Below are 144,179 nucleotides of genomic sequence, written 5' to 3' on the forward strand. Positions count from 1 at the left end.
ATCCAACTTTCATGCAGAAGATCATTAGTCTGATATTTCTAGACTAAAGTATTGAAAATGAATTTTAAAAGTGAATTTGGAGAACTACCGTTCATATTATCCAGAAAAGCTATGGATTATAAGAAGCCTATATCTCTATTAGGGTCTTTGCATTAGCTGGTCCCTCTCTCTAGAATGTTCTTCCCTCCAATCTTGCGTGGCCCAGCTAAGATGACATCTCCTTTGAGAGGTCTTCCCTCACCACCCAATCTCATTCACTTTCTATTACATTATTTTGTTTAATTTGTTATAGTACATTACTATCTACTTATTTCACATTTGTTTTTTCATTGTCTACCCTCATCTCCACTGGACTAGAAGCACCCTGAGGTCAGAGGTCAAGTCTACATAATTATTGCTGTTTTCTGAGTATCTATTACAGTGCCAGGCACTTAGTAGGTAGTCAATAAATATTTTGTCAATTAGTTTAATGTCAAAAGACCAAGATCTGGTCTTCTGGGGTTATTCTACTGCAAAGCAGTAATTTTTAATCTTTTGGGTCAAATTCACCTTTCAGAATTGGATTAAAATCATGAAACTGTTCCTTAATAAAAAATCTATGTGCACAAAATTCTGCATTATAATTTGAGCGAGTTCACAGACCTCAGGCTAAGAATCCCAGTTTTAAAGTGTATGTATAAATATAAAGAAAATCTAACTGAAATATTGAGCTAAATGTCACCAAAAAATTTAATTACTATAAACACCAGTGTTTTAATGTTCATACATTTATGGTAATAAATTATATATTGCCTTGGGAAAATTTTGCAACCTTACAAAGGGAAAAAAAGTCTATCTATAAATGTATATTTTATTTATATGCTGGAAAGGATTTAGGGCTTATAGAGAAAGGCTAATAAAAATACATACTGTACAGCAATATAAAATATATTTCAAATAGGTAAGAAAAAAATGAGTCAAAGAAAAAAAAATAAGGCTAACAACGTAAGATGGGGCCAGGAGAGAGACTGATACTCAAAATTTATGCCATGAAATTCAACACTCTTGCTAGAAGATAGTAACAAATTTTGTTCTCAGTTTCTTAGCATCCAATGTGAAGGAGAAAAAAAATCAGCTATGCCTTGCAGAGGGTCATATTTCATATATACTTATATATGAATATATGTATATATATTTAATAGCAAACTGCTGCTTAAAAGAAGGAAGCTTGAGTATAGTAGTAACAAGGAATGGAGATTTTATTTCCAATGTTTGCTTTTGGCAAGTGCCCTTGTACCTGAGCCTGAAATAACCCATAATAAAATGTTCAGAAATAACTAGCATTTTGGATGTTTATAATTAAGATTTTATGGCTCTCTGCAATTTTTGTTAGCAGTAAGCCTTGCAGAAAGAGGCCTCATTAGGTCAGTAAGACCCTCCTAGAACTCGGGGGAGGAGGGTGGAGGGACGGACAAGGAAGACACAGGTTTTTCTCCATTTTCTTACAACCCCATCAGTCCCTGCAGCATCCCACCCTTTCCGCTGTTGCACACTATTTAAATAAAACTCCTGAAGCTCGCATTCTCCCCTTTAAGGGGTATGCACCTAAGAAGCTGACTGACGCCAGTTATTCCAGCTAACCTTTGTTTTCTTGGATAGCCGTCCATCGGGGACTTCTACGCTTTCTCTCTTTGAGAGAGCAAATACAATAACTAGCTTCTCAGAACATTATGTGGATTTGTGGCATTCTCTGAGGGGCTATAAATGGATCACATTGACAGCTTTATTTGTCATTTTTAAATGGAATGTGTTTCTCCCTCTTGATGTTAAATCGAAATCAGATGGCATTTCCTATTTCACTGTGGAACATTTTTACTCTTATAATTGCAGAAGTACATTCATACCCGATAGTATTCTAATTTTAAAAATTTGTGTTTCATTATTTGGGAGGGGCGTCTGTATTTGGAATGTAACTGAGGGAAAACAATTTATGCAACATTTTCGTTTTGCCTATTTATTGAGATCCTGATACAGTTGCTAGAATTCTGTCCCCATGTGGAAGCAGCGCCAATTATATTACATGTAACAACATGGATTTTAAAAGCAAGGATATAGAAAGGCATACCCACAGAATATCCACAATCCAGAGACTTAAATGCATTTGAAATCTCTTCTCTCCTTTGCCTCCCCAGCGTGTCTCTGGTCCTAATCCTCTCTACCGCTCCTTGCAACGGCTCTTGTTCAATATATGCAGTGGCAAAAACGGCAAGAATAGGGTTGGAATGTGCAACCTTCAGATCTTAGCATATTTCTTATAGGTGAAATTTTTCATTAAAAAATCCCTATCATTCCTATCCACACACTACAGAATCTGGGTGAGAAGGGAAGCTCTCCTACTTTAATGTTTTAAATCCATCAAAAGCTCTCAATGTTCTTGTTACTGATCTCAATACTGTGCTTATCTGTAGAATTTTTAAACGCTAGGCTATGAGTACATTTTCCTTGCTGAATTTATATCTGTGTTTATTTTCATACTCACTTCATACACTCATGCTTTCAATAAGGTAGTTTTTATTAAGAACCTACTATGTGCCAGGCACTGCTATGATGCAATGAATTGCATCAGGTATTCCCTGCCCTCATTTGGCCTACAGGCTGGTGGGGAAGATAGACAGTAAAAGAATGACACAAGTAGGTATGAAATTGAAACTGTTCTAAATGCTACAAAGGAGAGATTTGAGGTTCTGGAAAATGAGATTTAAATGATGTATAGGATTCAACTAGACAAGGAGTACAGGCAGAAGACATGATGTATAGGAAAGCCCTCTAACAGAAGAGAGCAGAGGCAACCTGAGAAACTGAAGGCAGGCCAAGTGGCTAGAGTACGGAGAGCAGGGCAAACAGCTTGAGTCTGGAGGCATAATCAGGGGCCATCACCATTAAAGGCTTTTTAGCCATATCAGGACCAATGAGAAGGTTGAGGGTTTGGGGGGGGTGGGTAGGATTCTAGTTAGTGATATCATCAGTTTTATATTCCAAAAAAATATTCCTGGCTACAATGCAGACTATGAGTTGGCAAGGGGTGAAAGTTATGTAGACCAGTTGAACTTTTTGAGTATAGAGATGCTGGTAGCTTGGCCTAGGGAAGGAAGGATGAAATGTTGGTGATTTCTAAAAAGTCTATGAATTCAGGAGATATACAGGAGGTAAAACTGACAAGTCGTCTTCTGCGATATTTATATGGAGCCCATGAGGAAGTGGCAGCGAACACTGGAGGCAGAACAAGTTTGCAAAGACAGATGCTAAGTTTAGCGCTGGGTATGTTGAGTTTGAGATGTCTTGGACAGGGCAGAGCCAGCTGACATTGGATTATGGGTGTGGTGCTTGTTAGAGAGGTCTGGGGTTTAGATATAAACTTGTGACTCATCTTTCCATTCACAGGTCTGGAGATGGATATGATTGCCTAGAGAAAGATTATAAAGTGAGTAATAGAAGAGAATACTTGGACCAAAGTCTTGAGGAATTCAAATCCATAATGACCAAGTAGTGAAGGAGGAGCTTGCAAAGGATGAAAGGAGGGTTAGCAAGAGAAATAGAAGAAAACTCAGGAAATCGCAGGCAAGGGAGCAAGGATTCCATTTCATGATGGTGGGAATGGTCAGCTGGCTTGAATGTGGAAGACTGAAAAATGTTTATTTTATTTAGCAAGAGTGGAGAACACTGATCAGGAGAGAATTGTTTTGAATTAAAATAAAGAGAAAAGTGATACATATGGGAAATAGAGTTGTAACTGGTTCTCTCTGTGGTCATGCCTGTTTGAGAATATTTCACATGTTCATATTTTGCATATATCTTAAGAAGATACTTGAGGAGCAGGCATGATAGAGAGGAAAGTCGTTTTGACATGTTGGTGACTACTAGAAAGACAGTGGAACTCGGGTGGATTCTGAGCATAGAACAGTCTGAGGTTCTGGGGTCTGAACTGGAGAGAAAATTTGAACCTGCCAGCAGGGAATTCTGTGAGCACAGTGCTGCCTGTTCCTCCACCCACTGGTGCTCTTGTGACCAGGGTAAATAAACCAAATGTTCATGAAGCAGTGTTGACTCTCCTCACCCACTTCCTGGCATCACTGTGGGGGAGAATGCGGCTGTGGGCTGAGAATTCACAGGGCACATTCTTGACAACATCTGTGAGGTGAGCTACAGCCTCAATTTCCCTTCTTGCTCCTGCTACAAACACAGAAGTTGAACCTACCCAGAGGGAACAGAGTGGAAGTCAACATCTCAGCACAGTGAGCAAGGTGATAAGGCAGAGGTCAGATTGAAGTGGTATGATCTGCCAATGGGAGGTAAGAAAAGACGAGCATCAGTCATTATTTGCAGTAGTCTGGCTATAAAGGGGAAGAAAGAGATGAGAGGGCAGTTGGAGAGAGATAAGTAGATAAGCAAGCACTTATTCACTCAACAAATATTAAACTACCTTATATGTGCCAGGCACTAGGATAGGTACCAGGAAGACATTTTCCACCCCTTATGGCAGACATGCCATAAGATATATTTCATGTGACAATCTCAAATGCATAATGACTCAATATTTTGTGAACTGATTCATTTAAAAAATGCAACATTTTTCCTCAGATATAAACACTTACTTGATTTTTATAAAATGATCAAATAAATTTGTGTTAAAAAAGAGAGAAAAATAACATGTCACCTGTACTTGGTTTTTTTTGTCATCCTGTCTCCTTTCATTCCTTTTATGTTCCAGATTTGGACAGTCTTGTTGTTGTCACTTATTCAGAAAATACTTTCTAGAATGGTGTCCTTAAGCCTATGTTCAGAGCCTCTCATAGTGCTATTTGACTTTTAAAAATCATCTAATCTCCTGTAATTTACAGAGCACCACATGTTCAAGCTTTGAATATTACCCCATGGAAGTCAGAAATGTGAATAAAGCAGAGTTTTCCTAGCTAGATTATAAGCTTTCTGAGAGCTCTTGGCACTGCTGGATTTAGAGCTATCAAAAATAAAGCCAGAGTACTATAAATGTGATTTTTGTAGTAAAGGTACAATTAAGGATCCTTGGGTTTATAGAGGAAGGTACAATGAATTCTTACTCAAGAATTTAGGAAGATCCCTGAAAGAGGTGACATTTGAACTGGGTGTTAAAAGATGGGCATTTCAGACAGCAGAAAGCTAGTAACAAAAGTCATGGAGGCAGGAAACGGCTTTTGGGGAGGGGGGGACAGTGAGGGCAAATGGTTTACTCTGACTGGAGAGGGGATGTGGAAAGTGGTAAATGTACCAATCTCAGATCTTATAAAGCTCTGCTGAGGAGTTTTAGACTTGATCCTATAGGGATTGGACAGCTGTTAGAAGTTTTCAAGCAAGTGGAGAAGCACGAGGTCTAGGAAGAAAACTGAGATCCTCAGGAAAGCTGGGAAATGATGGAGACAGGAAGCAGGGAGCACATGAGATGGGAGGCCACTGCCTGGATGAGAGATGGTGGACAGTGGATGAGTTCCTGATAGGACAACGGCCTTGCACATGTCAAAGGGAAGTAGAGCTTTTTGTGTGCAAAGTGGCCATAATCAGTTGGAGTGTGTGTGTTGTGGGGAGGCGCAGTGATTGGGGGGAGAATGAAGATGTCGCCAAGTGTTCAAGTGAGGGAGAGTGACAATGCCATGAATTTTAGGTACAGAGAGAAGCAGATTCAGGAGAGGATGGGATGAGGATCTAGCCCAGAAAAACATCAAAAAAAGATATAATTGGGGCCGGCCCGGTGGCGCAAGCAGTTAAGTGAGCGCGCTCTGCTGCGGCAGCCCGGGTTCTCCGGTTCGGACCCCGGGCGTGCACCAACGCACCGCTTGTCAAGCCATGCTGTGGCGGCGTCCCATATAAAGTGGAGGAAGATGGGCACGGATGTTAGCCCAGGGCCAGTCTTCCTCAGCAAAAAGAGGAGGATTGGCAGATGTTAGCTAAGGGCCGATCTTCCTCAAAAAAAAAAAAAAAAATATATATATATATATATATATAATTTAAGCCATGGGTGTGAATGAAATTGCTGCCAAGTAGAGAATGTTGAGGAAGGCCCACATTTAACGGGAGACAGAAGAAAAAGAGCCAGAAGAGGAAAATTGAGAGGAGTTTCCTGGGAGATTGGAAGTGTCTCAAGGAGGCCAAGAAAAATACGTGGATTTCAAGGAAGAGGCCTCCTGCTGTGATTTGTTTCATTTATATAATCATTTGGTTGTATCTTTTCCCTTTCTCTTCCTTTCCCTTTTGGAATGGCCCCATGAAGTGAGCTGTGCAGCTGTCAGTAGTGTATCACCTCTGGGCTCACACTTCATCTTTGCAGCTCTACCCCTATTTATTAATGAGCAGTGACTGGCCTAAAGTCACCAGCAGTCAGTGACTTCCTTCAGAAACACCTCTTCACTATTGAGAACATGACTGAAAGAAAGAAACTCCTTGTGTGTTTGTTAGGAAGGCACAGCAGGGGAGGAGAGCTGGGTGATTTGTTAATTGGGAGTTAGTTGGTTTTCCATAGCAATAATAACTACTTCCAAGCAAAAGTACCGTTTTGCCCTTCAGTGTTCACGGTAGTCAGTCCTACTCTTGTTAAATAGAATAGTCCATTTTATCTCAATGTCCCTATATCATGTTTTACATGAAAATTTTTTCTATGAATTTCATAACAGGAAGATAAAATACTTGGTTTCTTTGGGGGAAGTGATGTATTGTCTCCTTTCTAATAATAGGACTTACACAAGAAATTACATTTTCCTTTTACCTAAATTACCAAGAAATTCAAATCCAAATTATAATTTCAGTCACTTCAACTGTTGACCAATATACGTAGCTTATATACTTCCTTTTTCACTCTCAGCACTATTTTCTTATTTTTATTCATATTACATTATTTTGCCTTTTTGGAAGCCACTTCCAATTCTTAGCGAGTCAGGGCATAAATAAATTAAACACTTTTACTATTAACGAAATGACTTTCTACACATCCTCTCATTTGATCATCAGAACAGCTGGTATTATTACTCCCACCTGATAGATGAAGGAACTGAACGTCGGTGAAGTTAAGGACTTTAAAGTTCATTCAGACAAATACCGAGATCAGACCTCAGGTCTTCTTTCTCTGTTGGCCATAGTCTTTTCAGCCTTTCTTGCTCAAACTTTTGTGGGCACCTGGTTGATTTGTAAATGGCATATGGTTGGCTGCGACAGCTCTCGTTTGGATGAGAAATAAGCACTGACAGAAGAAACTAGTATTGTTTGAGCAGTTTTCTTCTTGATGATGAAACATTCCATGCTTGTATCTCCTTCCCAGGTTTTGTAACACCCAAGAAGTACATGAAAGAGGCCTCTTTCATCAAATATTCTTAAGTTATGAAAATGGAATTGAAGCGTACTTTCCCCCTTCATATGGTAAGTAACTACTAATTTGGGTAACAGAATTGTCTTTTCCCTCCTAATTTTCTCACGATATTTACAAAAGAAATGGAAATGCTTCTTGTGTGAAGACGGCATGACTTATCCAGGTTTGTCTTTAGAATGTTTCATTTAAAAAAAGGAATATTCCCTTTTTGGCTCATTTGTGGTTTTTATAATTCTAGTTTAATATCTTTTATCTGGTTTAGAATTTGAGTCATTTTGACTTACATATGAGTTTTAATCATTAAAATAACATAACTGATCTACTCACTTTATACACACTTTTAAAATTCTTTAGTGAGTAGCATCTTGTGCAGAAAATTGACATGTGGACTCTGAAAAGTCATGGCCACATACAAGGAAGAATTAGAAATGCCAGATTGCTTTGCAGTGGCATTTCTCTTTGTCCCAGATGCCCTAGTTTGGAGCATCCACCCCTTTTGGCCTGGGCACTGACTGTCTTTAATTGGAAAAACTTATTATCGCTTTGCAAGTGATTAGAATTGAGTCATCCCAAGTGAGGGAAATCAGCCTTTGAAGAAAGGGCCACATTATTGAGTTCTTTCACCAAGGTATTGTGCCCAAAGGACTTAAAATGATTTGAGACAGTTCACTCTCCTTTGTCCCCCCACAAAATTATTTGTTACTTTCACTCTTCATTGTTTTTTATTTTTCTTTATATGTTCTAATGCATATTTAAAAGAAAAATTCTCTCTATATGTGTAGCTGTGAATATTGTAAGATTTCATTTATTCTAATGAATTAGGGAGGTGGGCATATCTGAATTTGTAGGGAGGCTGAATTATAGATAACTTTTAAACAAATGTGGCTTTTATTACTTTAAACTACATATAGTAACTTCAACAAAACATTACAAAGTAGAAATCCTTAAGGAGGCCTGTTACAATAAATCACATGAACATTTTGTTATTAGCATATAGATTGGATGTATGCAGGAGCTTGTAAAGTGCCTGAGGTTCACTGAAAATAGTTTATTTTGTATCTAAAAAGTATACATAAGATTGAAAATAAATGTTTAAAACATCATACATTATCTACCTATAAATAAAGTGTTTGCCAAGCAAAGGTAAATGTCAGCCCAGCTCACGAGCAAATTATCAAAAGATTTTAAATTTATTGAAGCCCTAAATTAATAAGATATTACCATGTGTGCATAAATAACTTAAAGAATAAAATTTGCTGATCCTTTTCTCATATGGGTATTTGTGCTAATGAATCAGGATCCTATTTACACTATTAGTCCCCAAAGTAATTGCTTATTTGAAGAAGTTCTGTCTTATGGGTTTTCAGTTAATTAAATCCATTTGCATTTTATGCACACATTTTAAATTCTCAAGTACTATTTTTCATAAGCCAGATTCAAATATGTTCATGTAATAATACCTCTCATTAAGGCATTAGTCTTTCATTTTTAAAGGAACTTTCAGAATAGCTATATGCATAAAATGCTTATTAATGAAATCCAATCAATATTTTAGAAAAGTCAAACCCATTAAATATTATTTTTTTCATTTAAATTCACCTATTTGTAATGGTGATTAGTATGCTGAACATACCTCCCATTTCTAATATTTTGCTTAGCTTAATTTATTCAATGATGGGTTTTTTTGCGTTGATTTTGCATGGCAGTTTTTAACTTCTAATATGCCTTTAGAATTACAAGAAACCTTTTCCCAAAGAGTAGCTTTTCCAAGGTATGTGCATATTAACTGATTGATCTTGCTAACCCAGTTGGGAGATCACTAAAATATGAAGCAAAACTTTTCTAATTCTAAAACTGGAGAATGGAGTATAATAATTCACAAAGTTAGGGATGTTTTAAAAGGCATAATTTTCTCATAGTTTTCAAATATTTGAGAAGCTGGGAATTAAAGTACATAAGTGATAAAAATTGTAAATGCATTCATTAGATCCAAACTATGGAAATCTTTCAGTGCTGCCCTAGCTTGGAGGCTTGAAAAAGCTACTGAAGTTAAGACAGCAGAAGTAGCAGAGGGACAGGCTAGACGGAGGGAGGGCCCAGGAAGAACCACAGGATCCATGCAGTGGGCCCAGGGTCTAAAATCAAAGAGCACGGCGACGCCAGGGGCTGGGAAAGGCACACAGGGGCACAATTTGCAAAGTAGATCTGCAAGCCAGTTTTGAAATCATGCCTAACTGAACTATTTCTAGGTAGTTAGTGGATGTTTATCTAGTTCATAGTTTATGTAGGTTTATCTCTTTGCAAAGAAGATATAAATGCAGAATCTGGATACATTTGGGTTCAAATTCCAGCCTAAGATTACATCTGAATCAAAAACTGTTCAAGTATCCAAATGGAAGAGAGAGAGAGAAAGAAAGAAGTGATATCCTAAAATCAGGATAAGTATGACAGTTATTTTATCCTTTTTAACAGTAGTGGACAATAACATACTTTTGTTGTCATCTTAACATGAGATATAGGTATAAAATGGAAAACAATTTTTGATACACTGAAAAACTCATACACTTCGTAATAAAATAAAATTTCATTCAATTAAATCTTATTGATTCATTTAAGCAATGATCTATGTAAAGCCTAATACCAATAGTCTCCTAAGAACATCTTTTCTTTGTAGCTGGAATCGCCCTAAGGAAGCATTTCTTCTCATTTAGAGAAAGTAGGAATAAAGCACTTGTATTACCATTTGTATAAATTTTTAATACTGAATAAAATATTAGTGTTTAGTGTAATATTGATTCTCAACATAATACTCCTCCATAATGGCATGCTAATTGGTTAGAATTAAATCAGACAGATTCAAAAACCCTGAAAACAGACCATCTAACACTTGTAATTTTTTTTCATTAGTTTCCAGAATCCCAATTAAAATGGAATTAATCTGTCGAATAAAAGACCACGGTACAATAAAAGTTCTGTGCACTATGTCATGTGCACCTCCTCTTCCTTCCCACTGCTCCACCCCGTGATGAGATATAGGAATGAAGAGGATGGGAATGGGGGCAGATCTTCACTTGTGAGCTTCAACCACAGCGTAACAACATCCAAGAGGCAGGCAATCTATGTGCATTCCAGCTCTGTAGTGTACTAACTGTGAGACCGTAGGCATTTTACTTAAACCTCTCGGAGCCATAGTTTCCTCGTCAGTAATATGATTAGTCTAATAGTACCAACCTCCTAGAGTTGTTGAGGAAATAAAACAGAGGTTCTCAACTGGGGCAATTTTGCCCACCAGGAGACATCTGGGAATGTCTGGAGATAATCTGGGCTGTCACAACTGTGCGGGTGGGTGTGCTATCGGCATCTGGGGAGTAGAGGGCCGGGATGTTACTAATCTTCCTAAGATGCCCAGGACAGCCCCCCACAACAGAGTCACGTGGCCCAAAAGATCAACAGTACCAAGACTGAGAAACTCTGAAGTAATGTATGTAATGAGCACAGTGTCTGATAACAGTAGGCCCTCAAAAAATATTAGTATAATTACATTGTTCTTGTTGTCATTATTTATTTGAGAAGGAACTCCACATCACCCACATGGTATCAAGACTGAGTACTATAAGCAATTCAGTAAGTCCATCCCAGCACAGTCAGTCACGCCTATCTGCTGAGTCATCCACTTGGGATGGCCAATGTTTAAGCACCTTCAGGAATGGACTGACCCACTTAATACCTGACTAGTCTAGCAGGCTCACAGATGGGATTGTACCAAAGTTCATGGGCTATCATTTAATTTGTACCTTCTTAGAAATTAGAAGAAAATAGGAAAAGACAAATAAAAAGTAACTTACAGCACCAAGTAACTATTACTTTTTAACTTCTGCTGTTAATAATGGCTCAGGAGTCTCCTGATGATCATTTACTTTATAAAATAAACTGATGTTTGGACAAAGGGCTAGGAAATATGGTCTGGCTAATACAAGAGTCTGATTAACTGTTTATATGGTACATGAATATTATCAATTTCAAAACCACTTGAACGCAACAATATAGTTTTAGCTTGATGTTAAAGTATTTTAAGGAGAGAAAACTCTTGCTTAATGCAAGGTTTTCGAGGTCAAACAGACCTGAGTTTGAGTTCCAGCTTTATAACCTTCAAGCTATGTGATCATGAATAATTTGCCTGACTTCTCCGAGCTCAGTTTCCTTATCTGTTTAATAGGCATAGTTGTTGAAAGAATTAAATGAGACATAGCATCTGACATATAGTAGCAGTGGATAAATGGCAGCAGTCATTATTTTCATTGTTATTATTATTTCTTCTGGGGAACTTGAATTGCCTTGGGGTTGTTATCATGGCCATGGGTTCTCATTGCAAAGAGTAACTATGATGTCTAGGTACTTTTATTACAGAGGTAGCTCAAATTACATCCATTACCTCAATAAACAAAAAAATCTTAGACTCACTTCAATAAAACTGATTTAAGAAGAAAAAAGAAAACGTACATATTATACATGGAATTTCCTTTTAAAGGAAAAGGTAGATTTCCTAAATTAAAGAATGAATGATGTGCACATCTTTCTGGCATATTTTAATATAGTTGATAATCTACTTTTTAATTAGCCACCTAATTATAATTCAATGGAAATTTCCCTAGGTGAATATAGTAACCTACTTCAGAGAGAGAAATGGTGCTCTGAGGGGGCGCTCCTACTGTGAATTTTGACACTTTTTCAGGTCCAATTTCTTCTAAACCTAAATGGCCCGGGAGAGATAAGAAGAGCTCTGTTTCACAGCCTAATAATTCTGACTGCCAGGAAGGTTGACTATAAGGCTAAACTCACCTTTTATCAGAATTTTTATTTTTCTATATTCTTTGTTCTCTAGAAAAGACCCAACAAATTTTTTTTATCGGCCCATCATTCCTATGTTTTAAATTTGAAAATAAAACACAATTAATCCAAACTATGGATCCCTTCATTTTTCTTGATGGTTTGCTTTCTTCTTAACTCTGAAAGTTTCCCCAACTTCCAACTGAAAGATACCTGGACTATTTTTTTTGGTTTCCAGGAGTGAAAGGTATCTGAAGAGCCCATCTCAACATCATAATAGGCACTTGCTTAATTCCACAACCCAGACCATGGTAAGGAGGGAGATTTTTCATCTATTCCTTAGCAATAGATGTTCGAAGTTCCCAAACCTTAATAGTTATTTCTTTATCATTGGTTGTTCATGACCTTAGTTTAAAATGTTTTCAAACTTACCGTCTGGTGCTGTGGAAATGAAAATGATTGCCGGGCCGGCCCCATGGCTTAGCGGTTAAGTGCACACGCTGTGCTACTGGCGGCCCGGGTTCGGATCCCAGGCGCACACCGACGCACTGCTTCTCCAGCCATGCTGAGGCCGCGTCCCACATACAGCAACTAGAAGGATGTGCAACTATGACATACAACTATCTACTGGGGCTTTGGGGGAAAAAAAAAGAGGAGGATTGGCAATAGATGTTAGCTCAGAGTCGGTCTTCCTCAGCAAAAAGAGGAGGATTAGCATGGATGTTAGCTCAGGGCTGATCTTCCTCACAAAAAAAAAAAAAAAAAGAAAATGATTGCTATGTGGAATTCTGTCTTCCAACCAGTTTTAGCTCTGCATAGTTACAACTTCACTGTATTTGCATATAATTTTGTACTCTTGTCTCTCATTAATTTCTGGCTCATATTCACTAAACTTATGGGGAGAGGAAAGTTGAACTTTCATTTTAATTAATTTAATTTATCTTCTTGCTTCCACTCTTGCCCCCTATAGTCTATTTTCGATAAAGCATAAGTCAGATCATTTTGCTCCTTGACCCAAAACTCCAGTGGTTCCCTGTTTTAATCAAAGGAAAAGCTAGGGCCTAACAATGGTCCTCAAGGCCATATATGTTTCAGCCCACCTGACCACCATCTCCTTTTGCCCCCCACCCCCCACATTCACTCCATTCCAATCACTCTGGCTTCCTCACAGTTCTGCCAGCACACCAGGCATGTTCCTGCCTCAGGGCCTTTGCACTTGCTATTTCCTGGCTGGGACATTCTTCCTCAGGAATACACATGACTTGCTCTCTCATCGCCTTCAAGCCTTTGCTCAAATATCAACTTCTCAATAGGATCTTCACTGACTACCCTTCTAAAAATGCACCCCCTTCCCACAATTCCTATTTTCCTTCCCTGATTTATTTCTCTCTATGATACTTGCCACCTTCTGATACATTATATAATTTACTCATTTATTTATCATCTGTGTCCCTCCACCAGAATGTAAGCGCCATGAAGGCAGCAATTTTTCTTAGTTGTGACTGGTGTATCCCAAGCACCTACCCCAGTGCCTGGTATCCAGCAGGCACTTGATAGATATTAGTTAAATTGAATTGAAGTAGAATTACATCCTTATTGACCTCATTTCATTTCCCTCAAAGCTTTAATTTGCCTTCTATTAGTTTTATCTTCTGGTGTTCTGCCCTTATCATAGTTCCTTTAGGAAAACTTTGATCCCCCCAACCCTCAGTTGAATTTAGGAGATGGAGGAACCAGGTTCGCTGTGTTTCCTTTTAATCACGATAAGCCTTAACTGGGATAAGTTTGCATTTCAGTCATATTGCTTTCCCTATTAGACGAGGAGAATCACCAAAATGGCGAATTGACTGGATGAATTAGATCCCTGATCAGAACACTCCTGGGTGAATCCTGATGCAAAAAAGAGATATATAGAGATGGAAATGTCAAGCTCTGGAAATAGTTAAATGAAAGAAAATGTGAGGATTATTTTCCTTTGGACCTCCGTACACTTTTTCTAGCACACATGTTCCTAGCATAAATATTAGAGCCTTAAACCTGATTCTAGAAAATACCTACCTCCTGATGACAAGAAAGCCATAAATACAGTTCATGACCAAAGATTAGTCACTGTTTATTATTGCTGGTGACACATGATACGTAGGGGAGATCTGGCAATATTTCAGATATCTCCAGTCAGCCATTTATCATTTCATAGTGGAAGATGAGGAGGTATTTCTATATTAACGGCCCCTATAAAAGGAATTGAGTGGAGAAATGTCAGATGTGTTTTATCATTGAAAGTCAAAGGGACGTTGACAATGTTAAAAATGTGCTGAGTGGATTACAGGTTTTGTACAAGTTCGTCTTCTAAATAATAAGACTCCATTAAAAAAAGAAGAACAGGAAAACGTAGAAAATAAAGGAAATATGTTCTGGGTTGCTTAGTTCTCCCTCGTGCCCTTGAACGACGTTTCTGGACTCGAGCTGAGAAACAGCAGCTTCATTTATCTCTAGAGCCTGTAACGTTTCGAGCAGCAGGGTGGCCTTGAGACTCTGCAGTTTCAGACCATGCTGCGGTCCCGGCACAGAACCTTGGCACTGCAGACCAGTCTGATGTAATAGCAGAAACCCAGTGCATGCGCCCCTCTGCCCCCCAAATTTAACATTACTCCTATTTCAATCCATAATTTAGAATAAACCAAAGCACAGAACATGTTAATAACTTCCACCTGATTAAAAAATTCAAATCCATGTTCCCTTTGTAACTGCTCTGTCTATACAAACGAAAGATACAAGACCCTTCCGGAGAGGATTTTAAAAATGGGGTTGGGGATGTGAACAGCCAAGAACTTTGTCTTAGAAATGGTGAGAAAGAACCACTGAAAAGTTTTTAACATAACCAGTAACTTCTGCGATGCTTTGCAGAATTCCAAAGACACCATTAAAAATTAAATAAAAAGCCTCAGCTTGGTTTTGTGTACGCTTCAATAGGCAAAAAGATATATCTAATGCAGAGGGTGTTGAATCTGAATTAGTACAAATATTATTAATTTAATGTTCATACTGCATTTTATGGTTTATCAACTGCTTAGCAATAATTTTCTATATTTCCCCTCACAGCACCACTGTAAAATATATCAGCATTTTATTTTTGCCATTTTATAGATGAGGCAACCTTTAATAAGTGATCTATTTCTTTCCTGTGCATATTGGTTAACTGGTAAATGATTAATTTATGTCTACATGAACTTCATCATGCAGAGTATTTATTTTAGTGTGAGTTGGTATTTATTTTATCCGCAAAGCATTACAGTATCCAATTATATATGCATGTTTTAAAGGCAGTAAAGCAGCCATGAGTAGTTAGTGCAACATTAAGTCAGAGATTTTTAAATCCACAGTAAATTCTGAGTTAGGGTATTTAAATCAACTGTCCCCCTTTCTCTGGTCTGTGTGAGAAATGGTCCTTCTATAAAATGACCACATGGCACCTGTCCAGTGACACAGAAAAGATGTGTTGAGATTTTCAGAGCTTAAAAATATTAACTAAGTAAATTGGTAAAATAAGAAACCAAAAGGTTTATAATTACATTTGGCAAGAACAGAAGAGCGAGCAGATCTGCTCATTTGTATCTGCCTGTGTAATACCGTGTGACTCTGGGGATTCTGTCCTGCTCACTTCCTTCTTCCTTCTTTCTTTTCTGCCTTCATTTCTCCCTTTCATTTCTGTTATCAATTTTTGCATCAGGAAGATGGTTGTTGTGGCTACTTGTATGGAGAAGTATACCTAGCCACACACGAGTGATATATTAAGGTTTAAGGAAAAGGGCATCGTCCTCTGCAACACTATCGTTTGCATTGTTTCTCCATGTTGCACTCTATTGCACTGTAAGTAAAACCACTTCTCTCGATGTGTCGCACTTGAAGTCCAACGTCCTCAAGATGCTCCTTAAGCACTGACTCAGCTAATACCCCTCGAATATGATTTCACTACTTTAGTTTAGAGGACAAAGTTTAGAGGACTATAGTTTAGAGGACAAAGCACCAAAAAGTTCAATCATTTTATCATAAATCAAATTTTTAATTAGAAATGTGCTTTCTTTTCATGATAAATTATAATATATAATTCTCCTTCATTTATTGATCTCAAGACTCTTAAATTAAGCCAATAAAACTAAGATTTTTAAAAATTCATTGTAGAGAGTCCCTGCCCTAATTTCACATGCTAAAGTCTCTGATAACGTCTAAATATTGGCATGTTAGCTGTCAAAGGCAGATGATTTAAAACACATTGTGTGTGCTGGGTACTTAACTCTTCCAGAATCTAGAAATTGTCTCTTTCTAAGTTAAAACGTACTTTTGAAACCAGGAAAGGATTTAAAGATCCAGTAAGTGCTATGATATGAATTTTATGAAAATAATTTTATTATTAAAAATTTTGTACCTACTGAGATATAAACTACGTTACATCAGATCTACCAATAATATATTATGAAGTAATATTTTTTAATTTGTGTGATTTGCTACGAGATCTATCGTACAGTATCTACTTAATCAGGGCGTAGAAGTTTTAAAAATGAATTTTTTCAAATAAGGAGCATTACTACAGAGGAATGTCATTGAAATACTCTCCTCAGACTTCTTGCTTAGAGATCAGTTATAAAAGGAATCAGCACTTCAGTGTGCATTTTTCTAACTCAGAGTTAGATATGATCGACCCTTAAATGGGCATTATGGATTATTTTCATATAATGAAGATTATATATATATATATATATATATGGAGATTTTAGCCATCTTACTCTCTGTTATAAAAGTAGAAAAATACACATATAGTCAAAAGAAACATTTCCAATATTAGAGTACAAATTAAATATGTGAAGTATAGAAATTTCATCCTTTTAAAAATCCTTCCAACCAATAAAATACCCAAATGAAACGCTGTTATAGCTTTCCTTATATACTACAGTTCCAGTATCTAATACCCCAAGGCTTTTCTCAGTCCAAGACTCTTTCAATGGCATTTATTATTCCCATTTACATTTATGTGACCCATATTGCAGCTACTAAATTGGATATCTCATTTTCTCCTGAGAACTCCATGTCCTTACATTGCCTTACAGGAGAACTGTGAATTTATATCACTTTCTGGTGCAACAATGAACTAAATGGGCAGAGAACCAGATAAGACTCCCCTACACTTCCTCATTTTCCACCACCTCTCACAGAACATGAGATCCAAGTGAGCCTCCATTATTGTAAATGTTGAGCTGGGCTTGATTCCTAGGTTCTCAATCTTGTAATCCCAGAATCCATTATTATGGTATTTCTGTTTTCATTGATTGCCATCTTTTTACATAATTCTGTTAGCTTTTGCCAAAAAGAAATATTTCGAGGAGGGACTGTTATATGGGAAAACTGAAAAATAATGTTCATGCTAAGTAAAAACATTGTATTCCTTTTCAGAGAGAGAACTTATATGAAATCAAGTATTCATGATTTTTCAGAACTGCATATGGAGAAGTTGCTGAAACTCAATCCTGCTTCCAGATGAAGTCAGCACAGCATTTACATGATTATTAACCAGCATTTCCATGTAAACTAATAAATAGTATTTCAACTTAAAATTTCAGCTTTTAGTCTACACGTAACAAAAACTCTTACAAGTAAAAACTCTTAGAAGTAAGCATTCTTGTCCATCAGAAGTTGGTACAGAAAAGGAAAATTCAAAGGGCAAATATAGGCAGTGCCTTTCCAGCACTGATAGGGTAAAAAGATCCTGCCCCAAGAACACGGGTCTCTAGACCATGTAGCAAATGTATCCCTGGAGAGAGAAGAATCCATTAGGTTGTCCTGGCTTCAAAACATCAGCCATTTACACCTTCCAACTTATTCCCCTGGTTCTGAACCCAGATTCACTTGGCAACCAGTTCATTGATTATAAACCTTCTTTCCATATACTTATATCTATATCTATATCTATACCTACAGGGAGAAAATACAGCAGTCGATATAACTCATTAGCTTGATATATTTCTTATTGTAAATTAATATATTGGCATTCTGAGATAAAGAAGCTTTTTAATCAATGTGAGTATCGTCAATGAGATCATTTTAAAGTCATATAACTCTCGGCCACACATACGGAGGTAGAAGTTCTGTTTCTGGAACATGAGACTAGAAATAGTCATTTGTCATCCTATTTGCTTATAAAATACAACCACTCCCATACACGCTATCACAACGCCTTCCCCATCCCATGGGAAAGGGAACTAACGCTTGTAAGAAATGATAGTGGGTCGAACACTGTCCTCAGAGAAATAAAGTTACTTGTGCAAGTTCACCCAGCCAGTAAGTAATAGAGGTGAGAGTAACACTCAGGTCTGACAGATGTCCTTTCAACTAAACTTGTGTTTTTACTTAGAATCTACTGCTACAACACAAGCCCTGACTAGGAGAAGCACATAAAAGTTCCCTGGCTGCTAGAGAATACACACTGGTCCTATTGGCTATTTCTTCTACACAAGTCTAAACCTAAATGTTGCCCAAGAAATGAGTGTTCTGTAACTGGCACTCTCACCTCCATGGACGTGTGAAGAAACCTTGTCTGATCATTGAGCTATACATATATTTTGGAATCTTACTTTTAAATGAATGGCAACACAAAGACATCTGTTCATAGTGAACCTAAGAATGCATTGTATATTCCTTATCAGAGAATTGGAAAAGCAAGGAGAAACAATAGTTATTTTACCGAGAAGTTTCATAGTTGTCTTTCACTGTCTATTCATATCTCTTTATTTGGTCTCGCTATATAATTAGTTATGAGCCCGGTTCCCATGACCACATTTTGTTAATTGAAATATAGTTTTAATTGTTTCCAAGTATACATTTATATTATTTACCTAAAACTAATCTGAAAAAAGTCTTAAATCTATTTAATTGGAGCTGGTAGGGATAGAGGTGAGAGCACTCCTAACTAATTATAAGCTTGGTGATGCACAGATGAAATATTTTGGATTCTGACTATGCATGTTAGGTATTAGGAGTATTATATTTCATGTTATGGAGATGGATTAGAAAATTCTGGATATTATTTTTTATCTTAAAGAATAATAGGTTTCAAATGTCATTCATTAAGTCATTTTGATTTAATTTAATGAGGTCATCTTTCCATCTTCTGGTAAACTATTTTGCCTAAACCAGTTCAAACATTAGACTCTTTTCTTTAAGAAAAGATCATCACTGAAGACTAAAATTGTATAACCTAAACAGGAACTCATTTCAGTGTTTAGCATACCTCCTCACTTTGAATAAATTCTTCCTAATATCTAACTCAGGTGTCTCCCAAAATGTCCCATGTCTTCTCCTCTGTGAGTAATGTAACTAAACCATTTTCCTTATTCTGGATTTTTCATCCTTTTAATGTTTGGTTTAAGTTGATATTCTTTTCTCATCCTCCCAGGCCTCCAGGTTTCTTCTAGGCCAGTATTTCTATTAAGAAATGAGTGCCCTCCGTGTTACTGACAACATCATTTCAATTGTCAGGGTTATTTCTTTCAAGTATAAAACCCAGAGGGTGTTGTCCTCCTCACTGTAGCTCCAATGTTGCTATGATATAACCCCCAAATAATTTTTTCAAAATTCCTTCAGAAATGAAGTACTCATTAAAAACAAAAAACAAACAAAAGAGGGCTATCTCAGATGAGGCTCAAATGTAGTTTATGCTGAAATTTTTCAAAAAGAGGGTGAACAGTTTTCCCTCTTAGATGCTATTTTTGAATGGAGACAGGAAGATGAACTAAATGACCTCTTGATGATCCCCCAGTCGCATGATTTTGTGATAATCTTAGCTTCCAGCATCTCATTTTCTCCAAACACTAAAATCGAATCTGCCCTAAGATATGAGAGCATTTAACATATGAAAACCTTTTAATGGAAGAAAGATTCTGCTCGTTTTCTTGGAAGTAATTTCCTTAACAATTGCTTAGATTTATATTCGAGGCAGCCCATATTGAATCATTAAATCCAAAGAAAATCATAAAAGAAAAATTAGCAGACATACTACATAATGATATGCAATTTATTCTTTGACTTTTGCCTTTGTTATTCTGCATTAGGAACGTTTACTCCTATAGGCGTGGTTAAAGGATTCATTAACTCTACTTTCTGAAACCTAAAATCATTCTTGCTTTCTACACGGCGATTGTTTCTATTTAAACAGGAGAGTTTTGTTAGCATCAGTGGACATTTTACCTCCAAATGAGGCTACCTTCTGCGCAGGGTTGCCATACAGCAAATTACATCTGACAAGGCTGTTTGATGAAGATTAGCAATAGTTAGATTAAGCAGTCTTTGAGCTTGCCATTTAATCCACCGCTACTGGTTTTGTGTACTAAGCTAGTGATCATACTTGGAGGCACAACAATTAGGTTATTAGTTTGCATTAATTTTTAATCAGCTATTTTTGAACCAGTGGAAAACTTTAGATATAAAATGAAGAAGAGACTTCTCACATATAAAACGGATGATCTGTTTGACTCTAGATTCAGGTGCTAATATTATTATTGTTAGTTACATTATTACTACTAATGATGATAAGAGTGCTCCATAAAAACCAGCTACCCTGAATTAAACTCTGGCAGAGATTTACATATATTATTTATGTTGAATCATCAGAACAATTCTCTGAAGTTTTACCAAAATAAAAATGGTGAGTTACACATATATTCTGGGACAGTTTTTTCTGATATTGACTTTGAGTGTCCATGAATATTTTTACAATGAGTTGTTCAACATTCAGTTAATTATTTTTTGTTGTTGTTTGGTCCAACTGCAGTTTGGATGATATAGAATGAACATAGAAAACCATAGCATTAATCTTGGACTGTAAAAGCCCTATTTGTATTGTGATGCAAATATAAATGTAAAGCAAGCAGGAAAAATGCTATGTAAGCTCTTTTCTGAGCTTAGTATTGTTAGAAAATATTTAACTCTTATGTTGTTAGATAGCTTTTCTATTGTGTGTACTCTTAAGTGCAAAAAGAATTATGCTAGGGTCAAAAATGATTCAGAAGTTTCAGAGTAAACTATTTTTATCAAAACGTTATTAGTTCCTCAGGTAAATGTGCAGCATTGAACTTAATACAATTACCAAAAGCCATGAAATATAGAATTAATATTCAATACAGATCTGAACTGTATTGATCAACAGATATTTGATGTAAGGTGCTAAAATGGAAAAAACATATGTTATCATTAATATGCCTTGACTCTTGAGTGTCTTATGGTTGGAATAGTGGATTTATACAACCTAAAGAGGGTAGCATTTGGTCGTGCCAAATATAAGCTGTGACTATCACTCACATCACCTAAGCCCCACTGTATTCAAAACTGGGAAGCATTTTTTATGCACTGAGCATAATTGGAATAGAACTGTCAACAACAACAACCTATGTGTTTTTGTATTATAGCACTGAGAGAAAGGCTGATATTGACTATTACAGGCAAATGATCACTGATCATAATGACATTCTGCTAAAGGACAGATAGCAAGCTTCATCCACGGCACTGAATGATCCCTCTACCAGACAGAATTGGAGACCACAATGGAAACGCAGTTTCCAGACGATGGTTTTACCCATTTGGCCTTGTATGTATCAGTTAAGCGTTGCCCCAGTTTGCCAACTCTTTCCTGGCTGACTTCAGAACTGAGATGGGTAAATATGTTTGAAATGCTGTGATCTGCTCTCTAGTGCTTTCCCTTTGGGATGGAAGGAAGGATTATAAGGTCTTTATTGCTCCATTTCCACAACTCCTAAAGGCACAGCCTAAAAGTGACCAAAAAAGCTAAGTCAGTGTCATTGTACCATAAATGGTTAGTAAAGAACTCTCGAACTAAAGCCTCGCAAGGTCGAAAGAGACCTTAAAGGTCACGAATGAGGACCCTGCACTCTTCTGATGACTGAAGTGATGATGAAACACCACTGATGATCGGAATCTCTTGGCCTCCCAACATCAGACTGTTCTAGTTGATACAAAGTCCTTAAATTGAACTGTAATGTGTCTTTCTGTAAATTCCACTTATTGGTCCTAGACATAACCTTTCAGACCAATGAAATGTTTACTTCCTCTTTGATACTGACAAGCTTCTTTCAGATGCTTCCTCATTCTCTCTGGTTTCCTTCTTTCAATGCCCTAGTCACTTTCCTCTGAACATGCTCCAATTTTTTAACATTTTGCAAACTCAGAGTATATTATGACCTGCACAGGATAAAACACAATTAGCAATAGCCTTATTCCAAGCACTGACTTTCTCTTAACATTGAATTTGCTTTTGTGGCAACTATATCAAAGAGACACTTGAAATGCCTAAGTGTTTCCCACATATCTAAACCAAGTCACATGTACCCCATCTTGTACCTGTATAGTTGGGTTTTTATCCTATTGTTTTAGACCCACATAGACTTCACATTTATTTCCATTAATGTTACCTCATTAAATGTGTTCCATCCCACTAACTTAATTTTTTTTTATTTGGAACGGAGAGTGTATTCTAATTCTGTCATCTCACTCATTCACTAAGTGAAATTTTAACTTGTGTTATCAGTAAATATGACTAGCATACTATTTATTCTAATACCTGATTTTTTTTTAAATTTTGACAATAACAGGACTGGGGCATCACCATTAGAAATGTCCTTCCAGACAGCCATTGATCATTCATTGCTATCCTCTGGGTATGGCCATTCAACAGATTGTCAACAACCTTGATTTCTAGCTCATATTTCTTCATCTCAGCCACTAGGATGCTTTGTGATGCCTTGGCAAATATCCTGTAGAAGTCCAGATACATTAATTACCCCCATTGGTTAGCCCCAGTAACCCCTTCAGAGAAGGAACTGATGCTCATCTACATGATCTATTCCTTGGTGATTCATTTGGAGCCTAGTTGTGAGCCTACCATGGTTGACTTGAGGCTCAGTAATATATAGGTTTTGAGAAACTGCCTCTCTCCCCCTTTTGAAAATCAGATCCAAATTTGCCAATCCTTTGCTTATATATACCTCTTCTGCTTTCTGCAGTTCTTCAAAGATGTTCAGCAGGTTTCATTTATAGCAGGGACCTCAGCTTACTCATTGTCCCTAGAACATAGCACAGTGTCTAGAAATAAGAGATATCCTGCTATTTGTAAGAATCAAAACACTAAAACTTGGCATTTTGGTGCTTATATTCATGTTTTAAAAGTCTGAAATAGGAATTATATATGTCTGGAGACAAAATTCATTTATACACCACATTAGAATTTTGAATTGGACAAAGGAACAGTCCTACATCTGACCATACGCCACACCTATTTAATACCCTTCCGAATTATCTTCCTGTGGTTGTAAATGACATTCCCCAGGTTTCTAGAAAGATTATTCGCATTTCACCTGGAGACAGTTTGGGCACTGGTTATCCTGCTGAGGCTCAGATGCCGCTATATTCAAATTGTTTGGTTTGGGGAGAAGGAGAGAAAAGCGTGGGGGCATTGAAGAACATAACAGGAAGGTAAAGTAGGGGTCTGGAGGAGTAGAAAGGGAGAAAGTTTCCAGTTCAGTCCCTTGAGGCCTCATCCCTCTGTGCCCCTAGGACTGGAATCCCTCTGCTCCCTATGTTTTCCTCCAGGGCCAAATTCTCTTAGGACCTGGCCTCTCTTCCACCAGCATAATATAACCTGCACCTCTCCTTTCCCTAGCCTCCGTAAAGAAACTTAAGCCACAAGGACAAGAGAATTTCAACTGGAACAGCTTCTGAAGACAAGTAGAAGACGGGGGGTGATGACCAAATCTCACATTTCAATAAATCCTGGTAATTAACTGAGATTACGCAAAAGAATTATAAAAGCACCAACATTGTCTCTTTGCCCCAGGGTTGCAATCATTTCTAAAAGGAGAAAAAATGGATGCCCAGAGACACAGCTCCCACCAACCAGAATCCTTGAAGGCATTTAAAATGTAGGCATCCTCTTACCTTCCCTTTATTCATCTTCTCTTTCCTCTTAGCAATAGTAGTCTGTCATTTCCATTCCAAAGATAATTCTCTCCTTGACATAGACAAAGAAAACAGAAATCTTACAATTCTGTTCTCTTTCTCATCCATCCATGTTACCGTCATGTCTAAGCTGCAGGTCCATCTTTTATTGGAACACTGTGCTCCTTGAACTTAAAAAGCAGACAAACAAAAATATGTGTATCCTGAGTTTTTTTTTTTTTTTTAATTGGTCTCAGATCATTTGGGGGTTTTCCTTTATATTTGCTATTTCCTTGCCTGGGCAACTCTTCACCTGGATTTTCCCAAGGCCAATTCATAGCATTCAAGCCTCTGAGTTGATACCTTTTTAAAGAGGACTTCCCTGACCACATGTCTGAAGCAACTATACCACACCGCTCCCTCTCCCCTACCCTGCCTTATTTGTCTTAAAAGCACATTGCTGCCTGGAATTAAAGACATGCTTTGTTTGTCTTTCTCCCCTACCAGAATATAAGCCCTCTGAGAACAAGGGCGTTGTCTTGTTCACATCAGTGTGCCCAGTGCCTGGAACAGTGCTGCTATACAGAAGTAGCTCAATAAACATAAGCTCAATGAATGAAGTCATAAATGGATTATTTAAAGCAGAGACACACAGAAACTGGAAAGAAACTCATGTAAAAACCACCACAGTGGTTTCTTCTTTATAGTTTCCAACTTTCTTTCTGTTCAGAATTATGTGCAACTAATTTCTACATGGTAGAAATTGCTTGTTTTAAAATAAACTTTGTTTTACCTTTTAGATTATAATATAATCAGAATTGTTTTGATCATCTGAAAACCATTTTATAGACAAGTTAAAAATATAGAGAGGTAAAATTTAAAAGAAATTACTCATAATCCTAAAACCAGAGAAAACTGATATTAAGAGTTTTGGGGTATGTTTAGAATTTCTGCAAACTTCCCAACGTTTTCAAGGCATTTTCCCTTTCAAATTCTTATGCTATAGAATTCTTCTGATCTGTTCCCTGAACTTTGGAAAAATCTGTTCTCATAAATTTGCCATATTTGTCTGATATTTTTCAGACCTTCTATCCCCATCACAGTTTTTAAAACTATATTTTTATTGTTCTGTAAGATTCCTGTTACTTCCACATGGCCAACCAGTTCCCCCTTATGAGTTAGAATTTGAATTTTTTTTTAAATTTCAGTTCCCCCATTCATTTCCTCAAATTTTTAGACAATGAAATTGCCAACAAGGCAGGTCAATGGCCTATCAGATGTCCTGAGTTTAGCTGAAAATGAATTCCATCCACCATCAACACTATATCTCATAAAACACTTGTCTTATTTATTCTTAAGACTTTATGCTACCATGATGGGTATACCATAAGAAATAACGTAGTGGAAAAATACAAGAGACTTCCCAAGAAATCTACATTCATTCATTCATTCATTCAACAATTAATTACTGAGGAACTTTTATGTACCAAACACTGAGGCACTTGAGACACCAAAATGAAAGCAAAGAACAAACTACTTAGGAAAAGCATGCCAATTAATTCTTTTACAAATATTGACTGAACACCTTCCATGTGCCAGACACTATGCTAGGCACATCTGCAGAGAGAAATCCTAATGTCAAGAATACAGACACATTGGGTTTAAATCTCTACACATGCTAGCTCAGAAATTACTGAATAATTTACTTCACCTATAAATTGAGAAAAATAACTCACACTTAAAGGACTACTATTAGGCTTGAGAAATTAAATCCTCCAAGGTACTGGTGATACAAAGATGAGCAAAATAAATTCCCTCTTCTTGATACTTGAAGTCTGGTGGTTAAGATACATGAGAACTAAGCATTTCAATAATACTTGTTGAATAAAATTAAATATAATACAGAGCGGAATGTGATCCTATAATACTAATTATCTTCTCTACTGCTTGTTAAGTTTCCTTGTACACCTAGAATCGCTAAATATAGTATTTTATGAGTAATGGAATACTCATCAAATGTTAAACAGATGAACAAATAGATGTTTTATAAGTAATTCTTCCATAATTTAACCCTAGTCATGAAATTATCTCTAAAGGCAGAATATTTACTTCCAGAAAATTCATTTTAGTATTAATCATTTAAATTTTCCTTTAATATTTTCGAAGTGAAAGAGCAGATTAATTTCTGCCAATAAAGTAGGATTACAATAGATATTATCCCTAATTTTTCAAGTTTTATATAAAGAAGGTTGAATGACCTGAAAGTATTTTAAATTGGATCTACCATGTAAAATCACAAGTTGATCTTTGTTCGAATTAGTGAAGCTTCTTTGTCCAGAAATAAGCAACAATTTGGCAACTTTGGAAATGCCTGCATATTTTCCTCTGTACAAACTGACTTTATAAAGAAAGACTGAAGGAGCTGGGGTTTCTGGTTTCTGGAGCATTGCAAGCTAAAAGTTGGAAGTATAAACAGTGACTAACACGTTAGTCATAGTAAGCAGCTGTTCCTTAACAGGACAAGAAATAACATGTTTAAAATGCTGCAGGAAAATTAGGATAGACAAAATAAAGAACTTTTTATCTGCTGAGAGTGACTCTAAATTAGGTGACCCTAGAAAAGCATTCAATGCAAAGATTTTTCAGGATTATATAGCTATCCTTGAAGCAGTTTGAATTAGTTTTTAATTACAGCTTCCTTAATAAAAGTTGGATAGACGAGGTGATTTTCCAAGATCTCAAATTTCTAGCAGAAGCCCAAAAGACTGCTTATTTTCCATGTGTCCCCTAGAGGGCAGCGGTGGCCCAAAACACAGAAAAGGAGTTTCAGTTGTCTTATATTCTGTCTGGCCTCAACCTTCACTCCAGGCCTTTTACCATTTCTCACAGATCTGTCTTCTGTAAGCAAGTTGGCAGTGGTATGTTTATTTCTGAGTACCTAACTAGCAATATTATTAATTATTAGAAAAGAACACTACATGAAGTATATTTTTACAAAGATTGAAAGAAAAGAACATTACATGAAGATTATGTTTTGTGTATATCACTTACACACACACACACACATACACCCCAGTTGGTCCTTTTCATGCATTTTTCATGCATTTTGGAGTAGAGAATGGTGTAAGACAGTTGGGAAAAAATAATTTGTCAAGGCAAAGAAATCAGTTTTTTCCTTTAGTTGTTTTGAAACAATCCATAGAATTACTGAATGCCTTTTCATTCATTCATTCACTTGCAAGTCACCTAATGTGTAAGAACCATTATATTAGATGCTACATTTGGTAATGTGCAGAACAAAGAAACTACTGCAGGAAGCTTATAATTTAAGAAGTGATACTAAATTCCATGATACAGGGAAGGATGACACTGGAATGTACCCAATTAGTTGCGAACTTCGGTAGCAATGTAACATAAAAATCTATGTTTCTTTTACAAACATTTTGGATTTCTTTTGGAGGCCCACAGGTCCGAAATCCTTGCCTTGTTCCAACAAGACACATAACTTTATATTTAAAAGGTGATGACGAACCACAGGAAGCTTCCTAAATAGGAAGGAAGAGCCTGAGTGTGCGTTTTTCTAATGCTGATGTTTTCTTTTTTAATTAATGTTGCTGTTTAAATATTTTATTCTGTTGAGACACAATTTTATGCAAAGGGTGTAACTTTCAAAAGAGCGTTTTTGCAAACTTGCCCTAAAAGCCTCTTGTAATACCTGTGAATTTATCTTCTGGGATCTCTTTTATTGTATTTGGATTATTTGCTGATTAAACTTCTTTATTCACTTTCATCTTGTAAAATTGGGAGCAAGATGCAAACCTCAAGTATGTGAAGGAAAAGATTAATGAAGTCAAAATTATAATTCAGTCAATATTTGCTGAGCCATTTGGGTTTTCTGTAGGAGCAGAGGGTAATGAAAACTGTCCACCTGTACAGCAATGAGTGGATCTGAGAACATTCCTGCCATAACTTTTGCTCAAACCAAATGGTGTGGTTTGTTTATGTGATTGCTTGTTTATGCAGATCGCTTTGGCTTGAAATTACATACATTTGCAATACTTCCTGGGAGAATTCTGGCATCACATCTTAGTTGTGGCCTGCATTACAGTCAAGACTTTATTGAGATATTAGAAAATGGACTTTCAGTCCTAACAATACAGCTGGTAATCATGTATGATGGTCTAACTCTAGATTAGGAATGACATTTTACTTTAAGTACATTGAAACTGGTAGATAGTTTAAGTGACATTGCTTTCAAGAGTTAAAGTAGCAGAATCATAGTATTGTCAGTGTACAGGTTGTTTATGAACCCAGGACCAACCCAGGAAGGGGACAAAATTGTTACAATTGGACCAGGAACCATAGTATTTTTAAAACTATATCTACTTGCCCAGAATTGACTAAGCCAACTCTTATTTCCAAGACTGCATTAGATCATCTTAAGATTGTATCAAAGGACAGATAAGCGTCTAAGCACTTGTCAAGTGGAAAACTTTAGAAGGAAACAGAAAATTACGACTGTTAGAAAAAGACCTAGACATTTACACTAGACATTTTATAAGGAGAAGAAAAAACACTATATAATTTGCTTCTTCCTAAGGATGTGGAAATGTCCTGTAAAAGGCAAAAAAAAAAAAAAAAAAGTTTGTAGAAAGAGTACATATAAGAGCTAATTTGGACTCTTGATTATTTTGCATTTGCAGCTTGACATGAGCCTATAAAATGGCTACTGTTCAACATTAATCATTCCTCTCTCCTCTGCCATTTCTGTGGGCTTATATTTAAAAGGAAAATATAATCATTGTGTATATTTTGATATATTACCTGTTGTAGGAAAGTGTTTTTTTCTGTTGGGAAGGGTTATTTTGGAGGGCAGAGATAACCAGATGATTTTAATATTGGTTCCAACAAGAACTACAGACCACTAACTGCATATAATCAGCAGACATTTTCTACCATGTGGCTCATTTTGAAAGTTTCTACTCACGATAGTCCTATTGCTGGATCTCAGATGCAGAAAAACGGCCAGTTCCTTTAAAAACATTATAAACAATCACTACATTTAAGAGCATTACAATAACACATTAATAGAATAATAACCTCTCTTGCTTAGAATTTACAGCTTGTAAAAGCACTTCCACACACAGTAACGCATTTGAACTTCACCCTGATCCTAGGTGGGTGTAGTTAATCCATTCCAGACATTTCTAAGAATTAGAGAGCTTGGGGGAGTTTCCCAAGGTCAGGTAGCTAGCAAATTGCTGAGCTCTTTCTTAGGCAAGGTCTCCTCACTCTCTGAGTCTAGATCTACACAATAGTCTAGTGAGGCTGTATTTACCACGCTGTTGCCTTCATTTTATTATACAAGGCAAGCTACCTTATATGTTGATGTAACATACGCACAATGGTGCTATTATTATGTGCCAGGCAACGAACTCAATGCACAGGTCTCTTTTTCAGAGAAGAGGAAGCAGAGCCCCAGCGAGGCTAAATACTGCACCCAGAATCACACAGCTAGTGAGCGGTGGAGCCAGGGTTCTGATCCCAGTGTGTCCAGCTCCAAAACTACACTGCCTGCTGGGAAGAGCACCCTCTTTCCAGTGCCACTAGTATTCTAGACAGGGCTTTCACTCCCCTAATCTATTTTAAAACTCTGTCGGGCAGTTCCATGCTGACTTTTGCCTCACTGTTGTATATGTCTTTATTGAATACGGGATTTTCTACATGCTCCAGATGATGTTGGTGTGGGCTCTCTGTTTTGAGTGTGATTTGCATGGCTTGGCTCAGAGCCTCTTGAACATCAACAGAGGACCAACTGAGGTAATCCAGGAAGCCCCAGGGCTCTCTGAGAATGACAGCCACCCCTCCCCATTCTTTGGTTGGTTGAAGAATAGAAGAAAAAGAGGGCCTGAGTAAAGCACACTTGACTCTTGAGTATAGGACAGAGTTAGTGACTCGTCTACCCACAAACCCAACCCCAAGTCAATAAAAAGATAAGAAAGAGCTACAGAAAGAATTTGAAAAAGACTCCACAATCCTGTTCTCAGCCCTGTGGAAATGATAGTGACAGGGCATCTTCCTGAAGCAGTAATAACAAGTTCATGGGTACTAGAGGTGGTAACCAATGGAGCAGCAGCCAAGGGCACCAAAGGGTACAGGCCAGAGGCGGTAGCCAAGCTTCCAGTACTGCCCAAAAGGCCACAGAAAATGCAATCCAACTGTAGTCATTACAAGTTCTTCATGACTTGGGCTATGATTGTCTGTAAATAAGAAAGTGTCAGATGAATGGTGGGGGCATGATCCAAAAATAATATCATTTAAACCTCTCTTATGAATATTTCCAGTTTGAATATTGGGTCCAACCAACAGGTCAAACTCTCAGACGGAGACTATGAATATGACTTTTGGAAAAAGCAGTCATTTATTTGATACAATATGCTATGTTGCAAATGCAGATGATTACATTTCCAGTCCTCTAAGGGGGTATTTCGTTCGTGTGAGCAGCTTATTTCCTACCGGCAAAAACCACGTCTAACTGTGGACGTCAGACTCTGTTGGATTACTTAGATAAACACACTACTTGATTAAATTTACCAGCGTAATCAATAGGGGCTTCTGGTTGTCATATTAATTACATTCTATGGAAATTCTATGGACGCATCATTTAATTAGATTTTTCACTTAGTACTTATCAGAGTATAAGAAATGTCATCATAGTGTTTTTGCACATGGTAATGAAATCATTGATACAGCACCAATATTAAATCATGAAAGATTATCTACCCTTCTGTTTTCCTTCCTGCTAAAATTATCAGGCTTCTTATAGTACCACCTGTGACGAAAGGCAGGCTATGCAGAATTTCAAAGCTTTCCACTACACCTACCAATCTCCATGTCAGAACAAATTAGTATTTCCAGTCTACTGTTTATCATTATGGCATTTTAGAACCTAATAACTAATTCTTAAAAACATTAATAACATCTACCTTTATTGAGTATTCAATATGTGCAGTGATTATATTAAATGCTCCACTTACCTGATCTTATTTAATCTCAGAGAAACACTTTGAGGTTTCTTTCCATTATATAGAGGTAGAAACTGAGGCACAGGACACATTGATGGTAAAGGATAGAGCCAGGATTGAAACCCAGATCTGACTCATTCCAGGGCCTATCTAGTCTCATCCACTTTTTTTGCAGATGCAAAAACAGGCCTAGAAGGGTAACCTGTCTTTTCAAAGGGCACATAGCTGGATAGTGGCAGACAAAACTAGGACTCGGGTTTCCACCTGTTATCTTTGTTGCCATGAGCCATCACTATAGGCCTGAGCTATTAAGATTTTTATTTTGTTTCATTTCTGTTTCAGCATAGAGCAGCCAGGCTCAGAGACAAGTAAGCAATTTCCATTAGCACTGCTGCCTGTGATGTGTAGAGCAATCACATTTTTAATGGACTCTGTCTGAGTCATTGCTTGTCTGCATATCTCTTAAAGAGGTCTGAAGTAAATCTGTTGCTCACTTGGCAGTCAGCATTTGGCATAGTTCCTCAAATGGTAGAGCTGGATGTCTGTGGATTTTGCTTTCTCCCATTTCTTTGGAAACTTTTCCCAGAGAGTGTCCTATTGTAGCTCACTATTCCAAGACCAAGAACTGTGACTGCTTCATAAAGAGCCTTCTACTCTAAAGAGCACTGATCTGGCCATGCCTTTCCCTTGCTTTAAATACTCAAAGTTTTTATCATGAATGGGTGTTGGATTTTATCAATTGTTTTATCTGTATCTATTGAGATAATCATATGATTTTCTATTCTACTAATGTGGTGATTTACATTATTGATTTTTTTTAATGTTAAACCAACCTTGCATTCCTGACCATTTGGTCTTAACATATTATCTTTTGTTAAATTGCTGGGTTTGCTAATATGTTTATCTGCTAATATTTTGTTCAGGATATGTGGGTCTATGCTTGTGATGTCCCTGTCAGGTTTTGTCATGAGTGTTATGCTGGCCTTATCTTGGTCTGGGTGGTGGTCACACAGTATTTATATTAAAAGTCATTGAACTTATGATGTTAGACATTTCACTGTATGTAAATTACACTTCATTTAAGCACAATTTAAAAAAATCATTCAAATGGCTTCAACTGGCCCTCAAGTCAAATTCATTAGAATGGCATTCAAGGCTCCTATCTACTTAGACAGCTGGGTAATCTCTGTTACTTCACCTTGTACCATGGCCACATAAGACTACTTTTAGTTCCTCAAAACTATACCATCAGAACTTTGTTAATGCTCTTCCTTCAGCACAGAATGACTTTCCTCCATACCTATCTTTCTTTATCTGGGAGAATTCCTTTTATCCTTCAAGGCAAATGATGCTCCTTCTAGGACATTTCCTGGAAGATTCTGACCCCCTCCCTGGCCACTGGCAGAATGAGTTGATCCCTTCTCTGTGCTGCCAATGCACTGAGCACACAATGCTCTAGCACACAGAACAGATCCTGTGTGTGTTTCTGTCTCCTCTTTTAGACTGAGAGCTCTTCTGAGTCTCTGTCTCATCTTTGGGGATCTAGGGCCCAATAGCACCCAACAGGGATACTTGGCAAACATTTGTTGAAAGAATGAATGCTTCCTCCAATACAAGGTTGAGGGAAGGGGAAGATTATAACGTGGTAAAGTTGTTACCATTTTATAAAACCAATAAACGAATGAATTGAATGCCTCTTCCAAAACAAATTTTGAGGGAGGAGAAAAATCTGGTATAATTATGTTTATGTATTGTTGCATAACAAATTAGCTCAAAACTTGGAGGCTTAAAACAACAACCATTTCATTTATTTGTTCCCAGTTCTGCAACTGAGGGCTCTGTGGGTACAGCCCATCTGCTCCACCTGGCATCAGCTTGGGGTGGTTCCACTAGGGCTGGAGGATCTTCTTCCAAGATGGCTTCACTCACCTGGCTGGCAAGTTGGTGCTGGCTGTCAGCTGGGACCTCAGCTGAGGCTGTTTTCTGGGGCTTCTTACCCATAGGGCCTCTCCATGCGGGTAGAGTAGGCTTCTTAAGAATGGCAGTCCCAGCGCAGTCCAACTTCTTACGTAGTGGGCGGCTTTCTCCAGATTGCAAAAGCAGAAGCTGACAGGCCTTCTTAAGGCTTGGGCCCAGAACTGGTGTAGCTTCTCTTCAACCACATTCTATTGGCTAAACAGGGCCAGCCTCCCCAAGGACGGACCACTGACCGGGCAGGAATATTGGGAGGCATGGTTCGTTGGGGGCCACCAAAGTAACATTCTACCACAGTCAGGATGTTACAGTATTCATTGTAAAAATGAAGTCATTTTTATTTTAAACTCCTACTCTTTCCTCTCTGTGGATGGTTGGTATTTTGTGAGATTTTTCTGAAACAAAAATATTTAGAAATTCATATCTACACGATTTTTTAATTCCAAGTTTTGCCTTATAGATCTAGTTATGCTTACTCATCAAATAAAAAGAAAAAATTTAGCTCCTCTGACCTGTGCAATATTAAGGTCCCAACCCCCTTTAAAACTAAAACTTACTAGGTTTCTTTTGCAATAGGGCCAGCACAGAAACTTTGGTTTCTAAAAGAAAAGAGAGTTTAACATTTTTATACTGGACAGATTTTCAGAAAACTTTGGATGGTATTAGCATTCTTTATAACACTCTGTGCTCAAAACTAAATGTTTTCAGGCTTCAACCTTATGCATATAAAAATGGAATCAAGTCAAGTTCCCTAGGAATTCTTCCTCTTAAGGTGCTTGACTTTTCCACCTCTGTTAGTTTAGCATTAGCCTGTTTGTTCTCCGTACTGAGTCTTTTAACCATGTGCTCTGAGAACCAAATTACTGGCTTTTTAATCCGATTAACCGTGAGGTCTGTGTCTGTTCTGGCAAAGCACAGAAAATACACTCACAAGTGGTGTCTACTCACAGTAAGTCCTTCCACTTTGCAGCAGTATTGTATAGTGTTTATGAATTTGGGTTTGAATTTAGACTTAGGATTTTAATCCTTGAACTCTTCTTTCTAGGGATGTGATCTTGCACCAATGACAACCTCTCTAGACCTCAGCTTTCCCATCTGTACAATGGAGAGGATAATAGTACCTCACAGGGTTGCCATGAGGATGACATGAGATAAAGTATGCAAAGCACTGAACAGAGTGTCAGCCATGGAGTAAGGATTCAGTAAATATTGTTGTTATTATTACCATTGGACAACAAATTATTAAGACTACTCTTCCAGTTATTCATAAGTGGATTACTAAATTTGCGATTATCCAAAAACCTTGTTTTTTTCCCCTGTACTTCCTGACTCCCTTGGACCTGCCTCTTAGCATTCTTATTATCAATAAGCATTTGATTCAAGTTTGTTTCTAGGATGGGAGAAGGAGGGAATTCGAGTTGACTCCTAAGGCTTAGTGGTGGTTACACCACTGCACCAAATTGTTTGTGAACAGTTGAAATCACTTAGAAGAGTTTACCAGCCTATTAACAAATGAGGCCCAACTGTAAAACTTTTGTAGAATCCCACGATAGTAGTTCAATGTGTTCATTGATAAAATTAATGGCTAAAAATCGTTATGAATTGAGTAACATATTTCAACGAAAAATACCTCATCGATTATGATAGCACGTACTTAATTTTCAAAATAGTGACTTTCTTTCTCAAACAACAAGAAGCTTGGCACACATATGGGTTTTTGTTTCCTTTGCAATCAAACACTGGACCTTTTGAGTATCTATCATTGACAAGTTATACACAACAAATTTAGACTAAGAGAATGCTGTCTAATGCTGGGTCAGCTGCTCTCTGTTACCCTAACTAATTACAGTGTTTTATAATCAGCATTGCTGGTATATACTGGACTGGCAATTTAAATGAATGTATTTGTGCTACATAATGACAGCTGGCAATTATCTGTGTTTTGGGGTAACCCAGGACAGCCAGTCCTTGTATAACTCACCACAATGACCCACATGTCTGACTAATAAGAAGGAAGCCTCCCTGTTAAGTTGTTTGGAATGACTGATCCTTATAGTACACTGTTTTTGTATTATTTACTTTGATGTTCAAAAAGTGTGTTCAGTGGAACACTGTGGATTGTTAATAGGTATTTTAAGATCACAAAGAAGGGTTCCCTGGTCAAATAAGTGTGGGCAGCTCAACACAGACTATTTCCCTCTTAAAAATGCATAATTTACTTTCACATATAAATGCCCTGAGAAGTCTTGCAGTAAGAAATATAACTTTCTTTAAGAAGAGGATAAAAATGTATTATATATTTTATATAAAATATATATTTTTTATATTTTAAATTTTAAATATTTATATTTTAAAATATATATTTATATATTATATATTTTATATAATATATATATATATTTCCCAAACTTATCTTACCATTTATAAATAAATAAAAGACTATTCCCCTTTATTAACAGACTTCACTCAGGGCTGGTCCAACAGAATATACTTTGGGAAATGCTACTTGACTATCTTATCTCCTTCTATTTATTAGTAAATTCAGTTTTGAATAATTCCAAAAATGCTTCTGTCTATATTCCTTCCATCTAATTTTTCTCTCCTCTCTTCACCCTTTCCAACTCATTAGGTTACGAGATTTAGTAAAGGAAAATACAGAAAACCAAGATACATTAGAATTTCAGACAAACAATGAATAATTTTTTTAATATAAATATGTCCCAAATGTTGCATGGGACATTTGAATGTAATCAAGTGTACTATACTTTATTGGCAACCCTAACCCCAAGCCAAATGAGAGCCATCAGTAGGTAATTAATGAAACTGTCAGCTTAATTTAGTAACAAGTACATGGAAGGAATTCATTCAATGCTTGTTGAATAAGTTTTTTGAATCTTTCATAATGACAAAAGTATGAAGTACTGTTTGAGATCACTGTTTCTTTGGTCTTTTTATACTAATTTCAATGTGAATAGTGTAATCACTCTGCAACTCTAAACTGCCATAAACTCTTTTACTCCAGTCTGAGCACTTTCATTTTACAGGTGAGGAAACTGAGCCCTGAGAGAAGTGACCTGACTTGCCCAAGGAAATTCTCCCACAAGGGAGAATAACAGTCTTGAGTTCTTGTGACCTAACTCTCAAGCCAATAGTCTGGACTCACAATCCAGGCTATCTTTATTGTTCAGTGTATTTGGTAGGGCCAAAAAAATACCAATTCAAAAAAAGGTGATGAACCGGTTAATCAAACCATTTTAATTGATAAAATCACAATAAAATGGAATACATTAAAATAAATTTAAAGCTTAAATTTTCCTGGATATAACCTAATGCTTCTTTTATCATTCAGAAGGCACTTGAGTATCTCCCAGTATCTCAGTCCCCCATTTTTTGTATAGTATGCAAGAGTACAAATTTAAAGAGAATTCCAGAGTGTCTTTCTGTGTGCCTATGTTTCTGTTTATAAACTATTGTTCAGGATATACATGCTTTTTTCCCATCCATTAGCTACCTCAAATGTGTTACTGAGAAGAAACATCGAGTCCAGCAATAATCAAACAGTACAAATAGTAATGCTTATAAAAGCAACAGTTGTGATGGGTTCCCTTCTTTAGAAAGCAGAAGAATTATTTATATTCACAGTAGATGGTGTATCACCTTTACTATTAAAAAAAGGTACTGAAAACTGCTAGGAAAAAAAGTCACTTAGGTATACTTTTTGTTTCCTGTGAGTGTCACATTTAATACCCATCCCACAGAAATACCATTGTCCCTTCAGATGCCATGTAACTTAGAGAAAGGAGAAACCCAGGGTCTTCAACAAGGATTCCGGATTGGCCAGGAATTAAGAAGAAAGAAGCATCCTTTTTGAATTAATGGGTTCTTATGTATATAGCTTATTCCCCAACTAGACAGATGTGGATATTTAAATATCAAGGAATATTCGTTACTTGAATAATTGAGCATGATACACTCACTAGGATCCTAAGTCCCTGCCTTACCCATATTGCCCATTTATTTACATCAAACTTCATAATCACATCATCTCTTAAAACGGGCTGTATTTTCTCTGCATAACATTCCCCTCTTATCTCATCAACCTGACACTGCTGGCACAAAGTGAAACCACTGTACTACCCACTTATTTCATGAGGAAGCTGAGCAATAATTAAATTTCTTAAGGAAAGAACTAGAGATTGCATTGCATATTTTTCCATAAATTATGTGTTTTCTGTGACATGGTGGTGGTGAGGTCATATCACTCACAGACACCTGACCCACAGGTGTTGGCCAGCTTATCAAGGACCCCTCAAGTCCTGAAGTTGTCATCGCATAAAGATGAGCTCTCATCACCTCTACTCAATCATTAACCTACCTGAGGTTCCTAAAATATAAAGTATTAAGGTAATTTACCTGAGTTTGACATCAGAATTTAAGAGGAGCTGTAGCCCATTAGTCTTCCAATTACACAGTGTGATGTCATGCATTGTCATCAGCCTTACTTTCACTGAATGAATAAGGAATAGTAAATATGAAGTGCTAATTACATGAAAGTAGACTCCTCTATCAGGAGTTCATATTTAAGATGAATAATACTTAGCTAGGTATTCAACCTCTGGCAAGTGACTTGAACTTTCTGGTCCTCAGTTTCCTCATCTATAAAATGTGGATGGGGGCCAGCCCAGTGGCGAAAGCAGTTAAGTGCGCCCACTCCGCTGCAGCGGCCCGGGGTTCGCCGGTTCAGATCCCGGGCGCGCACCGACGCACCGCTTGTCAAGCCATGCTGTGGCGGCGTCCCATATAAAGTGGAGGAAGATGGGCATGGGTGTTAGCCCAGGGCCAGTCTTCCTCAGCAAGAAAAGAGGAGGATTGGCAGATGTTAGCTCAGGGCCAATCTTCCTCACAAAATAAAATAAAATAAAATAAAATAAAATGAGGGTGATAATGGTACCTCCCTCATAAAGTCACTGCAAGAAGTTAATGAGAGTGAATGTAAAAGCATTTAGCACCATTGCCAACACATAGTGGGTGCTTACTAAATATTAACTAGTATAATTACAGATTAAAAAGTCAGGTGGTGATCTTGGGGTTTATTACTATTATGTATGCACACTAGTACCTTATCTGTTTCTTACACTTCAATCTTTGCAAAACATTTTCGTGATCTCAAAGTGCCTTTTCATGCATGATCAATGTAATGTTGGCAGTGATTACAGTGTAACAAAAAGCCACGAAGTGGGACCCAGCCTGGTGGTGTAGTGGTTAAGTTTGCGTGCTCTGCTTTGGCGGCCTGGGGTTCACAGGTTCGAATCCCGGGCATGGACCAATGCACCACTCATCAAGCCATGCTGTGGCAGCATCCCACATACAAAAAATGGAGGAAGATGGGCACAAATGTTAGCTCAGGGCCAATCTTCCTCAGCAAAAAGAGAAGGATTGGCAACAGATGTTGGCTCAGCACCAGTCTTCCTCACCAAAAAAATAATAATAATTAAAACAAAAAAGCCATGAAGGGTAGTTTCCCTTAAAATTGCAGCTTTGTCATAAGTCACATAGATGGCCTGTATATATGAGTAATTAGAAGAAATTACAACTAAGGTGTCTTGTAAAAGTTTTATCATTTGCCATTATTAAAAACCATGGGCTTTTTTGCCCATACTGCTGTTCAAGGCCACTGTGGGGATGGAGACACAGCGACACTTCCATGCCTTTCAGCAAAACTTCAGGCTCCTCTAAGACGGATGCTGGGATGAGAAGTGAGATTTTGTCCCAGACTGCAGGAGTCATCGCCTTATGTTTACAAGCTAAGGGACTGTGCTCCTTCAATGTTGATCCTGACATGTGTAACTGCTTATCTCACTCACATGAGATGCAGTTAACTACTTATCCATAAAGGAGAGTTCACCAAGTGGTAAATTATAGGTCATGTGAAATATTAAGGTAAACATAAATATTTACTGAGCTAAGGAGAGACTCTGCGATTGTGTGCATGGAGACAGATGTTCTTGACTCCAGTGCAAGGAGTCCGGTCTTCTGTGCTGTGAAATAAGGAACCATTATGAAAGGAGTGATGCCAATTAAGGAAAAGCCTCCCAATTCAGCTTTTTTCTGGGGAGTGACTGGTAGGTCTCCTTCCAGGTCATTGGTGTTTCTAAAAAAAACTGTATTTCTTTTAAAGTGGTATCTATACATAAGTTAGTGTACTATGCTCTAAATTACTTCAGAATAGTTATTTTCACGTGGTCAGAAGATCAGGGTTAGAATCCTGGGTTAGACAGAATTCTGGTTCCCCCCTCTGCGAACAGAGAGCAAGTCATTTACACTCTAGGAAACTTCATCTCTCAGATTTGAGATAACAGTTCTCAAGGATGTCAGAAAGATTAAGTGACATGTATATTAGAGATGCTTGGTAAGCAATATGAACATAGGTAGAATTATTTTTCTGAAAGGGGCGTGTGTAGTTCATTTATTCTTCTAGTTTCTGCATGTAGTTTAGCTCACTTCTACAGATGGGAAAAAAAAACACAGCAATTGCAAGTGAGTGGCAGAACAAAAAACTCAAATCTCAAATACTAAACTTTCTCCCTTACAGAGAGAATTTGGTGGAGGCTATTATGTATCATGTTCACAGTTAGCATTTGGGGGATGAGTTGTGGGAATCATATAGCCCCTATATGATTGATCTTTGGTACTTCCAAATCAAATGATACCTTGTGTGGCAGTTTTTTTAAATGGCCTCATAATGAGTCCATTTTTACACTTACCAGTGTGTATAGAGCTTCACATTTTACAAGACATTTTCCACAAACATTATTTTATTTAGTCCTCTTAACAACTTTTTTTTTTTTCCCTGAGGAAGACTGGCCCTGAGCTAACATCATAGAGGCCCAGCTTCCTCTCCTTTATATGGGACGCCGCCACAGCGTGGCTCGACAAGCAGTGCATCGGTGCACGCCCGGGATCCAAACCGGCGAACCCCGGGCCGCTGCAGCGGAGTGCGCGCACTTAACCGCTTGCGCCACCGGGCCGGCCCCCTAACAACTTTTTAGAAAGTTATTATTCACATCTTCATTTTATATACTGAATTTTGAGATGCAATGGATTACGGGACTAGCACAGAATGACATGGATAGTTAGTGGGATGGCCAAAATACAATTCCATTTTCCTACTCTTTCCACTACCCTATCCTCCCTTTAATGTGTTTTGGGTTTATCTTTTTTTTTTTACTTGTTTTAGAAGAGAAACAGTTCTGTAATGTTTTTTTTTTTTTTTTTTAAAGATTTTATTTATTTTATTTTTCCCCCCAAAGCCCCAGTGGATAGTTATATGTCGTAGCTGCACATCCTTCTAGTTGCTGTATGCGGGACTCGGCCTCAGGATGAACGGAGAAGTGGTGCCTCGATGCGCACCCGGGATCCGAACCCGGGCCACCAGCATCGCAGCGCGTGCACTTAACCACCAAGCCACAGGGCCGGCCCTGTAATGTTTTTATGAAACATTTGATCAGGCAAGATAGCCTTAAACATGCTATGACACAAATCTTGTCATTTATTTTTAATTAGGTAAAGTTGAAGTCTAGCACTAACACCTTTTGTAATATGAGGAACATCGCTTATTCCTGAAACGTCCCTTTCACATGCAGATTATTTCCCAGTACAGAATATTTTTACTCTAAAAAAAAAAAAAATCAAAGAAACACATTGTGCATTAGACTATTGTGTCTGTCTTCTTTCTAGAGGTGTGACATACATGTCTTCCAATTCGTAATGCCAACTAAACAAAGCCAGACAGATGACCATAAAAGCTGTTTGCTCCCTCCTCTCACACATGCTGAGCTAGGCCAGTGGAACACCATCTTGGTAAGAGATTTTGACAGGAAGACAAACATAGTTAGAATTGTGCAGCTTGGGAAATCATATTTTTACCAAACTCACTCTACCCTAACAGAAAACCTAATGCATGGATGGAGCCATACAGAAAGAATTTCATGCAAACCTGCACAAATACATTTAACATGCTATAAGAAAAGGACACCTTTTTGTCTATTTCCAGCACATGGCCTACATCCATTGGTGCCCACTAAAATGGGAACTCCAATGTAAAAAGCATTTTCACCTTCATAGAACCAACAACTAAAAAACACACAGTATTTACTGCTTCTACCTTTAAATGGGTAATCATGAAAATTCCAAGATTGGATCTAGTAGATTAGCCTGAGCATACATCTACAAAAAAAAAATTTTTTTTTAATCATGCTTTTAAAAAAGCTTCTCCTAGAAACTACATCAGGACCATCAGTGATGACTGGACTACAAACCCAAGACTAGCAGTTAATTTCCACTTGTAGCTTTTAGGTGAAGGATATCACTTTCAGTTGATTCCCACAGTCAAGATTAGCTCAGATTTCCCCCAGAAGAGTGGCCAGAAAAAAGAAGCTTCCAAGACCTCAAGAGCTGGTTTGAGTAACGCCTGAGATAAACTCCCAAGTAATCAAAACCCCACACAGCTGCGCCACTAGAGCTGAAGCTTTTCCCTCTTACCCAAGTGAAAGAGCTATGAACACACGGATTCATGCAAAGCCCCTGCCTGTGGCATTTGCGACAGGAAGCATTTGTGAGATGGTTTATTCCCTGTGTTGATATATCAACTACAGGAAAGCAGGGGAAGGGCCCCCCCAGAGAAATGCTGGACATCATCGGGCCCCGGGGTAGTCTGACATTTGGGAGAAGCATCTACTCTGGCAGAAGTACTAGAATTCCTGAATACAAGAAAGTGGAGGGTCAGGTCATTTTCTTTTTGATCCTTCAATACTTAGCATTAACGAGGAGTCCCACAACAGGGTCAGTCTTACCTTTCTGTCATCATTAGCTGGGCCACACCCAGCTTTCTGGGCACGCGCTGTCCAAACAGACCCCAGCGCCTGGCGGTGGGAGCTAGAGCCCCAGATGATTTGCACAATGAAGTTGCCACCAAACCACTGCTTGAATCCTGCGCCCACAGGCCTTATTCTGTTCTGTAGTCAGAAGCGTTTCTTTATCAGAGGGAGAAGGTCAAATACCGTATGATTTCCTTCATTAAGTAGTAGATAACAACAACAATAAACAAACACATAGAGACAGAGATTGGATTGGTGGTTACCAGAGGGGAAGGAGGGAGGGAGGAGGGCAAAAGGGATAATTAGGCACATGTGTGTGGTGATGGGTTGTAATTAGTATTTGGGTGGTGAACATGATGTAATCTATGCAGAAATAGAAGTATAATGATGTACACCTGAAATTTATACAATGTTATAAACCAATGTTACTGCAATAAACAAAAAATTAAAAAAATAAAATAAAATATCATAAGACACCAAAAAAAAAAAAAAAGCGTTTCTTTAAAAGCCAGAAAACCCAAAAACGTGAGCCAGCTTGTCGACTGTGTCACCAGCCACTTCATCTTTAGAGTACCTCAAAGTTGTCGGCTGTTATGAAAGCCGTCATGTTAACTCCAGGAATCCGCTCCAACACCTGTTTTTCAATATCTTTCTACCAAACACATCTGTTCTTAAAAATTAGCGCATGGGTGAGCTTATTCTCGTCCATGTCTTTAAATCCTGGTACTTGTCCATGAAATTTCTCTGTAACACCTGGAACTCGCCATCCAGGATAATATCCTCTAAATAGCCAACGACAGCATCCAATTTGGATCCAAGGAGGAAGAGAGAGCGCGACGCTATCCTCCTCCTCAGGGGTCTTTCACAGGGGTAGCTGCGGCGCAGGCGCGCGGCCGCTGGATGAAGCATCTGCGCCTGCGCAGAGGCCTGGCTTTGGCTCCTTGGGCCACAGACACGTGCAGGTCTGGCGCTGGGTGTCCGTTACCGACCGCTGAAATTCAGGTTTATAAAATAATCCTGAAAAGACCCTCTCTATAGCAGTTCTCTGTAAGTATTTGAGAATACTTTATCTAAGTACCTGAGAATATTCTCTCTAAAACTGATGGCAATAGAAATGCTGAACAATAGTGACTGGATTGAAAATAGAGTTATCTCGAAGTAGTACTTAATTTGCTGTTTGAACATTCTGTGATCCCAGAATATATTTTTGAAAACACTCGCAAAACTCAATAGTAAAAAAAGCAAACAATCTGATTATAAGATATAAGATAGGCCAAGGACATGAACAGATATTTCAGCAAAGAGATATGGATGGCACATGAAAAGATGTGCCAACTTCATCAGGCATTATAGAAATGTTAATTAAAACCACAATGAGTTGTACGTACAAAACTAGTGAACAACTGAAATTTTTTAAAAAATTACGGTAATACCAAATGCTAGTGAGAATGTGGAGAAACTAGATCTCTCATACATTACTGAGGGAATGTAAAATGATACAGCCACTGTGGAACATAGTTGGAGAGTTTCTTAGCATATGACCCAGCAATCACATTCTTGGGCATCCATCCCAAAGAAATAAAAACTTATGTTCACACAAATACCTATATGCAAATGTTTACAGCGGTGTTATTCATAATAGCAAAATACTAGAAACTACTCAAATGTCCTTGAGTGGGTAAATTGGTGAACAAACTGGTATATCCATACAATAGAAATTTGCTCAGCAATAAAAAGGAATGAACTATTGATACATGCAGCACCCTGGGTGAACCTCAAGGGCATTAAGCTTAGTCAAAAATAAAAAACTCAATCTCAAAACGTTACGTACTCTATGTTCCCATTAATATGTCTCAGAATGACAAAACTCTAGAGATGGAGAACAGCTTAATGGTTGGTGGGTGGACACAAATAAAAAGAGGTAGTGTGAGGGAGTTCTTTTGTGATAATAGAACAGTTCTGTATCTTGATTGTGGGAATTTTTTTGAATCCTATGACTTTGGTTAAATATTTACCATAAAAGCTAGTCGAAAGTTTTTATACCACTTTTGTGCAGTACAATCCTGAAAGTGTTTAAATAAATAGTCTTGGTTTATTTAAGCTTAAGTACCAATTTTTATATTTATTAAAAGCGAGTAGTATTCATTTTATTTGCAAGCATCAATTGTAGTATATAAATGTGGATTATTCTGTGGTAATAACAAGGACAGGGATAGTTCATGGCAGTGATTCAGGGATTATTTGCTATTGTTCCTTTTCTCTCCTTCCCTGTTGCCAAATATAGTCTGTACTCCTTGCTGCATTTTCTCCAACTTTTCCAGAATTGGGGGTTTCACATGTAAAATTTTGGGGCTATATAGCACCATTGTGGCAACCTCTTCCACAGTTCACTCCCATTGTTTGGAAGGACTTCCCAGAACAGTGACTTTTCCTCTGCCGTATCTGAATTACCCTTTACATCAATTTTGCTGAAAGTTCTTCTGGTCATTTAGGCAGCCAACTGGGTAATTCCATGATGGCTGTTTGTTCTTTACCCCCTATAGAAGAAGAATCTTTTGGAAGGCCTATCTGAGCCTCAGTGCCCCTTGGGGATGGAAGGCAATATCTGAATGGTAGCCTGCCAACTGGGGTCTTTGTATAGGTATCTTTCTGGTCCTAGTGCCTGCCTGCTGCTTAAGCATGCCACCTAACTCTTCTTAATTTATAACTGAAAAAATGAAAGAAACTGAGGAAAGACAGGATGTCAAAAAGCAGCTTCATGATAAAATAAGGTCTCGGCACAGGCTGACCCAGGTGCAAATGCAACTGTCAAAACCTCAGAAAACTACTTACTTCTGCATGCCTCAGTTTCCTCATCTGTGAAGTGGTCATGATAATAATAGCATCTACCTCATCAGTTGTTCTTAGGACTAATTGAGAAAATGTGTTTTAAACCTCCCAGCCCATTGCCTCCCACATGTAAAGGCTGCAGTACATGTTGACTCCCATTTCTTTTGAGTTTCTACCCTCTGTCTTAGCCCCCAGAGCAGTTTGAAGAGGAAGGGCTTGCAATAAAGAGGACTGATTGCTAGGAGTGAGCAGGGTTAATTAACTTTTCCCAAGAAATGTGTTCCTGAAAAGAATGTATATTGATTAAACCTTTCAAAATGGAGTCACTTTTAAATAGACTGAGGGAAGTCAGTTTTGTGCCAAGTAAATTAATCACTCCCTCCTGTATCTGTCTTGAAGTTCTTAGAGCAGACCCCTGCACTTGACTTTTCGCTATCTCCTGTTCCAGGTATCCAAGATTAGGGACTGATAACTCCATTTCCAAAGACAGTTCAGTTAAGTTCAAAAACTTAAACAAAGGACATCGTCCTTAATACCTTTCCTTGTAAAAACATTGAATTTCACTATATTCTGGGGTCTCCGGGGGCATTCTGAGAGCACCAGGCAAGCCTTTCTCTCCGAAGGGAATATAAACTAGTGGGGAAGAGCAGGAATACCCAATGGACTAAAACTCATCTGGGGATCCTGGGAAGGAAGAGGAAGTATTCCATCTGGGAAACTGAAGATGGTTTCCTGGAAGAAACTGAGGCACAAAGGGGTTTGTTTGCACTTATAATTTTTTCTAATGTTCTGTTTCTCAGGGGATAACACAAAGAAATGGCCCTTGCAATAAAATATGGCTCCCTTTTTCCCAGCCCTTCAAAACCTCAGGAACACAGTTACCTGAGAACTCCTTGAGGACTAAGGACACATTGTTGCCCTCTTTGTACCCCCAGCCCTTGGTACACAGCCTCCTCAATAAAGGTTTATTAAATGAATAAATCCCTTATGGTAGCTGAACACATCAACACCTTTATCCCCCAGTTGCCTGTTTATAGGCTAGGAGTGAGGAGGTTTAAGGCACACCAATTTGAGCAGGCTGACGGGAAGCTCCTTGAGGGCTGGGACCAGGTTGGTTGTGTTCATTGTCATCTTCTTAGGGCTTGACATCCTGTAGGCACTCAATAAGTATTTATGTGACTGCATGAAAACCACCCCAGGTCTTGTCCTAGGCGCTCAGGGTCAGCCTGAACAGTGAGACGAGTTCATGAGGAGGGATGGACCGTCTTGGTCTTCCAAGAATTCTGTCAATCCATGAGTGCCCAGAAGTCAATTTCACTTCCTCACTCAGCCATTTGTAGGAGATTGTAAATCACCTCCTTATCTGGGTCGGGGGCAGCGGTGCGTCCTTACGCCCCGTGCAGGGACCCCAGGAGCCAAGTCACAGAGGAAGGGAACCCAGAGGGGGGAGCCCGACAGCACGTGCAGCCGCACTGGGGAGGAGGCTGGGCTAACGCAGCCCTTAGTCAGCAGCTGGGCTCGGTTTTGAAACAAAAGCCAATGTCCTCCCTCGGAGTCCGCGGCCGGTCAGCTCCTAGGGGGAAGAAAGCCATGCTGCCCAGCCGGTTAGTGGCCCAACTTACTTATGCAGAGCCTGGGACAAAGGGCCAGCAGTTGCACAGGAATGGGTGGGTTGTTGGGGATAGAGGACCGGGTCACAGATCGCCCTGACCCTCCCCTCCCGGCCGCTAGGGAGATCCGCCGGGCTCTCCCGTGCCTTGCGCATATTTGTGCTGGGCAATCCGCCTCCGAGCCCGGCACCCCGGGTCTGCGTAAAGCTGAGGCACCTTTGCAACCAGCGCCCCGGCGCACAGACACACCAGGCCCTGGTTTCATGAATGAAATCCAATCGGGTGGATATAAATAGCCGTGAAGACTGCTAACGTCACAGCGCGAGCGGCGGCCGCCACGGCGGCGGAGCTCGGTGCCTGGCGCTCTGTTCCGCCCGGCTGGCCCGCCTGGGAGGCGGGTGGGGGCAAGAGGAGAAGGGGAGGGCTGGGGGGTGGAAAAGGGCGAGCCCCTCTCGCCCCGGACGGGGAAGAGCGGCCGCGGCGCTGGGCGAGCCCGCCAGGCGAGGCAGTGCCATGCTGCCTTTGTGCAAAGTTGGGCGGCGGGCGGCACGCCGCGCGCAGGGACCCCGCACACCCGCGACCGCGCGCAGTCGTGGCTGCTGCTGAGTGGCGGGGGCCCCCCCGCTCCCCCAGCCCTTGAAGGCGGAGAGAGCTCGCGTCTCGCTCGGCTTCAGGGTAGGTTCTGTGTCGTGAGTGCGCTATGGTATGAAACTTCTCCAGCAGCCGCCCCGGAGCCCCCACCGCCCCGGCCCCAGCGGGTGGCTTGTGGGGGCCCCGGGCCGCGCTACGCGGCCAGCAGCGTCCCGAGAGAGAGTTGTGGGAGCGAGCTGCTCTGGGAGCCGCCCTCGCCTCTCTGCGAGACCGGGAACCCCCATATCAGAGGCAAGCAGAAGAGATATCTAGGAGCGCCTGCACAGCCGCACCCCTAACTTGGAACTGAGAAAATGTACAACAGGCACCCTTAGCAGGCTGGCTGCGCCAGGGAGGGGTTGGTGCCGCGCCGAAAAGAGGGCTCTTTTTCTTCGAAGGACAGTGGTGGGGAGGAGGACCTGAAAAGGGGGATACACTAGCCCCTTGGGCGCTTGCATCCCTATGAGAGTTGACTGGTCAGCCCACAGTTTGACGCTCCCCGCCCCCAACCCCGTGTCTATGGAGTCTGTTGTGAGTTGCTGTGACAACAGTAGGAGCTGCCATGAGGAGCTAGCAAAACACCTTACTTTGTGTCTGTGTGCTCAGCTTTCCGGGAGAACAATGGGGTGGGGGGTGGGCAGGAGATGTGCAGACTAGGAAATCGAACCCCCTCCCCGCAAAAAAAGAAGTGGAAAGAAGGCACAAGTATGTAAAAATATATTATTAGATCCTACTGTTAGCTGCGCCGTTTCTATCCTCAGCAGTATCAAACATCTTAACTGAGGAGCAATGTCAATATTTAGACTTGGACAAGCCAGCAAGTTAGAAGGGAGCGCCGAGCGCAGGGTTTTGACTTGGCTTTGCACGTCAGCACACAAGCTGTGCCTTTCCTGCTGACTGTACACATTTGCTGGGGGGGGTAGGGGGGATGCGTGAAGGTTGATATATACACAAAGGCATCCAGACCTAGGAACATCTAGGAAGTTAAGACCAGAAGAGTGGCCTTGACTTTGAACTTCCCCTAACCTATGCTGTTCACGCGGCTCTGTTGGACCCCAGCCAGATGCTCAGCTTGAGGTTTCACTAGTTTGGGGCTCCCCCACCCCCAACCCGGGCTGTGCTGCACATTCTACTCTGTACTGTGTATCCTCTCTAAACTGCAAAAATACTGTTATCAGTAGTTTTCGTCTTTGTGTAAGGTCCTCTCACTATCAACAGATATAAATAGTCAAAAGGCTGTGTTTGTTTGATCTTGGCAAGCTCTAGGCTTTTCTAAACATACACTGTTAAGTTTGTTTACAAACACTCGTTGGAAATTTGGAATTATATTTCGTTTCCAATAACTTTGTAGACACCTGAGAGTCACTGGTTGCTAGAAAATAAATACGAAACTTTTCAGTATAAATAATGTCTGCATACTGCTCTGCAGGTGGAGTGGGCAGTAAATTATTATTAAACAAGGTTTCCTCTGAGATTCCTGGATCATATTTGGACATATTAGTGGGAAAGGGATTTAACTAGTTCATCCCAGTGTGGAAGACTTTGAAAAATCATTAGGAAGCAATAAAATCATGGTCAGTATTTTTCTAAACTTGTCCATTGATTGTTATTTTCCCAAATTTTGAAGGTAGTGTAAATTTAAATACATAGGGCTGGCTATGTGTGATTGTAGAGGTGGAAATAGAAACACAGGTACTTTGATGTCATTGGCTCAACAACATAACTTATTACCTATATAAATATAATAGGAAAAAACAGAATTATTTGGACTTATGATAATATTGTCTAAAAATGCTATTTTGGAGGAATAGCATGTTTACTTCTATGACTTATGTATTGTAAAATGCCTGTAAGGTTTTCCTTGTTCCTGTTCATGGGTTTGGGGCCAAAAGCTTTTTTCGTATGATCCACAAATGCTCGGAAATATATTTTCAGAAATGCTACAAAATGTTAGCCTAGCTATTTCAGGATGTATTTGACCCAAAGAAATGCCATTTTAAGACTGCCACTTAGCAAAAGAGTAAGGCAGATTCTGCCCTTTTGGGGGAGAAAAAGAAAACAATGTATGTTGAAAATTTTAGTGGCTCCCCATGTGCTCCTGGCAAACAGTAGGATTTATAAAGTATTTCTCTCTTTTGTGTAGGTAAGTCCAGCTGTGAGCAGGGTGTTCTGTTCTTCACTTCCAGCAAGCCAGGTCAGTGTCTTTGTGCAAACCCATGACCATAGATTGATGATATCCTGTGTCTAATTCTGAGCATGCATTTCAGAACAGGTTTCTTAGTCATTTGTCTTAAAACAATTTGTCTGTCATTTTTTATGGACTCAATTATGAATGATAATTTCTATATTGATATTTCAAGTTCAATGATTATTAAAATTATTCTATTTACTATGTGAGTAAAGTGGTACTAAAATCGTCCTTGAATCAGTTTGTCCTTTATAAGAGTTTTTTTTTTACTTTGGGAATCCAAGTGGTGCCAAAACAGCTAAGGCTACTGGGGATTTGGGTGCTTGATAATTAAAACCTTACCTCTATCCTAATCTTAGCACTCTAGAGCTGGAAGAAAGTTGATATAATAATAGTTGACATCTTTGAGCATGAACCAAAGTTCAGGTAATGTGCTGCATTCTTTACATTTATGTTCTCCTTCTGCAGCAAAAAGATCCCTGTGGGGTGAAACCGCTCTCTTGATCCCCAAATGACAGGTGAGGAATTGGAAGTTTAGAGAGTTTAGATAATAGGTTCAATTCCTACTTACAGTAAATAGAAGAAATAGGATGTAAAAAAAACTTCTGTCTTACTCTAAAACCTAAACTCTCTAGTTGAAAAAAGTCTTCTCCAATAGGGAAACTGGGGCCAAGAAAGGTTAAGTGACTTGCCTAAGATAACTTGGTAATTACAGCTCATATAATAACATTCAATGGCCCAGCTGTTGCAAACGAATAAATTCCATTGTCTTAAGTAAAACAGCGAAATAATAAGTATTCATGTGTACTTTTTGGCACGGCACTGTCAAAGATTTAAGAAAAGTTTTATCATGGGCCTTTGCTCTTAAGGCTCTTAGAAACAGATTTAAAAGGCATGATATTAAACATTCATGTAGGAAAAATTAGAGAATAAATCAAGATCATGTTGAATTGGGGGTCAATGGTAAATTTATGAGAAGTTCAGTATTTTCCATTCTGTGAGATTACTTTGCAATTCCATGTATGAGTGGAAAAAAAATTTCCAAGCACACATTTTGTCTGTATAGATGATAAATGGGTGAGAGTTTGGGGAAAGACAGAATGTAGAATTTCAACCCAACAGGGAGAGATTATGCACTCATCTAGAACCACTAAATTACAGTATCTCAAACTCAAAGGCGTTATTGCTTCAAAAGCTTTGTAACAAAATCATGAGCTGCTTGAATCTGCACGGCATTTTTGAGAAAGCATTACAATATAGCACGCTTAAAAGTACTGGATTCCTTCTGGAACCTCAGTTTGTCGGAAATGTGCCATGTAAATAGATTTGGAAACATAATAGATAAATCCCAACCAAAGTCCTGAAAATGGCCAGTATTTAAAAATTAAGCAAGATGTTTTTGGTTTTTGCGTGGGTTAACAGCCTTCTCTTCCCCCTCTTCCATATTCCCCACCTACATTTTGTAGAATAATTTGTAACCGTTGTTAATCCTTCTTAGGGAGTATTATATAAAGGCGTAATGAAAAGTGAAATGGGGAACAAATTATTAAAGAAAACCTTAATATATCATCTTTTTTTAATGTACTGATACCCCATACTCAAGCTAATAATCCTAAAAGCTTAATTAGTTCAAGGATACTTTTAAGCATTTAACAGAATTGTTATAATCTGTCGTATAACAACTTTTGTCCTGTAAAGGTTGTTATATAGTGTATCATTATATAATAGATCAAAAGAGCAACATAATACTGGGAAGATCTCATTAGAGGTCAAGACCTCACCATCAGCTGATATTTGGTTAGCTGTGACAGTGGTATGTCATAAAAATATCAATATAGCAACTATAAACCTATAATTACTTAAAGAGTAAAATTATACTCTGAATCATATAATGTTATTGCCAAAAGAAACCTTAGAATTAGCATGGTATCTCTAACAATAATTTAATTAGCAATCATTTGCTTTTTTGAACTTCAGAAGGCTTTGGCAATATGCTTGACTTATCTAAAAACAGGGCTGGAAACATTTTTAATTTTACTGTGTTTTTGCTCAGGAAATATAACTGTAGAAAACAGAGGAATTTTTTTTTTAATCTTTCTATTGGTCTTCCTTTTAGAAAACAGGCAGTTCAATCGTATTATTTGAAGACCTCACTCTGGCTTCACGTGATGGGGTTTAAAGAGTATGGGTGATTTGTGTTCATCTTTTCTCCACCCAGGCTTCCCACTAACCTCGCAACACCAAAACAAAACTTGGAGACGGAAGGAAAAATAAGTCCCCAAAAGTGGTGTGTGTTTAGAAAGGGGTAGAAGGTGGGAGAGTGTGTGAGTGGTGGGGAAGAGGAGGGGGAAAGGGAAAGCTTTGGCGGGGAGGGCAGGAAGCAGTCACTCAAATGGATGGGATCTGTATAGATTAGTTACTCATATGTCAGCATCAGAATTGTTTGGTTTTTTAGTTTATAAACAAAGTGAAGTCACCTCCTCCTCTTCCTGGCATCTTTTGAAATTGGGAAATGGGCAAATAAAGACACTGAATGAAATGTAGGTATGACTGCCACTCGTTCCAGATGTCCCAGGACACTCCTGTCTTCAAATACTCCCTCCTGCTATCCCGTCAAGTACATCAGCATGTCTCTGATAAGGTTTTATCCACTGAGAGGTGAATTAGAAAGTTTTACAAAGAAAGAAATGCCAATAAGTCCAGAAGAAGCAATTACATTTCTCCACTCTGTACCTGAGGTTATTTGTTGCATAGACACAGGTTAATGGCAAGTTCCCCATGAGGTTACCATCTCAGGCTCAATCCCTCTGTGGAGAAATTTCCTTTGACTTGTTAGCCAACCATAGTCCAAACCCCTAATGACCAGTGGAATAACAATAACCAGCACTTATTATGCTCCTACTAGATGCCAGACGCTTTACTGCATTACAGCTCATTCATTATTAATTCCAATTTTACAGAAGCAAAAAATGGAACTCAGATATGTTAACTCAAAGAGCCAATAGGAGGTAGAGCTTGGATTTGCACCCAGGTCTGTCTAAGAACTTGAGTATATATTCTTTTGTTTTGTTTTGTTTTGTTTGTTTGTTTTGTGAAGAAGATCAGCCCTGCACTAACATCCATGCTAATCCTCCTCTTTTTGCTGAGGAAGACTGGCTCTGAGCTAACATCTATTGCCAATCCTCCTCCTTTTTTTTCCCCAAAGCCCCAGTAGATAGTTGTATGTCATAGTTGCACATCCTTCTAGTTGCTGTATGTGGGACGCGGCCTCAGCTTGGCCGGAGAAGCAGTGTGTCAGTGCGCGCCCAGGATCGGAACCCGGCCCGCCAGTAGCGGAGCACGCGCACTTAACCGCTAAGCCACGGGGCCGGCCCATATATATTCTTTTTAAATGAACTCCTAGGGGAAAAAAAACGCTTTATACCATTTCATTCCGGGTTACTCTTGCAGATGGAGTATAGGAGTTGAATAATTATTCCTGTGGGTTTTTTGTTTGTTTGTTTTATGTATCTTGAACCAGATAGCATCCTTGCCTGGACAAATGTGTTAACTCTCAGGTGGTTTCTAGTATATTTTGATGGAAGTCACAATCTTAAACAGTTAGGTCATGGAGGGTTGAATCATGGACCCAGAAAGGCACTTAAGGATACTTAATCCAACCTCACAGAGGTGAAACAAACTGCCACCCAGAGAAGCAATGTAACTTACCCACTCTCATAGTTAATAAGAGACACAACTGGAACTGAACCCAGGTTTCCAAGTCCCAGCCCAGGGCTCGATTCTATTACATAACACTGCCTGAAAAGTGCCAAGTCTTCTCAACCCTCCAACTTAGCCAAAGGTACCACTGTCAAGTATGAAATACACCTGAAACCTAAGATATATCCAGAAATGGCTGATAAGAGGATTCCAGCAGTGGAAAGATAGAACAGTCCTTTCCTCTTATTCAGAACATAAAAGCCCTGTACTCTGATCCCTTCCAAGCTGTCTTTGTTGAGCAATTTGTTTTAATCAAGTATGGAGCTTTTCAATTTTGTCTGTGGAGCTCTGGCTTTTTGTTAACTATGTGATGTGTGTGAAATACTTCTTTGGACCTCATTTTGCTCATCTATAAAATGGGGATAGGATCACCTCCCTCAGAGGATTATGAGGATGTTATGAAATCACACATGTAAAGCACATAGCAGGTTCTCAATAAGGGTTAGTTCCCTTAGCCTTCCTGAGTATCTCTAGGGATAATATTATAACACATTAGGGCAGTCATATCATTTTGCTGCCAAACGTACTAGAGTCGTTTGAATTCTGATATTGCAAGGGATGGTTATAATAACCCTTTTTCTTGGGTAAAAACAGGCCCGGTGGTCTCTCTGGATGCCAGTGGCCCAGTCACAATTACATTTGTTTTCTTCACTCTCTAGGGTTGCCAAGTTTTACATGAATTATTTTGTTGCTTCAGTTTCTGCCGCAAACTAATACCAAGCTCCTCTTGGAGATTTGTGGCTCTCATTTCCTTCCAGACACTGTTTAAGTATCTAACGTGTGTTCCACATAGACCTTTGCATCTCAAAGAAACTACTATATTTTCAACCAAATAACTAAGAAATATTTCCAGAGATTGTTATTGCCAGTAGAACATTTTTGCTTTCAATTTCGAAACCCATGAGACTTTCCTACCATCATTTCAATTAACTCTAGTATCAAGTATTCTCTGTCTGTGGGCCCTGTCTTCTTTTTGTCCTGTGTGGCTAACTGATATGTCGACAGGAGAAGCATAAGCACTACAATTTGCCCCTTTAACCCTCAGCACTTGATAACTACCCTGGGCTAAATTACATCTCCGGGAGGTGTTTCATCACACTCTCTCCCCAGCTGCCACACTTTTGTCATGTAGCACTTGCTGCCCTGCTTTGGATTTTTGGAACCAAGTCTTTGGCAACATGTACTATTCGTCAGATACATGGAGGAAAGGTACTGTTGTGATTTTCTTCTTTCTTCTACCTTTCCCCCTTTTTAAATTAATAATCCCAGTGGCCTAGAATAGCCTTTATTGTCCTAGTGGTGCGGTTTTGACAAATGTACATTGCACGTGGACATTTGTCCTTTTCTTCAGGTTTAGGGGTAGCAATTGTGTGTTTCCCCTATGTGCTATGACGTGGCTAAACTGGTGCTAGATGCTTAAAGATCACCAGTTGCTAGATTGTTCCTAACATTATTACTAATCTCAAATTGGTTATATAAGTTTGGGTTCATACCAAGAAGTTTATTTTTAAAGCAGTGCTTCTCAAACTTTAATATGCGTACAAATCACGCGGGCATCTTGAAAAAATGCAGGTTCCGATTCAGGAGTTCTTGAGTGGGACCTGAGATTATGCATTTCTCACAAACTCCCCTTTGATGCCCATGCTGCTGGGCTGAGGACCACATTTCGAGCAGTGAGGCTCTAAACTATAGTCGTTACTATATCTTCTGCTGAAACTCATGCCATATAGGCCATAAGCCTCCCACCTTATTTTGTTTGCTTGTTTCTTAAATCATAATAGAGAGTCATGGAATCTTAAACATGGAAGGGATGTAGACAGAGGTGCACTGGTAAATCAACCAGCTCTCTGGGAAAAAAAGAATGCATTTATATGCATACATAAGCTGATTATAAATTTTACTGACATGTAGAATGTGTATAGCACACAATTTACAAATAATAAAATATACAAGACACTTTATTGTAAATTCCATATAGTCCATTGGGTTTCACAGAATGCCTGCTTGTTGGTTTTTGCTGAACTCTTCTATCCATAGCTTACCTATGGACAATTGATGAAGGGGTGTAGCTCCCGTATAAATGCTGGCTGATGTTTTCCATTATGTTAATGAGGAAGACAAAAGTGATGCAACAAAGACATATGTCAGAACTGTACTCATTCGTCAAAGATATGAATGACTCCTTTGCTGAACCCTCTAATAGCTTTTAAATACTGTGAGGATATTTCCTTAAATGTGCTTTTCACAATGTAACAGCTACACATATACACACTTTTAAGTTTAATCTGCATTATTAACCTTTTTAAATCATTTTCTTAAGTCAAGACAATCAACAGAACAATAAAGCAAGCCTTGATGTGTAGTGGTTGCCCATTTCTATAGTGTAAAGACTCCCACCATGGCCAATTTCAAGCTACCATTGTGACTGAGAACAGAGTTGGGAAGAAATGGCACAGAAGCACACCATTATACAATATTTCCACCATACAGATAAAATTGGCATAAATAACCTCAAAAATATAGATAACAGTAAAATAATTAGAAAGTGGTGAGTTTTAAGTATTTAGTACCTTTGTTTTTAGTATAATTTATTTAATCAAAACCTCACATGCTTTAATTTTAATACTGACCCTATTTTAAAGGGCTTGCAAAAATTCTGAAAATTTAAGAACTGGTTCTTGTGGGCTAACAGGAGCTGGCTGCAGCACACCACGGGGTATAGATCTTCTGGTCCAGGGAGTCTCAACCTTGGCCGTACATTAGAATACTCCAGGAAATCTGTAATCTACAGTCTTAGTAGATTCGTGTTAGGGCCCAGGAATCTGAATTTAAAACATTTTTATTGAAGTATATCTTTTTTTTTTTTTTTTTTTGGTGAGGAAGATTTGGCCCTGAGCAAACACCTGTCACCATTCTTCTTTTTGCTTGAGGAAGATAGTCCCTGAGCTAACATCTGTGCCAATCTTCCTCTATGTTTTGTATGTGGGATACCACCACAGCATGGCCTGATGAGCACTGTGTAGGTCCACACCTGGGATCCAAACCTGCGAACCCTGGGCCACTGAAGTGGAGCACACAAACTTAACCACTATGCCACTGGGCTGGCCCCTGAAGTATGTCTTATTTAAAGAAAAATACACAAATCGTAGGTATGTAACTTAAAGAATTTTCACAAACTGAATGCGCCCACATAACCAGCACCTAAATGCAGATACAGAACCTCACCAGCACCCAGAAGCCCTTCTTAAGCCCCTATCCAGTCATTACCCAACCAAGGTAACCACTGTCTTGACTTCTAATACTATAGGTTAGTTTTACCTGAGTTTGAACTTTCATACAAATGACATCTCTTTTGTGTCTGGCTTCTTCTCCTCAATATTATGTTTGTGAGACTTATTCATAATGTATATAGCAGTAGTTCATCCATTTTTAGTGCTGTGTAATATTCCATTGTATGACTAGACCTCAATTTATTATTTACCCATTCCACTGTTGATGGGTTGTTTCCAGTTGTTAGCTATTATGAATAGTGCTGCTAAGAACATTCTTTACAGACAGCAGTATTTAAAGCAAAACAAATTCCCCCAGTGATTCTAATGAGCAGCCGATCTCTTGACTGTCTTCTCTACAACTCCCTCTCCTCTCTTTTCTCATATAATGTGACCAAGGCTATTAATTCTTTTGTGTGAATGCACCATAAGCCATGAAGCTATGTGCTTCCATTCATTACATTATGTTCTCCTGGCTCTTTTCAATATAGGTTCACCAACTCCCCCTTTTATCAAGACATCTGCTCTTGTGCATTCTAAATAGGGATGAGATTTGGCGTCACATCAATAGCATGGAGGAATAATAGACATGGTGGAGATGGAGCCAAGGCTAAATTTGGCAGCTGATCATTAAGGCTCCTGGAAAGAGGCTTCAAGGAACGAAATTGTTTCCCTTTGTGTGTATCAAACAAAAATCAGCAGTGAAGCCTTAGAATATTTCAGATTCTAATATTTTTAAAAATCTATTTATTTGAAATAGACCAGGAACTCTCTTCTGAAAGACAACTGAAATCTCTCAAAGTCTGATAACTTCATCTGGAAAGATTAGAGAAGGAGGTTTCCCATTGGCTTGTTCCTACACGTAGTCTTCTGCAGGTGGATCCTTGCTGCAGAATCATAGGCTGAGTGGCTGTGTAGTTTTTGTGTTTGGGACTATTGAGATGTTAGTTCCTTTGATGTAAGTCAAGGGAGCTGAATGCCCAGAAGCTCCAAGATGGTTGTTGATGAGGGGGATGACTGTTCAGAATTGAAAGAAAGGTTCCAGGAACAGCAAGGTGGTCTCCTAGCATGTGAAAGACAGTTCACATAAAGCTCTAAAGGTATGCAGAAGGAAAGTAAAGAGTAGACGTTAATTCCACATAATGAAAGAAGAATGTTTTCTCACACACAAAAATTCTTTTTTTTTTTTTTTTGTGAGAAAGATCAGCCCTGAGCTAACATCCATGCTAATCCTCCTCTTTTTGCTGAGGAAGACCGGCCCTGAGCTAACATCTATTGCCAATCCTCCTCCCTTTTTTCCCCAAAGCCCCAGTAGATAGTTGTATGTCGTAGTTGCACATCCTTCTAGTTGCTGTATGTGGGACGCCACCTCAGCATGGCCGGAGAAGCGGTGCGTCGGCGCGCGCCCGGGATCCGAACCTGGGCTGCCAGTAGCCGAGCGCCCGCACTTAACCGCTAAGCCACGGGGCCGGCCCCGTCACACACAAAAATTCCATTCCCTGGTTTTCCTACCCCCCCCACTTTTGTAACAAATTTCTTTGTTATAAAATAACACACATTCATTATAGAAAAGGTGGAATATATAGATAAGGAAAAAGAAAAAAATTAAAATCACTTATAATATTATCCCCTAAAAGATGTAGGCATTAATATTTTAATATATTTCTATCCCAAATTTTTCTGTGTATATTTAGGTACATAATTTTGAAGGAATGGTGTTACTGTGTAAACTTTTTTGTAATCTTTTTCATTTAAAGATTTGTCATGAACGTCTAACTGTAACAATAAATGTACTCCTACAACACATTTTTGATGGCTCTATATGCTCCCATTATACAGATATATATACTTTTTTAACCAATCCCCTGTTGTTAGATTTATAAAATTGTTTCCAATATTTTGTTTCCACAAATAGTGATATGATGAATATTCCTTTAATGAAATCTTTTTGTATACTCTAATTATTTTTCTAGGAATAAAGTCTTATAACTGGATCCAAGTTATAGACATTTAAATCTTTTGAATGCCAATTGCACTCCAGAATAGTGGTATCATTTCCCACTCCCACAAACAGTGCCTCATCCTGCTTTTTAAAAATGTACAATCTTTCAGTAATAATTTCTAGCTAGAGTTGGAAGGTGTAGGAACATGTCCTGAAAATACTAGCTAGAATCTGTACATTGTTGTGAGCCAATAATCTTGAGTAAAATATAAGATTTTAAGGAGTCTGATTTTTGTCTACCAGGACTTTTGCATTTATGGTGTAACTTTGCTAAGAAATCCTGGGGGAAAGAAAAAAGCAGTTTTCTTGATTTTCCTGAATCAGAGCATAACCTAATCCTAACTGACATATTATAGTCTCATAAATGATTAAATGCAATTGTTTGTCATCATATCTGAAGGTTTCACCTCAAATGGTCTCCCTGGTGCTACAGAAGCTAACCAGTGACATCTTTAGAGAATGCTTTTAATGAACAACTTACTACAGAGCCCTATGGAGACTTTTCTTCATGAGGATGGATTTTTAAGCGCATTTAGTCTACAGATTTGATATTAGCTTTCTCAAACGAGCACTTACAACTTTGACATCTCTTTAAAGACTTAACCAGTATTTTAATTATTAATTCTTGACAAAGCTTCCTGATTCAGGCGTTAGCTAAGGCTGACTCACATGAGGCCCTTCAAAATCAATGTGTAGGATCTTTTGTTGCTTTATTTTTTTTAACTTTAAAAAATTTATTGAAGTATAACATAGAGAAATGTGTACAGATCACAAGTGGACACTTTGATGACTTGGCTAACTGAACATATCTATGTAACCAGCACTTAGATCAAGAACCAGACACCACGAGCACCTCGCTTCTGGTCACCACCCCACTGCACCCTCAGTGTGTTTGAAGTGCTCCAAATTTTATGTCCTGGGTAACTCATTCATTTACGAAATTTGATTTTTCACTGCACCGTTACTTCCTATGAGCTAGCTGCAGTCAGCTTTGATCAAGCTATCTCCCTTGTAACTGAAAATATGTAGAATCTGCCTTGCCAAGTAAAGATTATAACATTAAATTCGTGCCCTGAGTGTACTTCAGTATTTATTTTGCAGTTACACAAATACATACACAGCATGCATACAGACAAATTTGGAGCTTCTTTCTTCTTAACTAATGTAAAGCTGAATTATACTATATTGATTCAAGCTTAAAATATATTAACTACAATTGATTGCCACAGAATATTTCATGTGCTATGTTTCCAAACAATTTCTTAAAATTGCTCATTTCAGTTACTAAAAGTATTCCCTTTGAACACTCAAAATTTAAAGCCAAGAATTTTTCATCTTCTTTTTGAAATAGAATTGTATATATGTATCTGGGGTGTCCACAGCTCTTTCTTTATATAGTTCCATTTGTGTGTCTGACATTCAGCAAGTTTCATTTAAATTCCTATGTTTTTTTTAGTTGAGAGCTTGAATCAGAAAAAAGCAGGTTTAACAGGCTCACTAAGCTTTGTAAATATATGGTTTTGAAAACAGTTTTATGCATCATCAAAAATCATTTATTATTGTTGGATTGTATCCATGTACTCTTAGTAGAATTAACAATCAAGAGTTATATTTATGTACTCATTACCTTTTTAAAAAGCTAAAATATTTTTCCCAGTGTAGAATACATTTAAAAATATTATTCATCCATAAAAAGTACTGAAGTACTAATACATGCTACAACATGGATGAACTTGAAAACATTATGCTAAGTAGAAAACAGACAGACACAAAAGGCCACATATCATATGATTCCATTTACAAGAAGTGTCCAAAATAGGCAAATCCATAGAGACAGAAAGTAAATTAGTGGTTTCCAGAGCTGGAGGGAGGGGGGAATGGAGAATGACTGCTAATAGGCACAAGGTTTCTTTTTAGGATGATGAAAATGTTCTAGAATTAAATAGCGTATGACTTTGTGAATATAATAAAAACCCCTGAATTGTACACTTTAAAAGGGTAAGTTTTATGACATGTGAATCTTATCTCAATTTACAAAATAAAGAAAAGGTAATATATTTTCACTGTGGGAAATTTGAAAACTAAAGGAAAGTAGGAAAATGGCAACAAGTTATAGCTGCCTTGTCCGGCAATAATCACTGGTATCTGTTTAGTGTGCTTCCTGCCAATTTATTTTCCATGCAATGTTCTTGCAGAAGGAAGAAGTCGATGTTGCTTCCCTTTAGATCACAGAGACACGATTATTAAATTTTAAGTATTCACGTATTAATACCCACCCATCCCCTTCGCCACCTCCCCCCCAAGAAAAAGGGTGGTTCCCAAGGAAGATCCATTTAGTTGGTGGAGGGGAGGAATAGATGGAAATGCAAATAAGAGAAGCAGAGAGCAATGGCTAGCCCTGTAAGAGGGGCTGAAGAAGCATGGTCTGAGGTCCTGAGAGGCAGAAAGACAGATTTGAGCAGTTGCCATGAGACGTGGAACTCTGGAGGAAAACATTCCAAAGAGACTTTTTAGGAGTTTTGCTGCAAGATGCCTGATACATTATGTAAACCACACCTCTCTATTCTCAAATACCCATTTTGTTTTCACTGCTTTCTAAAAGTCACATTTGTGTTTCTTTTAGATGTGTCACTGTGCTAACATAGTACTTAAAGTGAGAGAAAGAAGAGGCCCAAGAGAGAAAGAAGAGGCCCAATTTTATTCGAGTTACACATATTTGTTTATTTTATGTAGTTTTCATCAACTGTATTTCAGATTACCGTCCTGCACTTTCCCCTTAATTGGAACATTAGCATTTCTCTATATTATTCCAAACTCAACGTAAACATAATTTTCAATAATGGCAGTCTTAATAGATAAGATTTATTGAGTGTTCTCTTGATGGCATAGTGATTAAAATATTTTATGAGCATTATCTAATTTAATTTTCACAACAACCCATTGAGGGAGGTAATTACCCCCAGTTTACAGATAAGGAAATAGAGGTTTAGAGATTAATTTGCCCAAGATCAAATAGCAAGTACCTTAATTAATTTTCCCCCCACTCGTCATAGATTTAGGTGGTTTTCATTTTTTTCTTATTTTTAATAAACATGTGATAAATATATTTGCTTTTAAAACATTTTCCGTTTATAGTTATTTCCTTAGATGGGTATGTCAGAAAGTATTTTTAAAATTTCCAAGTGGTTGAGTTTTTTTGCTGCTGTCATAAAACCTTTCCTTGTAATTTTTCTTTTTTTTTTTTTTTTTTGTGGCTAGAGAATTTGGTTGATAACAACTTATGCTTTGGGGGATTTTTGTGCTTATGGTCCATATATGGTCAACTTTTGTAAATGTGCCAAGAACACTTGAAAAGAAAGTGCACTCTCTTCTTTTAGATTTTTTAAAATATGGGGAATCTATTAATTTAACCCTACTTTTTATGCTATTCAAGTCCTCCATGTTTGTTTTGCATTTTTGCTTTCTTAATCTGACGTCGATTCTGCTTTTTCATCTTATATATGTCAGTTATTTTCATTAATTTCTCCTTATACTTACAGAATTTTTCTTCATTTTTATTATATGCCATTTGGTCTCTGAAGGTTCATTATTGTTGTTATCTTTTACTATGAATTGCCCCTTTTTTGCCTTCTAGATTATCTTTTACAGATAATTTTTCTATATAATTTTGCAACCAAAATCAAAATAACTAGGTAGGCTGGTCTTATATTTTCAATTGATTTTAGTTTCCATAGTTCTTTAAAACTGAAATGCCCATTTTTGAGTTTGTAATTTGAATTATCTCTGGGTGTTTTAGCAATCATCTTTGAGCAGTTTAATTCCTTATAGAAATCTGAGTTTTTGCCCCCTGAGTCTTTGATGTCTAAACATAGCTTTATGTTGCCTTCACATAAGTATCAATTTGACCTGATTCAGAAATTTGTTATTATGTCCTTTTTCTTCAAGGCTGTGTATGTGTTTTTCTATTGTCTTAAAATAGTATATGGTGAAGTTATGGTCGTCCATATTACTATTTCTTTGTAGAAAGAAATGTTTTTGGCCATTAGTTTTAAAAGATGTTTTGCTAAAAAAAAAACAAGATGTTTTGCTAAAATACTTAAAGGATTATTATATGATTACTTTTTGCATTGGCAAACATTTTACTGAAAAATATATAGATGTGGACTCTTTCTTTTCTTTTTCTCCTCCTTCTTCTCCCCACCCCTTCCTCCTTTATGTATTGGGAAAATTTTGTTCTATTAAATCACGCTTTGCTTCCTTAGTTCTTCAAGAACCCATACTTTCCGGATTATTGCTTTTCGACCGTCAGCCCCTGTATCAATTACCTTCCATTACGTCTTTTCAAATGGCCTTCCTTCTATATTTAGAGAGAGTTTCTCATGTTTGGCCTGTCCATCACTAATCCATTTTACTGCATTTTCAAGGTTGCTATTTACTGCTGCCAGTATGGCTTTTAATTTGGCTATTTTATATTTCATTTATACGTGACCTTTACTTATCTTGTCCAATTACCTACTTATAACCTCATCTGCTGTTAGGTTATATACCTGCATTATTTTCTTTTACATGATCAAGTACATGGATCAGATATTTTTAAAAAATTTTTCTTCTGCTGTTTCTTATAGCTTCTCTACTTCAGTAGAAGATTTTTGCTTTACATCTTTAGGTAATTGCTTGTCTTTTTCTATGCATTAGGGTTTTGTGGTTTTTTGTGGGTTTTTTTTGTTTTTTTTTTGGTGAGGAAGATTGGCCCTGAGCTAACACCTGTTGCCAATCCTCCTCTTTTTGCTGAGGAAGATTGGCCCTGAGCTAACATCTATGCCCATCTTCCTCTGTTTTATACGAGGGACACCTGCCACAGCATGGCTTGATCAGCAGTGCATAGGTCCGTGCCCGGGATCTGAACCTGTGAACCCCGGGCCGCCAAAGTGGAGCACGTGAACTTAACCACTCACCAACAGGCCAGCCCCCAATGCGTCAGGGTTTTTAATAGACCTGTATGTTGAATGGTCTCTGTTTACTCCATCCCTATAAAAAAGGATTGAGGTATATTCCAAATGCTCGGATAACCTTAGGCTCTATCAGAGACCAAGGTAGTACTCTGTGGTGACCCAGGAACCCACCCAGTTCCAGAGTCGACAAGCAAAGCTACTCAATATAGTACGGGTTGAGAGGACTTCGGAGCGTGAGATAAGAGTGGTGAGGAAAGTCAACACTGAAAATATACCCACGTTCAGTCTTAGGGATTGCATCCCCTCACCCCACTGCCTCTTGCATTAACCTCACAAAATCAGTCACTTCTGTTGCAGTGACAAAACTGAAACCGTCTGGTCGAGCAGGCTGGAGGAAGCTAAAACCAAAAGAGTTTTTACCATGCTCAGTGCTGTCTACCTGGTCCATCCTCAGCAGGGGGCAGTCACTGGGACTACTCCTTGCTGATGGCAGCATGCCGGTTTCCTAATGGCTTTCCAGTGGCTCCACAGCCTCCTCTTTCCACCCTTGTCCCAAGCCAGTCCAGCTCTCATTACTCCAGATCACAGGCATCTGTGGAGAAGAACGTCCTGCTTACCTCCCAGGCCAACTCTTTTCCCTGTGGAAATGGGCAGTCTGCTGGTCTTCTCTGACTTTTTCGTTTGGCTCCATGGAAGTGAATTTGGCAGAAATCCTTCCAATTTCTGATATAGGGTTACTCCTTATCCTTAGTTTCTGGTACTGTTGTAGAGTCTGCTGTCTATATGGAACAAGGCTAATTTTAGTGAGACATAGTCAGAAGGGGATCCAAGGCGTCTAGTCTTTCATTACGGTCTTGCCTTAAGTCCAGCTGATTGCCTTTTGTGATGTGGCTCTTTCAGGCATAGACTGAACTCCTTCATTCAAGACTCATTTTCATGTCAGTTATAAATCGTTCTCCATATATAGTAAGTACATGTGCCTCCCTTTTCCCCTTCTTTTCCAGCCAAGTAGTGACTCATCAAAAAGGGTTGGGAATCTCTTGAATTAGGATGTTAAAGTCTAAAAGTGAGTGAGAACTTTATGAGACTCTTATATGTAAATATTATTAAGATTCAAAAATTGGCTGTAGGCACTAGAACACAGTGAATGATCACATTCCTTTATTTTTCTCAATCAAATCTGGCCCTAAGCTGCTCTTGCCTGCCTCTATTAGGGGTCCTCCTGCCCCCCACCTTCCTGCTTGGTGGAAGGGCCTGGTCCTTGGTCTCCGATGGTTCCCATGGTTACTGATGCTCTTCCTGCTAGGGAGCCATGGCGGGTGCAATGCCATCTGTCAGATACTGCGCTCACGATGGGCCACACAGATGTCCCTCAAGGTGTTCGTCTCACCGACTGCAGGCTTAGCCACATGCTGCTGCTTTCGAGGCCACGGGCTTAATGATCAGCCACCAGAGATAGCTGAGTGCAAGTTCTCTCCCAGCCCCAAGCGGAAGTTTTCCTAAGGAAGGTGAAATGGCTGTACTTCTATATTCAACTGAACAAATATTTATTGAAAGCCACGTGTGGCCAAGGGACTGTGAAAAGATTTGAGGAGTTAAAGATGAATAAGAGTCTCTGTTGTCAAAAATGTATAATCTTGGTGGGGTGGAAGCGAGATACATATAAGCATAATTGTCAATATTACAAATCAGAAGTTGATAAATACTGTAGGAGATGATATAAAGGAAGAATGTTTTAAGTGCATCTTCTTCCAAAATGAACTTTTGGGTGGATCAGAGACATGAGAAATGGCATTTGAGCAGAAGTAATGGCAAAGGCAAAGTCACCAAAGGAGAGGTTACATGGCATATTTGTAGACGAAAGTAGACCAGTGTGTCTAGAACATAGTACACAGTTTAGTTATGGTGGTTTTGAAATCTACCCTGAAATTTTATGCGTCTTTTAAGCTTTTTGATCTTTTATATTTTTCAATTCGGGCAGTGTTTGTTAAGGGCAGTGGATTGATAGAAGAGAAAGTTTATTTCTAATCCCGACTCACCTTCCCCACTGATATGGAGTTTTAAAAAACTGAAAAGCATGATCTTGCATAGGTTTCCATTATCACAGGGCTCTGGTGAGGATAATGAGTGGATGTTTAAAAAAAGTGCCTCTGTGTTGTTTGTATTCCTGGACTTCTATGCAGTGTCCTTTCTGTTACCTAATCTCTTCGCTTTTCTGTTTTAATCAAAACTTTCAATTGAAAAAATATTATTGGTTTGAATGATGAAAGGCAGTTTTATCCTAGAGATAAATTTCTGTGAAGTTTTGATTTGAGGAAGCCCAGCCCAGCCCTGGTTGTCTCTTTCCCAGCTCTGGACCCATTCTCCATTCCAGCTGAGATGTTTATATTATGCAGAAAGCAGCTCCTGCCTGCCTAGGACTGGTGATTAAGAGCTCAGGGTAATGAAATCTGCACAGTTGAAACTTGGCTGTTGGCTATAGTTATTATGCAACTCTTAACATTTCCCTTTTGTTTCTCTCAATAATAGAAAATTCTCAGTGTTTCTTTCAGAGCTAACTCTTCAAATACACTAAAATTTGTTCCACTAGTATTTTTTAATGACCAAGTTAAATTATTTCTTAAAGTTCAGATTATATGCTTTTCTGAAGGACAAGAATATTTAGTGGCTGTGCAATAGCATCGTTCAAACTGTCTATGAACAGCTGAAGGGAGCTAAAAGTGCAAAGGCCCTTCTATGGACCTTAGAGTTTTGTTTTTAAGCAGACTGCTCACCATGCCTTGATTGAAATAGCAAATACAACAAGAGACACAGCAAAAGTGATGGTAAGAGGCAGCATATTCCGATGGTGGGATGACTCAGAGCAATTAGGAGATGCCTAATGAGGTGTGTCAGACAAATGATAAACCTTTCCCTGCCCACTCTCCCTAATACCTCAATTTATAATGTTAGAAGAGACTTGGACCCTCACCTGAATTCAAATAGTGGCCCTATACTAAAGTGTACTTATCTGGGGCAAGCAGGAATATCTTGAATTTCATCAGCCACAGTGCCCCTGAATTATTGAATTATGGGGACGGGACTCTAATGGTCATCTAGTCATTGTGTGATTGAGGGAGCGAATGTGCCTGACACTTCCTGAGCCTGTTTCTTAAGAAGAAGGACAGGACACCATGAAGGCCATCATTTTAAGGACGGAGGTGGGGACAGGGTACCACCACAGGAAGGGAAAAGATTTGAAGAGGAGACCAGGGTAGCTAAGGTCACATTGGCTATGTCACTGTTCTGCCCCTAGCTGATCCTAGGGGAGAGTTGCAATTAAATTGGGGGACCTACGGATCACAGTGAGTAGTCAGAGACAGCTTTACAGAAGAGAGGCATTGTACACTCATATATTCCAAGCACTTCAGCACATAGTAGTACCCCAGAAACACTTGGTGACTCGTTAAGTGCACGAGATGGGCACTTTGAAGGTATAGAGAATTTGAGGATTGTGGTTGCTTGGCTCAACCCAAAAGAATGTGGTAGAGGTGATGCTGGCTGAGTTCCGGAGTCAAGTTCACAAACCACCATTCTATAATTTGCTAATATAGGAAAAAATGAGTGTGTATTTGTGTTTGTGATTGCTTCTCCCAGAACCATTTATTGGTACAGAGGAGAAAGTAAATTAGTCTGTGGGGACGAGGGGAAGTTAGGAAAGCTTTTTAGAGCAAGTAACATCTGAATAAGGTTTTAAGGAATGAATAGAATTTGCCAGGCAGACAAGGAATGGAGTGGGGTTGGCAGAGGGAATGGTATGTGTAAGGCACTGAGGTAGCAAACAACATTTAGAATTTGGGAAGCCATTTTGTATAGCAAAAGCATGCTGCTTTATTTTCGTATTGCTGCTGTAACAAAATTACCAAAAATTTAGTGGCTTAAAGCAACACAAATTTAATTATCTTTTTTTGTGTGTGTGTGTGAGGAAGATCAGCCCTGAGCTACCATCCATGGCAATCCTCCTCTTTTTGCTGAGGAAGACTGGCCCTGAGCTAACATCCGTGCCCATCTTCCTCCACTTTATATGGGGCGCTGCTGCAGCGTGGCCTGACAAGCAGTGCATCGGTGCACGCCCGGGATCCGAACCCGGGCTACCAGCAGCAGAGTGCACGCACTTAACCACTATACCACAGGGCCGGCCCCCACAAATTTATTATCTTATAGTTCTGGAGACCAAAAGTCTGAAATGGGTCTCGTTGGGCTAAAATCAAAGTGTTGGCAGGGCTTTGTTCCTTCTGGAGGCTCTAGGGGAAAAAATGTTTCCTTACTTTTTCCAGCTTCTAGAAGTCACTTGTGTTCCTTGGCTTGTGGCCCTTTTCTCTCATCTGCAAAGCCAGCAGTGTAGCATCTTCATGTTGCTCTCTGGCTCTGAACTTCTGCCTCCTTCTTCCACATTTAAAGGACCCTCATGATTCATTGGACCTATCCAGATAATCCAGGATAATCTCCTTGTAGTAAGGTCAGCTGATTAGCAACCTTAATTCCATCTGCTACCCTGATTGCCCCCTTGCCATGTAACAAAACATATTCACAGCTCTCAGAGATTAGGACATGGACATCTTTGAGGGACTCTTATTCTGCCTACCACACATGCAGTATAAGACATTGACGGGGCTGGCCCCATTACATAGTGGTTGGGTTCAGTATGCTCTACTTGGGCAGCCCGGGTTTGTGGGTTTGGATCCCAGGCACGGACCTGCACCACTCATCAAGCCATGCTGTGGCAGCAACCCACATATAAAATAGAGGAAGATTGGCACAGATTGGCTCAGTCAGGGCTAATCATCCTCAAGCAAAAAAAGAGGAAGATTAGCAACAGATGTTAGCTCAGGGAGAATCTTTCTCAGCAAAAAAGACAAAAAGACATTGAGGGTGATGGTGAAGAGAAAGGTTGGCATGATCTATCAACCCTAGTGGAAAAGATCATTCACCCCAAAGGGGCCTATAATCTGAAATTTAAAAAAAATGGAGAAGTCAAGTTCTGGAGATTTTCCTACCGTATAATGGATGTGTTTCAGTTAACTATTGCTACATAACAAACCACCCCAAAACTTGGTGGCCAAAAACAACGGTTTATTATTTCTCATGATTCTGTAGATTGGCTAGGTGATTCCTCAGGTGGTTTCACCTGGGCTCACTCATCAAGCTCCATTCAGCTGAAGAGTTGGCTGGTCTAGAAGAGCCAAGATGACCTCATATTTGTGGCATTTGGTGAGGCCATCGGCAGGGCTGCCTCCGTTATTCTCACTGAATTCTCCTCTTCTGCTAGGCTAGGCCAGCTTCCTTAAATGACGACCTCAGGACCAGAGTTCCAACAGCATGAAAGTGGAGCTGCAGGGCCTCTGGAGGCCTTGACTCCAGAACTCACCCAGCATCACCTCCACCACATTCTTTTGGGTTGGGCCAAGCAATCATTATCCTCAAATTCAAGAGGAAGGGAAATAGGTGCCGTTTCCCGATTGGAGTTGCTGCAGCGGCCATATTTCATCTAGCACAGGCTGGAAAGAGGAGTTTTTGCTCTGAGAGTAGGATTTTGAAATTCAAGATTTCAGAGATAAAATGTTTCTGGATGACAGCAGTATCCAGCACCTGGCCAAAAGTATGAATGGCTCAAGTAGGGTGTGGCAAAGATCACTGGCATTGAAGAGGTGAAGAAACTGTGAAGCTAGGGTATGGGCTAGCATAACAACAAGAAGGCTGAGTTGGTGGTGGTGAACGTGGAGGAGTGAGCTGAAGTCCAGTAGATGACAATAATAATGGTGGAGGCGGATATGGGATAATCAAGGCAAGTGGGCTAATTTGATAGCCAGAAGATATGACCACACTGTTCTGAGTCAGCCTCGTGGATGGTGGGCACTGACACTCAGAGCAGCATCCACCTTGCACCATTTCACCAAATCCTTTACTTCCCAACCTCCACGTTGTCTTGTTCACTTGCCAATTTTTAAATAAACTTACCGTTTCTGAATTCCACAGTGTGCAGGTAGATTCTTCAGGTAGCATTTTAACTATCAGGATCCATGTCCTGATGATTCAGTGAAAGTATGAAATGAAGTTCAAGTGGGTTCTGAGTAAGATTACAAAGCTGCCATAGTAACAGGTTACCAGTGTCAGTTCCTTCTAGCTTTTCTTCTTCTTTGATACCTTCCTTGTCTCCTCAGATATGTATCTAAATGTGAAAGGGTATCTGCATAGATCAGTAAGATTTATGGTGGTGAAATTTATTAACAGAGTTAATTGAATAATATTTATTACTCTCATTCTAGGTAAATAAAAATCATAAACCAGGTAGTCATTATCCAGATGGTCCTAAGAGCTCATTCAACCATAAGAGTGCTAGATATGAATAAATTAGAACCCATAACAAGAAGAAAAAGATTGCATATTTTTCTAATTATTATCATAATTTAATGCTTATTTGTTTATGTATAACAGATGAACAATTGGTTTACAGCAATACAAGTGTAGCATGAGTTTACATCCTTGGCTGTGACTTCATACTCTTAAGTGCTTTTTAGATTACCACAAAATAGATTTCTACCCCAAAGAAAAAATTTTCAGTATTGGGAAATCCAGGAAACCCTTCCTGGAAACTCCGTGTCTAAAGTGAGTGATCTGAGCCGTGAGGATTTAATTTTGCCTTGTCTCTTATTTCCCTTACATGTTGTCCCCTTTGCACAAGGTTCAGCACCTCTGGCAGTCACTTCGGTTTTGAGGAGATTACTAGAGATTAGAGGAGCCACAGATGTTATTCTCACCTTTGACACAGAAATTTTTTTTAGGACTGTGCATGAGATGTGTCTATAAATAAGTATAGTAATGATATTTTTTATAATGATACCCTTAATATAGAACTATGAGGGCTTTTGTCCCCCTCAAAGTCATCTTCTATGAGCGCTACACAGCTATTTCACCAATGCTGCCATGATTCAAATTATTTGGGAGATTCCTCTTTGAGGGCTGCTATGAGTGTTAGTTTATAAGCCAACAAGAAAGCCAATTCTATATTTTTTGTCATATGTCAATTTTGACTAAATCCAAACATTCCTCCAAATTTTAGGGATTGGCTTTCTATGACTTTTATGTATCCAAAAAAAATAAAATAATATTCACTCTCAAAAGAGTAAGGTTTTCCACCACTTAGGACATTGAAAGTAATATACCGTAGGTCCAGAGTTGTGAGGCTCCAAATGGAACCTGTTTTTACCATGATATTACCTCATGGTAATATCAGCAGAAATTTGTCAAAGACTGTTAAGAAGCATTACAGGGGCCGGCCCGGTGGCGCAAGCGGTTGGGTGCGCGCGCTCCGCTGCGGCGGCCCGGGGTTCGCTGGTTCGGATCCCGGGCGCGCACCGCGCACTGCTTTGGCAGGCCATGCTGTGGCGGCGTCCCATATAAAGTGGAGGAGGATGGGCACGGATGTTAGCCCAGGGCCGTCCTCCTCGGCAAAAAAAAAAAAAAAAGAGGAGGATTGGCGGATGTTAGCACAGGGCTGATCTCCTCACAAAAAAAAAAAGAAGCATTACAATTTTTATTCTAGAATCTAGAAATGCCCCATAAAAATATTTTTAACCTACCTTTCCAACTCTGTTATCCTTTAGTTAACTATGACCTCCTCTCCTCCCCGCTCCTCACCCAGAACTTTTTCTGCCTTCTTTACATAAGGTTAGCCATGCTCAATCTTGTATTTCTGTTCTTCGTTTCTCAATGAATTACCCATTAATTGCTCTCCTAAAATTTATCATTTTCATAGATCTTTGTGATTAAGTTTATGATTTTGCATCTAATTCTAGTCTTCCACCTGGCTCAATTTTGTTGTCCTCTAAAGGTGTTCATCTTCAGCAACATGATTATAAGTTTTGAAGCCTCAGTGTATCAGGTCCTGCACTGGGGACTGAAAACATCAGTCCACCTAATCCTCATAACAGCCTTAGGAGATGGGTACTAGAATTGCCACTCAACAGGTGAGGAAGCTGAGGCTCGGAAAGTGCAGATAACTTGCCCAAAGTCAGAGGACTGACTGGAAAGTGGAGAGACCATGATTCAAACTCACATCCGTCTAAGGCAGGGTTTCTCAACCTTGCACTATGACATTTAGGGCCAGATAATTCTTTGTTGCTGGGGGCTGTCCTGTGCATTGTAGGATATTTAGCAGCATCTCTGGCCTGTGCCCACCGGAAGCCAGTAGCACTCCCCATACCCCATTGTGACAACCAAAAATGTCTCCAGACGTTGCCAGATGTTCTCTGGCTGGTATTTAAGAACCACTCATCCAGTGCCAAAGTCATGCTTTAGCCACATTATACTATTAAATAAGGAACTAATAAAACCATAGAATTTTAAGGCTAAATTTTAAAGATATTGATTTTAGGAGTCACCACACCTGGCTAATCATCAGAATTGGAGATTTTTAAAGACTCCTTCTCCCCACCTAAGACCTTCAGCATCAGCATTTGCCAGGTGGGGGTCAGGTATCTGTCTGTTTTAAACCTCTCCATGGTGTAGGAACTACAGATGAGATCCTAACCTCACCACACATCTGTTCCTCGAATCACTCCATTCCATTCCTTCTAAATAGTTCCCCAGCCTCAGGTTTAACACCTGTGATGGTCACAGGAGACAAGTCCGTGTTCAGATGGTCCTAACTGTGAAAAGGCATTCTTAGCATTCTTCCTTCTATCTCTCCCTTTATACCCTTAATCTCATATTGTCTGAATTATCATTTTTCTCAAATTAGTTTAATTAAACAAACACTTACTGAGTCTCAATTATGTGTTAGGCCCTCCTCTGAGCAGTTTTTTTTTTACCATGGCCATTAAGACCATTATCAACTCTTTAAAAAAAAATGACCGTCTAACCAGTTTTCTCAGTTTAACAGTAGACTTCCTCAAAAGGGCAATTATGATACATTAAAATCTTAAAATTTTACATGGTTGGTCGCCCATCCAGCTGCTCCGAAGTTGGTGGAGGTTCCTGTCCCCAGGAAGCAGAGCTGCCAGCAGCTCTCCCTCTTTCTTTTGACCCCTCGCCAGCAACCCCCTTTAAACCTTTTTTGATGGTTCAGGAAGATTCCAAAGTAGCTCCTCATCCTGGTAAAATCATTCTTACCATATGTTCCAGATTTCTTCATAAAAACACAGAGAAGAGGAGAATTAAAAAAAAAAAATCTTGCTTTATGGTGCTCCTCTTGAGAATATAATTTTTTATGAATTTGATTAACTATATATGAATGAATAAATATAATTTTTATTAATGTATCAAAATTCAGCCTTACAGTTTGCTCTTCTTTAAAGTCAGGTAGTCCTTTCTGCTTGCACTTTGATTTTCCTCTAAGACACCATGATAGTTTAGAACTTATAGAAAACTGCTTTCCAGCGACAGAGATTGGATCATTGGAAGATTGTGATGGTGTGGACACTAGTCTTGCCGAGGCAGCTTATGCCCCAATGTCTAAGGTTAAACCTGCAGGTGCCCAGTCTCTTTCGCAGGTCAACATGAGTAGCTAGTGAACTATAAATGTGTGCCAGCAGTCCTGACTCGCCTGGATGGATCTCCAGTAGGCAGGTTGTGTTTAGAGAAAACCAAGGAGAAAATAACATGTTAACCGGAATAAACCGTTTGGGGTCAAAATAACAATCCGGTGTTTTTATACTTGTGTGAGATATAAAAAGAAAACTTGAGTTTCATTTGGGCTTAGTACGAACTTCCAAATGTCTTGCTTATGCTTGGGCATCTCCAAAGAAGTGCCTGTACAAAGGGAAAATCGCCTGAACCCCTAATGTCTTTGATTGCTCTGGAAAGCCCAGGGGTCTTTAACGTGGTGTCCACTCTCTTCTTCTAGAGTTTTATAAATGGACACTGACATGGACTACGAAAGACCCAACGTTGAAACCATCAAGTGTGTGGTCGTGGGAGACAACGCTGTGGGGAAGACACGCTTGATCTGTGCCAGAGCGTGTAACACGACGCTAACGCAGTATCAGCTGCTGGCCACCCACGTACCAACAGTGTGGGCGATTGACCAGTACCGGGTCTGCCAGGAGGTAAGATGTAGGGAGTTTCTTTAGAATGCTAAGGGCACGTCACTGCTATTGCCACTCTGAGTTTTAAAAGTGGGGGAGGGGTTAACTTGTACATTCAAAACAAAGCTAATCTTGTTAGTGCAACAAGAGAAAACAAAAGGAAAATGCAAACTTGGGAGTATAGCTATGGTATCCTGACTGAGGAGGGTTTGAGTCATGTGATTCCAGGAAGAGAATTAGGACTTACCTTAAGTCCTGTTAGATGGAATGAGAAAACTAAATGCAAGTGGGCATTGAGGGGTGCTGACCTGGATATCCTTCTCCTGGGGAGCTTCTGACGCTGAGCATGGATGCTCTCTCTCCTGCAGGTCTTGGAGCGTTCCCGGGATGTTGTTGATGAAGTGAGCGTTTCTCTCAGGCTTTGGGATACTTTTGGCGATCATCACAAAGACAGGCGTTTTGCATATGGCAGGTAAACCAAGACTGGTGCAATTCAGTTCAGCTTGAGTACAATTTCCTTTCCCAAACCCGCAGCTGCTTCATAAATCAACAGAAACCACATCATATGGCCTTGAAATGTGTTGGGTTCTGCACTGTGTCTAAGAAAAGAAAAGAAAAAAAAAAAAACCAGAACAGCATTGTTTCCTGATGTTAAGAAAAGCTGTCTGCCTTGCCACTTGGTTCCTCTCAGGAAGTACTTTATTTAAAACACCCAGTGCTAGTTAAACTGGGACGTTTGCTAGACGAGAATTCTGTTGTGCCCTCCAGCCTTGGGCTGCTTTGATTGCTGTTTTCCTGGATAATGCTTTATTTGCCTTCTGTTAGAATGTTTTAAGTTATTTTAGCACTTGGCCACCCCACTTCGGAAGGTCTCTGTGGTCTTTTCATGACCATACTAGCAGAGTCTGATGTTATTTGCTTTGAGCCTTGTTATCTGAAAAGTCTATTATTTTTATTTGAAGGTCATTTTTAAAAAGAAAGAAAAATGTCTCTGAAGTCCTTCACAAGGCACATTTCCAAAATGAACTGAAGCACAAGTGTCTATTTTTCATTAAAAAAAAAAGGAGGGAAAATTCAGTAAAGGGAAGATTAATCTAGAAGGACATTAATATGAATAGAAACATGGTCAAAGTGCCTTAAAATATGTAGCAACTTCTCCTTGTCACCATAACTTAAAGTTTCTCTCAGTGAATGCATTATAGCGATCAAAATCCAGATGAGGAGATGTCCTTACCCCTTAACTGTAAATTAACACATTTCATTTTAAGTCTAGAATTTAGGTCTCATGGATCACTTATCCTTTGTTAACATCAAACGTCATGTTACCTCCCAGATTGGATTAGAGGCTCCAAGCACATGAGTTACTCCTTGGTATTGAGATAAGCATTTCTGAAAGTACCTCTATTTCTTCAAGCCAATAGTTCTCTTAACCCTCTGAATAGGCTTGTATTGGCATTTATCCAAGCGGTCTAAAAGATTGAATAAACTGCTGAAAGAGTTTGCCTTCTACCTAAGAAGTAGTTTACACACTGAAAGAATCTGCGATTGGACTGGTTTTGTTCAAGGGGACTCAGAAAGAGACATATGGAAGTAAAACTTTGAGTTTAATGTCCCCTTAGTAACAAGCACTTGTGAATATCCAACGTCTTAGATACTTTTCTCCTCCTTGAATTTCCTTTTTTTTTCTTTCCATGATGTTCTTGATTCTTAGTTGCCATTTTGATTTTTTCTTTTGTCCAATATTCCACACATAAAAAATAATAATAAATGAACCTGTTTGTACGTACTATGCAGTCAGATTTGTAATACCGATGGTTTTAAGGAAGCATAATAAAAGGATGACTTTAAGCCAAGTAAGGAGAGATGTGATAGATTTCAAAGGGTTTTTTGTACCCTCACTTCTAAAAAGGTGTGGCAATGATGGGCCTAAAGAGGAACTTGATGAGATATTTGGGTTTAGCTTCTGTCAACTAGATCAACAGCTCAGTAGTTTGTTGCCACTTGAAATGTATGCTTTTGAAATAATGAATTTTAACTTATCCCCACAATATAAAACTCGTATTTTGATAATTTAAGGGCTGCTTCATCATCACGTGTGATTCCTGCTTACAATGGAGTTAATGGCACAGTGGCTTTCATAGATCTAGTATTGACTGTTATCTCCACTGGGCCTCATCCAGCTCCCTGATGTATCTGGAATCGTTTTACGACGTGTCATGCCTGTGCTTGTTCACTCCCAACCAAACATAAGCTGCTTTTTCCTGTCGCTCCATCAGTTCAAAGTGCATTGTTCTGCTCCCTTGTCTGTAATGTTTGATTCTGTCAACTGCAACCCGTTCCCCCTTTGATGGAAACAGGATGCGCTTTCCAAGCCAAGTTTGATTCTCCAAGTGACACAGAGGGGTTTCAGGAAGCATCCCGTGTTTCTGGCCGAGTTCTCCCTGGGCCTCACTTTATGTGCATGTTTGTACCTTGTATTTCCTGTCTTTTTCGATTCTCCACAGCCTCCAGGCCTCCTGCCACAGACCCCACCACTGGTAAAGAACAAAAGCCAGAGCTGTCCAGTCTTGGCCTCCAGCATCTTTCTGTAAACACTAACTATGTAATACCACATTGATGCAGCACCAAAAAATTACCTTTCGTGGAAAACTGTGATAGCAGTAGGAGTTTCTTTTATTCAGTGTAGGGCTCTGACCACTGCATTTCATTGTTGTGCAAAAGCTGTTTAGTTTCTTTATGACTTCCATTTTTAGCTTTATATCGTTTGTGAAGGAGAAAAATCCTAATTACAGTTTCTGACAATCCATTTGGTTTGCAAACCTATTTTTTGACTGATGTTTTTACTGTACTTGGTGTGAATTACAAGTCAGTGGAACGTGATATATTCCTTATACTTGGAAATGTATTTGGAACTTTTTTAAAATAATTAATTTGATTCCTGTGATGACAGTGAAAGAAACCAGATTCATACTGAGATGCCTTAGACCTCGCCTTCAGTTTCTTCTGCTTCTTAGCACTAAGGTAGTTAAGTTGCCATCTCAAACATTCTTTGGCATGGAGAAGCTCTAGTTTGCAGAGTGAATCCTGTGGGTCAAGGTGGTATCCACTAACTTGAATTTGCAGTTTTCCTAGCGTGATATAACTATAACCAGAATGTCATTGCTCCCTTCCTGATTTAAAGGCAACTATTCAAACCATTTTTTAGCCAACTAGAATAATAGCTCCAATTTATCAAAGGCCTACAATTTGCCAGTCAAAATATTAGGTGCTCTGTCAACATTAGTTTAGTTAATGCTTTCAGGAACCCTACCAGGCAGAGATGATCTCCATGCTATAGCTGAGAAGAGGGTTGAGTTCTTTCACTACCATAACTTGCCCAATAGTGAGTTTCAGAGGCAAATTCAAACCCAGCTCCGCCTGACTCCAGGCTCTCACTCTTTCCACTGTGCCGAGCTACCTCAACCTCATTTTAAACAGGACACAACTGAAAACCACCCAACATTGATAAGCCAAGTGTCCATCTGCTCTTCCTTATTTGCACAAAGGCTTAGAACTAGAAGAGATCTCACAAGATCATCTGGTTGACCCCATTTTCTCAAGAAGGGAAATCATCCATCCAAGAAAAACATTGATAGGAGGACTTTGATGAAGATGAAGATAACAGAGTAGCAGCATCAAAATACTTAACATTTGAAATCTGTCAAACCCTCTCTTGTCTGGAGTGAATGATTCCAACTCTCTTGTAGCCTTTCTTCCCACCACCTATTTTCTCTCCACTTTTGGATGAACTTTTGAAGCTCTTATCTGGATCTTTTAAAATGTCAAGGACAAAACTGTACATAGTAACCATGACTGTGATCAGCTGCTCTTTTTTGGCAAGAAAAGAGCCTCTTTTTAAAGGGATATCACTCAACTCAAGAGTTTTTCCCTGTAAGTATTATAAGAATTAAATGTTCACACTTAGGTACCCGGCACTGAAATGTAGACAAATAGGATTTGCCTTCAACAGGACATCTGGGCCCCTCTGCCCTTCTCCTCTAGTCACACCATTATTGTTTCCTTTTCTTGAAAAACTCTGTCATTGATCTGTCTCAGAATCAGATAACCTTCAAACACTTGACAAAGCCTATGGTGCTGGAGGTGGTGATAAGAGCAGCTACGGTTTAATCAGGGCTCCCCATGAGGCAGGCCTCTGCTAGGTGCTCTGTGTATCTTGTCCCACTTCATTCCTGTGGTGACCCTGCAAAGTAGGCTCATTTCACAGTTGAGCAAATAGGCACAGAAAGGGGCCAAGGTCAGACAGCTAGGAAAGAACTGAATTTTCCCGTTAGTCCTATCCACCTCCACAGCTTGTATCTTCTCTTTCCACCAAGCTGTTGTGGATGATGATGATGATTGATGCAAACTTACTTTAAATTTATTCCCGGTCCAGTGTAATTACTGAAGACCAGCATTCACGATCTATCACCAGCTCTAACATTACAATGCTCCTCTTAAGTTCTTTAATACATGGCAATAACTTAATTCTTTATATGCATCCATGAGTAGCTACACACAAGTCTGTCACTTTCAGTAAAAATGATATATTCAAGCGAACTTTTTGAGAGTGAGTGGGAATCTTGGGTACTTTTTATAGCATGCTTTCTTCCCAAATTTTAACTTAAGCATGCAGAACCACTGTACTTGCTCTTACACCCAACCGTTTCTGGGCGTATTTTCAGTTGGAAGCCGTTTATTATATAGATTATTCTATTCTTACACACTGATTTTTCTCAAATGTTCTTAGTTCCTATGAGAAGTACAGTACATGGTTTAAATGATAACGTTAATCAGAGCCATGGTTTCTGTGTGTCTATTTAGATAAGATAGGTCTAGTTTCACGTCAAAGGCACATGTAATCAGATACAGCATGAATACATCTCATTTTGAATGCTCGGTTGAGGCCTTTTAAAAAATTCAGGACTATAGGTGACTGGTGTTTATTTCTTTGTCTGGGGTTGGCTGTACTTGTTAATGGCAAGGGAAAAAGTAAGAAACAACTAATGCATCTAGATAGAGTGTTTTGAATTAGCTCTTATTGTCCGTGGTATATTCTAAATGCTAGGCCAGAAGTAACATTCTAATGATGATTTCAGGATGAAACAGTCTGTTGGACAGTGAAATATATCAAGTGGAGGTGGACCAGGGCCAGGACTAGGGTGATGTGAGTCAGGCACATACCTTGGGCGTAAAAATGTAAATAATAATAATTTTTAAAAGACAGGATCGCTATCACTAATTTTTTCTTTCTGTCTGAGGCTCAGTATGGCATTGTTACTGATCCTGACTTTATTTAAAATTTTGATATTTTGTTCATTATGGAGTTTTTTAGCCTTAATTTTGATTTTTAAAAAAATATTTGTTGGCCAGCGCCGGTGGCCTAGTGGTTAAGTTTGGCATGCTCTGCTTTGGCTGCCCAGGTTCAGTTCCCAGGCGCTAACCTATACCATTCATCTGTCAGTGGCCATGCTGTGGTGGTGGCTCACGTACAAAAACAGGAAGATTGGCAGCAGATGTTAGCTCAGGGCAAATCTTCCTCAGCCAAACAAATGTGTATATATATATATTTGTTCATCTGGATTACTGAGTTTTTTGGCACCTCTTTAAATTTTGCCCCTGAGGCAAGTGCTTCACTCTTTACCCAAGTCCTGGCCCCGATGGCGGACTTTGTAAAGAGAATAACGAAGTAGCAAAGAGAGGAAAGTTAGCAATGCAGGTAGTTTATGGAAAAGTAATCCAAACCACACTTCTCAATGTGCGGTACAAAGGGATCCAGGAAAATTATTGCAGCTCATGTCCTAAAGATATTTAGTCCTGTGTACTGCTGTGGCATAAAGGACTAAGACTCGCCTGGGTTATAGAAAATAGTAGAAAGACATAAGAAACACGGCTAGTTTGACAGGAACAGTTGTTCCCTAAGAGGTTGGACTAAAACTGCTAGTTCTCATACTTGAGTATGCCCAAGCAGACTGGTTATTCTGATGTCAGAGTTGTGGGGGGAGGTGAATTAGCAAATTCAAGCCAGATCCTGGATGGTTATAAAGCAGGTTGTTCTCAGGCCATGCTTCAGTAAACGCTGCCATGGAATTATCATGATAGTCTTTACCAAACCTCAGCCAAAGGGATGGAATCTCTTGAAGATTAGAGAGAGAGCTTTTGAGTGAAGGAAACCAGGAAAAAAAGAGCACATACTGTGTGATTCCATTTCTGTAAAATTCTAGAAAATGCAATCTAATCTATAGTGACAGAAAGTAGATCGCATGTTGCCTGGGAAAGAGGATAGAGGGAGGGAGGGATTACAAAGGAACACAAAGAAACTTTGGAGGCGATGGAACTGTTTGTTATCTTGATTTGCATGATAGCATCAGGGGTGCATATGCATGTCAAAACTAATCAGATTGAACCCTTTATGCAAAGTTTAGTGTATTTCAATTTTATCTCAATTTTTTTAAAAAAAGGAAATATTTTTATGGGCAAAGTAGTCTATGATATGTGAGGAAATTTACATGGTAGGCAATATATCTTTTAATTGTTTATAGAACTTAAAGTTAGTTCTCATTGAAAACATAAATCGTTTGTGTGAACTTAGGGGAAAAAATGGGACCAGATCCTTAATAACTGAATATGAGAAATGGGATGGTTATAGAATCTCAAAACTAATGATGGGACACTATCAAATTGTCCCCAAATCATGCTGGTTCCCTTTTCCCAGAGATAGAGCCCTCAGTTGTGTGGGTCATAGTCAATACCATGTGGCCTGTGTCTTTAGCTGTGGTTATGTTTGCATCTTATTCTAAGAGGATGCATTTGACCAGGTACCCTGTGATAACCGAATAGAGAACACCAAGTTCCATGAAAGTTTTCCATTTCTCCATCCAACAGTAACAATTTTTCGTAGTTGGTTGGTTCTGGAACTAGAGAATGCAGCGATAACCTCAGGGAGTATACAAATGACCTCCATTTTGTGCTCAGTCACCCTGGCTGGGAATTGCGGGCAGAGCTGAGCGATCAGGAGTCTCCTCTCACTGGGGTTGGTAGCTACACAACGGGTCTGAGGCTCCACTCTTGTTTGTTTCTCCGGATTGAGTGCCAGCCTGCCTTTCCAGCCTCACCTCTTGCTCCAGACAACAAAATATTTGTAGTTCTGTGTCCTCTGTAGCCTCTAGGCCCACAAACATGCATTACATCCACATAGAAATTATGCTCCCACCCCACCTATTCTTTACCCAGTTAATTTCCATTAATATTCTAAGAATTTAGAACAAGGGTCACAAACTCCCAGAAGTCTTCTCTATTCTCTTCTCACCCTCCCTATCACCTTCAGAATCCAGGTGAAGTGTCTCTCCTTCATGTTCCCATGGAATACCTTTGCAAATTTTTTTACAATCTGTATTGTAACCATGATCACATTGTTTGAAAACTACTCCTCCTGTTCCCCTTATCCTATTATTCCTAGCGTCTTTAGAACAGGAGTTTTGTCTTTCTACTCTAGGTCCGCAGTGCCTGGGCCTGGTACATAGTAGGAGCTTAATAAATGTTAGTTGAATGTGCACATGAATCTATCAATTGATCTTATACATGCCAGGATCTTCTAAGGCATTTACAAGGAAATATCATTATAACAAACTCCAAATTATTTCACTAGGTTGAATTCTATGTTTGCTCTTTTAAAATAAGAATAACAAATTATGTACCAACCTGAAGGTGACGAAGATGGAAAATACTGGCACCTAGCCTCTCTTTAATGAATTAGCAAATGAAATGAGCTGCAAGGCCAGGAGAAAAAGGAGGAAGACACAGTCAGCCACACCTCCAAAACCTCTCTCTCTCTCTTTTTTTTTAAATTTTTGTATTTGTAAATTTTTTTGGGAATGCCTTGTTTGAAGGAGTATTCTTAAACAGAGAATTACTTGTATTAATACTAATGTTTTTCCAGCTATAGCTTGTTTCTCCTCTGGGTATCGTTTCCAAGATCTTTATAAGAATCTTTTTAAAAAATAATTATAGGGCCGGCCCCGTGGCTTAGCGGTTAAGTGTGTGCGCTCTGCTGCTGGCGGCCCAGGTTCGGATCCCGGGCTCGCACCGACGCACTGCTTCTCTGGCCATGCTGAGGCCGTGTCCCACATACAGCAACTAGAAGGATGTGCAACTATGACATACAACTATCTACTGGGGCTTTGGGGGGAAAATAAATAAATACATTTAAAAAATAAAAATAAAAAAAATAAAAAATAAAAAAAATAAAAAATAATTATATATATCTTTTTAATCCATTGCCCAAAGATGAGGGCGTTGAGTAGAAAAATTGAAGATGGATTATTACTGCTTTGTGTTCATCCAAAACAAACAGAAACACATTAGACTAAATGCATACAAATAATTCAAAAAATTGTATGGTAGAAATTGATGGATTATGTACTCAAGCATAGGCTTGCAGTGACATCAAACCATCTGGCACACAGAAAATATATCTGTGCCATGCTCTGTGCCACCCTTGGCTTGCTGTCGATACTCTCCCTCCTGCTCTGAACTGGTACATCTTGTACTGGAACCAGAAGACAGAATGTCACAAGAGCTGGGATTCCTGTGCCCGACTCAGTCCTGTCCCCAGGATGAAATTGTCCTTGGGAAGCAGCAGTGCCAAATGAGATAGCAGCAGGGCTTGATTGATGACTGGGTCACTCGTGTTCCAGGACCTGGAAGGAAGTTGGCAGCTGCCCAAACACTGGTCACATGGTTGGGAAAGACGGTCCTTTATGGTTCAGCCCAGAAAAGCATTGATGGACCCAAAAGATGCCACAGAAATATGAATAATGAGGCCACTGAGATGGATAAAGAGAATAAGGAACATGTGCATCGTTCAGTACATTAACATCTTGTGTTCTGCCTTCTTTTTACTTTTTTTCTATTACTACTTAGTAACTGCAAGCTTGACAAGTTGGGTGAAATCTAGCTAAGTGTGTTGACTTTTGATCAGTTGTGATGTTCTATACTGGAATCTTCTGATGAAGAAATATATTTCAGCCTGTACAGTTTTCCCTTTTAAATTGGGTGGTAAGAAGAAAGAAACCTTTGAGTAATTCTACAGTGTCTTCAGAGGATAATTCTATTACTCTCTTTCAACAATTCTTTATCAATAAAGGACATGAGCTGGTAAGCCAAAAGGAAAAGATCTCTTGATGAGAATGTTCTGCCATTCTTATTAGCTGCAGTATACAAGATACATCCTTGGTGACTTCTGAACTTATAATCATATTTGTCTGGCAGTAATTGGTGCTTTGCAGTTTACAGAACACTTTCACAGATATTTTTCTTAGTGAATTTTAACAATCCTATCAGTAATTTTTAATATCAGCCATTCATTAGGTTTCCAAAATTATTCCACCACTTTATCCTCTCCCCCAAATGCCTCTGCCCCCAGCCTAGAGAGTATAGTCAGAAGGAGAAAGTACTGAATTACAGAACAATACAGCAAATTAGCAAATTCTCTTTTAAACTTATCACCTTGGCTATCTTTCTATTTTAGTGATTTTTTCTTTTTGTTTTTTGGTATTTTTTTAAAAAAACAAGATGGTCTGAAATCGAGGGTGTTCCTTTCAGCCTTAATTCTGTGTAGCTAACACAGAATTAATCTTGAAAGTAACCTCATTTCTTTACATTTCTGTTGATTCTGGAGATAATCTAATTCCTGGAAGAGATCATTAATCCATTGTTATTCTGGTGTTATGAAAGTATCCAATTAGATGGGGTAAATGGAATTTTTAGATAAATTCAGATAATTAAAATTATATAGTGGGGCCAGCCCGGTGGCATAGTAGTTAAGTTCGCACACTCTGCTTCTGTGTCCCGGGGTTTGCAGGTTTGGATCCTGGGCACAGACCTACGTACCGCTTATCAAGCCATGCTGTGGCAGGCGTCCCACATAAAATAGAGGAGAATGGGCAGAGATGTTAGCCCAGGGCCAATCTTCCTCAGCAAAAAGAGGAGGATTGGCAACAGATGTTAGCTCAGGGCTAATCTTCATCACCAAAAAAAATATATATATATATACATACACATATATATGTATATGTATATTAACAGGTTAATCTGTGCTATATGCCAAAGATATTATAAGGCTGTCTTTTAGCAATAATTGTCTGAAGACATATAATAGCTCACATACTATTTTCATTCTTTATTAAAACTCTAACTTATTCCCTAACTGGTTTATTTTAGGCCTAAATTTATTTCTTTTAGACTTTGGATCTGCGGACTTATTTGTATCTATATATTTTTTGTGTGTGTGTGTGTGAGGAAGATCAGCCCTGAGCTAATGTCCACCAATCCTCCTCTTTTTGCTGAGGAAGACTGGCCCTGGGCTAACATCTGTGCCCATCTTCCTCCACTTTATATGGGACGCCACCACAGCATGGCTTGACAAGCGGTATGTCGGTGCGTGCCCGGGATCTGAACCCCGCACCACCACAGCAGAGCACACGCACTTAACTGCTACCCCACCGGGCCAGCCCCTGTATCTATATTTTTTATCCTGAAATATCTATAAGGCCTTTTTATTTGATAAACAGTAATTGAGGGCCTCTTTTGTTACAAACACTGTGTTGTGCGCAATGGGAGAGAAACTAGTAGGAACGGAACAAAATCCCTGAAGATGAAGTTCACAGTATAGTGGAGAAGACAGCAACATAAATAATTACAACTCAGTCTTAGAAATACTGAATTCAAGATGTCAGTACCAGGAACAGGGAAGAAAGAATTGCTCAGGGCAGAAACTCTAGCATCATTCTTGACTCCTCTTGGTCATATCCCACACCTGGTCCATCAGCAAACCCTGTTACACATATATATAGAATGCAACTACTTCTCACCACCTGCACTGCTCCCAGGCCAAAGTCACCATCATCCCTCTGGATTATCTTTTAACTGGTCCTCTCCTTCTGCCTTATCCCTCCTGACAACCACCCCCCACCACCACCATTTGGTCAGTTCTCATTATAGCAGTGGAGTGATCCTGTTAAAACATAAATTATATCATGTCATTCTGCTCAGAAACCCCTAATGGTCTACCAGTTCACTCAAGGTAAGAGCCAGACACCTGTGAGGCCGTCGTACCTCAGCCTTGCATTGCCTCTCTGAGCTCACTCCTGCCGTTTTCTCCCTTGCCCTCAGGGAAGCATCCTAGGTGTGTTCCTCCCTCAGGGCCTGCGCACTAGCTGTTTCCTCTTCCACAGTGCTCTCCCTCCAGATATCAGCATCTTAGCTCCCTCACTTCCTTCAGGTCTTTATGAAATGTCACCCGCTCAGTGAGGCCCTTCCTGGCCACCTCATTTCAACAGCTCCCCAGTATTTCTGTCCCCCTTCCCTGCTTTATTTCCTGTTTAGCACTGGTCACTACCTAGCACACTACATATTTTTCTTGCTTATTGTCTCTGTTCTCCACTACAATGTAAGCACGACGAGGATAAGCATGAGAACAGCAATTAGTGTCTTTAATTGCCATATCGCCAATGTCTAGAAGAGTGCCTGCTACACAGTTGGTTATCAGTTAATATTTCTGGAAGAAATGGTTGAATGATTGCTTACTGATACTGGATAAGTAACTTGACAAGTCCTTGTACCTTTATCAATTCAAAGAGGACTGCTGAGAGGCCTGCGTAAACTCCCTTTCTTATCATGGAATGATCTTGCTGGTTTACACAGTTTCATTTCAGAAGAGTCAGGGAGGTTAATCCCAGAGACCTCCCATCTGACATTCTAGCTGACACGGAGGCCTTCTTATATCTATGGCTAGTCTTGCTCTCAGGAGAAAACATTAACAGTGTAGGAAGGAAGTTCCTCAGTCATTTAGCTTCAGGAAAAGCCAAAGAGAAATGAGAATGAGAGGTGGAGTAGGGAGGGAATTTATTACCACAATTTCACCTTCTCCTGTTAAGCAAGCTTTCTTTATGTCTGTGCTTCCTGCTTTCATTGATCAGGAGTTAAATGAGATTGCGTAAGCTATTTCTTTTAATAAATTACTTGTGTTTCACCCAGTTTTACATGCATTCAACTTTTTCTGATGATGGTGTGAGGTATAAGAATAGGCTAAAGGGACTATAAATTGCTAAGTATAGAAAATGGGATATCAAGTGAAAAATAGCCAGTTTCCATTGGATGATAACTCACAACCTTCTATGGTAGGGCATTGCCCCTGTGATATTTGTACTATGATGGTCAAACCAACCATTTTTAAGATTCGAGTATTATCCCTCTCAGGATTTGGTGGCATTGGTGGGATGTTGATATGGCTTTCCTGCACTTAAGAGCACATTGCTTTGGTCCCATTTTTGGAGGGTGGGGGAAGACTGGTTTAAAATCTTGCTGCCTACTAAACATAAAGTTATGGACTTGGAAGAAATAGTTGCGCATGCTAATCACTCCCAAATCTGGATATATTTCAGGATGTTTTGACAGTTTTCCCCACATAACATCTCTCCTTAAGAAGCCTCACTGCTATTGGTAAAGTATTAACTTGATTTCTCTGCTCACATCCAGGGCGCTGCATGGTACTGCCCTGCTCTCCCCAGATCCCCTGCCAGGCGCTCCCCTGTAGGCCTCTCCATCTTCCATGAGTATGAGCTCACACAGCCATTCATCTCCAGGTGGTTATGTTCACCATCACTGACAACTCCCTCCACATCTCATACACACCAGGCTGCTCCCCTACTAAAATTTTCCAAAGCCACGTGTTACACGTTTCTTTTCTCTGCCATGCTATCAGCTGTTTTGTGCTGTTTTGATCTATCTGTTTGCATAGCGCTGTCAGACTATATGCATGAAAGGTGTGTTGTTGACATGAATGGTTTTGAAAATGTTTCTGTAAAGAGCCTACCTCGGTTATCAGGAGGTAGAAGGAAGCTTGAAGCCCCAAAGTTAGGGGTCAGGGACTTCTACTTGAATCTTTGCCAGAATGGGACTTGTGCACATTGACAAAGAAAAGAGGACCCTTAAAATGTGATCATGATCTCTACCAATATAAAGGGTATGGATGTCGCTACTAAAAAAAAGAAATAATAATAGGCAGTAGTGACATATAAAGAGGTGGGATCCTACCATAGAACAAAAGGCTTAAAAGAGTGTGTTAAGAAAGAGATACTTCCAAGCGAGACTCAGATAAATATAATTGTTAGCTTACTCTTGGTCACCAAGTGTTCGTCAGCAGCAGACCCAACCAGAATTGGCACACTGGAGAAGGGCATTTGGATGTCCCACTCACAGCTATCTAGAGTGTCCCACTCACACTATCCTTCACATTGCCCCTGAGATTGGCCTGATCTTAGGCTCTTAGATAAAGGATAATTTAGGAATTAGTTTTTCACTTAAACAGGTAAGAAAATCCAAGGCCCACAGCTCCTTGGCTGAACAGTGGTGACGAAGTGGTTGGGACCAGAAAAGGGAAGACAAACTAACAAGACACAAAGCATTTCTGTGATAGGAGAGAACTTAGATTCCTACCAACAAATTTTTGATATTAATTATCTACCTTTCTTCAACCACTTCTTCAAAAGATGAATTTGGTTATTTCTGATTGGAAAAGCAGTTTAGCTTCTGGCTGTTTTCTCTGATCTTTTCCCACCAAGTTTGCTATATTTGACTGTAAATATTATAAAGACAGGCCTTGAGAACATGTGTGGCATTTTCTGTTTAAAGTCTAGCTCGGGCCAAGATATGTGGGTAAGATGCACTTTTTTCAGATTTTTTTCTTTAATCCTCCAACAAAGATTGGTCCCAACTTTGCATGTACTCCTTATGTTATCCAGATGTCTTTGCCAATCTTTCACATGCTAACTTTGGCCAGTGTTCTCCTTGAAAGATAACTGAAAAAATATGCTTTTTTGTTTGTTTAATATCTGAAAAAAAGCTGATACAACTGAGGTTGGCCTTATCAGCTCAAGCATTTTTGGATGACTAGGTCTCTCTCTGATCCTCTCCCCATCTCCGACCCCTTCATGAAACTGGAGATTGGCAATTGTTTCCACACATAGATTTACTTTGGATTGTTTTCTACTTATCTAATCAAAACATTATTTCATGGGCATTATTTGATGTGTTAGTTAACTAATGTTAACATTAGTTGATGTGTTAGTTATAAAAGTTAGTGAAACTTTTATAGTGATATTTTCCTTTTAGGAACAAGAAATCACATTTTTCTCCAAAAAAATAAATATTCTTAGGCACACAGCTGAGACCATACACTCATAAGTCCTTTGTAATCCTGATTTTCTTTAATAAAGCCACTTACCCCTATCCAAAAAGATCCAAACCTCTTCCTACCCCCTCTCAATATTCAAGTTCTGGAGTCTAGAGTTTTGTCTACTCTGTGCTTTGCCTCTGCATTCTCAAATTCTCATGCATTCTCAAATAGCTGTAAGACTCCTTTTAAATTCTATCAGATTCTTTTTACGGCTGAAATAAGAACGCTGAGGTCATTTCCAGGCTAACCCTGCTGCCTAATGTGTGAGAATGTCCTCATCACACCTCCCCCTCCCAATTATTTTCACACTTACCTCTTCAAAGTGAAAAAATTTAACAGAGCCATAGAAATAGAAATGCTAGAACTTGCCTTTTTCTTTTTATCCTTCATAGGAATGGCATTTTTAAACATGAGCTTGTGTCAGACATTGAACAGTCTCCACTCGGGAATGAATGTTTTGATTCAAAGTTATTTAATATCTCTAGTTCCTTGGAATTCTGCCTAAAGCTGGAGATATTCTTAGCTGCAGGTCTTGTGCCTTCTTTGACGAGATAGAAAAATGGCTCAAAATCTAGAGGGAATAAATAGCATTCTCAAAATAGTTACTTGATTGTATAGGTGTTTATATCACAGAGGATACTGATGTGTTGAGAATTAGGAATTAGAAAAGAATATTGGGATAAGGAAGAATATATCGAAGCAGCATCTTTCTATAGTCCTATCACTACATCCATTGATTCAAAAAAGGTTTAGGATACTACATTCATATGGCAGGCTGAAAGAATAGCATTGTGTATAATCTGTACACAATGTTTTCTTAACTTGCATTTGTATTTAGATCAACAAGGGTTAAACCAAAGACATTTAAGCTAATATGATATTTTTTAACTGCTTTCAATGTAAAATAATGGGGACAGATTCTCATAGCACCTATATATGAGTGTAAAAAGGAAAAAAGAATAACATACTAAGGATACGAATAGAATTTTGACTCACTAAGTTATTTTAGCTTCAGAGGTAGTGTTGCTCTCAGTACAACCTCTTCTCTTTATCATCCTTTTGAGTCAAAATATTTACAGAGCATTGAATTATTTTTCTAGCTTCCCGACAACATTTCATGCATTGAGCTATTGATGCGACATAGTTAGACGTTGGGCCCGCCGGACCTGTATTGTGGGATAGCATTGTGCTACTATCATCAGGAGAGTCCATTTTTTTCCAACCCCCAAGGTCCTGTCTGTACTTGTTTACAGGTCATCTGGATAGTAACTAGTATGTGTTCAGTGGCATGAGTGTTATCACAGTAACCTTGGCAACCAAGCTAGCTCTGATTTCAAAACCTCACATGCTGTATCATAAAATTAGATAACGGAATTGACATTTAGCTACATGTCTTTCATGTAAATTAAGCTCTGAGAATGATTTCCTTCATGGCCATGTGCCTTAATATGGAAATAGAAGGCACCAACTAGAACAATTTTATGCATATACATACTATTCCACATTTAGGTGCTGGATACATTTACTCAATTATTTCTCTATAATATTGAACCTCAGATTATTGCCATATTATTCTCACTGTGCCAAAATTCATGGTGGCTTTATTTTATGATCAGGACGAAGCTTATAGCAGAGCTGCATCAGATATCCTGTATAAATAGGACTATGAATAATAGAAAACTCAGCTCCTAAAAAATGTGAAATTCAAAGCATTCTTAGCTTTACTGGGTATTGTTATTTATGCTGATTAGAAGTAAGACCGTGCAAAGAGTATTCAACTAACTAAACCAGAATCTCCAAGACAAGACATGCTTCCCTTTCATTTATATATTTATCCATATTTTTACACATATTATATTTTCCAATGTCCAAGAATCTTTCATAATATCTTTATTTCAAGGACATTCTAAACATGCAGGTTAATATATTCATCTACTTTGAGTCCTAGCTCCTCTTTTATAATTTGTAAATATTTTAATCTCAGGATTTTTCCCTCTATTTGCTGTGGTCTAATGTGGTTTTTCTTGGGTATAAATTTAAAGACTCAACTTGTGAATTACATTTAATGTAAGCACCCTGCAGTTTTCTGCATTGCAAATGATTATTTTTAGAAATTTTATGGTTGCCTGGGTATATTCGTTTGTCTTCATTGATATGTAGGGGGAAAAGCTCATTAATGATTTAAAAAGAAGGTGTTTTGATTCATCGACTTGATTCTTCTCATTACGTAAACAATAAAGGCAATAAATTAACATCTAATAAAATTGTAAGAGTTTATTTCTGAATTTAGCTGCAAGATAATCTTGAATCCTTAGGCATAACTTTTCCTATTCTTGTTTTGTGTGTGTGTGTGTGTGTGTGTGTGAGGAAGATCAGCACTGAGCTAACATCTGATGCCAATCCTCTTTTTGCTGAGGAAGATTGGCCCTAAGCTAACATCTGTGTCCATCTTCCTCTACTTTATATGGGACTCCACCACAGCACGGCTCTACAAGCAATGCATTGGTGCGCGCCTGGGATCCAAACCCACGAACCCCCGGCCACCGCAGCGGAGCGCGCACACTTAACCACTTGCGCCACCAGGCCGGCCCCTGACTTTTCCTATTCTTTATACTCTTCTGCCTCAATGTTTCCAAAGTCATCATTCAGCATATTTTAACCTAGAAGGATGGTTTATAATTCTTGTTAAAGATACCTTTTAGCAGCTATCTGTCAAACACCATAATTAAACAACTGTTTTGTAAAACACTTCTTTGGCTTCTAGAATTGTAAGTTATTATATAAAAATAGAAGATCCTTCTGTCAAAATTGACTATAAAGCAATTTTTCTTTTCCCCATATACCTGCTATGTGTCATATATAACAGTGAGAAATCTAATTCTAACATTTTCTCATCTTATTAGCCATCCGTCTAACTCTTGCTAGTTTTATGTTAAATACTACCTTCTTGCCTTATACCTAGTAAAGAGTCAAAATTCCTGCAAATTCAGGATTTATTCTTTTCAGAAACAGATCAGTGGTTGTGCTCTCTACATGTGTGCTTAAGTGGCAAGAAGGGCAGAAATCCTTCTGTATTTGCCAACCATGCATGGCAAATACCTGTCACATTTTCAGTAGTGTTTAAACTGTTTGCTTTTTCTCATTGGATTGAGTCATCATCACCTGTATGTTTAAACTGGTAAAAGGTAGTTTTTATTATTTTCTTTTATCTTGAAACTATTTCTTGTGATGAGCAGAAATAGTTCAGCATGCTGTGGTTCCAGGACTGAGTCAAGTTTGGGTAACCATCTCTACTGTAAAATAACGCCACTGGAAACTTTTCAACCTGTAGGCATTCTGCAGTGCAATATGGAAATGAGCTCAGACTGTGTTGGTGCTGGAACGTGGGGGCTTCTCAGGCTGTTTGCATGACTCCGAGATGTGTTTTAATATGGGGTCTTTTTTTTTCAATTGTGATGTGATAATTGGCATTAAATGGATGGGGTTGGGGAGGAACCCTAATGATAAAAGAAAAAAAAGTTAAAAGGCAATACAGCTTCTTTTGTGATTTCTTTTTAGATCTGATGTTGTGGTCCTCTGTTTTTCGATCGCTAATCCCAATTCCCTAAATCATGTGAAAAGCATGTGGTATCAAGAAATAAAGCACTTTTGCCCTCGCACACCTGTTGTCCTGGTTGGCTGCCAGCTAGATCTCCGCTATGCTGATCTTGAAGCTGTTAATCGAGCCAGACGCCCGTTAGCGAGGTAAGTCAAGGGACTGTGTTTCAGTGTGCTGGCCAAATTAAAATTTAGAGGTAGCAGGTGTCTCTGTAGCCTAGGGTTCTGGTCTTCAGTGGTTCTGAGACCCCACCAATGAGCAATACACTTTAAGTTAGCTTGTTAGTCATGAGGGGGCGTATCATGACCCTTCTCACACTCACCATCTCCATTTTTGTAAAATGGTTGGCCAGTGCTTGAAGTGAATTCTGTAAGTGTGACATGGTATGTATAAAAGTACTTCGAAATTTGTAAAGTATTAAACAAAGTGTTAACTACTCATAATAATGTCATTCTTGAAATTATGATTATTATAATAAAGTTAGCTAACATTCAGAGTCATCAGCCACAATTCTTGGCCTCAGGACTATCGGTTCATACAAATACGCATATCAAAGTGTTTTTAATCTTCTCATTTTCCTCAATCCAACCTCTAAGAGTATTTCATTCCCACGATGACAGTCTCGAGCTTTTAAAAATCATATGGACCCGTAGTTGCAAAACAACAACACTGATTTTTAAATGTCTTTAGTGGTTATATTTTTTAAAATGTCCCAATTTTAAAAATCAACTTGAAGGAGGATTTGTTTCACTCTATGTAAAATGTAGATACCAATTTGGGGGGGACATAAGTCTTTAAAAACCTATACTCCCTCAATATTCCCTTTATAAAAAATATTTTTATGTATGTTTTATGTTTAACTACACTTTTTGCTGGAGAGCATAGCTTTTCCCAAAATGTTGATATTAATACCTTCTCTTTTTTTTTTGGTGAGGAGGATTTGCTCTGAGCCAACATCTGTTGCCTATCTTCCTCTTTTTTTGCTTGAGGAAGATTAGCTTTGCGCTAACATCTGTGCCAGTCTTCCTCTATTTTGTATGTGGGTTGCCACCACAGCATGGCTTGACAAGTGGTCTAGGTCCACACTCGAGATCCAAACCCAGGCTGCCAAAACAGAGCGTGCTGGACTTAACCGCTACACCACCAGGCCAGCCCTTTAATACCTTCTTTTGATATTTACCTAATGGGCTTGATTCAAAATTTTATACGGACACAACTTTTTATGCTCTCACAGCAGAAGCAAATGATACTTTGTTTAGACAATTTTCGATGTTCTAGGTACAATTTGGATAAATTTTCTGAAAGTGCTTCATGTTCAGTTTTCACAATTCTTTTATTCTTAAATGCATGGACTAGGAATTGAATATTAGAAGCCACATAGAAGGAAAGAGGACTTACGATGAAAGAGAGATTCCCCCTGGCATCTGGAACTTTCTGTATAAAAGAATAGGTTAAGGTACTCGGGCCTCACAATCATGGCCATGTGGAGGACCAGAGGAGAGTTTCCGAGCTCTAGGAGGGGATGGTCCCTTCTATAAAGCAGTTCTGGTGGTATTTGAGCTAAATCTTGAAGAGTTTCATCAGTTAATGATTTTCAAGTCAGTGCGAGGAACAAGGAGCACAGATTGCCCACAGGAGCAAACCTTGAAGTTAAACCTTCTTCCTCGCACTTCCCTTCCACCTCTGCAACACCCTACAGTTTTTCTTCTTTTCAATCCAGGTCTTCAAATCCAAATTCTACCCAGTATTATCTTATTTCTCCTCAGACCAGTGCCTGCCACACATTACCTTTGGTCAGATATTTACTTAGGAAGATCAATTCCTAAGAGTATGTCTCAGAATCAAGTATGTGTTTGTGAAGAGTGTAACTGCAAATCACATCTTGACTATATTCTGGAAACCGTCTGTGTCTTTACCATGGTTATGCCATAATCACAACACTGTTCTCCTTATAGTGCTTCTGAACGTTTGGCCTCCCTGGGTTTGATTAGACTGTAAATGGGCCATATGTGCCAGCCCAAAGGGTATAGACTTCCCCCATGGGCTTTGTGGAACCACAGAATTGCAACCAAGTCATACTTGTGTTATGTAAGGATTTTTCTTGCAGCAATGAGAACTGTGAACTAAAGTGTGGAAGAGTCTGAAGGAAGAACAGTTAAGAGGCTAATGCACTAGTCCACGCAAAAGATGATGAGGGCCTGACTGAAGAGAGTAGAAGAGAAGGGGAAAGTATGAAAGAAGCTTCACAAATCTAATAGAGGGGACTTAAGGAGCTGTTGGATGTGGACTATTTAACTAGGAGTGGGGAGTTCTAGACTCTTAATCACTTAGTAGAGGTCTCTCAGCAAGTTGCAAATGTGACCTTAGGCAAAACCTTTGAACTCTCTGCCTCAGTTTCTTCAGAATGTAGAATAAAAATAATACCCATAGGGTTATTGTGAGGTTCAAATGAGAAAATGTATGGATTCATTTTAAAGTTATAAAGCAAAATTTAAGCATAAGATGGTGATGATGATGATGAAAATGAAGATGATGATGGTGGTGATAATGATGGTAACAGCTAACATTTGTCAAACACTTACTGTGGAGGACATACTATGCTAAGCATATTGTCTCATTTAAACCTCTTAACAGTCCTTTCAGATGGAAGTACTCATTATTATTATTCCTATTTTACAGATGGGAAAACCGAGGCTTAAAGAGGTTAAGTAACTTACCCAGGATCAAATAGCTAGTAAATGGCTGATACTTCAGTAACTGTGGTTACTCCTGAAAACATTTTTTTTCTGCAGTCGTAAGTCCTTTGTACTTGAAAGACTTGAAGTTGGTAGTAGATTTTTCAAGAGCCTTATGAAAAGCCTAATTAAGGTTTTAAATGTATAATTCAATTAGATGCTTAGATAGGCCCTGGTTATTAATTTTTTCCTAAAATAAGGCTGATTATAATTTTTTAAATATTGTATTTCAGGCCCATAAAGAGAGGGGATATCCTGCCCCCAGAAAAAGGCCGAGAGGTTGCAAAGGAACTTGGTATACCATACTACGAAACAAGCGTATTTGACCAGTTTGGAATCAAGGATGTGTTTGACAATGCAATCCGAGCAGCGCTGATTTCCCGCCGGCACCTGCAGTTCTGGAAATCCCACTTAAAGAAAGTTCAGAAGCCTTTACTTCAGGCACCATTCCTACCTCCAAAAGCCCCTCCACCGGTCATCAAAGTTCCAGAATGTCCGTCCATGGGGACGAATGAAGCTGCCTGTTTACTGGACAATCCTCTGTGTGCCGACGTCCTGTTCATCCTTCAGGACCAGGAGCACATCTTTGCACACCGAATTTACCTCGCTACCTCCTCTTCCAAATTTTATGACCTTTTTTTAATGGAATGTGAAGAAACACCGAATTGGAGCAAAGGAGCTTGTGAGAAAGAGAGGCAGAGCAGGGATTTCGAGGGGCAGGCATTGAGTGTTGACCCAGATGAGGAGAAGGAGGAGGGCACCCCAAGGACGCCTCAGGCCGATCAGTGGAAGTCCTCGAGCCAGAACCTGTTCCAACAGGAGACTCTGGGGCTAGAAGCCGAGGGCTCGATTCCAGAGACGCAGACTTTGTCAGGCTGGAGCAAGGGGTTTGTTGGAATGCACAAGGAAATGCAAGTCAATCCTATTTCAAAGCGGGTGGGCCCGATGACTGTGGTCAGGATGGACTCATCGGTTCAGCCAGGCCCTTTCCGGACCCTGCTTCAGTTTCTGTATACAGGGCAGCTGGATGAAAAGGAAAAGGATTTGGTGGGCCTGGCTCAGATTGCAGAGGTCCTGGAGATGTTTGATTTGAGGATGATGGTGGAAAACATCATGAACAAAGAAGCCTTCATGAACCAGGAGATTACAAAAGCATTTCACGTCAGGAAGGCCAATCGGATAAAAGAGTGTCTCAGCAAGGGGACATTCTCAGGTGAGCAGGTCCAGCGGCAAAGTCATGGATACCTTTGGTTGTGTTTTATCAAAAATTAGCCAAACATGAGCAGGGGGAGGATAGCCACCACTAACATGTGTAAGTGCCGATTTTTTCCCATGTACCTAGGTTACATGTGTTCACTTATTTAATTCTCATCAGACTTAAGGGTTAAATATTATTATCTCCATTTGCAGCTGGGGAAGCTGAGGGACAGAGAGGTTAGATAACTTGCCCATGGTTACACAGGTAGTAAATGGGAGAGCCAGGATTTCAACTCAAGCTGCCCTCTAAACTGCCATGGTATCACGATGCTTCTCAAGGGTAGGTCAAGTTACCCCTGAGCCTGAGCCAATCAGCTTAATACTTAGAATTCCCCTTCAGGATCCCTTCCCTGACCAAGTCTATTTTCCATTGACACTTTGGCAGTTACCTGTGACAAAAATCAGTGACCTCTGGTCCTGAGGCCACTGAAATCCTTGAGGAAATTTTGGTGACCCTCTGCGTTCCCATCAGGGGTGCCTGTTTCTATCCCCTGTCCTTTTCTGTTCTCACACTCCTTTACCCTGATCTTCTATATTTTTCTAGTTCCTTCTTTGTCTTTGATAACTATGCCATATGCCACCCACAGCATCCTTATGTAATTGCTTGAGCGCAATGGCAGCCTGTATCCAAGATGGGTTACTGGCCTATGCTTGTACCATAGCCACACTTGTACTGTTTTTGTTCTGTAATTGTCCTCTGTTTGCGTATTGTGTCTGTGTGTTTCATTGTAAAAATTTTACTTCCTGACTTCTGTTTATATGGATACTTCTATTTTTGCCTTTATCTTTTGTAATGCCTATCATGGTAATATACATTTAATAAGTGGTAACTGAATTGTTCATTAACTTTAAAGTTTATGAGTAATATTTACTCCAAACATTGACCATCATGGTACAGAAGCAGTCTTGAAAGTTAATGAAGAGAAATGTTACAAACCTGCAGTAAATTAAACAGTGGCCCTTAAGTGGAGTTGATGAAATCGCCCTCTGCTTACTGCAGAGGCGTGACGACCAAATGCAATGTGGGAGCCTCAATTGAATTCTCTATTAAAAAAAAAAAAAAAAAGCTATAAAATACAATTTGGGGATAACTGGAAAAATTTGAATCTGAACTAGATAATGGATGATATTAGGGAATTATTGCTAATTTTCTTAGGGAATTACTGCTAATTTTCTTAGAAGTAATAATGGTATGGTTATCCAGGAGAATGTTCCTATTTTTAGAAAACTCTTGATAAAGTGGTTAGGAGTGAAGTGTCTTTCTATCTGTTAAAAAAATGTCTACACACATATAAAATATATATGTGTAAATATACATATAGCTAAATCAAATATGACAAAATGTTAACAATGTGATAAATGAGTTGTGATTGCAGAATTCGTTCCACTGTGTTCTGTATGTTTGAAATTTTTCATAATAAGGAAGAAAAAATATTCCTCTCCTTTGTGTTACTTTATGGTTCAGAGAATTTGTGTTGTGACCTGATGTGTAATTTTAAATGCTCATTCCTTAATCCTTGGAGAACATCAAGAGAATCGATTATGTCAAAGGTGGGGGTTGACACAAAGTCAGTAAGTCAAGATCTGGAAGAGGGAGTGTGAGAGAGGTAGGTCGATGACTATGGGTGGAACTCTCGGCGAGGCTGGCTCACTCTTATGCTTCCTCAATCCTTGGGCAGATGTGACATTTAAGTTGGATGATGGAGCCATCAGTGCCCACAAACCGCTGCTGATCTGTAGCTGCAAGTGGATGGCTGCCATGTTCGGGGGGTCGTTTGTGGAAAGTGCCAACAGTGAGGTATGTGCCTTCTGAAAAGCCTAAATGGTATCTTTATGAATGTGCATGTGTAGTTATATAAAGTGTTTAATTAGCTGGATGACTGATTCTTTTACTGCTTCCATGCAATAGTTTCTTAGGCAGTGCTTGAGTGTCAGGTCACCCTCTTCTTAATTCTACAGTTATGAAGAGCTGTTGTCTACTGTTCACTTGCTATGTGTGAACACCTAAGTGCTTTACATATAGTATATCCTTTCATCCTCACAACTCTCCTTATCCCTGAAAACATGAGCAGCTATACTTTTTAACAAATGTCAGCAGGCAAGATACCATCAAAGTCACATACAAGACGGGTAGAGCCTGTCTTCCAGAAGTTCAAGACAGTGAAAAGTTTCTTCAGTCGCTTACGTCCTGGGCTTAACTGAGCCCCTAACCAGATGAGGGACCTTAAGAAGCCACCTTCTTGTGCCTCAGTTTCCTCATCTGCAACATGAAGGATGCACTAGATCGCCCTTGAGGTCCCCTTGAGCTACAACACTCCCTGAGGCTCTGCCCTGACTTACTTTCTCTGAGGGTTTGTTAACAGTAGAGAAACAGTAATGGAGCAAATGGTTACTCCTCTGAACGCACCTCTCAAAGTGCTTAGGTCTAGGGGAAACCGCTGAGTTGCTTGTCAGATGCTGGCCCTATCTCCAAAAGAAGGATATTCTTAGAGCAGAGCAACCAGTGTCTTGGAGACCCTATATCTTCATCTTTTTGTAGCTCTGTTGGAAAAGAAAGAAAAATTCCATTCAAGCACTTCTAACTTTAGTCTAGAGGTGAGCAACCATTTTTGTTGAATTTTGCAAGTATTTTTTAACCATTTTTTTTAAAAACATGGGGACACCCCACCAAGTTTATTGTCCTAAGAGGCTTGTTTTGCTTATCTTGGAATCTCTCCAAACTTTTTGAAAAAATACAGAAAACAATGGCTAACTTTTCAAAAGGGGCGCTCACACCGGAAATCTGAACACTCGCATTGGACCCAGGAGCCTGCGTTTGCATCCCCAAGTAGGGAAACAGAATCCTAGAATCACAAGCCAGGGTGGCTGGGTCTGAGGAGGTCACTAGGCCACCCTCTTGCTTCCAGAACAAACTGCAGCTGCTTCTAAACCAGCCCTCAGCAAAAGGCTGTCTGCTGTTTGGGGAAAGGATGTCAGAATTATCCTGATGACCTCTTCTGGAGTCCACCAGCCGGTATAAATCAGGAGGTCCTGACCTGTAACGAAATGTGTTTCAGAGCGTTGTTACTGAGACTACTACAGCCAGTGGAGGCCACCCAGTGAAGGGACTGTGGGGCTCAAATCCCAACCCTTCTGCGTACAAGCTGTGTGGCTTTGGCCAAGCGACCACCTTTCTGAGCTCCAGCCTCCCCATCTGGAAAACACAATAATAACTCATAGTGTGGTTGTGAGGTATAAGAGTCAATACTTGCGAAGCACCTCATAAGCATTAAATCAATGGTAGCTGCCATTAGTCTTATTTTGATGTTGGTAGTGTTGGTGATATTCTTTCCCTCTTACTTCCAAGAAAATTTGGGGAAGCCACCTATTAATAAAACTTCATCCAGATGACATTTCACCGACTTCAATAATTCCCAGAGATAAAGAGCCCATAGGCTTGCTTCCCTTATTTTTCCAGCTCACTGAAGTGTGTGCACATTGTGCTGCAGAGGGCCTGCTATTAACCCAGCAGAGAGAAGTTGATCAAGTGATCAAGGCCAGGAACCCAGGCACAAAGGGACACTGTCAGAGCTGACCTCACAAATGCTAATAATCCCCTTTATCCCTTCCTAGAATGGACTGTAATCGTCTCCAGATTAAAATGTGCAGGAGAGGTGACCAAAACAAAAACTTGGCAGCAAATGTGAAAGCACACGTACATGGTTGTTTAAGAGCCTCTCCTGGAGGTCGCCACCGGGTTAGCCTGCCGCTCTAGAGACTAGATCACTTGCCATTTAGAACTGTAGCTGAGGCTAATAGTTTGTGTAGATTCAACCCGGCTCAAAAGACAAAGACCATGGAACCAAGCAACCGAAGGTCTGTGCCAGGATTCCTTTAGCCAATATATGAAGAATGCCATGAGCTGTTAACATTTCCGCCCTTTCCTGCCCCTTCTCTTTATTTCCAGTGTAGGCTATAATAGTTAGGTGGTTATGAACTCTAGTCTCAGCTTGACCTTGGGCAAGCAGCAAACTCTCTCTAAATCTGTGTCCTCATCTGTGAAGTGGGAATAACAAGAGAACCTTCTTCAAAGGACAGGTAAGGCATGAGAGTATATGTGTAAAGCATTGAGTTTGGTGCCTAGAACATACATATGCTCAAGAAGTGTTAGTGACTATGATCCTGGAGAATTCCCGTTAGATTCTTTCCCCAAGAAGTTAAAGATCTTTGTTCTCCAAATGCCCTAAGTAGAAAAGCCCCCAGTTCCCTTCCTAAACTAGCCAAGTGTGGTAGAGTTGGTTATGGGGGAGGGAAGAGCACTCGGTGAAACGCTCAATAGATGCTCCAAGACTGATTTAGGTCCATATTCACTCTTGGGATTTGTCCTGTCTGGGCCGCCTTTTAACTCTTTATTGTCTTGAGAAAAACTGAGTTCCCCCACAGAATTCAACCAATTATTTTTTGCATTAATAGACTTCACATGCGTATCCAGAAAGGAATAAAATATGTCCATTGATGTTACTTTAACTTTTTTTTGTCATGTAATATTTAAGAAGACACTGTATTTTACTTATATTTTTATCATTACTTTTAATGTACCAGTAAGCATAATTCTCGCCCCAGAGGTACTCAGCAAGTGGTTCATTAAAAATGCATACCTGGGTTGTAGTAAGCAATGCTCTGGATCTAGAATACTTTCTCATTCTCTATGAGACCATCTCTAATTATAAGCCTAATAGTCTGAGGTGATCTTCGCAATTAAAATTTTAAACCAACTAAACTAGAAGATGGGACGCTGTTTAGGGGAGCATTGTATTCTCTTTCATTACCTTTTTTTTTAAAGCTATATCCAGCAGGTAGGATACAAAACTCTTAGTTTTATTTCTTATGTAGCTATATGTATATTATTTTCTAAAGTTCTATAAAATGGTCTTTCCAGTGTTATATAGTTAATTATAAAGGTTGAAATCACAGAAATAGGCTTTAGAAAAAAATCAACCATGACAAAAAAAATGCATGTTCTGAAAGTGTTTTTAGTTTCTTCTCATTTGCTGGTTACTTCTAAGGGTCCCTAACGTTATTTACCAAAAAGAGCCATTGCTTCAAAAAAATGTTAGCGTCATATTAACAAAGAAGGAAAGGGCAGGTCACAGATGATTACAGATGTTAGAATACTCCAAAGATACTGGGAGTATTGAGGCAGGGCTGCTCACTGGAATCTGTCATCTCCTGCTGCCGGAAATAATTTCTTTTTATTTAGGATGTCCACTTTGCCATGACTTAGAACACACTCTTTACAAAAAATGCTAAGCTAATCTTAATATCTTCAAAATCCAGAAGCTCCATGAAAAAGAAAAAGCTTTAGGTCTCATCTATTCCACATTCCTCCCATGTAACAGATGAGGAAACTGAGGGCCAGAGAGGGTGAATGATTTGTCAAAGGTCACACAGCATTTTGGTGACATATCCCTGGGCCTGCCCCAGCCTTTTGCCCTGTCCTTCAAACCATTATTTTCAGAACAGCAGACATTCCCATCTCTGAGCAAGCAGGTGTTCACAGGAAGCTCTGGGACTTTTTATGTTTATAATCACTAACACTTTGTAGCACTTAGCACTTTGTAAAATATATATACTTTTACTATCAAAATGATCCAAATTTTAAAGTTTGACAACTTAACTAACCTTCAATTATCTAAAAAATGGTACTAATCCAAACACCATTCTGGAGAAATAAAATTTTGCCATGTGTTCATACATACAGAAACAAGTTTATGTGGGTACCATAAATAAATTCACATCTGCATGGGATAAGTACGTGTACACAAACATATATGGATGTAAGCACATACAAGTACAACTGGTGTTAGATTCGCTGGAATAGCAATTAATTACAATACAACAGCTTCTTTATTTTAAAATAATATCAGTAATCGTTTCTACTTGCCAAGTTCTATCTATTGTAGAGATTGCACTAGAAACTTGAAATGATCACACATGTCAAATCATTGATGGTCATAACCCAGGCAGCTTATTTATGGAATGATAATTGTTTTCATTGACGAGGTCTGAAAGGCAGGGGGAGTAATTTTCTTAATATTTCTAGGAATTTTTCTGGGCCTTCCCTTTGATACATTAAGGAAAAGCTCTAACTGTCTGAAAGGATATTCCATCTCTGAGGTGGCTGGTGGCTGTGCAGAAGAATGATATAGAAGGTTGCTATAGTTTAAACAGTACTGGAACCACACCACTAGAATGCATTGGCCATGAGCCCCATGTAGATTGTGGAGGTAATGTAGAGAGAGAGAGTGAGAGATTAGATATATAATATAGACGTAATCACATAAAAAACATATATATGATATAAATGTAATCATAGATAATATAGATGTAGTCATATATAATAATATAGATGTAATTACATATAATATATGGATGTATATCTTTTTATCTGTATAGAGGTTTATTAAGTACCAGAATTAAAAAGTTTATAACTATTCATCCTTTGAACTTAGACATCTAATTCTTAAAAAGCATTAGTGAAATATGGTGCTTTATTGTACTATAACCCAAACCTTTGCTTCCTTGCCATGAAGGGTTTCTGGTACTGCACAGCAGTTCTGAACATACGCTTTAGAAGTATACTCCCTGGGTTCAAATCCCAGTCACTACTTCCTAGCTCTCTGACCTTGGACGCAGGACTTAACCTCCCTGAACCTTGATTTCCTCATCTGTAAAATGACAAAAATAATAGTCTCTTCCTCCTAGAGAAGTTATAAGGATCAAAACAGATAATGCGTGTGGAAAGCTCAGTGCCCTACCTTTGCATAGGAGGCCTTCAATTAAGGTTAATTCTTATAATCATCATCATTCCAATAATAAGCACCAGTGGCACCGTTCTGTACTACACCAGGCCACATCGCATGGAGTTAGAGACTTAAAATGAAGAGTAGCTGCTATACCGTGTACATCTCCATTGATCCACGCCCAGCCATCCAGAACTCCACTTCCCAGGCAGTCCCTCGCTCTCTAGCAAACTCGAGCATGTGTTTATATGGGCAACAACTACAGGTACTTGGGAGCGAGATGAGGGGAATCCTACAGGGAGAGTTCACCATATCCAGCCAGCTATTCCCCCAGATGACTCAGGCAAGGATTTCTCTGGATTCTCTGAATCTACTGATACCTGGTAATGTTCCGATAGTTCTGAATCTATGTGGTTGTGCCATAGGAAAAATAATAAAGTGTGTATATCATACTGGCATACGTTTATTGATAGATCATTGGAATCAAGCCAGTCACTCTGGCAGCTAGGACAGTTGCTCATCCTCTGTTTTGCCATCTCAGAGAGCTGGACTCTATCGTGTGTCAGCAACAGTGTGGTTTGCAGCTCCCCCCAACACCTGTCATGCTGCTAGGAGATTTCTTTCCCCATAATAGAGTATTATAAGGTACTTGGCAAGGAGGGCCCATAACGTCATAATACATTTACAGTCCATTTGTCTGATTGATAAATCCAAATAGCCATTTAAAAATTCCAAATCAGGCTTTGTCAGGCAGCCCGACTCTTTTGTCATCTACAAATCAAACTGTTATGTTTAAAGCCATAAATACCAAATGACTTCTACGCACAGCCTCAAAGCAGGTGTTCCAGACTCGCCAATATCAAATCACACAGTTGGGATATTTATAAGCAGTATAGCCTGAAAATGTGCCCACTGCTTTCTTCAGCAGAACTTAGCTTTTCAAATAACATTTCAGGTATATCTGCCGAACATAAACAAGATGTCAATGCAGGCGGTATTGGATTATCTCTATACCAAGCAGTTGTCACCTAACTTGGACCTGGACCCACTGGAATTAATTGCCTTGGCAAACAGATTTTGCCTGCCACACTTGGTTGCACTTGCAGGTAAGGCTGGTGACTCAGAGCCACACAATGTCTGACTGTCATATATATCAAAATCACATTTAAACTAAAAAAGAGATTTCCAGGGAATAAAAATTAATTTTTTATTACCCAAAATAGGACTGTCTTGTGCAAGATGATATGAACTGATCAAATGTATCAGATGGCCCAATTCAATTTAATAAATATTTCTTAAGCACCTACTTTGTGGTAGGCCCTGTTATGTGGTGCAAATAGAAAGATGAGGAATGCACAGCCCCTGCCCTCGAGGCCCATGCTCTATGCACTCTGCCTCGCTTGTGGACCGTGGAATTTGAAGAAAACTATTGTATCTATGTTATCCCTATAATGTGTACACAGACACAGTCTTTAAGAAAGAGGCAATAGGACGCAGTGGTTAAGAACATAGGCTACAGAGCAAGATTGCCTGAGTTCAAATCCTGGCTCCACCTTAACTGGCTGGATGACTTGAGTTAACTGCTCTGTGTCCCAGCTTCCTCTCTCTTTAAAATGGGGATAATATTATTCTCCCACAGAGGTGTTATGAAGATTAAATGAGTTAAGATATATAAAGTCCTTAGAACAGTGTCTGGCACTTAGTAAGCATTATGTAAGTGGTTTTCTTAAAGCTATTTTAGAAAATGTTCTGACATTGTCGAGATCATTTTGAGAGAAAGAAAAAAAAGGGAAACTTGGCTTAACTTCACAAAATCTTATGCATCGTTTCTAGATTTGTTCACTTGGTAAGCTGAAGCAGGTCTAAATAGGATATGTGCATTCAAATACCTTTTTCTTAAATTTAAACCTTTAGCTTCATTCACCAGAGGTGTCAATTAGCAATCTAGATGTTTCTCGCTACGTTTAGTCGACTCCTATTAACCGTGAAAGTAGAGATAGTGCCTGTTTTGTTCACTGGCCTGTCCCCTACACACAGAAAAGTGCCTCAGCATGTTAGGTTCTCAGTAAATATTTGCTGAATCATTAAATGAATGTATGAACAAACCAACCAGTCATATTCATGCTTGACTTCATTAAATGAATGTATGAACAAACCAACCAGTCATATTCATGCTTGACTTTCCGGCAATGTCTTTAGAAAAAATATTTATTTCTCTATACTCCAGGTTTCTACTACGCTCAACCACCTGGAGATCAAAGTCCTCCCCTTGCCTTACTTCTTCCCCAGTTGGATAGAAAGAGTTGAAGCATTGCTACTCAGTTATTTAAAAAACTGTTTTTAACCAATACACCTGAAGTCCTAGATCCAAATGAGTCTACTGGTTTTTAGACACTAACTCTAGGGGGCTGCAATGGGCAGGTCCCTTTTTCAGAAGTTTGAGTTCCAATCCATTTGACTATCCACACTTATTACAGTTATTTGTCCTTTGAGGATAAATTTGATTTTTTTGGAAATAGTCAAAAGTAATTTGGAGCCAAATCTGTTGAACAAGATTTGTGATCAATCTCGAAGTAATGCCATTTTTGCTTGAATAGTAAGTATGGTGATGAAAACATGGGACTGATTTCTCCATGAAAGAAACTGACCCAAAGAAAGCTTCTTGTGTGAACTATAGACTTCTATGTGTGTTTACTTTTGTTATTAAATGCTGTTATTACTGTTATGATTATTTAACATACAGCTCTCTAAGATGATTCCTTTAATCATTTATGGTGTTGGGGTGTACACTATTTAGAGTAAGTATAGAATGTTTAGAACATAGTGTTTAAAAATCGGTTTCTGGGGTGAAAATGTTTTGCAAGCCAAAATGTTAAATAAGTATCAAGAAATGTTGCAGTTAAAAAGCCCATATGACTTCTCTGGGAAATTTAGTTCCAAATAGTTCTTTGTTTGTCCGTCCAGCTGAGGAACGTTGTGCCAAAGAAACCATTCAAATCTAGATACCGTATTAACCAGATAGAGACATATTGACTGACAAGTATGTAGAGCCAGAGCAGAAAGTAAGTGAGATTTGGACGCTCTAATGGATTAGAAGAACAGATACAATTCTAGAGATGAAAAAATAATACATCAACATCAAGGAACTAGAAATGCAGGGCCTAGACTGTACCCACATGTCAACCCTAGAGACAGGTGACAGCCCAAACAGAGGCAAGTCACAGCTCAGTCTCAGAACCGCAATTTAAATTCAGCTTAGCAGCCTTGGACACACCTCTTAAGCAGAAATGACTCTCCCAACTGGGTTTTTGTTACTTCTGGCTGAAAATCTCCCGGTCTTTAGAATCTAAGAGATTAAACAATGTGTCACCCAACTGCAGCTGTTGAGACAGACATACATGTTCACATTTTTAATTCCCCATATGGACTCATTCCTCTGTTACTCAGTCTCTCCACTGTCAGAGATTATTGATAACTAGAGTGATGTGAGTAGGAAAACTGTCAAACAGGAAGATACCAGAGAGTCTAGGAGATTCTAGGAAAGTGCTAGACTGTGTAGAGCAGCACTGTCCAATAGAACTTTCTGCAGTGATGGAAACGTTCTGCATCTGCATTGTCCAATACACGTGGCTATTGAGCACTTAAATGTGGCTCATGTGGCTTAAGACCTGAATTTTTAATTTTAGTTAATTTAAGTTTAAATAGTCTCAGGGCCGGCCTGGTGGCACAAGCGGTTAAGTGTGCATGCTCTGCTGTGGTAGCCCAGGGTTCGCCGGTTCGGATCCCAGGCGTGCACCAACACACCGCTTGTCGAGCCATGCTGTGGCAGCGTCCCATATAAAGTAGAAGAAGATGGGCATGGATGTTAGCCCAGGGCCAGTCTTCTTCAGCAAAAAAAAAAAAAAAAAAAAAAAAGAGGAACATTAGCAGATGTTAGCTCAGGGCTGATCTTCCTCACACACAAAAAAAAACTTTAAATAGTCTCATGTGGCCGGTAGTTACCATACTAGACAGTGAAGATCTGGAGAACTCTGGCCATTTCAGAAGTGCTAACAAATGTCCCCAGAGTCATTGGTGCAATGGCTGGAGACCAGAGCTCCATGTACTGAACAGTCACACATCAGAATGGGCCCTGGATTTATTCGGATGGCCGCCCAGAGCTGTGTGCCATACTTCCTCCCCTCTTAGGTGGTCCCAGACCAGACCTTCCAGGCAAGATGTCTGGCTTGCAGGCTGTGGTTTAACTTTCTCCTGTTCCCTCTCTTCCTCAGAGCAGCACGCCGTTCAGGAGCTGACCAAGGCCGCAATGAGTGGTGTGGGCATTGATGGGGAAGTACTCTCTTATTTGGAGTTGGCCCAGGTTTGTAACAGTGTGCTTTTCACCTTTTAAGTGTATTCAACCAGTTCATTTAATGCTGATAAAACATTCCACTGTTGCATCTGTCTAAATAAAGATGTCACCACTGAGTCACAGAGGCCCCCTGTGTACACTGAGAAGATCTGAGAGTTTTACGTTTCATGCATCATTCACCCTGCTGGGCTTCATTTGAAAAAACAACAAGGACCCCACCCCACACCAGCCCCATTTTCCCCCCAGGCACCAGCTTCACACGTGGGAGAACAACTTGGGGCATGATAGGAGAAGGTTTTATTTCTCCTTTTTTGAATTCTTGGACGTGTATTGGCCAAGATCAGACAGTTTCTAGAATTCTGTGAAGCCCTGTAATGCCCCTCATTTCACTGCAGCTCTCCTGGGGTTTCTAAAATCAGTATTTGTTAATAGTGACACTGTGATTCCATAATCCCAATAGGCATTTACACTCTTCTTCTAGAGAAGGTCTGAGATCCAGCTTCAACTTTGTCACTGAGTAACTTACTCAAGGCACAAAGCTAAACTCTGCCTCAGTTTCCTCATTTTTAAGAAATGGGGATGGTAATTCACAGCCTATCAACTTCACAAATTATTTTGAGAATCCAGTGGGAGAGAATGTTCAGGAAAGAGCAGTGAAGAGTAGAAGCCCTCTCAAAATGCAAAGCTCATGTGCGGGGTTATCTAGTCTCTGGCGTAGACTTAGTGATAATGAATTTACACTCTGAAGGAACTCAGAATAAATTCTTCAGCCTAATGGGTTTGGCTTTCTTTGTTCCCTGTCTCGGTTAGGGCAGTGGTTTACTAAGTCTCAGGTCAGGCAGTTTAAATCGGTATTTCTCAATCAAGGGAAAGGAGGTGGTTTCGGGGAGAGGAGGGAGGCCTATGGCAAGTGTCACTCAGGCTGTTCCAACTGTGGGCAGAGGAGACGGCTCAGATTCAACAGGGAAAAAGGTGGAGTAGGACTTCACAGCAGCCTGTTCATTCTGACTTAACATTCAACAAATATGTGTTATTTTTTCCCCATGTGCCGGGCATCTCCCTAGATAAGAGGACATGTAGATGCAAATGGTAGATTCTCTGCCCTTGGGGCAATTACAGGCAAGTGAGAGAAATAGACACTAGCACAAATTATTAAAATCCAATGTGAAAAACAATCTAATAGAGGTTACAATTAAAACTGAGAACAGACGCCATTTGCAGTAGGATCAACAAGCCCCCCCATCAAAATTGGTTGGATTTTGTGGTCTTTTGAAACAGGCCTGGGGGCAGTTTATCACTTGAGTGCTCTCCAGTGAGTATTCCTCCTGGAGAAAAATGAAGTGAGCCAGAGTTTCATTAGGGCCAGTCCACTTGAGGTAATGATTTGCAGTTGTGTCTTGTTTGTTTGCTCTGTGTCGCTGCCCTATCCCCTCCCCCGACACCACCCACACATGCACCCTGCAAGGAAATAGTATGATTACTGCTAAGCCCTAACAAGCCTTGGCAGGAAGAGTTTAGGATGGAGTCTCCATGCCTTCTCTCATTTATTAGACCCTAACCCAGTGATGTGCTGGTAAGTATGTAACAATCAGCTTGGGGGCTGGTGGGTCCCTGATCTGTGGCATTTTCCGATTTCCATGGTGTAAATACTCCCATCCAGCCAATTTTAAGAACGTGAAAACACAGAACTCAGAGTAGGCAAGAAATGCACATAGTTGACTCTCTTGAGCAGGTAAAAGCCAACTCCGGTACACCACTGCCCTAATCTTGCTGTCAGAAAGAAATCTAATATCAAAAGAAGTTGGAAGCACCAGCTAAAATTGTCCATGGTGTTGGTGGTGTGATTTTCAGCGAGTTTATTGAATTAGTTTCTGAGAACTTTGGCTTTTCTATTGGCCTTCATTCCTGGCAGAGACGTGGGCTGCAGAGGAAGCACACTGTAGGTTCCAGGGTTTCACCTGATCAGAGAAACTTCAAGAGCAACAAACAGCAGAATGGATGTCTGAGAAGAGTGTGGACAGAGAGAGTGAGGGGCAGGGGGAATACTGCCAAATCGGAGGAGGGAATGGGGAGTTGGCTATCAATAGTTGAGCAGCAGGTCTTTTTCAGTCACAGCTACCTCTGCTGCCACCTCCCTGAGCATCTGCTCAGAAAGGAGGTGTGGAGTGTTGGGCTCTCTCCCGCCCTGCCCACACCGCCTGTCCTTATGTAACCAAAGGACAGGTATAGGAGAGTCACACATTCCACTGTCTCCTCTTTCAGGTCTTTGGCCCCAGCACGCTGAGCTCTGACATGCGACACGGGGTATTCCGTTGCTTAGGCTTCCTTAAACAGAAATGACATCGCTGCTTTCTGCTGTTGGCTGGTGCCTTCCAGAGGCCACGGTCACTTATCACTAGAGGGCCAGGTGGCGGGGGAGGGTGGGAGAGCAAGACATACTTTAAACTCCTGATCTAATACAGTGATTTTTTTTTGGTGCCCCTATCACAGAGGGTAAGGAAGGGGTGTGCCAAACGCTGTACTTGGCTGGCATTGGAACCACGGCCGAAGTCAAAACATTATAGTCAAAACAAGAGGTTTACTGAATTAGTGTACAGGCCCTTTATTTCTTTCACCCCTACAATGGCTTCCTATTTCTCCGTAGCCCCACTTTAGAAAGTAAAGTCTGACACCCTTTTGGTCGCTTCCTTGCAGTTTCACAATGCCCACCAGTTGGCCGCCTGGTGTTTGCACCACATCTGCACCAACTACAACAGTGTGTGTTCCAAGTTCCGCAAGGAAATCAAATCAAAATCTGCAGGTGAGACTGCGGGGCCCCCATTTGTCCAGATCTCATCACCTCTGACTGAGGCGTTACCCTCTGCACCCTTGAGAAGAAACATGAGCAGCAGGCAGTCATGGGGTGTTCCTTGTGACTGGCATGGTGGTCACATATTCATGTGACATGACACAAGGAACTGTAGGTGGGGAATTCTCTTTGGAGAACCTCATGCTTGGAGGATTTGGGTGGTGAGGGGTTCAGGCTGCCCTGCTGCTGAGCATGCAAGGTTGTAGGCTCAGCCTTGTCTAGGGAGGCACACTTAGGAGCAAGCTTACACTCTGAAATCAAGTGGTCCTGGGTTCGGGTTCTCTGTGCCCAGCTGCCTGACTTTAGGCAAGTATTCTACCTCTCAAAACTTTAGTGTCATAATCTGGAAATGGTCCTAATCATAGTCTCTGCACATCAGATTGTTGAGAGGATATATAAGATAATCATATATGCGAAGCATGAAGCACAGAACCGAGCACATAGAAGCCATCAGTGACCAGCAGGTTTTATCTTCCACACTTTCCTTCACCAGACAACCAGGAATACTTTGAGCGGCACCGCTGGCCCCCTGTGTGGTACCTGAAGGAAGAAGACCACTACCAGCGTGTGAAAAGGGAACGAGAGAAGGAAGATATTGCACTAAATAAACACCACTCAAGAAGAAAGTGGTGCTTCTGGAATTCATCTCCAGCAGTCGCCTGAGGAGGAAGAGAAAAAAAATCAGTCATCTGACACACCCCTTTTAAAAGCACTACTGTAAAATTAGTCTTGTTATTAGAGATAAGCTATAGTTCAGGTTTCAGGCACTGATCTTCCTCCACTTTTGTGCATTTATCTTTGTTGGGATCAAAGCACAAACTCACCATCAACGAGCCTGGACAAAAAGGGAAGTTGACGCTCGCTGCATTCCTTAAACTGGTATGTCTATTTTTTGTTAGAAGGCTTAATAAACTTTAGCCAGTTTTTTCGTTTCTTTTTATACAAAGGAAAAAAAAAAAAATCCAGCTTTCATGTTTCAAATTCCAAATTGGAAAATATTTTTATATGGTCTCTTATATTTTGTTGAAATGAAAATACTATGTATTACTTTATTTTACAGGCCACAAATTAACCATGAAGTCGCCCTGTGATTCCCTTTGCCCACATGACCACCAAGCATTATTACATAATTAGAGGGTTATCCTTTTGTTGTGAAGTAAAAGCTTGGAAGGAAATTCCCCAAAGTGCAAGTTAGAGAGTGTTTAATCTTTGTGCTGCCAAATAACATCGGTATAATTACCAAGTTAGCTCCAAGAATGTGTATTTACAATATTTGCTGTGTAAGTGCTAGTAATTATATGGTTATATGTGCCATGTAAAATATAGTGATATCAAATCTTCTGTTGTTTAAAATATCTAGATTCAAGAGGATAATCTTTATAATCATTAGAAGGGCTTATTAAATCCCAGCATTATCCAGGGCAAACTCACTGGTGGACGTGAATACAAAAGATACCATAAGAGCGTTAGTGTTTGGATTGCTGTATTAGGGTTTATGTCTCAGTATTCCTTGATCTTGCCATGCTTCTGCATGCAGATTCTCCACGGACTTGAATTGAGATGGGCAAGGGAAAGGGTCCCCAGACTCTGTCCCGCCATCGGCAGGCCTGTCACATCTCACCACCAGAAACAGGCTTCCTCAGGTCTCTCACCTGCGGCCAACGTCACTTTGTAAGACACGTATTTTTAACTCTTCCCAGGGAAAATTCATGTCGCTGCAGAGGTAGGCTAAGGCAGACACCCACCCTTGCTGAAATTCAGCAGGGCCTGTGAAAGCGCAAAGCTGGAGGCTGGGTCGTCTAGGGTCCCTGCATTCTCCAACGCAGACAGGAATCTCATTCCAAGAGTCTAGGAAATGGTGCTATTGTAAGTTACTTCTGACCTTTTGTCCTTCTGAGTTTTCAGTGTTAAAACAGAAAGTGTTGAGCAGGGGAGCTTTTGAGAGGCAGTCAATCATTGCTTCTCTGTAAATTAAAATGTTACAGCACTCATACAGAGCATTTTAAGGCCACAGCTCTTTACCTGCCATGGAATGTTGTGTGGCAGGGGCTAGGGCTTATTCTGTTGGGAGGTCAACTTACTGCTGCTAAAGGCTGTTGATTTTTTTTGCTAGCTTTCAGAAGTTGGAAAAGTGACAGTTGAGTCCGAACCCCAAGGTTGACAGCCATGTGCATTTGAAAGTCTATCCAGATTACAGATGGGCACTTCTTATTGGCAGTGAATACGTACCACATACAAGTTTGGAGAGGCCCATATATGTATCACCCTCTCATGCAAAGGAAGAGTGGAGATAGATGATTATGAATGCATCTACTTTAATTTTAGGTCAATAAGGTTGTAAATCGTTAATGGAAGGAGAAAGGAGACAGAATGAGAGGATAAATGTCAAGACTCAGGAAGAATCGGCATATATCCCATCGTAAAATGGTAGAAGTTGAGTTTTCAATGAGTAGTCAGGGTTGAATTTATACAACCAAAGCTCCCATTTGATTGTAATCTTGCCAAAATGTAATGGACCTATAAATGAACCTGGGGTATAAGCAATAATATCCACTAGTGTTTGTTATCAGCTACTGTAACCAAGTGGCTGGCTCATTTGGTTGATGCTGATTATGGCCTTTAACCATGGTGGTTTGTTTTGTGTTTTTTATTTCACAAAAAGCCAATAAAATTGTTTAGCTATAAAATGCCTTCAGTTTTTTTTTTAAGGACTACCATCATATCATGTGTGTGATTTTAATAGCCTTTTTAAAAACTATCAAAACTTTAAAGGTGCTGGGTCCTGGGAGCTTGTGTGTGCTCCAGTAAGAAGGCAGCTTGGATGACTGTCATTTTTGTTTGCAGTATTGCCAGCAGAAATTCCCATGCCCCATGATGTAAATGAGGGGTCTGGCTCTTTGCTCTTGGCGAAAATGGCTATGTCACTGGACATGGTATAGCTTTGGAAAAAACAGAAATGATATCTCTACCCTAATGGATTTATTATAATCTGGGTTTGGGCAATTCTGTGAAATTAAGTGGAAGGTTGTATTGGTGGGCTCAGGAAGACCAGTCTTTTCTTCAGAAGCAGATCTGAGAAAGTCTGTGGGAAAAATGTGTAAACGCTTTCTGGACTTCTAGGTAGTATGATGTTTACCCAAGCTCAGAGGGAAGAATGATCTCCAGTGAGATCTCATAGGGGGACTTTTCTGAGTGGCAAATTCTCTATAACTCCGTGGAAGGGAGTTGACAACTAGAAAAAATAACTACAGAAAAAAACGCAGATTTTTCAATACATTCCCACACCTTTTAAAAGTGGATGATCCAGATCATGGCACATTTTACATAATGCATAGCAGTGGAGTCTTACCTATGGAAAGTCTTTGTTTAAGTTTCTCCTAGGGCAATGCCTGGCAAATCATCAAGGACTTCAACAACCCAAATTGGCATTATAGGAACCACAGATCTTACTGGTTTGGAGATAACTCAAGTGTTTTCATTATGGACATTCAAAAGTAACAATCCAATGTTTCTAAGATTTTTTTTCACACTTACTTCCATTGTATGGTATATCAGTTGTGAAAATTTAGTTTTTCATCACTGTGACGTGGGCTACGTAGAATGAATTCTACTAATCAGAGGAAAAAACAAAATGGATCCTGAGTTTGGAAATGATTTTATAAGTGCAGCATTTCTGGAATGAATGCTCTTCTGCAAGCTGAAGATTTACCAGGCTTTTTCTTGAATTGGGTATGTGTGTTTATGTATATATTATAATTTATATGATTTATATATGTTATAAATATATAATGACTAAATATATAGTGACTAATGCATAAAAGATGTAGAGTTAAAAGTTAGCCAGGGAGAATGTGTTTGTGTTGTGTGTATGTGTAAATAATCAAGAAGCAGTATATCAAAGCAAAAAAAAAAACGAGGGAGAAGGCCCACTGACCAAAGCCAGGGAAGTTAAATTAAGCACTCTGAGCCACAGATGTACTTTCTCCCAAAGTGCAAATTTATGACACTGCTCCATATCTCATGACTTTATTTTCAGACTTTATTTTGCTCTCTTGAATTTCCAATTAGGAGGTGAGTGATATATGCAACACAAAAAGAAGGCACTGGTGTGGCAACACTGGTGACCTCCTGTAAAAGCAGTGCTTCTGGAGAAGCAATGCTGTTCCCTTTGGCTGCATTTGAAAATTCCACCCTGTGCTGATAGTGCCTCTAAATTGGGTATTTTTACTTAAACCATTTAGATGCATGTTTGTTCACTGGGTTCATGTGCAGGTGCCTCATCAGCTAGATATTTACAGACAATTGTCTACAAAATATGGAAATAATTTAGGAGCAGATAACTCTTGGGTGGAAACCTATCAACCATACAGTTGCATGTCCATACACATGAAAGTGCTAGAAACAACAGTGGGAGACATGGAGTGGCTTGCCAGCAACTCACTCCTGTTGCTCATCCTTTCTCTAGGAACAGAACATCTTAGTGACATGAATTTCCAGTAGAATGTAGATGAAATGAGTGATACCCAAATGTGGCCCCATGGAAGGAGTATTTAAATTCCTTGAGTCTGAATACATTCTCAGTCCCAAACACAAGAATGGTTAGATTCTGCAGGCAATCAATGAGGAAAGAACTTGATTCATTTCTCGCTGCTTGGATGCCAACCAAAGTTTGGGCTTTTTTTTTAAATTTCCTCCCAATCTGGTAAAAGAAACATCCTTTTGATTTGATGATTCACAGTATTCCCAATTGGAGTGATAGTACCCACAGAATGTTTTTAACTGTTGTGTGAAAAGATACACAACCTCTCTAAGCTTTAGTCATCTCAAACACGGGAGCAGCTTCACTGAGTTTTTGGTGCAGATTAAATGAGATGATTTAGGTAAAGCCCTTGGCTTAGCACCTGGCATGCAGTAAGCACTCAGTAGATGAATCTGTATACTAAGCATGTTGACTACCAAGGCAAGAAATCCAAGAGAGAGGACAACGCTGCATATTACAAACTAGAACAGCATGGTCTTTTCCTGCCATTCTCTTAAACCAAGTGCCAACCTTGCTACTTAGTGCTTCATGACGTTGATTAAAGAATTAGAAAATAAAAGTGTGAAAAAGTAAAAGAAAAAAATAGGCTGGAAAGAAAAGGCAAGTGGTGAGAGGATGGAGGAGGGTATGGCACATTCCAAGAGGACTTTCCCCCTCCCTGGACCTCCATCATCTCTGTGGGATGAGGGCTAGACCACTCCAAGGCCAAACTTGACTGAGCTGCTGATTCACTTGGAGCACTTTCTTTTTTACTGATTCCAGTCTTTTTTTTTTTTCTTATTTTTCTTGAAGGTTGGGTGCAAAGAGTCTAGTTAACCAGACTCTTCAGTGCTCCTCGGTGCTTAACATTGTCGTCTTCAGTCAGTACCAGGCCTTCTCTTTTTTTATTTTCTCCTTCCATAATATCCATTCCCATAACATTTTCAATATATGTCTTTAAATGTGTGGATATCCTTATCTACAGTGTTGTTTCATGTGTGTGATTCTTACGCAAATGGTGTTACATAAATTTCATTCTATCTGCTTTTCAGACTCCACAGTGTTTTGGAAATCTAGCCGTGTAATAATATGTGCATCCAGTCTCTCAATTCCTGTGGCTGCACGGTGTTTGTATACAGCATCCACCACATTTTACTCTCCCATTTCACTGGCCGTAGAACCACTAGTCAATTCCCACTCCCAGGCACTACAGTGAACCTCCTTATACATGCCCTGGGGTCAGGATCTAAAAACGGATTCCAGGTCCTGCTCAAGACACAGAGTCCAAGCCTCCTGAGGTAATGGACATGTGTGGGAACATTGGACTCAGTAATGAAAATCCTTCCCTCCTCCCAGCACTAACTCGACATGATTTTATAGAATTCAAGCGTCACAAAGAATCTGAAAGGCGATGGCCCAGCCCAAAGACTGACTGTCCTCTGACAGAGAAATGGGGCTTAACTCCCTGCCAGCTGAGAAGCTGAAAGAGGCTTTCCTGATGGTGAAAGTTGTCAGATATTGGAATGAGTTAGTCAATCCCTGACCTTGGCGTTTTGTATCATCTGACCCTCGTGAAAGGCAAGAGGACCAGAAGACTTCTCAAAAGCCCCTTGAATACTAAGATTTCTGATTTTCTGCCTTCAAAAAATCCCTAGTGAGCTTGTACACATGTCTTAAAGGTTGCCTTCTAATTTTATTATTTCACATATGAAGTCTAAAGAAAAAGTAACCTGCCAGCACAAATTCTATAGATTGTTTAAACTGTCTCAGAGCTTTTCAGATTCTTTATGACTCTCGAATTCTGTAGAATCTCATCAACATGAATATAAATCTTCCCTTTCTCCTAGTTTCCCACTCTGGGTGATAAACCACAGAGCAACACCACCTAATTCATTAGATGGAAGGTGCTCGGATCACTGGGATTTCTCTCCCAGCCCCACCCCATTGGGATGCTTGGACCTCCTTGCCACCACCACCAAGATAGCCTTTTACTTTATGTATCTGTGAGATTTCTTTAAAAATAAGTGGTCTGGGGCTGGCCGTGTGGCTTAGCGGTTAAGTGCGCGCGCTCTGCTACTGGCGGCCCGGGTTCAGATCCCAGGCGCGCACCAATGCACCACTTGTCCGGCCATGCTGTGGCAGCGTCCCACATACAGCAACTAGAAGGATGTGCAACTATGACATACAACTATCTACTGGGGCTTTGGGGAGAAAAAGGGAAAAAAAAGGAGGAAGATTGGCAATAGATGTTAGCTCAGGGTCAGTCTTCCTCAGCAAAAAGAGGAGGATTGGCATGGATGTTAGCTCAGGCCTGATCTTCCTCACAAATAAATAAATAAGTAGTCATATGGGGCCAGCCCCGTAGTGTAGTGGTTTAGTTCAGTGCGTTCCACTTCGACAGCCTGGGGTTCATGGTTTCGGAGAACCATGATAATAATATTTAATATTTTTGAGTATATATTGTGGCCAAACACTATGATAAAAGCTTCATATGCATTTACCTCATTTAATTCTCACAACATTACGTTAGGGGAAGGTAATGGGTTCCCCAGAAGCAGACGCTGAGATGAAAATTCACATGCCAGTGATTTATTTAGCAAGTGCCCTTGGGTGAGACCAACAGGGGGAAGGGGAAGGAAGCAGGAAGGTAAGAAGTCAAGCAGAAGCACAGTTTCATACAGTCCCACTCTCAGCCTGGTCTCAAGGCACGCTCTGGAGTATAAACGACACCTCAGAGTTGGCTTTCCTATTCCTGCACCGGTGGTCAAAGGCTAAGTGCTCCAGGCAGGGGAGAGAGAGGGGTAAGTATACACTGCTGGGCATTGTAGGCTCTCTGGCTTTGGGGGAAGCGGCTTCAGTAGCATGCAGGAAATCCTCCAAGGAGAGTCCCAGATGTGGGCTGTTAAAGGTAAACAGAAGAACGTAGAGGTGAAAGGGACCCGAGGGCATCTGGGAGGAGCACAGATTGACCTGCCCACTAATCTCTATTTTGAAATTCTGAAAAACAGACTGGACTATTTGATGGGGCACACTGATGAAAGTTTCGTGTGCTGATGTGTAAATATGAATGAAAAACATTGCATCCTCTTTTGCTTCTATGTCTAAAAGCTTCTGAAATCAATTTGAAGAATGTCCAAAGATAAATTCATCTTGATTTAACTCTTCGAAATTACAGAATCTCAAACATAATCATCCTCCCCAAAAATGTACACAATACCACATTTGAAAGGTCATTATTGAGTTTTCCCTAGATTGTGCAACAAATTTAATAATGATTTACTTGAACCTAAACAAATGTCTGCCACACAGCATTTTATAGACTTAAGCAATTTCTGAAAAAAGCCCAGGATGGCAATTCTGACTTTCCTCCAATACCCCTACCATCTCCCTACACGCACAGAATCAGTCCAGCAGAAATGATTGAAGACTAAAGATTTAAGGCAAACTTTTAAAATTTTTATTTCAATACCAACTGCCGATTTCCATGGTGTTCACTGCCTGATTTTTATTGAGCCTACCGTAGGACCTAAAGTAAAATGGTTGCTCAGAGCCTAAGCAATGGAATCTAGACCTGACTCCTAGCTTTAATAAATTAACAGAGCCTTCCTCCAACCGCCTAAATGCTGAGAACCCCTGCCAGCTGCTGCCACAGGGCAGTGTCTACCCTTGGATCAGTTTTCTAGTTTTATTCAGACAATTCTGAGGAGAAGAAAATAGTTTTATTGATCCATATATCCTCTTGCAACTTGCTGAAGGGGGGTGGCGGGAGTAAATATCTGAGCTCATCCCAGTGGAGTATTTTTTTGTTTTCCTTTCATAGTTTGGGTTGTTTCTGAGTGATGCATATATTGGTAATAGGAGTGGATGATGTCTCTATGTGCCATGGTAATCTTTGTTGAAAGGAACTCTCTCCAAAAACAACAGTCATCTCTCAGTTTGAATGGGGATGTTCTTCTTGACTATCCAAATCCTGAAGCAGGAATAATTGCATTCATAAACAATTAGGATATATCTCTCCTGTCTAAAAAATACTTACTATCAGTGAGGCCCTTAGATGACAGACATGAAAAAATGCTTCTATTGATAGTGTCCTGACCCCAAAAGTCAGGGCCTTCCAGGTTGAAGATAAATCCAGATCGCATGTCACCTAAAACGGACCACCCATTCCCAGCCAAATCTGAAAACAGGGTCCCTTGGATCTTCAAGTCTGGAGGGATGCGTTCCAGCTGTCACTGTCCCATCCCCCACTCTCCCTCACCCCAAGCCTGACCCCTGCTTCTAGGCCTGGCCCTATAGAAATTCCATTTGACCAACATCATACTATATGCAAACAGATGATGCAAATGAAAGTCAGGGATGCTTTGTGTGGGGATAGGTGGAAAAGGCCCACTTTTCGAATCCTACAGAGGTTCATGTTGTGAACACATTGAACATCTCATAACCCCAAATCTCTGGCATCAGAATTGACTTTCTCATCTACTGTATTTTGCCAGGAAGTAGCTTCAGTTCATTTAGTCTTGGAAATTTCTTCTCCTGGTGTGATATATTCACTTCTTTTCTTGGGAAGCCTCATGATCATATGCTGATCCAGTCCTTCTACCTTGCCAAAGGGTTGATCTGAAGATTATTACAAATCATTTCAATTCATCTAGGACTTTTTGAACTTCTACTATGTGCCAAAAATAGTGTGAGACTCAGCCTATGGCCCCAGGAAGCATCTAGTATCTGGTAGGACACACCCAAATAATAACAACAATAAGACAATAAATGAACATGCCAAAATTAATGCTATAGACCAGGTATGGAAAACAAGATTCATTTCATCGCTGACTCAGATCAGTAATGCATTTTGCATTGTGAGTTATTCTGAGGCATTATCCAGGCTCCAGCGCAAAGAGGGCTGGGTTGCTTAGTGGTGTCTGACATGACTCTGGAGAATGAACTAGTAGCATAATTGTCAAGTTTTATTCACTCCACAAGTATTTACTGCACAGATACCTGTCTAATACATATAGGCACTTTTCTAAGTACTTATGATTTAACCTCAGAGTCACGTGGTGTCCTTTCTACCATAATCTATTGTTTGAGGCAGTCGAAAGGTCCATCCAAGTTCAAGGGGAGAGAACACAGTCACCCCCACTCAATGGGAGGAGTGTCAAGGTCAACTTATAAGAAGAACACGTGGAATGGGAAATAGTGTTGCTGCCATCTGCCACAACACCTTAGAGTAAAAGAGTTTGATGTTTTTCCAGAGCTGGCTTTTGACTGGAGGAGGGAGAAAAAAGGAAATGGAGAGGCAATGAAGGATACTCTATGCCCAAAGGGAGAAAAGATGGAGTCAGGGCTCAGAACAAGGAAGAAAAGCTTTGCCACCACTTAGTTTATTATTTGACATCTTTTTTCCCATTCAAAGCTACTGCCAATTACACAGACCCCTGATCTTTCTTGCCTGATTCCTGTGTTAACCCATGCTCACTTAACAGACAGGCACTCTACGTGCCTCACCCAAGCTTTTGGTCATTAAGATGGTTTACCTCTCCAAGACTGGCAACCACCATGTTTCAGCAGCTTCAACTCTCTGAACATTATTGACCCCAAGGAGGCCCAGCTGTTTTCCTATCGAATCTCCCAGGTAAGAAACCATCTCTTTAAAGGCCATGTTCTCTCATTATCCTCATACAAACTCTCCAGAGCAGGTCTGAACTTCTTGAGCTAATCGGGTTCGGTTCAGTAAAAGTTCAAAAAACAAATATTTCTTCATAACAATAGCAGCAGCAACAATATTCTTTTCAGTGGAGGAACTAGGGAGCCTAAAAGTCAATATGAAATACCGAGGGGGTGTGACCGATGTCTGTGTTTTTAAAGCATACTGGGTGATTCTAACGAGTGGAGGTTGAGAACCACTATCCTCTCTAATTTGTCCTGACTGCCTTCCTGACCCCTTCCCCTGCCACTCCTCCCCTTGTGTCTTGTGCTCCAGCCCCACAGGTCTTCTTGACGAGCCTTTAATAGGCTAGTTGTGTTCTTCTCCTGTGGTCTTTGCACATGCTGTTCCCTCAGCCATCAGATGCTCTTTCCCCAGTTACCTGCTTGACTCACTCCTTAATTCAAGGACCTGCACCAGGACCATAAAGCCTCAAGACATGGCCCTCTTTCTCCTTGGATGTCTCACCACACAGGCCTCTTTGAGTTTCTATCCTTTTGTACAATCATCTTCAAGGAAGCCCAAAATGCTCATGCAATAACTAGAAGCAGCCATCTCAGCTTAGAGTCGGAAAAGAATTCAAGTCTTGAAGTTCTGGAATTACACACGTCTTATCTATTTTACCATCAGAGCAAAGAAGCAGCCACTCAGCCTCCCACAAGGCTCCTTCTCTGAAAATAGTCTTGTGATGGTTTCTAGGTAAATTTATTTTTCTACCTTCAAACCATCCCTCTGGACTGCCTGCAACCCCAGCTACTCATTGGCTGCTTCTTCTCCCTGATTCTAAGGAGGCTGTGTACGTGCACAAAAGGAGTGGAGTGGGAAGAAACGGCCAGCAGGGATGTCAGTCAGGAAGCCCGCACGCGGTGATGAGGGCTAGAGGAGGGGAGCGTTGGGGAGGAAAAAAGTCCATCTTCCCCCAGGGTAACCCTTCCAAAAACAGGCATCCTTTTCCTTTTTATCAAAATCGCTAACTTATTATGTATTCTTGGGCATCTGCCACTATAAAGTTCCAGATGTTCTGCCCTTGGCTTTCACAAACTTCACCAGGAACTGATATTCAGATCATTCAGGGTGAATGGAAGCATGGCAGATTATGTCTGAGACAGGTGTCAGAAAGGGTACTCCTCCAATAGGTTTCCTGGAGCCATCCAATCGCCAGACTTGCAAATTGAGCCCAAGCTCTTCACAATAGTATAACTGTTATTTTATCACCACAGGCACAACCATTTTAGAAGGGAACCCTCAGCCCCTTGTCCATGTTTCTGCAATTTTCACAGCCCTCTCTACAGTGGTGGAGTCTTGGAGCCACATTTCCAGAGCCTCTCTCTACCTCCTGTGGGATCCTCCCTCCAGAGCAGTGGCCAGCCTAGTTGGCGGACAGTCACTGGACAGGGTTGCTCAGCCCCTCTCCCTTGCCTCAAGGAAGTACTGGAAGGGCTAGGACCCTTATATTCCCCCACAGAGAGAACACCTGGGTCACGCCTTCAAGAGGCAGCCTGGAGGCCGCCATTCCGTCTGGAGCCTTCCTTTCTCCGCCAGTAATGGCTGTGTGAGCAGGCTATGGTCCTCCCAGAAGCCAGCTGAGTAAGAGTGCCCTGAGCACTGTGCCACCCAATGCTCCCCACAGACAGGGACTGGGGCCTGGGTTTGAGAAGCATCAGGAAGCCCTCACTTGGCCCACGGCCCCAGCCGTGGTCTCCAATCCAGCTTCACTGGGAAACCCTGAAATTCAGGATTATTGCACACTTGACACCATACAGCAGAAACTGATCACCTTTTGACTGTTTATATCTTTTCTCTACCTGTCAGAACTGGAAGCAGGAAGAGATGACTTAATGACTCCCCAAAACACAACTACTACCTTTTTGTCTTTCCACTCACCAAAAGCCTGGCACTGTCCTCACAACAATTCTATCACGTCGGCCTTACTCCTAGCCCTGTCTCAAGGCGAGGAGGTGGCGGCTTAGGGAAGATAAGTCATTTATCTAAGGTCGCTAAGTTAGTAAGTGGCCCAGGTGGGGGCAGGACCCCAGTCTGTCTGATTCCTAAATCTATTCTGAAGTGCTCTGCTCTACAGCTTCCTGTTTGTTCTACAAATGAGAAAAACGACCCGGACAGGCTAAATAACTTAGCAAGTGTCCACACTTAGTACCAGAGCAGGGATATTAACTCACTAAAGTACTCATTCCCTTATTTCATTTGCACCCCCTTTTTGTTTGTTTCCTTACTTGCGTATTTATTTATTTATTTATTGGAATTAGACAAATGTATTCTAAAGTTCTCAGAAATAGAAACAATAGCCATGGGGCCGGCCCCGTGGCTTAGCGGTTAAGTGCGCATCCTCCGCTGCTGGCGGCTCAGGTTCGGATCCCGGGCATGCACCGACGCACCGCTTCTCCAGCCATGCTGAGGCCGTGTCCCACATACGGCAACTAGAAGGATGTGCAACTATGACATACAACTATCTACTGGGGCTTTTACACCATACACAAAAATTAACTCCAAATGGAGTAAAGACTTGAATGTAAGACCTGAAACTGTGAAACTTCTGAAAGAAAACATAGGCAGCACGCTCTTCGACATCAGTCTTAGCAACATCTTCTCAAACACCACGTCTGACCGGGCAAGAGAAACAATAGAAAAAATAAACAAATGGGACTACATCAAACTAAAAAGCTTCTGCACAGCAAAGGAAACCATCAACAAAACGAAAAGACAACCTAACAATTGGGAGAAGATATTTGCAAACCATACTTCTGATAAGGGCTTAATCTCCAAAATATATAAACAACTCATGCATCTTACCAACAAAAAAACTACCAACCCAATTAAAAAATGGGCAAAGGACCTGAACAGACATTTCTCCAAAGAAGATATACAGATGGCCAACAGACACATGAAAAGATGTTCAAAATCATTAACTATCAGGGAAATGCAAATCAAAACTACAATGAGATATCACCTGACGCCCGTCAGAATGGCTATAATTAACAAGACAGGAAACAACATGTGTTGGAGAGGATGTGGAGAGAAGGGAACTCTCATACACTGCTGGTGGGAGTGCAAACTGGTGCAGCCACTATGGAAAACAGTATGGAGATTCCTCAAAAAATCAACGATAGAACTACCATATGATCCAGCCATCCCACTGCTGGGTATTTATCCAAAGAACTTGAAAACACCAATTTGTAAAGGTACATGCACCCATGTGTTCATTGCAGCGTTATTCACAATAGCCAAGACTTGGAAGCAACCTAAGTGCCCATCAAGGGACGAATGGATAAAGAAGATGTGGTATATATACACAATGGAATACTACTCAGCCATAAGAAACGATGAAATCCAGCCATTTGTGACAACATGGATGGACATTGAGGGTATGATGCAAAGTGAAATAAGTCAGAGGGAGAAGGTCAAATACCGTATGATTTCCTTCATTAAGTAGTAGATAATAACAACAATAAACAAACACATAGGGACAGAGATTGGATTGGTGGTTACCAGAGGGGAAGGGGGGAGGGAGGAGGGTGAAAGGGATAATTCGGTACATGTGTGTGGTGATGGGTTGTAATTAGTATTTTGGTGGTGAACATGATGTAATCTATGCAGAAATAGAAAGTACAATGATGTACACCTGAAATTTATACAATGTTATAAACCAATGTTACTGCAATAAACAAAAAATTAAAAAAAATAAATAAATAAAATAAAATAAAATAAAATAAAAAAAGAAACAATAGCCATGGGGCCGGCCCCGTGGCTTAGCGGTTAAGTGCGCATCCTCCGCTGCTGGCGGCTCAGGTTCGGATCCCGGGCACGCACCGACGCACCGCTTCTCCAGTCATGCTGAGGCCGTGTCCCACATACGGCAACTAGAAGGATGTGCAACTATGACATACAACTATCTACTGGGGCTTTGGGGGAAAAATAAATAAATAATAATAAAAAAAATTAATAAAAGAAAAAAAAAAAAGAAACAATAACCATGTGCTATAGACGAAATGTTTGTATCCCTCCCCCCACTGCCCACCGCAAATTCATATGTTGAAACTTAATCCACCACATAATGGAATTAGGAGGGGGCGTTTGGGAGGTGATTAGGTCATGCAGGTAGAGCCCTCATGAATGGAATTAGTGCCCCTTATAAAAGAGACCTCAGAGAGTTCCCTCACCCCTTCTGCCATGTGAGGACACTGAGAAAAGACAGCCGTCTGTGAACCAGGAAGCATGCCCGCACCAGACACAGAATCTGCTGGTGCCTTGGTCTTAGACTTCCCAGCCTACAGAACTGTGAGAAATAAATTTCTGTTGTTTACATCACCCAGTCTATGGTATTTTTGTTATAGCAGCCCAAACAGACTAAGACACCATGAAAGCTCTAAAAACAAGAAGAAAAAAATAGGAGATGGATAGCCCTATTGGATATTAAAATATCTAGGGAAACTTTACAATTAACACAGTTAATACCAGCACAAGAATAGACAGAAAAAACAGAATAGAATAGAAAGTATGGAAAGAAACATATGCAGAGTACATTTGTCCTATGATTAAAGTTGTACTTCACGTGACTAGGGGAGATATGGAATTTTTAATAAATGGTGTTGGGACCACTGGATAGCCATTTGAAGAGAAAAAATAAAATACATCCATACTTCCACATCGTTTTTAACTTTAGAGATCTCAATGTAAAATAAAACAAGTATAACCACAGAACTAATACAAAACTGTGGATGAATTTCTTGAGAGTGGGACATTTATGACTCTGATTTAAATAAAAAAAGAAATAAAAGAAACAACTGATAGTTTCAACAATATAAAATCAAAAATTTATTTATTAGGATCCCAAGGTCCAGAGAATATAAGTAACATACCCCAGAGTTAGTGTAAGCTGCTGAGACTAAGTCCAGTTTCTTTGACCTCACTCTCAGGCATTTCTATATGCTGTCCACCATAACTCCTTCTTACTACTGATAACCCTCCTCTTCTTTACTTGAGTCCATATCTGCAAACTGTGTCTCATACCTACAAAGCCTTCTTATCATTATGTGCATAGAGCCGAGGTGTTAGGTTCCAGGGTCCTTTGAATGAAACATGCATCTCATTTCCAGTTCACTAGTTGGCTACAGTTTAACCTGGGATGGGATTCCGAAGTCGTCCAAAGTTCACCAGTGTTGTAATCTGCAGGTAGAGGTAACGGAAAGGCCCTGGGTCTGGCAGATATGGGCCCTGTGGCTGTGTCTTTGTTCTCTGGAAAGGCAGGAGGCCAGCTGGATGCAGTATTTCTCCAGTAACTCCTGTTTAGAGGACACCTCATTGGGAGAGAGAGCAAAGACATAGAAAACCTATTCCCTACCCTCAAGGTCTTGGCAGCAAATTCAGAAATGAGGAGGATAGAAGGGAACTTAGAGGTCATGTAAACCAACCACTAGTCTTTCTGGAGACATCAGTGTGAACCCAGTGGGAGATCCTAAGTAATCAATGCCAGTGTATATGGCACAGAACTTCCTGGAGTTTAGAGACGGGTGGGATCAGAGGCAGAGTGACTGAGGCTCCACTTCACTGAGACAGATGGCTAATGAAAGAGTCTTATCCAGTTTCCAGTCATGACTTATCCCCACCCCCAGCCCTAAGCCTTCTTCCCGTATGTAGTACTTCCTGTGTACAGTAGTTTACAATGCTGTTCTAACTCTCCTTGCTTATGGCAGGCCTTGTAGTCACTTTGGGTGAAGTCTCTGAAATATTTCAGACTGCCCCCTCACCCTGGTCCAGGCAAACATGCCCTGAGGAGCTGTGATATTTGGGGAATCCGAGAGTATCATGTTTGGCATCCCAACACTTGGATGATGAGTTAAATGTGGAAGTGAAGGTCCAATCATTCAGTCAAGTTCCTCAGGGCCACAAGGCAGAAATACAGAGAGAGCCTACAGATCACAGCAATGAGGGTTTTATTGTGAGTCCTTAGGCTACACTGTCAGAGGAGAATTGGTGCAGTCACCCCAAGTCTCAATTCTCCCAGCTCTGGGGGCAAGGAGAGGCACCTAAGAAGGAGCCACTAACAAGGAGCACAGAAGCACCTGGGACTCCCCAAGCTGAGAAGCCCACCCTCATTGTCCACTCTACATTTATCCTTCCCAGGGATAGAAGATAGTGAGGTTGGTTTGATACCACCAGGTACAGAGCACCTCTCTTGAGCAGAGTCAAATTCCTTCACCCCAAGGCCATTTGCCTTTTGATTCATATGACAGCCCCCAGTTCCAGCCACCATGGCCAGGAGAACAACTGATTTCATTTCCATGACAGAGCATCCTATATGAACTATGGTAACCAAGACAGGAAAACAAAACAAAATCAAGCATGTCCCCTTTTATCAAAAGTAGACTATGTATGTCAATGAGGTTTCATGGACCCTCCTTCTCTCTTCCCACTACAGCCACCTTGGTTCTTTTGCCCTTTCTATCTTCTTTTGACTGTCTCTGAGTTCATTCTTTTAGATCAGGCTGAGAAGAAGTTTCCTCTGCCCTCTGGAGAAACCCGGTACACAAGGCCTGACTCTGAGCAGTAAGCTTTGCAGCAGGGATCCAAGTTGTAGAGGAAGACTTGAGGAGCAAGGAGGAAAGAAGAGGGCAGGGTTAGCAGAGCTCCAGGAATAGTCCGGCCACAGCCCAGTGGCACTGGGTGACGGTCATTAAGAACACATGGTTCAGAACTACTTAACTGGGCCGGCCCTGTGGCTTGGTGGTTGAGTGCACGCGCTGCGATGCTGGCGGCCCGGGTTCGGATCCCGGGTGCACATCGAGGCACCACTTCTCCGTCCATCCTGAGGCCGAGTCCCACATACAGCAACTAGAAGGATGTGCAGCTACGACACACAACTATCCACTGGGGCTTTGGGGGGAAAAATAAAATAAATAAAATCTTTAAAAAAAAAAAAAAAAAGAAGTTAGCTCAAGGGGACTCTTCTCCAGCAAAAAAAAAAAAAAAAAAAAAAGAACTACTTAACTTAGGCAGCTGTCACTCTCCTCCTTAGCTGCTTTCTTGGGATTGTGGTATGTTGACCATTGGCTTTCTAAGCCTGCTCTGCTGCAGGCAGAAAGAAGGTACAGTCAAATCCCTTGGATTCACTGCTTCCCTCCTTAGGACATCAACCCCATTGGGAAGCAAATTTGATGACTCTGACTCTTCTGGAAGGGCTATTAAAGGTTATGCTCTCTAACTAACTTCCTTCCCAAAGCAGTGATGTGTGGTGACTCGCAAACATGTCTCATCATTAGAATCTCTCAGGGAACTTTTGAAAATGACAGATTTCCAGGCCCCACACCTTATGTACCAAATCACAGTTTCAGGAGGAAGGGGCAGCCCAGGATTCTCTATTTTTTTAAGGCTTTCCATGAAATTCTGATGATCAGCCACTTTGGGGGACTAGCTAAACTTAAACTGAAATTGAAGTAGAATCTGGAGACTCTGCAAGGTATCTATTTGCACAAGTGATGTGCATGTGTGAAAGTTCCTCCTAAAATGGTGAGTTAGTGTTCAGATGCCTAGATTCAGGAAAACGTTGTGCTGTGGGGATAAGGAAGAAGTAAAGAGAGCACATAACCCCCAGCCTGCCCTAAGAACTTTGGTCTGGTTCCCTATGGAAAATGGAGGCTGCTTTCATAATGCACTCTGGTCACAAGCAGCAGGGGCTCTGAATGACAAATAGACAGAAATGGAAACTTCCTGCCAGTGATGTGCTAAAGCTGACCTGCACCAGTTTAGGAGACTCAATTGTTAAATTTTCAGGGATTTTGCAAGTCAGTTGACTACAAGTCGGCGGCTTGCAATCAGCCATGGTGGGAGTATTTACACCATGGAACTTGGAAAACCCTGCAAATCAGAGCCTTTCTTTTTTTCTAGAGAGCCAGTTATTAAACATTTATGAGCACCCTCCTGCCTTCTTCCCATTCTTTGAGAATACAGTGCATCTGGTACAGAAACATTTGGCCATCAGTTGCGTAATTATGGAGTGCACAGGAGCAGTGATGGGCATGAGGTGCCTTCTTCAAGCAACTGGTAGGCTGGTGATATCAACAAGCAGAGTGATTCAAAAGAACATAGGAGGACTGATTTGAGTATATGCGAAACACCTGGGGACTCCCAGAAATAATCAGGGAGACTTCTACAGGTGAAACAAGCCAATCAAATATGGACTTAAAAGCCAATGGGGGGGCCGGCCCGGTGGTGTAGCGGCTAAGTTCGCACGTTCCACTTCGGCGGCCCAGGGTTAGCTGGTTCAGATCCTGGACGCGGACCTACTCACTGCTCATCAAGCCACGCTGAGGTGGTGTCCCACATAGAAGAACTAGAAGGACCTACAACTAGGATATACAACTATGTACTGGAGCTTTGGGGAGAAAAAAAGAAAAAGAGGAAGATTGGCAACAGATGTTAGCCCATGGCCAATCTTCCTTAAAAAAAAAAAAGGCCAATGGGGCCTTCTTTGCACCCACAAGTGAGGGACTTCGAGGTTGCAGTGGATACTCCTTTAGGCTTCCTAACACTTTTCTATGTGACCTCCTCTTAAATAATTCTGAATATAGGGAACTGCCCTTGATGTTGGCCCATTCCATTCTTGGGCAGCTCTAGTGGCTGGAAAGCTCTTTCTCACATTAAACAGAGGTTTGCTTCTCTATCATTTCCCCTACCAGCTATTTACTCACTGGGATCTCCCAGAGCTTCTTCCAGCAGAAGCCACATAGGGATGCTCCAAGGTTCCTGTCGAGCAATCACTGCCTCCTGCCAGTACAAGAGCTTCATCACAGTCATCCCTGGGGCTTCTCCCCTTGCCCACGATCCCGTTAGGGCAGGGCTTTGCCCAAGTTTGTTTGTCCTGTTGAATGTTCCGCTTCCAAGGGCTATGATAAAAAATCAGCACTTTTGCCAAACCATGTTTCTCTCTCCCCGGCCATTTAGTGTGATCTCCATTATTCATGAACACTTCAATACTCTTAATGCCAAAAGCTTCGTGGCCTGAGGCACAGAATTGATTTTGTGGGTACTATAAGAAGCTCTCATTTATTTAACTGAAAGGATCCTACCCTGAGTTGGGCGTCAAGCTGGGCCAGGCAGTGCAGGGCATAGGGTTTCTGGGCCACATTGCCTTGGAAACTGTGGAGCTGTCAGATGAAGCCAAGGGGGACCCAGAGCAAACTGAGGCTTCCTCTCCAAGGGGCTCCCAGTGCCCTCCCCTGCACTGGGTAATGAAACTCCAAAGGCTATTGCCAAATTCTACTCTGGCCGGCTCCCAGCTGTGGAAATATTCAAGCAGTATTTGTAGAAATGGATTCATTGACGATGTTAAGCCTTCTGAATGGGCATGCCTCACTGGGCTTGATTTACTTTGAATAAAATGCATGGTGTGCTGGGAAGAGGGTGGGCCTTGCAACCAGATGCATTTGAGTTCAAACACCAGTCCTGCTGCTAGAGAAGTGACCCCATCTCTGCCAACCTCTGTTACCTCGCTTGTAAAATGGGCTAGTGCACAAATTAAATGGGAAAAACCGTGGGAGCACCTACAGCAGGGCTTGGCACATATGAATGCCCCCAATAATGGTAGCGCCCTCTGATTACCAAGAGCTTCTTACCAACCTCTTCTCAACATTAACAAGGGCTTTCTTCATTTACTCATCACAGTAGACTGCTGCTGAATCTCCTTGGCCCTTGTGGTAGGCAAAATAATGCCCCTCTGCCAAAAATATCTATGTCCTAATTTCCTAAACCTATGAATGTTACTTTACATGGCAAAAGGAATGTTGCAGATGTGATTAAGTTAAGAATTGTAAAATGAGGAGGAGGTTATTTTGGATTATCCAGGTGAGCCCCCTGTAATCACCAGAGTCCTTCTAGGTGAAAGAAGGAGGCAGAAAGTGCGAGCCTGAGAAGGAGAGCTTAAGACCGAAGCAGAGGTCTAAGCGAAGCAAGGTAGATTGGCAGACACTAGGCTGCTGGTTTTGAAGCTTGAGGAAGGGGTCGTGAACCAAGGACTACAGGTAGCCTCTAGAAAACGGAAAAGGCAAAGAAATGAATTCTCCCCTAGAGCCTCCAGAAGGAACTCACCCCTGCCGACACCTTAATTTCAGCCCAATGACACCCATTGCAGCCTTCTGACCTCCAAAATTGTAACATAGGGAATTTGTGCTGTTTTAAACCACTAAATTGTGGTAATTTGTTACAGTAGCAATAGGTAACTAATAACAGCCTTTAATCCCTCTCCCCTCTAGAAGACCTGCAATCCCCTCATCAAATTTTGGGGCATCCCTAGAATCCCCCAGCTTGGTTCTGCCCCTACTGAGTAGCAGGACCACCCAGCCCTGTCTGGATGAAGGAGAAGGGGAAGTTGAGGCTGACTTGGGACAGAACCACCACAATAATAGATAACATTAGTTAAGTGCTTCTAAGCACACTACACATATTAATTCATTCTATCCTCACCATATATCTGTATATGGGTATTTTATATTTCCCTTTTACAGATGGGAAACCGAGGCACAGACATGTTAAGTAATTTATCCAAGGTCCATATGACTAGTAAGTGGCAGGATGCAGCAGATTTGAACCCAGGAAGTCTTTCTCCAGAGTCTAAGCTCTAATCCACTGCTGGACGCAGCAAAAGTCCCACCCTGAGAGCAAGGTGCTGGAAGGGCCCTCTCAGATTCTCCCTTCCAGAGACTCACCCATAGGCATGATCTGAGTTTTAAAACAGCAATTTTTTCTCTCCCTCTGGAGTTTGAAGAGAAGATGGAAGGCAATCTACCAACCCCATTTCTGGAAAGCAATCAGAACCCAGACAGCTTTCCAAAATGCTCAGAAAGGACTATTCCAGATAGAGTGGTCCCTCACATGCAAATCTTTCCCCTTCCACACTAGACTCTGCTTTTTGCTGAGTCCCAGAAAGAGGCTCCAGTCAACTCCCCACTGGCCAGGCCACTGTGGGGGCTCCATGTGACAGAGTGCCTGTCACCCTCTTGGACACTGCAGGGGTGGCCCTGACACAGGCACCAGGCAAGAGGAGAGTGCAGTGATGTGATTGACGAGTTATTAGAAGAGTTAATATTTGAAATGTTCTCAGAACACTGCCTGGTCCACAGTAAGGTTGTGTAAGCATTTGTTTAATTCATTAATTGAGTTTCTTTCCCTGGACTGAAGGATGCCCGTAGAAGAGTTACATATGGCAGTGCTTCTCAAATTTGAATGTGCACACACATCACCTGGTGATCTTGTTAAAATGCAGACTCTGATTGAGAAAGTTGGAGATGGAGTCAAAGATTCTGTGTTTCTAACAAGGTGATGCAGATCTGCTGGTCCTGGAGGATGTAAGACGCAGATAACACAGACCAGGAAGCCGACCACATTACGGAAAGGGGCCCTGAGGTTCCAGTGTGTGCCCTGACCACAGCTAGAGGTCTGGCCTTTCAAATATTTCTCTTTCTGGGCAAGTGGCTCTGGGCAGGAGGCATCCCTCAGCCTGGCCAGGATGGTGGCAATGGGCCATTTCCACTGAAGGCCTGGCCATGTCTCAAGCACGAACGAGGTGCTTAGCCAGGAGGTCAAGGAATTTGTTGACCAGTAGAAGCTTAAACCTTTCAAAGCCTCCCCATCCCCTACAAGATAAACACAAACTCCTTGGGATTCACACCCATGTTGACAAGACTCAAAATCCTGATCTTCTGTCCGCCACACCACATGGCTTCCCAAGTACCCCTGGCTGTAAGTAGATGGCCTGCCACTTGATCAAACAATGTCTCCTATCACTAGGAAATCCCAGCTGGCCTTGCGTGCTCAGGGTATGAGGTAAACCACATTTCTCTCAGCCCCTCAGAGCCCCTTTTATGTCTCCTCTGTCTTCTAAGTCGTCACTTCTCAAACTGTGGTCCGTGGCCCAGCAGCATCAGTATCACCTGGGAGCTTGTTAGCGATGCAGACTCTCAGGCTCCCCCAGACAGACCGTATCAGAAGCTGTGTTTCAACAAGACCCCCGGCAATTTGTGTGCACGCTGGAATCCGAGAAGCTTTGGCCCAAGCCACTTCTGTTTCTGCATTTGTCTCACCGTTCACACTCAGCCCCTGTCTCAACTTCCCTCTCTCAAGCGGGTCAGCGTGACCTAGATACCAAGTATAAATATAGCCTCCTCTCCCGCTCTCCTTGGTTACCTCTCCCTTCAGATGCTTCCAATCCATTCCTCATCTTCCTCTATCAGGGCCAATTCTGCAACCCGACTCCCTCCCTAAATTAGCCCCAGAAGGTGTCAATAGCCCTCATTTAAGAATCTTTGCAATAATTTTTTTTCTTTCTACATAAGAAATCATTTTCCTGAAGATTTTAAACTGTGAGCAGACAAGCTGCCCTGCATGGGCACCTGGCTGTGTTATGTTTTCCACTCTGGCCCATGAGATCGCCCCTCCACCAAAAGCAGGAGTCTGCCATGGTGGGACAAGGGTGGCCATCACTTGGGGACAGCTCCAGGTCGAGTTATTGTCATTGCAGAACCTTGGGTTGTAACTGGGAAAACAGCAAAACTGAAGAACTGCTATTCCTCACGAGGCACCAGCCAGGCCGACCCAGTTCATCCTGGAGCAGGTGGGGTTATTTCAAGGAGTCACTTTTAGAAACGAGCCAGCAGAGGGTTCCTTTAAGGCCCTGGGCTTCTGAGGATAAATTTCTAACCTCACCTTGGAGTAATGAATGATCCCATTCCCCATTTTACTCCCCATGAGAAGAGCCTTTGCAACTCTTGACAAGGGCTTCTGAGTTGGTATTTTGTTTTTTAATCCACTCTATCACTTTCTCTCAGAGCATAAAAATACATGTAGAAAATTCATAAAATAAACATAGACATTTCTATCAAATAAAATAACAACTAGTTCACCAAGCAGAGATGATCACAGATCATATGTGGATCTGTTTCCTTCCTGTCTTGTTTCTGTATGTCTAATATATACACACCATTATGTTTTATGCCCTTATGTGTACATGCGCTGAGATATAGAACATCCTTTATAAAATAGGGATTACACCATAGAGTTTTAAATACTGCTTTTTAACTTAATACGAGTACTATTACATATCATTAAACATTCTTTGAAAACATAATTATTCACATCATAAAATTCTGTCATATGGTTCTGGTCATAATTTATTTGGCCTCTCCCCTAATGTTGACTATTTCTTTTGTTTCAATGTTTTCCTATTTGATACCTTCATCATGCGGTTTAACAAAAAAGTTACTTAAATCTTTCATTTATTTAGCAAACATTTATTGAGCACCTACTGAATGCCAGGTACTCTGTCAGGTGGTCAGGATGTAAAGATGAATCACTGAGGGCCTCACAGTCTTGCAAAGAAACAGGCAGATAAATAAATGCACAGAGTGTGGTAAGACCTGTAATAAAGGGATTTAGAGGGCATGAATCGAGAATCCTCAGTCAAGAACAGCAGGAGTCCCCAGAGAGTCCTAGTGTAGATGGTAATTTCAGAAAGTACTGAGTAACGCGTCCCCTCTAAGATAAAAATCATTGTCACTTACATATAAGTCTTGTCTTATGCCACCTCTGTGTTTATGGTGGCAATGTAGTTTCATGACATTTCCCATAGCTATCACATTTTCAATAGCAATACACAGCTTCCCAAATCTCTCGAGGCACTAACAGTCCTCTGCAGTTCCCCACGCCACTTACCACATTTTTTCCAATAGGTTCGGAATCAGTGCCGGGACAACGAGGATGGGATCTGTCACTCTGGAGAGCAAGATCCACAAAGGCTAGGTGGGTGGTACAAGTTCCAGCCACATGGGCAGGGTTCAGAGTAGGACTCTAGATCCAGCATGGGATTGGCACACAGGTCAAGAGCCGGCAGCCCGATGCTATTAACTGGAAAAATAGGGGAGAAGTAAGGGGGAAGAGGCTCGCGCTCACCCAGTTGCTCCCAGGGTCTCACTGCAAGTCTGCACACCAAACCAGGACTCCACTGCTGGAGCTATGAGGAACCCCCTACAACTTCCCCTCCTACGCCTATTAGAGACACATGACCTTCTATATTCTGATATGGTTTTCTTGTTGCTACCTTAGGGTAAGTCACATTTTCCTGAATAGGGAGTAGAGAGATGGTTTAATTTGTCCAGTGGCAAGGGCTGGTATTTGAACTCAAATGTGTCGTTCCCGTTGTCAGTCTCCCAGAAGGGCAGGAAACTGGAATTTATTTATTTATTTTTATTTATTTTGTATGAGGACGACCAGCCCTGAGCTAACATCCGTTGCCAATCCTCCTCTTGTTGCTGAGGAAGATTGGCCCTGGGCTAATATCTGTGCCCATGTTCCTCTACTTTATATGGGACGCCGCCACAACATGGCTTGACATGCAGTGCATCGGTGCATGCCCGGGATCCGAACCCACGAACCCCGGCCCGCCGAGGTGGAGCGCGTGCACTTAACCGCTATGCTACCAGGGCTGGCCCCAGGAAACTGGCATTTAAACATTGAATCTTAAAGGGGAAGGAAAATAACAATCATGATAGTACTAGCAAAATTGATTGAGAGGTTGCTATGTACCAAGTGCTATCATAAGTACTTTATATGTAGGAACACATTTAAAGCTTACAAATTTATGAGGTAGCTCTCATTACCTTTATAGGTGAAGAAATTGAGACCCAGAGAGGTTAAGCCCAAGGTCACCTAGGTAGTCAGTGGCAGAATCCATTGTGCAGGATCTAAACCATTACACCACACTCTCACCCTGGGGATTCTCAGCTCTTTCTGCAACTTGGAGTCTAGAACCTAGATTTCTAGAAGTCCCAGCATGCATGAAAGAACCCCCAGATGGAGTAGGGCAGAAGGCTTCTGTCACTAAGAGGAACTAAGCAGGAAGTAGAAGGTAAGCAAGCTGTATCTCCTAAATTACTGGTTTCTGAACCATGTATTTCTGTGCCCAATCCCAGGCATTCTGAATCAGCATGTCTGTGGGTGGAGCCTGGGAATCAGTATTTTCATTCCCTTTGGTGATTCTGTTGCACCCAACCCATGAAGCAGCATTTAAGAATCATATTACCAGACTACATGCTATTCTGTGTGTCTGTTTCCCTTCTGTTTTCAAGCATGTCATAAAGTATCAGAACATTTGGGGACAATCTAGAGGCCACAGTAGAGGAAACAGAAGCAATTAGTGTGAATTCCCCAAAGGGTAGATAAATCTCAAGGAATAAGATTTAAGGCTGTCACAACTAGTTGTCTGGACCTAGAGAAGGCTGGAGTAGTCCGGACTGACAGCATCAGATGAGAAATGTGCCTCCCCACAGTGATCAGACTCCATTCTCCATGAATGTTATTATGTAGGAGCAGTGAGCTCAGCCACTATTTAGACATTTGTCTTAGTATAGGCACCAAACAGATATAATTCCAAAGTATTGCATAGTCTTAACTGGAATCACATCAACACCCAATCTTTATCTAAGTAGATTGGAATTATATATTTAACAAAATGGTCCCTATAAAGAAGACAGGTTGATTAAAACTAACAGATAAAATATTGTAGTATAAAATCATTGTACATCATGGTGGCATTCGTCAAGCCGTCCTACCGTCTGCCAGAACGTTCTAACCATCTGTTATGAGTTGAGTTGTGTCCCCCCAAAAGACGTTCAACTCCTAACCCCAGTACCTATGAATGTGATCTTCTTGGGAAATAGGGTGTTTGCAGATGATCAAGTTAAGTTGAGGTCATTAGGGTGGGCCTTAATCCAATATGACTGATGTCCTTATAAAACGGGGAAATTTGGACACAGAGACAGACACATACAGAGAGAATGCCATGTGAAGATGAACGCAGAGATCGGGATGATATATCTACAAGCTAAGGAATGCCAAAGAGTGCCAGCAAACCACCAGAAGCTAGAAGAAAGGGATGGTGCAGATTCTTCCTCAGAGTCTTCAGAAGAAACTAAACCTGCCAACACCTTCGCAGACTTCTAGCCTCCAGAACTGTAAGAAAATAAATTTCTGTTGTTTAAGCCACTCCAGTTTTGGTACTTTGTTACAGCAGCCCTAGCAACTAATACACCATCACATGACCCCAAGTTGATATCAATCAACTGCACAATTCATATAATGATGAACCTCTTAGCTAGACTAATTCTAAAGGTCACCTTGTTCTGAGAATCACCGATTTTAGAATCAAGCATATCGTGCATCGTATCTTTAATAAGGAAAGACATAGAAAGAGACGAACAGGAAATAGTAGTCCCAAATTCTTAATAAGTCATTGGCTGCCACCACAGTTTGGAGATGGACATACGCAGAGAGGATACTCCAGGTAAAAGTGTGCTCCAAACCCAATTGTTCTTGTCTGATGAGCTATATTCATTACACGTAAGGTACCAGAACTTCTTTTGTCCCTCTGGCCTGAGTCCTAAAATCTCTATGAAGGTAGGGATCCTTGTTTATTATAATATCCTCAGTGCCTAGTAGGTTTGACCCTCTGTATTTGCTCCAGAAGTATTTTTCTGAGTGAATGAATGAATGAACAGCCTCTTGAACTATTTCCTTTTAAGCTCACAACTATTCTTAGCCATTTTAGATCACTGGTATCCAAACTTGAGTGTGTACCCCTAACACATGTTTATTTATTATAAACACACACTACTCTATTTATGAAACACATGTAGAAATAGAAATATCCAAAAGATGAAAAATAAACATAATTACAGGTTCTATTACACTCTTCTAAAACTCCAGCGATGTTCTAATGCACCCTCGAGCATCCTCAACCATTACCAGCGCTATAGATCCTACCACTTAATGACAAGAAGGGCAATAAAACTTGAACCCAAGGCAGTGAAGCCTTCTGCCTAAGACCCAGATAGGCAACCCCTACTCCCACACCCGCTTTGCTACTCATTTGGCTTTGGTAGAAAGGGTCAGAGTCAAAGGAGGAAAAATGCCTCTTTTCAAAGGGAAGAAGATCCTGGGTACCTTTCGTGATCGCACCCATTAAAAATGTAAATAGTATGATCAAGTGGTTGTTAACAGATTTCTCTAGCACAGGACCTCACAGGGCTAATATGAGCTAATTAGTTAATATGCTAATGTGCTTTGTGAAGCCCCAGGAGGAGGCTGGAGTTTAGCTCCCTTGAAACAGAGATTGGGAATCCTACAAACTGGGAATACGGGATTATACAATCCAATTCTTCTAGGTTTTTTTAGCACTGATCAGAGGAAGGGTTCTTTCTCCCCATCATCCTGCTGTCTCTCCCCACTTATTTGATCATGGAACTCTTTTCAGTGAATCCTTATTAACATTTTGAGGGAAATTAGTTTGAGATTGAGGTAACCAGAGAAAATAGTTATCTAAAAGTATTAAATAACCTTCATTAGAAACATTCCATTTCTAAATCAAATATAACTGAAAGTGTCGTTCACTTAAATTGGGAGTATAATTACTTTCTTCTAACAAATTTTCAGAAACTTCTAATGAATTTGTCATCAATTGAATTTAGTTTCATGTGAGAGGAGTTAATCTTTAAGTACTAAATACATAATGGACTTAAAAAATAAACATAAGCAAAAACATTTAGCTTTGCTCACAATCAAAGAAACATAAATTAAAAGACAGCTATTGGGGGGCCGGCCCTGTGGCCTAGTGGTTAAGTTCAGCACACTCCACTTCAGCAGCATGGGTTCGGATCCCAGGTGTGGACTCACACCACTCATCGGCAGCCATACTGTGGCGGCCACCCACATATAAAATAGGGGAAGATTGGCACAGATGTTAGCTCAGGGCAAATCTTCCTCAGGGAAAAAAAAAGACAACTAATTATTAAATTAGAAAAAAAGAGAAAAGAGAAAGACAAATTGCTTCTGAGTACAATGGATGCACTGGTCTGATACATTGTAGCATTTTATTTCATTGGAACAATCCTTTTGTAAAGTAATTTAACAATATATATTCAGAGCCAAGAAAACGTCCTATACCCTTTTATCCATTAATCACACTTCTTAGAAATAATTGCAAGTCCGGAACCAAAAAAAGAGATGCAGGAAGAGCACTTTACACAGAATGCATTCGTTGCATTTTTATTTTCAATGGCAAAAACTGGGGAAAATCTAAATGTTTTTTCCTACAGACAACAGTTAAGTACATTTTGGCTCATCTCCTAGAAGTAATACCCTGCAACCATTAAAATTTTAAATTAAAATGTGGGATATGTAGCAACATAAGAAAAAGCTTATTTTATAATATGGAAAAAAAGAGCATGATACAAAATTGTATAACAATATGAAAACCATATGCCCACAAAGGATTATAAAAAGAGGAGTTCTTGTAGTAGGCTGGTAAGATTATAGATAAATTTTTTTTTCTGTTTTTCTAAAACTCTGTAATGTTATTATATTACTTTTACCTTTTAAAAATATTTTTAAGCACATAAAAAAAGGTTGCTGCCAATATACTAGTATACCACTCTAGAAGTATCCATATACATTTTTAAACCCAAATGAATTTCTGACAGGGTACAGAGTACATTTTTCAAACATTCTCCCACTCATCTGTAGACACATTAAAATTTTACTAAATTTTCAAGGATACAAATTATCTTTTAACTTGAAAAGTGTGCTAAGGCCCTTAGATAAATATAACCATTTCTGGTGCCCAACATGATTATTTTAGGTAATTTTTACAAAATCCATTCCGCTCTTGCTGCACCTGGTAATTAAGTTCAAACATCCTGAAGAAGGCCGAGTCATCTCCCTGAGGCCCAGAAAGAATTTCAATTGCCGTTTAAAGCCTCCAATTAGTTCACAACATAAAATTACAATTTGCTTTTGATATTTTTTCCTCTGGGCCTAATTTTTTTTACCTCTCTTCTAACCCATATTGTAATTATGCCTGCTCAATCCGATGCAAAACATCCCCTCTTTTCATGCTAGGCTTACTAAAATACAACCTGGCTGGTTAGTCACTGTCCTATTTAACAGTACCTGTTCCTGGAGAGAGACTGTCACCCCCTTCTTCTGGGAAAGGCTCTCTGACTGAAGACCTCCTGATTGCAGCCCACACTCCCAACCCTTGTCAGCTGGCCCTTGAAGCTGTATCACTCTCACGTGGTGAGATTTGCAGGTTTTATCTCTATCTGTTTCCATTTTTCTAACCTGATTTCCAGAGTGGCCCCCATTGTAATTCAGGGGCTGAAGTAACAATTGAAGATAAGTAACAATTGAAACTTATCTTCCCACCACTTGGGAAGCAAGTAGTCATGCCATTGTGGCAGGATAATTTATTGAGATATTAATTTCTGTTTGTTTTTTCTGCAATCTTCTCTCTTCCTATTGCAAGCAGAGAGCCAAATCGTTCACAATTCCTTGCCTCAGGGATTGTCTCCTCACAACCTCCCTCCCCAAATCTGAAGCTAGTTGAAGTCAAAGTCTTTTTAAATACTTAAGTCATTAAAGAGATTATACAAATAGTCCTTTAGAGAGAAAGAAAATAGCTTTTGAGGGCAGTGAGACTGAGGGGAAAGATCACCTCCTGTCACTCAAAGCTCTCTCCACCTCCACCCCCCAACCCTGGAGAGAAGTGTACCTAGGAGACTAAGCCTCAGGAATTCTGGGTAGCAACAGAATGGTTTCCACAGCAGTTCTTTCTTTCCAGTGACATGAGGCGCCCCTCTCCTGGGCCCCATGGTTTAGCGGATTCCATGTATCACAAACATACACATAACTATATTTATATTCATTAAAGGGCATCCTAAACATCTGCTTTTGTGCATAACAACTTTTAGGCCCCAGGGAAATACACTTCTCCTCATTTCTTGTTCTATTTCCTCAAACTAACTGCGCCTGAATGCCATGAAATTTTGTAAGTTGTCCCACTGACAGTCAGAGATAGACAATGCTTGGAAGCGTAGGGAGGATTTGAAAGGAGGAAGAGTTTAGGTAAGAGAAAAGACAAATTAATTCATTTGTCAAATCTTTTCTTCCAATTGGTATGAATGTAATAAATCTTGCAAATGGAATATTAATTCCCAGTAGTGCCAAGAATTCTTTTTCTTCCATTTCTTCATGTCCCAATTTATCGTTACAGAGGAAGCCAGGGATTAGAGAGGTATTTGCAATATTTGCACATGGTAACTGAGAAACATTTCACAATATTAAAGAATTCATATTCAAATTTTTTACACGTGTCTAGATTGTGCACATATGCATAAATGTGATTCTGATTCAATACACTGGCAACTAGAAGAACATTGGACACTAGAATTGTGAATAGTTTTTTTTTAATTTAATTAAAATTTCAAAATTAATTTAAAATTTAAGCTATATTTATATATATTTGATTTATAATTTTTGATATAATTAACTATAATATGTATTTTTAATTTTATTTTAATAGATAATGTTTAAAGTTTTAAAAGAAAAATAACTTTTTGAAAACATAAATATTGTTAATTTTTAAATTTACATTTACCTTAATTCTCTATTTTTTGATGAAGTTATATTCAAATTTTATTTTTTTAATTCATTGGATCATTACTGTCAATAGAACATAAATTATGTGAAAACCTTGATAATAAAATAGTGATTTTTGCTTACATAACTAAAAAGACAATAAAGTTTATGGAATAAATATATAATAATTTATGGTATACATATATGCATGTTTATTTTATTACTCATCTAATCATCACCAGCCCACTAACAGAATGCCCAACTGTGCTCAATAAAAATTTACTTCATTTGTCTTTGGGTATTTGACAACTTGCAGTCATATAAAAACCATAGCTTTACACATGTTTTGATTTTGTCCTTATGAAGGCATATTTGTCACGGTAGAAGGACAGAATATATCCTATTAACCAGCTTTGTACCTGGATTTATAACTTCATCATTTGTAGACATATAATTTGACGCCTCCATCTATGCCCCTGCCACAGCAGTCCTGCTCATGTTAGGCAAGGACCTGCTCCCAACCCACTGGCTTCCAGACACAAGCCCAAGAACTGAGTCTCTTTGGACGTGACCCTGAACTCCTGAACCATTCTCTGAGCGGCTGAATGCAATGCACCATTGCCCAGCCTGGAAAGACTTGCCCTTCCCAAGTCTGGGATGGAATCGGCGACACTTGAACATCATCAAGTGAGTGTGATGAGAAGGGTGGTTCCCAGAACAAGTTTTGTGAGTTCTAACACATTTCAGTTTGGGTTTTCTTTTTAGGAAAAAGGAGACAAAACTATAAATTCAAAATTAGATATCGAAAGTAAATATTTCAAACAAGAAAAGAAATAACAAATCACAAATCCGCCAAAACAAAGAAATACTACAATCATCACAAAATCCTTCCTGGAATATCTCTATTATTGTTTTTCTTCCCACAAGTTTTGTCTGAACACTCTTTAATCGCTTCTTAATACAACGACTTCAAAATATCATTTTTTAAAAGGGAATAGAAAGATAGTTCAGTCCTTCTTCTACCACAGTTGATCAATATTTGTTTTTTTACAACCAATAGCTTTAAAATGTTCTTTCAACTTCATGACGTGTTTTTAGTAATTTTCTGTATATTTTTATGCGAAATTATTATTATTGCCAAATTTTTGACTTCTCTCAAATTTCTTCTGCATACGAGCTGGACGATTTCAATATATTTCAAGTTTTCTTGTCCAAACTTGACTCATCTTAAATACTCTTTGAATTAACAACACTCATTAACCAGTTTGCTGTCTGTGTCCTCTTGTCATGATATGAGATCAGTCACCACAGTGGGCAGTAGGAGTATTCCTGGAAGTCAGCAATCACGTTAGGATGCCAGCAAATGCTGAACTATAACCGAGTGACTATGAACCACACAAATATATCCATTGAAACACAAACCAAATGTATTCCCAACTCAAATTCCCCTGAATTGGATTCAAAAATATGCCTACAGTCCTTCCAATACTTCGAACACAAGGGGAAGTGTGAATGAGGAACCTCAGAAGGTCAAGATACAAGGGTGCAAATGAGAGGCTTGCAGGCTTAAGCTTCCATAGCTTCACAGTGTACCCACGTCTGGTGGTTCCCCAAGGAAAGTTCTGATGCTGTTTCCTGAAGAAGGGGGAGTGGATTCTGGCAGGCCAAAACAGCAGCTGTCCAATCATTTTGGCTGTTATCCTTTCCAACAGTAAGTCCATTTTTGCCCCGTGAATAAATGTATCTTCTACAAAAGATTTCCGCTGCCCTCAACTATAATGACACTTTGTTCTTTGCTTTGGCTCTTCTCTGCCTAGAATATCCTGTACCCCATCTTTATTTGACCAAGTCACTCCCATCTTACAAGGCTCAGCCCAAATGCTGTCTTTTTTTACCTCTGATCTTCCTGTCCCAGGGTTTTCAAAATCTGTTCCTTAGAACACTAGCTCCTCGAGGTGCTCTATTTAAAAAAACAAACGAAAAGTGTTCTATGGTCAAACGGGTTTGGGAGACATCGCGTGATTTATCTCTCTCTTTTCAATTCAGAATGCATATTAGTACTTTGGGTTCTGAGAAGTCCTGCACCACAAGAATAATCATTCCTGAGAGCTTACTCCATACCAGGCTGTTCTAAATGCTGCACATGTCTTACGTCATTTAATCCTCACTATCAACTCTATGGAATACATTGATTTTACAGATGAGGAAAGTCTAGGGTTAAATAATTTGACCAAAACCACACAATAGGTAAGTGAAAGGTCCAGGTTTTGAACCCAGAGTACTATACTATACTATAGTACTATACTATACTATACTATGCTTATACTAGTACTATACTATACTAGTACTGTACTGTACTACACTCTTGTACTATACTACTCATTTAATTTTGTTTAAACCAGGGCTTCCTAATATATTCAACCACAGGCCGCCTTTCTGCACAACCCTTATTAAATCACCCATAAAAATCGTCTACACCCCACACACTTCAATTGTGCCATTCCTGGGCCCTATCCCCTTCTGTCCCCCAGCACAGCCCTTTCTGTATGTTTCTCATCTCCAGTAGGTCATAAACACCTCTAAAGGGACCTTTATCTTAGTCATCTTAACCCCCAAAACTCACATAGTATCTGACACACAGTACATATTCAACTAATATTTGTGGACTGAATACATAATGATAACATTTTAAACTTTCCCAACCTGTATTTAATTTCAAAAGAGAGAAAGCAAATCCAACAAATTAAATGCTAGAAAATGGAAACTTGAAGGCATTATACAACTTTTCCAAATCCTTTCAGATTGCTCCACTTCTGCTGTTTACCACGTAAATAAGGAAATTAAAAAGCAGCTACAAGCTGTTTTAATAGACAAATTCAATTTGGAATTAGCATAGAGAAATATTATTTTTGAAGGCCGTTAACTGAAAAGGACTGGAAAACATATTAAATAAAACTCAGAGGAGAATCATTCGTAGCCTGATATTTGCAGCTTTGAAAGAGGAAATACACAACAGCGTTTTTAATAGTGTCTAATAATTCCCATAGCATAAGGACACAAAAGATATTCATCTGAATAACAACATCTCAATTCAGGTTCTTGTCCTTCAACCTGGAATAAACAAGGAGCACCCTCTGAATGTCCTATTGTTAAGAGCTCCCAGTGCAGAAGGAATTTTAATTTCAGAAGATTCATGTTCAAATCATGAGTCATCTTCTCCATGTCAATCACAATTCTGGGTTACTTTTTATTGGCTAAAATGAATATTTCTTATTGCAGGGGAAAAAAAAGAATCTAAGCAAATTCACACATTCACTTTCAAAAACTTAATCCAAACGCATTTTGGCACCAACATAAATAAGCCTTGTCCCATTTTGCGTTGTCTTCTAAGACAACAATATCGCTTATCTTAAAACTTCCTTAACCGTATTATAAATATATCACATATCACAAATCCATATTACATTATTTTGGTTGCAAGAAGCCAGTCCAAATATTTAATGTGGATAGCTCTGAAGAGCAAAATTCTCTGCAGGTAGCTAGATGTTGACCAGAGCTGCTTGCCAGGTAGGATCCCAGCTGTGAAACCAAATCCACCCTCCATGTGGCCTCTGGAGTGTTCTTGCTCCTGCCTTGCTTTTAGCCATTCAGTGGCTCTAGTACCTTCAGAAGAAAGTATAGACCAACAAGTGCCTCCATGACCTGAACTCTTCTTTCTTCTTTAGCCTTATATCTCATCACTTTTTCCATATAGAGCCACTTCAAGTTTCCTGCATATGCCTTTTTATTTTATACCTCCAGAGTTTTGCTCAAAATGCAAAATATCCACCCAATTCTCACCCATCCTTTCTCCCTCCTCTGATTCTCCCTGCCTCTTCAGCCTAAAAGCCTTATTATCATTCAAAACAATGCTTAGCCAAGCAATTTCACTTCTAGGTATATACCTAAGAAGAACGAAAACATGACTACACAGAAACGTGTACACAAATGTTCATAGTGGCTTTATTCATAATAGCCAAAAATAGAAATAGCCCAATTGTCCATCAACAGATAAATAGATAAATTAGATGTGGTAAATCTATACAATGGAATATTATTTGGTACTAAAAGGGAATGAAGTACTGACACATGCTACAACTTGGATGAGTCTTGAAAACATCATGCTAAGTGAAAGAAGCCAGTCACAAAGGACCGCATATTGTAAAATTCCATTTACATTAAATGGCCAGAACAGCAAACCTATAGAAACAGAATGTCTATGTATTAGTGG

At 40.0% G+C, this 144,179-nt stretch overlaps 1 protein-coding gene across 4 annotated transcripts; it reads left to right on the forward strand.

Annotated features, from left to right (window-relative positions):
• The first annotated feature begins 7,327 nt into the window (after positions 1 to 7,327).
• On the forward strand, positions 7,328 to 111,895 carry RHOBTB1 (Rho related BTB domain containing 1). 4 transcript variants are annotated; one of them, XM_004427099.3, is made up of 11 exons: positions 7,328 to 7,419; positions 49,281 to 49,331; positions 73,191 to 73,392; positions 73,740 to 73,843; positions 91,202 to 91,387; positions 94,210 to 95,189; positions 96,913 to 97,031; positions 102,971 to 103,121; positions 106,287 to 106,375; positions 109,061 to 109,166; positions 109,708 to 111,895. In XM_004427099.3, exons 3-11 carry the CDS (start codon positions 73,201 to 73,203, stop codon positions 109,875 to 109,877), a joined length of 2,097 nt encoding a protein of 698 aa, XP_004427156.2. In that variant the 5' UTR covers positions 7,328 to 7,419; positions 49,281 to 49,331; positions 73,191 to 73,200; the 3' UTR covers positions 109,878 to 111,895. The 4 variants fall into 4 exon arrangements, with proteins under 4 accessions (XP_004427156.2, XP_014640417.2, XP_004427158.2 ...); XM_014784931.2 differs by lacking the exon at positions 7,328 to 7,419 and adding an exon at positions 46,406 to 46,501; XM_004427098.3 differs by lacking the exon at positions 7,328 to 7,419 and adding an exon at positions 46,912 to 47,182.
• Positions 111,896 to 144,179: the final 32,284 nt, after the last annotated feature.

Source organism: Ceratotherium simum, chromosome 6, assembly GCF_057802395.1.
Source record: "Ceratotherium simum simum isolate JZ-2026a chromosome 6, ASM5780239v1, whole genome shotgun sequence".
Lineage (NCBI taxonomy): Eukaryota > Metazoa > Chordata > Mammalia > Perissodactyla > Rhinocerotidae > Ceratotherium > Ceratotherium simum.

Excerpts from the sequence above, each read along its gene's own strand:
- RHOBTB1 (XM_004427099.3), top strand. The coding sequence starts at position 73,201 with ATGGACACTGACATGGACTACGAAAGACCCAACGTTGAAACCATCAAG. Across the intron at positions 73,844-91,201 it reads AGGCGTTTTGCATATGGCAG|ATCTGATGTTGTGGTCCTCT; the intron begins GTAAACCAAGAC and ends ATTTCTTTTTAG. Across the intron at positions 109,167-109,707 it reads AATCAAATCAAAATCTGCAG|ACAACCAGGAATACTTTGAG; the intron begins GTGAGACTGCGG and ends TTCCTTCACCAG.